This window comes from Euprymna scolopes, chromosome 46 (assembly GCF_053919585.1).
Source record: "Euprymna scolopes isolate OS-2025 chromosome 46, ASM5391958v1, whole genome shotgun sequence".
Taxonomy (NCBI): Eukaryota; Metazoa; Mollusca; class Cephalopoda; order Sepiida; family Sepiolidae; genus Euprymna; species Euprymna scolopes.
The window spans coordinates 69,944,839-70,089,017 of record NC_136527.1 but is presented as its reverse complement, the minus strand read 5'-3'; the positions used below and the strand labels follow the sequence as shown (position 1 = coordinate 70,089,017).

The 144,179-nt window shown below is 29.1% G+C and overlaps 3 long non-coding RNA genes across 3 annotated transcripts in view; all 3 read right to left on the bottom strand.

The window, feature by feature from the left end:
- Window positions 1–45,697: 45,697 nt before the first annotated feature.
- On the bottom strand, window positions 45,698–101,009 carry LOC145270842 (uncharacterized). Its single transcript, XR_013865593.1, has 3 exons — window positions 100,737–101,009; window positions 79,112–79,136; window positions 45,698–50,705 (listed from the first exon to the last, which is right to left on the bottom strand). It is a non-coding gene; the product is annotated as an uncharacterized LOC145270842 (long non-coding RNA).
- A 19,301-nt stretch (window positions 101,010–120,310) lies between these two features.
- LOC145271298 (uncharacterized) lies at window positions 120,311–125,140 on the bottom strand. The gene is made up of 2 exons (XR_013865810.1): window positions 121,549–125,140; window positions 120,311–120,987 (listed from the first exon to the last, which is right to left on the bottom strand). It is a non-coding gene; the product is annotated as an uncharacterized LOC145271298 (long non-coding RNA).
- A 10,919-nt stretch (window positions 125,141–136,059) lies between these two features.
- Window positions 136,060–144,179, bottom strand: part of LOC145271334 (uncharacterized) — an 18,251-nt gene continuing 10,131 nt past the window's right edge. The window contains exon 2 of the long non-coding RNA XR_013865824.1: window positions 136,060–140,128. This is a non-coding gene — a long non-coding RNA (uncharacterized LOC145271334). The remainder of the gene's footprint in view (window positions 140,129–144,179) is intronic.

The following is a 144,179-nucleotide window of genomic DNA, read 5'->3' as shown; positions in this document are numbered from 1 at the left end:
ACATTTATTTTTTGCAAATAAGTCACTAATTATTAAGGCCCAGAAGCCACTGGAGGATAAAAGTTAGAGTGTACAATAGTCTATGGGACAACATCATAGTAACCGTTAGTAGTGTATATTTGGTAAATTGGATTAAGGGGATGGCTCATCAACAACTTGTTTACATTGGAGTTGAAGACGACCATATTGGAGTCAATTGAAAAGCAAACAAACGGAAGAGAGTTCCATAGGTGTGCAATTCTAAGAAATAAAGAATCTTCATTTAGGTTTAGGCACAGAGTGGGGGAAATTATTGATAGTGTTTTCGGCAACACGTGTTTCTCATGAATGTTTGGCGGGAGATGACAATAGATTGGAGCTCAGACGAGCACTTGCCATGAAAATAACGATAAAGCAAAGAAAGCTCACAGCGTCTCTTCTGTGAGAAAAAAGGTTGCAGGGAAGAGAAAAGAGCATCCTCTACTAAACTGCGGAGTCTATTTTGACCTCTGTCAAGGCAGGATAAGATTTTCCTACTAGCTCCTGCCCAGATGTAACAAAAATACTCCATCCTGGCTCTTATATACATGTTCCATTTCAGATCAGGAGTAAAGGTCAAGCACAGAAGCTTGTCAAAACATGGAGCCTCTCCAAGACGAGAGTCATTCATTTTAATTGATGCCAGACGGGGATCAAAGCGATAATGATGTAAAGAAAGAAGCTTGGTTTTAGGTGCATTAAAAGTAACCAGCCACTTTTTCCCCATTGTACCACATGGTCAAGATCAGAGGAGAGAGAATCAACTGTAAGAATTGCATAGTTATAATGAATGGTGTACGAGTTATATTCAAATGTTCTTTCATATATATGTCCCCAGGACTTGCTGCTACACTAGATATTCATTTTTTACAGATGGTTCACTTGAGTAATTTCAATACTACATTGTGTCCCAATGTATTTCCCAGCAAATCATTTAACATAAATTTAGCATGACAATGTTTTCTGCTTTTTAAATTCAGTTAGATATAAGGCATGAAAGCGGCACTTCCCTGCAGGTTACACTTGATTTTTCCATGAGTATAATTCAAATCTGAAAGGGTGTTTTTTGTATTTGGCTACAGCGTCATCATCCAGTAATGTTGTCTAAGATTATTTTTCATTAGGACATTTGCTTCTATCAAAACCAATGTTGTTTTTTTTCATCAACAATGATTTTCAAAGTCATTCTAGAGATCCTGATATTTTGTTCTTTTTCCATCTGGCTTTATTGAAGCCATAGTCATTCAAGACGTTTATATAAATAACGACAGCATTAAATGCATTAAAACCAGCCATTCTTCCCTATTTTACCACATGGTTAAGATCAGAGGAGAGAATCAGCTGTAAGAATTGCATAGTTATAATGAATGGTGTGCGAGTTATATTCGAATGTTCTTTCATATATATGTCCACATTTAGCATGAGAATGTTTTCTGTGTTTTAATATTTAACTCCAGTTAGATATAAGGCATGAAAGCGGCACTCCCTTGAAGTTTACACCTGATTTTTACATGAGTATAATTTAAATCTTAACGGTTGTTTGTATTTTGCTCTATTGAAGCCATAGTCATTCAGTACGTTCACATAAATAATGACAGCAGTTCTTGCAGGTGTGCCCGATATGACAAAGTCTGATGTAAAGGTCTTGTATTTTTATGTATATGTTTTTTACAACAAAGGCAGTTAAAATTTTGTAGTTACTTTTCACCAGATTTCTATTAACCTTAGTTGATATCGGCTCAAATATGTTGTGAGAGAAAAACATGAGGATAGCAAGATGGAATGGTGAAGAGTTTATACAGAAAATTCTTCAGTTCCACAAATACGAAGATTTCAGTCATGCAAAACATTGTCTTAAACATTCTGCATCAGATATTTTTCTTTCTTTTTTTTACATGGAGGTCAACACTGATCAAGGTCTGGAAGCCACTCGAGGATAAGAATTATTGTGTGTACAGTAATCAATGGGATAGTATCATAGTAATCGTTAGTATTGGAGATTTGATAAAGTGTCTTACTTAAGAGGTCGATTAATCAGAAATTTGTTTATGTTGGACTTGAAGACATCCAAGTTGAAGTCAGGTGGAAAACATGCAAATGACAGCATGATCACATCAACAAACCGATTCTTGTTAGTTCAGTGGCATTGAGATGGGTGATCAATTAACTTTCATGATTGAATATACATTTTCTAGTGGCAAGACCTGCAGGTTTTTGTTGCTGAAAGTTACAGCTTTTTGTCAGGATGCTTACGTTTTTGACAAAGTTCAGCGACATTTAAATGTATGATCAATTAAAAATACAAAATTAATGCATGAATAATATCAACATTCAGTAATAAATTCGTTCAATAGAGACTTTAAAACACACAATTTTGGAGAACAGTACAGTTGTATGTCAGGATGCTTACATTTTCTAGTTCTATGTAGCAGAACTTGTATTATTTGTTATTGATGAGACCAGTCATCTTCATAAAAGCTTTGGTCCATAGTATGTTAACACATGGGATTACAAATCTGACCGTACTAAACATGCTGGATGTCAGGCGGATCACTAATATGGGATCGCATATGTTTCTTTAAACTTGATGAAGCTGTAAATGATAAAGGACACACTTCACAAGAATATGGTTTCTCTCCGGTGTGTGTTGGCATGTGTGATTTCACACCGGATGTTCCTGAAAATGATTTTCCACAAATTTCACAAGAATAAGGTTTCTCTCCTGTATGAACCCGGTTGTGTTTTCTTACATCAGATACAAATGCAAACGATTTGCCACAAACTTCACAGGAATAAGGTTTCACCCCAGTGTGTGTTATAATATGGTTTTTAAAACTAGATTTGTACGTAAATGCTTTATTACATATTTCACAATGATAAGGTTCCTCACTAGCATGGACCGGCATGTGCATTTTTAACCCAGATTTTGTTGCAAATGATTTACTACATATTTCACAAGAATATGGTTTCTCTCCTGTGTGACTACGTACATGTAATCTTACCTCATATTTTCTAGCAAAGGATTTACCGCAAATTTCACAATAGGGTTTCTCTCTTGTGTGAATTCGAGCGTGTAATCTTATTTTATATTTACTTGCAAATGATTTACCACAAACTTCACAAGAATATTGTTCCTTTTCAGCGTGTATTTTCATGTGTCGATTTATATGACATTTTCTTGCAAATGATTTACCACAAACATCACACGAATAAGGTTTTTCTCCAGTGTGTGTTCGTATGTGTCTTTTTAACAAATATGGTCTTATAAACGATTTATTACAAACGTCACAAGAATAAGGTTTCTTGTCTGTGTGAGTTCGCATGTGTAGTGTTGCTTCATATTGTTGTGTAAATGATCTAGCACAAATTTCACAAGAAAAGTTTTTATGAACATCATGGATCTGTCTGTGCATTTGTAAATTTGATCTGCTCGTGAATGAAGAGTTGCATACTGCACAATTATATGATTTTTCCTCAGTATTTGATTTCGTGTGCATTTTCAGATGTCTATTCATATTAGATAAGGTTGTAAATGATGAAGCGCACATTTCACAAGAATATGGTTTCTCTCCAGTATGTGACCGGATGTGGACGTTTAAATCGTTCTTTTGTGTAAATGATTTACCACAAACTTCACAGGAATGAGGTTTCTCTTTTGTGTGGCTCGGCAGGTGATGTTTTAATTTAGCTTTTGTTTTAAACATTTTACCACAAATGTCACAATAAAAAGGTTTCTCAGAGTGGATCGCCATGTGTACTTTAATCGCACCAAGTCTTTTAAATGATTTACCACAATTTTCACAAGAATAAGGTTTCTCTTCCGAATGGGTTGTCCTATGTTGTATTAAATGCCATCTTGTTTGAAATAATTTACCACATATTCCACAAGAATAAGGTTCCTCCATTTTGGATTTTATTTAAGTTAATTTGCAAAGATAAAGGGGATTTTTCTCTAAAAATAACATATATTTCTATATAATATATAGTTATGGTAGTTTTAATGAAATAATTTATGTTATGGTAGTTTTAATGAAATAATTTATGTTATGGTAGTTTTAATGAAATAATTTGACAAAAATTGTAAAGAATTGAAATATTTTTCGATGAGTTAATCAATAAGCACGTGTTCTGAATTGTACAAAGACTAAGTGGTAGAATTTTTGGTAACTAAAGAATATACATTTTCATGCAAGGAATGAAATGATTTTATCGTTTCATGGTGAACTTGCATTTTTTCAATTCACGTTTTTTTTTTCATCGTAATCTTTTAATTTTGATGCTTTTCAATTTTTATAAATTTTATTTTTCAATGAATTGAACCCATAAAGGTTTGCTATGAAAAATCAAGGTGATTCTTCCCGAAGTTTATACTTGAGTTCAATTCCTTAGTTTTTCAACTAAAGTTCAAATGTATAAACCAGAAGAATTTTTATATACCTTTTCACACAAGGAATGAAATAATAGTTTTCATCGTTTCATGATGAACTTATATTGTATTTTTTTGCGTCATTTTTTTCAATTTCACATTTTAAATGATGAGATGCAAATTTCACAAACATAAATAAGTTCTCCGTCCAGTTTGTCACTCTTCAAATTTTTGTGAATCGACACATTTTAGAAGAATAAAACTTCCGTTTAATAAATGTCTATTTTCTCCAATAGCTGTTTCCTGTAAATAAATAAAAAATGTCATTTATTTATTAATTAATTAACATAGACAACAGACAATAATTATATTAAAACATGGTTCACAGAAATTTTTGTTTTGGCAATAGTTCTTGTCATTAGGTAATTATGACATATGAGCAGGAGATGTAAGTTTAAATTCTGAACATGATTAAACCAATTGCTTGATAATTTCTCTATATTTTAGTTCACTTAATTCTCTTCTTCACATTAAATTCAAATTGAATGTATCAGATTTCTATGCGATTTTTGTTTATCTTTCAAACGTTGTGTAACTAAATCAGCAAAGAATAATAATTCTCATCTCTTACAGTTTATTTTCGTTGGATTGTCAAAATTTTAAACATGAACATTTCGTTGTATAGTCAAAATTTATAAAATATGAACATTTCGTTGTATAGTAAAAAATGTTAAACATGAAAATTTCGTGGTATTGTCAAAAATTTGAAACATGAACATTTCGTTGTATAGTAAAAAAACTTTTAAACATGAACATTTCGTTGTATAGTCAAAATTTTTAAAATATGAACATTTCGCTGTATAGTAAATATTTTAAACGTGAACATTTCGTTGGATTGTCAAAATTTTTAAACATGAACATTTCGCTGTATAGTCAAAATTTTTAAAATATGAACATTTCGTTGTATTGTCAAAAATTTGAAACATGAACATTTCGTTGTATAGTCAAAATTTTTAAAATATGAACATTTCATTGTATAGTCAAAATTTTTAAAATATGAAGATTTCGTTGTATAGTAAAAATTTTAAACATGAACATTTTGTTGGATTGTCAGAATTTTTAAACATGAACATTTCGTTGTATAGTCAAAATTTTTAAAATATGAACATTTCGTTGTATAGTAAAAAATGTTAAACATGACAATACCACGAAATTTTCATGTTTAACATTTTTTACTATACAACGAAATGTTCATATTTTATAAATTTTGACTATACAACGAAATGTTCATGTTTAAAATTTTGACAATCCAACGAAAATAAACTGTAAGAGATGAGAATTATTATTCTTTGCTGATTTAGTTACACAACGTTTGAAAGATAAACAAAAATCTGATACATTCAATTTGAATTTCATGTGAAGAAGAGAATTAAGTGAACTAAAATATTGTCAAAAATTTTAAATATGAACATTTCGTTGTATAGTAAAAAATTTTTAAACATGAACATTTCGTTGTATAGTCAAAATTTTTAAAATATGAACATTTCGTTGTATAGTCAAAATTTTTTAAATATGAACATTTCGTTGTATTGTCAAAATTTTTTAAACATGAACATTTCGTTGTATAGTCAAAATTTTTTAAATATGAACATTTCGTTGTATAGTCAAAATTTTTTAAATATGAACATTTCGTTGTATAGTCAAAATTTTTAAAATATGAACATTTCGTTGTATAGTCAAAATGTTTAAAATATGAAAACTTCGTTGTATAGTAAAAATTTTAAACATGAACATTTCGTTGGATTGTCAAAATTTTTAAACATGAACATTTCGTTGCATAGTCAAAAAATTTTTAAACAGTTTTTCTTAATTTCTGAATTCATCAAATGTTACATTTAATTGGTAGAGTATCTAAAATTGTGTACGTCATTCAATCATATAGTAGATAGCCATGTTCTTCTGCTATAATATAGCAATTTTCTTAGTTTACATGATTTTTTGCTATAATGTAATAATTTGTTTTTGTGTAAAATATGATTTTGTTTAGTAGTTTTTTCATTAGAAAACACCAGTAAAAGTTTGACAAATAGTTATCCAATGAGGATCTAATTTTTTATCATCAAACAAACTAGTTAATAATTGGTATTGTTAAATTTATCAACAAATTAGTCAGAATTTTCAATAGTTTTCATTATATTATATAAAGTTTATTAAATTCATTTTTAATAAATACTGCACAAGTGACACGATTATTTGTTGAATGTTTTTATCTAACATAATTGGATTTCGAAAATATTTCACCAAAAGCAAAAACAAGAGCAAATAATCAATATTTATTTATTCAATTATTTTGACCAATAATTCTGCTTAAACTAATCATTTCAACTGAAAAACATTGAGTTTTCCAATAAAGAATTATATTTTGATCTAATCTTGAAGTGTTATATTAATATTTGAATAAAATAGATTTCTCAAAAAAAAAATAAAATAGGAGAAACACATTTTAAAATTGATGTTTCCAAATATTCACAACATGACTCTTTTTGTGAATGTTTTTGCAATAATTTTCAATTTTATTCAGTAGAGTTTCTTGCATGGTTAAATGTTAGTATCTTATTCATTAGCATTGGTTTATTTTATACATATTTCATTATATTACATAACCTGTTTTAAATTTGTTTTATATTTTAATCTGAAATAATCATCTCAAATGAAGAAAATCATTTAGGAAGCATATGGTCACCTGGCCATTTTAAATTGTAAATAAGACCTATATTTGAGTTCCTGCATTCATGCAAACATTATGACGTTAACAGCTTTCTTATTTAAAAAAACACATTATAACAATACAAGATACAAAACTAAACAGAATAAGATTCAGTAAACATAAAACTTAACTTGCACCAACCATTTTCTTATATAAAAATATAAGATAACGTATTTTCCAAAACTAAAAGCACACGAGATGTTATATTTAAAAAAAAAATATTTTTGTAATTCTTTGAGATGAGGATTAATAATTTGTGTATTCTTTTTGTGGACTGTAATCCTCATCATTGTTGTTGTTTTACTATGTTTCAGTCAAAGCATCCCCAGGCCTTCTCCAGCTTATAAACCATGACGGCATAGAATTATTCAGTTTTTTAACTGTACCCCAGTAATTACTGCCTTCTGTCTTACCACATTTTGACCACCTAATTTTTTGCCTTAGTTTTTTTTCCTTAGTTTTTACCAACTATAACTATTTCCTTAGTTTAAACCAATTAATCCTATTCCTTACTTTAGCCAACCAATATTTTTACTTAGTTTTAACCAACTAATATTTTTCCTTAGTTTAAACTAACTAATATTTTTCCTTAGTTTAAACTAACTAATATTTTTCCCTAGTTTTAACCAACTAATATTTTTCCTTAGTTTTAACCAACTAATATTTTTCCTTAGTTTAAACTAACTAATATTTTTCCTTAGTTTTAACCAACTAATCTTTTTCCTTAGTTTTAACCAACTAATATTTTTCCTTAGTTTTAACCAACTAATATTTTTCCTTAGTTTTAACCAACTAATCTTTTTCCTTAGTTTTAACCAACTAATCTTTTTCCTTAGTTTTAACAAACTAATATTTTTGCTTAGTTTGAACCAACTAATTTTTTCCTTAGTTTAAACCAACTAAAATTTTTACTTAGTTTTAACAAACTAATCTTTTTCCTTAGTTTTAACCAACTAATATTTTTCCTTAGTTTTAGCCAACTAATCTTTTTCCTTAGTTTTAACCAATTAATCTTTTTCCTTAGTTTTAGCCAACAAATATTTTCCTTAGTTTTAGCCCACGAATTTTTTATCTTAGTTTTAGTCAACTAATCTATTTCCTTAGTTTTAACAAACTAATATTTTCCTTAGTTTAAACCAACTAATATGTTTCCTTAGTTTTAACAAACTAATTTTTTGCCTTAGTTTAAGCCTACTCATCTTCTTTTCTAAGTTTTAGCAAACTAATATTTTCCTTAGTTTTAACCAACTAATATTAATCCTTAGTTTAAACCAACTAATGTTTTTCCTTAGTTTTAGCCAACTAAGCTTTTTCCTTAGTTTTAACCAACTAATCTTTTTTGCTTAGTTTTAGCCAACTAATCTTTTTCCTTAGCTTACACCAACTAATCTTTTTTTTTAGTTTTAACAAACTAATATTTTCCTTAGTTTTAACCAACTAATCTTTTTTTAGTTTTAACAAACTTATATTTTCCTTAGTTTTAACAAACTAATATTTTTCCTTAGTTTAAACAAACTATTTTTTTGCCTTAGTTTAAGCCAATTAATCTTTTTCCTTAGTTTTAACAAACTAACCTTTTTCCTCAGTTTTAACCAATTAATCATTTTCCTTAGTTTTAACAAACTAATATTTTTCCTTAGTTTTAGCCAACTTATCCTTTTCCTTACTTAACAACTAATCGTCTTCCTTAGTTTAAGCCAACTAATATTTTTCCTTAGGTTTATCGAACTAATATTTTTGCTTAGTTTTTACCAACTAATTTTTTTTCTTAGTTTTAGCCAACTAATTTCTTGCCTTAGTTTTCGCCAACTAATGTTCTTCCTTAGTTTTAACCAACTATTCTTTTTTTCTTAGTTTTAGCCAACTAATATTTTTGCTTAGTTTTAACCAATTAATCTTTTTCCTTAGTTTTAAACAATTAATATTTTTCCTTAGTTTTAACAATCTAATCTTTTTCCTTCGTTTTCACCAACTAATCTTTTTCTTTATTTTAACCAGCTAATATTTTTTCATAGTTTTAACAACTTATCGTCTTCCTTAGTTTTAGCCAACTAATCTTTTTCCTTAGTTTTAGCCAACTAATCTTTTTGCTAAGTTTAAACCAACTAATCTTTTTCCTTAGATTACACCAACTAATCTTTTTCCTTAGTTGCAACCAATTAATCTTTTCACTTTGTTTTTGCCAACTAATATTTTTCCTTAGTTTTAACAAACTAATATTTTTACTTCGTTTTAACAAACAAATTTTTTCCCTTAATTTTAACCAACTAATATTTTCCTTAGTTTAAGTGAAGTAATATTTTCCTTAGTTTTAACAAACTAATATTTTTCCTTTGTTTTAACAAACTAATTTGTTGCCTTAGTTTTAACCAACTAATATTTTTCCTTAGTTTTAACCAACTAATCTTTTTTCTTAGTTTTAACCAATAAATATTTTTCCATAGTTTTAACCAACTAATCTTTTTCCTTAGTTTTCACGAACTAATCTTTTTCTTTATTTTTACCAGCTAATATTTTTCTTAGTTTTAACAACTAATCGTTTTCCAAGTTTAAGCCAACTACTATTTTTCCTTAGTTTTAACCAACTACTATTTTTCCTTAGTTTTAGCCAACTAATCTTTTTGCTAAGTTTTAACCAACTAATCTTTTTCCTTAGTTGTAACCAACTAATCTTTTTACTTAGTTTTAGCCAACTAATAGTTTTCCTGTGTTTTGACTAACTTATCTTTTTACAAAGTTTTAGCCAACTAATCTTTTTCCTTAGTTTTACCCAACTAATCTTTTTGCTAATTTTAACCAACTCATCTTTTTCCTTAGTTTTAACCAACTAATTTTGTTCCTTAGTTTTAACCAACAAATCTTTTTCCTTAGTTTTAACCAACTTATCTTTTTCCTTAGTTTTAACAACCTAATGTTTTTCCTTAGTTTAAACCAATAAATATTTTTCCTAACTTTTAACCAACTAATCTTTTTCCTACGTTTTAACCAATTAATCTTTTTCCTTAGTTTTAAACAATTAATATTTTTCCTTAGTTTTAACCAACTAATTTTTTTCCTTAGTTTTCACCAACTAATCTTTTTGCTTAGTTTTAACCAACTAGTCTTTTTCTTTATTTTAACCAGCTAATATTTTTCTTAGTTTTTACAACTAATCGTCTTCCTTAGTTTAAGCCAACAAATATTTTTCCTTAGTTTAAACTAACTAACCTTTTTCCTTAGTTTTAACCAACTAATCTTTTTCTTTAGTTTTAACCAACTAATCTTTTTCCTTAGTTGTAACCAACTAATCTTTTTACTTACTTTTAGCCAACTAATAGTGTTCCTGTGCTTTAAACAACTTATCTTTTTACTTAGTTGTATCTCAACTGATCTTTTTCCTTAGTTTTAGCTAACTAATCTTTTTACTTAGTTTTAACCAACTAATCTTTTTCCTTAGTTTTCACCAACTCATCTTTTTCCTTAGTTTTCACGAACTCATCTTTTTCCTTAGTTTTAACCAACTCATCTTTTTCCTTAGTTTTAACCAACTTGTATTTTTCCTTAGTTTAAACCAACTTACATTTTTCCTTAGTTTTAACAAACAAATCTTTTTCCTTAGTTTTAACCAAGTAATATTTTTACTTAATTTTCACCACTACTTTTTTCAAACTAATCTTTTTGCTAAGTTTTTACCAACTAACATTTTTCATTAGTTTTAACCAACTAATCTTTTTCCTTAGTTTTAACCAGCTAATATTTTTTCTTAGTTTTAACCAACTAATATTTTTCCTTTGTTTTTACCAACTAATCTTTTTCTTTATTTTTACAAACTCAATTTTTCCTAAGTTTAAACCAACTAATCTTTTTCCTTAGTCTTAACCAGCTAATATTTTTCCTTAGTTTTAACAAACTAATCTTTTTCTTTAGTTTTTACCAACTAATCTTTTTCTTTATTTTTACCAGCTAATATTTTTTCTTAGTTTTAACAACTAATCGTCTTCCTAAGTTTAAGCCAACTACTATTTTTCCTTAGTTTTAACCAACTAATCTTTTTCCTTAGTTTTAGCCAACTAATCTTTTTCCTCAGTTTTAACCAACTAATCTTTTTCCTTAGTTTTCACAAACTCATCTTTTTCCCTAGTTTAAACCAACTAATCTTGTTCCTTAGTTTTAACCAACAAATCTTTTTTCTTAGTTAAAACCAAATAATCTTTTTCCTTAGTTTAAACACACTTATCTTTTTCCTTAGTTTTAACAACCTAATCTATTTCCTTAGTTTTAACCAATTAATATTTTTCCTTAGTTTTAACCAACTAATCTTTTTCCTCAGTTTTAAACAATTAATCTTTTTCCTTAGTTTTAAACAATTAATATTTTCCTTAGTTTTTACCAACTAATTTTTTCCTTAGTTTTCACCAACTAATTTTTTCCTCAGTTTTCACCAACTAGTCTTTTTCTTTATTTTAACCAGCTAATATTGTTTCTTAGTTTTAACAACTAATCGTCTTCCTTAGTTTAAGCCAACAAATATTTTTCCTTAGTTTTTACCAACTAATTTATTTCCTTAGTTTTTTCCGACTTATCTTTTTGCTAAGTTTTCTCCAATTAATCTTTTTCCTTAGATTTAACCAACTAATCTTGTTCCTTAGTTGTAACCAACTAATCTTTTTACTTAATTTTAACCAACTAATTCTTCCTTAGTTTTAAGAAACTAATATTTTTACTTAGTTTTAACAAACTAATCTTTTTCCTTAGTTTTAACCAACTAATATTTTTCCTTAGTGTAAGCCAACTAACATTTTCCTTTGTTTTAACCAACTATAACTGTTTCCTTAGTTTTAACAAACTTATTTTTTGCATAGTTTAAGCCAACTTATCTTTTACCTTAATTTTAACAAACTAATCTTTTTTTCTTAGTTTTAGCCCACTAATATTTTGGCTTAGTTTTTACTAATCAATATTTTCCTGACTTTTAACTAACTAATCTTGTTCCTTAGTTTTAACCAACTAATCGTTTTCCTTTGTTTTAACAAACTTATCTTTTTCCTTAGTTTTAGCCAACTTATCTTTTTCCTTAGTTTTAGCCAACTTATATTTTTCCTTAGTTTTAACCAACTAATCGTTTTCCTTAGTTTTAACCAAATAATCCTTTTCCTTAGTTTTAACCAATTAATATTTTTCCTTAGTTTTTACCAACTGATCTTTTTCCTTAGTTTTAACCAACTAATCTTTTTCCTTAGTTGTAACCAACTAATCTTTTTCCTTAGTTTTATCCAACTAATATTTTGCTTAGTGTTTTCCAACTAATTTTTTTCCTTAGTTTTAACCAACTAATATTTTTCCTTAGTTATAACCAACTAATATTTTTCCTTAGTTATAACCAACTAATATTTTTCCTTAGTTGTAACCAACTTATCTTTTTACTTAGTTGTAACCAACTTATCTTTTTACTTAGTTGTAACCAACTTATCTTTTTACTTAGTTGTAACCAACTTATCTTTTTACTTAGTTGTAACCAACTTATCTTTTTACTTAGTTGTAACCAACTTATCTTTTTACTTAGTTGTAACCAACTTATCTTTTTACTTAGTTGTAACCAACTTATCTTTTTACTTAGTTGTAACCAACTTATCTTTTTACTTAGTTGTAACCAACTTATCTTTTTACTTAGTTGTAACCAACTTATCTTTTTACTTAGTTTTATCCAACTAATATTTTTACTTAGTTTAAACCAATTAATATTTTTCCATCGTTTTAACCAACTAATCTTTTTCCTTCGTTTTAACCAACTAATCTTTTTCCTTCGTTTTAACCAACTAATCTTTTTCCTTCGTTTTAACCAACTAATCTTTTTCCTTCGTTTTAACCAACTAATCTTTTTCCTTAGTTTTAACAAACTAATCTTTTTCCTTAGTTTTAACAAACTAATCTTTTTCCTTAGTTTTAACAAACTAATCTTTTTCCTTAGTTTTAACAAACTAATCTTTTTCCTTAGTTTTAACAAACTAATCTTTTTCCTTAGTTTTAACAAACTAATCTTTTTCCTTAGTTTTAACAAACTAATCTTTTTCCTTAGTTTTAACAAACTAATCTTTTTCCTTAGTTTTCACCAACTAATCTTTTTCCTTAGTTTTAACCAATTCATCTTTTTCCTTAGTTTTAACCAACTAATCTTTTTCCTTAGTTTTAACCAACTTATATTTTCCTTAGTTTTATCCAACCAATCTTTTTCCTTAGTTTTAACCAACTAATATTTTCCTTAGTTTTAACCAACTAATCTTTTCCTTAGTTTTAACCAACTAATCTTTTTCTGTATTTTAACGAGCTAATATTTTTTCTTAGTTTTAACAACTAATCGTCTTCCTTAGTTTAAGCCAACTAATATTTTTCCTTAATTTTAACTAACTAATCTTTTTCCTTAGTTTTAACCAATAAATCTTTTTCCTTAGTTTTAGCCAATTAATATTTTTCCTTAGTTTTAACCAATACATATTTTACCTTAGTTTTAACCATCAAATCTTTTTCCTTAGTGTAAACCATCTAATCTTTTTACTTAGTTTTGCCAACTAATCTTTTTCCTTAGGTTTAACAAACTAATCTTTATCTTTAGTTTTAACAAACAAATCTTTTTCCTTAGTTTTAACAAACTAATCTTTTTCCTTAGTTTTAACAAACTAATCTTTTTCCTTAGTTTTAACAAACTAATCTTTTTCCTTAGTTTTAACAAACTAATCTTTTTCCTTAGTTTTAACAAACTAATCTTTTTCCTTAGTTTTAAGAAACTAATCTTTTTCCTTAGTTTTAACAAACTAATCTTTTTCTTTAGTTTTAAACCAACTAATCTTTTTCCTTAGTTTTAACCAAGTAATATTTTTACTTAATTTTCACCACTACTTTTTTCCAACTAATCTTTTTGCTCAGTTTTTATCAACTCATATTTTTCCTTTGTTTTATCCAACTAATCTTTTTCCTTAGTTTTAACCAACTAATCTTTTTCCTTAGTTTTAACCAGCTAATATTTTTCCTTAGTTTTAACCAACTAATATTTTTCCTTAGTTTTAACAAACTCAATTTTTCCTTAGTTTAAACCAACTAATCTTTTTCCTTAGTCTTAACCAACTAATATTTTTCCTTAGTTCTAACCAACTAATTTTTTTCCTTAGTTTTTACCAACTAATCTTTTTCTTTATTTTTACCAGCTAATATTTTTTCTTAGTTTTTACAACTAATCGTCTTCCTAAGTTTAAGCCATCTACTATTTTTCCTTAGTTTTAACCAACTAATCTTTTTCCTTAGTTTTAGCCAACTAATCTTTTTGCTAAGTTTTAACCAACTAGTCTTTTTCGTCAGATTTAACAAACTAATCTTTTTCCTTAGTTGTTACCAACTAATCTTTTTACTTAATTTTAGCCAACTAATAGTTTTCCTTTGTTTTAACCAACTTATCTTTTTACATAGTTTTCCTTAGTTTTAGCCAACTAATCTTTTTCCTTAGTTTTAGCCAACTAATCTTTTTCCTCAGTTTTAACCAACTAATCTTTTTTCTTAGTTTTCACAAACTCATATTTTTCCTTATTTTTAACCAACTAATCTTGTTCCTTAGTTTTAACCAATAAATCTTTTTCCTTAGTCTTAACCAACTAATCTTTTTCCTTAGTGTTAGCCAACTAATCTTTTTCCTCAGTTTTAACCAACTAATCTTTTTCCTTAGGTTTAACCAACTAATCTTTTTCCTTAGGTTTAACCAACTAATCTTTTTCCTTAGGTTTAACCAACTAATCTTTTTCCTTAGTTTTCACAAACTCATCTTTTTCCTTAGTTTGAACCAATTAATATTTTTTCTTAGTTTTAACCAACTAATTTTCTTCTTTTTTTCACCAACTTATCTTTTTACTTAGTTTTAGCCAACTAATCTTTTTCCTTAGTTTTCACCAACTCATCTTTTTCCTTAGTTTTCACCAACTCATCTTTTTCCTTAGTTTTCACCAACTACAACTTTTTCCTTAGTTTTAATTAACTAATCTTGTCCTTAGTTTTAACCAACTAATCTTGTTCCTTGGTTTTAACATAACAAATCTTTATCCTTAGTTATTACAACCTAATCTTGTTCCTTAGTTTTAACCAATTAATATTTTTCCTTAGTTTTAACCAATTAATATTTTTTCTTAGTTTTAACCAACAAATCTTTTTTCCTCAGTTTAAACCAATAAATCTTTTTCCTTACTTTTAAACATTAATATTTTTCCTTAGTTTTTACCAACTTATTTTTGTCCTTAGTTTTCACCAACTAATCTTTTTCCGTAGTTTTAACCAACTAGTCTTTTTCTTTATTTTAACCAGCTAATATTGTTTCTTAGTTTTAACAACTAATCGTCTTCCTTAGTTTAAGCCAACAAATATTTTTCCTTAGTTTTTACCAACTAATTTTTTTCCTTAGTTTTTGCCGACTTATCTTGTTGCTAAGTTTTCACCAATTAATCTTTTTCCTTAGATTTAACCAACTAATCTTGTTCCTTAGTTGTAAGCAACTAATCTTTTTACTTAATTTTAACCAACTAATTCTTCCTTAGTTTTAACAAACTAATATTTTTCCTTAGTTTTAACCAACTAATATTTTTTCTTAGTGTAAGCCAACTAACATTTTCCTTTGTTTTAACCAACTAATATTTTTCCTTAGTTTTAACAAACTCATTTTTTGCATAGTTTAAGCAAACTAATCTTTTACCTTATTTTTAACCAACTAATCTTTTTTTCTTAGTTTTAGCCCACTAATATTTTTGCTTAGTTTTAACTAATCAATATTTTTCCTTACTTTTAACTAACTAATATTTTTCCTTAGTTTTAACCAACTAATCTTTTTCCTTAGTTTTAACCAACAAATCTTTTTCCTTAGTTTTAACCAACTAATATTTTGCTAAGAGTTTACAAACTAATTTTTTTCCTTAGTTTTAGCCAACTAATCTTTTTGCTAAGTTTTAACCAACTAATATTTTTCCTTAGTTGTAACCAAGGTATATTTTTACTTAGTTTTATCCAACTAATATTTTTACTTAGTTTAAACCAATTAATATTTTTCCTTCGTTTTAACCAACTAATCGTTTTCCTTAGTTTTAACCAACTAATCTTTTTCCTTAGTTTTAACTAATTAATATTTTTCCTTAGTTTTAACCAACTAATCTTTTTCCTTAGTTTTAACCAACTTATATTTTCCTTAGTTTTATCCAACCAATCTTTTTCCTTAGTTTTAACCAACTAATATTTTCCTTAGTTTTAACCAACTAATCTTTTCCTTAGTTTTAACCAACTAATCTTTTTCTGTATTTTAACGAGCTAATATTTTTTCTTAGTTTTAACAACTAATCGTCTTCCTTAGTTTAAGCCAACTAATATTTTTCCTTAATTTTAACTAACTAATCTTTTTCCTTAGTTTTAACCAATAAATCTTTTTCCTTAGTTTTAGCCAATTAATATTTTTCCTTAGTTTTAACCAATACATATTTTACCTTAGTTTTAACCATCAAATCTTTTTCCTTAGTGTAAACCATCTAATCTTTTTACTTAGTTTTGCCAACTAATCTTTTTCCTTAGGTTTAACAAACTAATCTTTATCCTTAGTTTTAACAAACAAATCTTTTTCCTTAGTTTTAACAAACAAATTATTTTCCTTAGTTTTAACAAACTAATCTTTTTCCTTAGTTTTAACAAACTAATCTTTTTCCTTAGTTTTAAGAAACTAATCTTTTTCCTTAGTTTTAAGAAACTAATCTTTTTCCTTAGTTTTAACAAACTAATCTTTTTCCTTAGTTTTAAACCAACTAATCTTTTTCCTTAGTTTTAACCAAGTAATATTTTTACTTAATTTTCACCACTACTTTTTTCCAACTAATCTTTTTGCTCAGTTTTTATCAACTCATATTTTTCCTTTGTTTTATCCAACTAATCTTTTTCCTTAGTTTTAACCAACTAATCTTTTTCCTTAGTTTTAACCAGCTAATATTTTTCCTTAGTTTTAACCAACTAATATTTTTCCTTAGTTTTAACAAACTCAATTTTTCCTTAGTTTAAACCAACTAATCTTTTTCCTTAGTCTTAACCAACTAATATTTTTCCTTAGTTCTAACCAACTAATTTTTTTCCTTAGTTTTTACCAACTAATCTTTTTCTTTATTTTTACCAGCTAATATTTTTTCTTAGGAAGACGATTAGTTGTAAAAACTAAGTTTAAGCCAACTACTATTTTTCCTTAGTTTTAACCAACTAATCTTTTTCCTTAGTTTTAGCCAACTAATCTTTTTGCTAAGTTTTAACCAACTAGTCTTTTTCGTCAGATTAAACAAACTAATCTTTTTCCTTAGTTGTTACCAACTAATCTTTTTACTTAATTTTAGCCAACTAATAGTTTTCCTTTGTTTTAACCAACTTATCTTTTTACATAGTTTTCCTTAGTTTTAGCCAACTAATCTTTTTCTTCAGTTTTAACCAACTAATCTTTTTTTTAGTTTTCACAAACTCATATTTTTCCTTATTTTTAACCAACTAATCTTGTTCCTTAGTTTTAACCAACAAATCTTTTTCCTTAGTTAAAACCAACAAATCTTTTTCCTTAGTTAAAACCAACTAATCTTTTTCCTTAGTGTTAGCCAACTAATCTTTTTCCTCAGTTTTAACCAACTAATCTTTTTCCTTAGGTTTAACCAACTAATCTTTTTCCTTAGGTTTAACCAACTAATCTTTTTCCTTAGTTTTCACAAACTCATCTTTTTCCTTAGTTTGAACCAATTAATCTTTTTCCTTAGTTTGAACCAATTAATCTTTTTCCTTAGTTAAAACCAACTAATCTTTTTCCTTAGTGTTAGCCAACTAATCTTTTTCCTCAGTTTTAACCAACTAATCTTTTTCCTTAGGTTTAACCAACTAATCTTTTTCCTTAGGTTTAACCAACTAATCTTTTTCCTTAGTTTTCACAAACTCATCTTTTTCCTTAGTTTGAACCAATTAATCTTTTTCCTTAGTTTGAACCAAGTAATCTTTTTCCTTAGTTTTTACCAATTAATATTTTTCCTTAGTTTTAACCAACTAATTTTCTTCTTTTTTTCACCAACTTATCTTTTTACTTAGTTTTAGCCAACTAATCTTTTTCCTTAGTTTTCACCAACTCATCTTTTTCCTTAGTTTTCACCAACTACAACTTTTTCCTTAGTTTTAACCAACTAATCTTGTTCCTTGGTTTTAACATAACAAATCTTTATCCTTAGTTATTACCACCTAATCTTGTTCCTTAGTTTTAACCAATTAATATTTTTCCTTAGTTTTAACCAATTAATATTTTTTCTTAGTTTTAACCAACAAATCTTTTTTCCTCAGTTTAAACCAATAAATCTTTTTCCTTACTTTTAAACATTAATATTTTTCCTTAGTTTTAACCAACTTATTTTTGTCCTTAGTTTTCACCAACTAATCTTTTTCCGTAGTTTTAACCAACTAGTCTTTTTCTTTATTTTAACCAGCTAATATTGTTTCTTAGTTTTAACAACTAATCGTCTTCCTTAGTTTAAGCCAACAAATATTTTTCCTTAGTTTTTACCAACTAATTTTTTTCCTTAGTTTTTGCCGACTTATCTTGTTGCTAAGTTTTCACCAATTAATCTTTTTCCTTAGATTTAACCAACTAATCTTGTTCCTTAGTTGTAAGCAACTAATCTTTTTACTTAATTTTAACCAACTAATTCTTCCTTAGTTTTAACAAACTAATATTTTTCCTTAGTTTTAACCAACTAATATTTTTCCTTAGTGTAAGCCAACTAACATTTTCCTTTGTTTTAACCAACTAATATTTTTCCTTAGTTTTAACAAACTCATTTTTTGCATAGTTTAAGCCAACTAATCTTTTACCTTAATTTTAACCAACTAATCTTTTTTTCTTAGTTTAAGCCCACTAATATTTTTGCTTAGTTTTAACTAATCAATATTTTTCCTTACTTTTAACTAACTAATATTTTTCCTTAGTTTTAACCAACTAATCTTTTTCCTTAGTTTTAACCAACAAATCTTTTTCCTTAGTTTTAACCAACTAATATTTTGCTAAGAGTTTACAAACTAATTTTTTTCCTTAGTTTTAGCCAACTAATCTTTTTGCTAAGTTTTAACCAACTAATATTTTTCCTTAGTTGTAACCAAGGTATATTTTTACTTAGTTTTATCCAACTAATATTTTTACTTAGTTTTAACCAATTAATATTTTTCCTTCGTTTTAACCAACTAATCGTTTTCCTTAGTTTTAACCAACTAATCTTTTTCCTTAGTTTTAACTAATTAATATTTTTCCTTAGTTTTAACCAACTAATCTTTTTCCTTAGTTTTAACAAACTAATCTTTTTCCTTAGTTTTCACAAACTAATCTTTTTCCTTAGTTTTAACAAACTAATCTTTTTCCTTAGTTTTAACCAATTAATCTTTTTCCTTAGTTTTAGCCAATTAATATTTTTCCTTAGCTTTAACCAACTAATATTTTTCCTTAGTTTTAACCAATTAATCTTTTTCCTTAGTTTTAACTAATTAATATTTTTCCTTAGTTTTTACCATCTAATCTTTTCCAAACTCATCCTTTTCCTTAACCAACTAATATTTTCCTTAGTAGATATCTCACTGCTGTTTACAAATAATCTTTATGGGGTAGTCATGTGCTGAGCAGGGGAATGAAATTACAGTAGTAAAAAGTTTTTAAAGTGAATGAGTATTCCTTACGGGAAAAGACATGTTCTTGGCAAGGTTATCAAATTATAACAACAGGAACAGGTTGAAAAGATTTTCAAATAAGGGAATAATTATAAGAAAGGAAACTGTGTACTTGGGAAGGGAATAATTTAACAATAACAGAAACATGGTAAGAGTGGAATCCTTTACAAGCTGTCAGTAATTGGCAGGATTCGAATCATATGTTTTATAACAGTCAAGTGAAGAACACTCAAAACGTTTAGTATTAATGATTTTATACAATATACAAGGATGGAATACTGTTGCCACATCTGGGCAGGAGCTGCTAGAAAGGACTTGTCCTGCCTTGATAGAGTTCAAAATAGACTTCGTAGCCTCGTAGGAGATGTCCTTTTCTCTTCCTTGCAACCTCTATCTCACAGAAGAGATGTTGCGAGTTTGTCTCTGATGTATCGTTATTTTCATGGAAAGTGTTCAACTGAGCTTCAATCTATGGTCACCCCTCGCCAAACTTTCACAAGAAACACTCGTCTAGCTGTAAACACTATCAATAATTCCCCCACTCTTTATCTGTGCCTAAACCTTAACGTAGATTCCATGAACAAAGCTTCTTTCTTAGAACTGCACGCCTGTGGAATTGTCTTCCGTTTTCTTGCTTTCCGGCTGACTACAATATGGTTGTGTTCAAGTCTAAAGTAAATAAGTTCTTGATGAGCCGTTCCATTTATAAAATTTACCAAATTTTCATTACTAATGATTACTATATTGACCAATTTCTACTGTACACTCTTTAACCCTTATCCTTGAGTGGCCTCTGGGCCTTGATAATGGGGTGATGCCTTTGTAAAAAAAAAAAAAAAAAAAAAAAAACTAATCTTGTTCCTTAGTTTTAACCAACAAATCTTTTTCCTTAGTTTTAACCAATTAATATTTTTCCTTAGTTTAAACCAACAAATCTTTTTCCTCAGTTTTAACCAATTAATCTTTTTCCTTAGTTTTAAACAATTAATATTTTTCCTTAGCTTTAACCAACAAATTTTTTCCTTAGTTTTCACCAACTAGTCTTTTTCTTTATTTTAACCAGCTAATATTTTTTCTTAGATTTAACAACTAATCGTCTTCTTTAGTTTAAGCCAACAATCTTTTTCCTTAGTTTAAGCCAACTAATCTTTTTGCTAAGTTTTCACCAACTAATCTTTTTCCTTAAATTTAACCCACTAATCTTTTTCCTTAGTTTAAACCAACTAATCTTTTTACTTAGTTTTAACCAACTAATCTTTTTGCTTAGTTTTAACCAACTAATCTTTTTGCTTAGTTTTAACCAACTAATCTTTTTCCTTAGTTTTCACCAACTAATCTTGTTCCTTAGTTTTAACCAACAAATCTTTTTTCTTAGTTAAAACCAAATAATCTTTTTCCTTAGTTAAAACCAAATAATCTTTTTCCTTAGTTAAAACCAAATAATCTTTTTCCTTAGTTTAAACCAACTTATCTTTTTCCTTAGTTTTAACAACCTAATCTATTTCCTTAGTTTTTACCAATTAATATTTTTCCTTAGTTTTAACCAACTAATCTTTTTCCTCAGTTTTAAACAATTAATGTTTTTCCTTAGTTTTAAACAATGTATATTTTCCTTAGTTTTTATCAACTAATTTTTTTCCTTAGTTTTCACCAACTAATTTTTTCCTTAGTTTTAACCAACTAGTCTTTTTCTTTATTTTAACCAGCTAATATTGTTTCTTAGTTTTAACAACTAATCGTCTTCCTTAGCTTAAGCCAACAAATATTTTTCCTCAGTTTTAACCAACTAATCTTTTTCCCTAGGTTTAACCAACTAATCTTTTTCCTTAGTTGTAACTTATATTTTCCTTTGTTTTAACCAGCTTATATTTGTCCTTAGTTTTAACAAACTAATCTTTTTTCTTAGTTTTAGCCAACTAATCTTTTTTATAAGTTTTCACCAACTAATCTTTTTTCTTTAGTTTTATCCAACTAATATTTTTGCTGGGTTTTTACCAACAAATCTTTTTCCTTAGTTTTAGCCAACTTATATTTTTCTTAGTTTTAACCAACTAATATTAATCCTTAGTTTTAACTTACTAATTTTTTGCCTTAGTTTAAGCCAACTAATCTTTTTCCTTAGTTTTAACCAACTAATCTTTTTCCTTAATTGTAAACAACTAATCTTTTTACTTAGTGTTAGCCAACTAATATTTTTCCTTAGTTTAAACCTACTAATATTTTTCCTTAGTTTTAACAAATTAATCTTTTTCCTTAGTTTTCACCAACTCATCTTTTTCCTTAGTTTTAACCAACTAATCTTGTTCCTTAGTTTTAACCAACTAATCTTGTTCCTTAGTTTTAGCCAACTAATCTTTTTCCTTAGTTTTAACCAACTAATCTATTTCCTTAGTTTTAACCAACTAATCTTTTTCCTTAGTTTTAACCAACTAATATTTTTCCTTAGTTTTAACCAACTAATATTTTTCCTTAGTGTAAGCCAACTTATATTTTCCTTTGTTTTAACCAGCTTATATTTGTCCTTAGTTTTAACAAACTAATCTTTTTTCTTAGTTTTAGCCAACTAATCTTTTTGATAAGTTTTCACCAACTAATCTTTTTTCTTTAGTTTTATCCAACTAATATTTTTGCTGGGTTTTTACCAACAAATCTTTTTCCTTAGTTTTAGCCAACTTATATTTTTCTTAGTTTTAACCAACTAATATTAATCCTTAGTTTAAACTTACTAATTTTTTTGCCTTAGTTTTAGCAAACTAATCTTTTTCCTTAGTTTTAACCAACTAATCTTTTTCCTTAGTTTTAACCAACTAATCTTTTTCCTTAGTTTTAGCCCACTTATATTGTTCCTTAGTTTTAACCAACTAATCTTTTTCCTTAGTTTTAACCAACTTATCTTTTTCCTTAGTTTTAGCCCACTTATATTGTTCCTTAGTTTTAACCAACTAATCGTTTTCCTTAGTTTTAACCAAATAATCTTTTTCCTTAGTTTTAACCAATTAATATTTTTCCTTAGTTTTAACCAATTAATATTTTTCCTTAGTTTTAACCAACTAATCTTTTTTCTTAGTTTTTACAAACTAATTTTTTCCTTAGTTTTACCAACTAATCGTCTTCCTTATTTTAAGCCAACTAATATTTTCCTTAGTTTTAACCAACTAATCTTTTTCCTTAGTTTTGACCAACTGATCATTTTTATGCTAAGTTTTTACCAATTAATTTTTTTCCTTAGTTTTAGCCAACTAATCGTCTTCCTTATTTTAAGCCAACTAATATTTTCCTTAGTTTTAACCAACTAATCTTTTTCCTTAGTTTTGACCAACTGATCATTTTTGTGCTAAGTTTTTACCAATTAATTTTTTTCCTTAGTTTTAGCCAACTGATCTTTTTGTTATGTTTTTACGAACTAATCTTTTTCCTTAGTTTTAACCAACTAATCTTTTTCCTTAGTTTTAACCAACTAATCGTTTTCCTTAGTTTTATCCAACTAATATTTTTCCTTTGTTATAACCAAGTCATATTTTTCTTTATTTTTACCAGCTTATATTTTTTCTCAGTTTTAACAACTAATCGTCTTCCTTAGTTTAAGCCAACTAATATTTGTCCTTAGTTTTAACTAACTAATCTTTTTCCTTAGTTTTAACAACCTAATCTATTTCCTTAGTTTTTACCAATTAATATTTTTCCTTAGTTTTAACCAACTAATCTTTTTCCTCAGTTTTAAACAATTAATGTTTTTCCTTAGTTTTAAACAATGTATATTTTCCTTAGTTTTTATCAACTAATTTTTTTCCTTAGTTTTCACCAACTAATTTTTTCCTTAGTTTTAACCAACTAGTCTTTTTCTTTATTTTAACCAGCTAATATTGTTTCTTAGTTTTAACAACTAATCGTCTTCCTTAGCTTAAGCCAACAAATATTTTTCCTCAGTTTTAACCAACTAATCTTTTTCCCTAGGTTTAACCAACTAATCTTTTTCCTTAGTTGTAACTTATATTTTCCTTTGTTTTAACCAGCTTATATTTGTCCTTAGTTTTAACAAACTAATCTTTTTTCTTAGTTTTAGCCAACTAATCTTTTTGATAAGTTTTCACCAACTAATCTTTTTTCTTTAGTTTTATCCAACTAATATTTTTGCTGGGTTTTTACCAACAAATCTTTTTCCTTAGTTTTAGCCAACTTATATTTTTCTTAGTTTTAACCAACTAATATTAATCCTTAGTTTTAACTTACTAATTTTTTGCCTTAGTTTAAGCCAACTAATCTTTTTCCTTAGTTTTAACCAACTAATCTTTTTCCTTAATTGTAAACAACTAATCTTTTTACTTAGTGTTAGCCAACTAATATTTTTCCTTAGTTTAAACCTACTAATATTTTTCCTTAGTTTTAACAAATTAATCTTTTTCCTTAGTTTTCACCAACTCATCTTTTTCCTTAGTTTTAACCAACTAATCTTGTTCCTTAGTTTTAACCAACTAATCTTGTTCCTTAGTTTTAGCCAACTAATCTTTTTCCTTAGTTTTAACCAACTAATCTATTTCCTTAGTTTTAACCAACTAATCTTTTTCCTTAGTTTTAACCAACTAATATTTTTCCTTAGTTTTAACCAACTAATATTTTTCCTTAGTGTAAGCCAACTTATATTTTCCTTTGTTTTAACCAGCTTATATTTGTCCTTAGTTTTAACAAACTAATCTTTTTTCTTAGTTTTAGCCAACTAATCTTTTTGATAAGTTTTCACCAACTAATCTTTTTTCTTTAGTTTTATCCAACTAATATTTTTGCTGGGTTTTTACCAACAAATCTTTTTCCTTAGTTTTAGCCAACTTATATTTTTCTTAGTTTTAACCAACTAATATTAATCCTTAGTTTAAACTTACTAATTTTTTTGCCTTAGTTTTAGCAAACTAATCTTTTTCCTTAGTTTTAACCAACTAATCTTTTTCCTTAGTTTTAACCAACTAATCTTTTTCCTTAGTTTTAGCCCACTTATATTGTTCCTTAGTTTTAACCAACTAATCTTTTTCCTTAGTTTTAACCAACTTATCTTTTTCCTTAGTTTTAGCCCACTTATATTGTTCCTTAGTTTTAACCAACTAATCGTTTTCCTTAGTTTTAACCAAATAATCTTTTTCCTTAGTTTTAACCAATTAATATTTTTCCTTAGTTTTAACCAATTAATATTTTTCCTTAGTTTTAACCAACTAATCTTTTTTCTTAGTTTTTACAAACTAATTTTTTCCTTAGTTTTACCAACTAATCGTCTTCCTTATTTTAAGCCAACTAATATTTTCCTTAGTTTTAACCAACTAATCTTTTTCCTTAGTTTTGACCAACTGATCATTTTTATGCTAAGTTTTTACCAATTAATTTTTTTCCTTAGTTTTAGCCAACTAATCGTCTTCCTTATTTTAAGCCAACTAATATTTTCCTTAGTTTTAACCAACTAATCTTTTTCCTTAGTTTTGACCAACTGATCATTTTTGTGCTAAGTTTTTACCAATTAATTTTTTTCCTTAGTTTTAGCCAACTGATCTTTTTGTTATGTTTTTACGAACTAATCTTTTTCCTTAGTTTTAACCAACTAATCTTTTTCCTTAGTTTTAACCAACTAATCGTTTTCCTTAGTTTTATCCAACTAATATTTTTCCTTTGTTATAACCAAGTCATATTTTTCTTTATTTTTACCAGCTTATATTTTTTCTCAGTTTTAACAACTAATCGTCTTCCTTAGTTTAAGCCAACTAATATTTGTCCTTAGTTTTAACTAACTAATCTTTTTCCTTAGTTTTAACAACCTAATCTATTTCCTTAGTTTTTACCAATTAATATTTTTCCTTAGTTTTAACCAACTAATCTTTTTCCTCAGTTTTAAACAATTAATGTTTTTCCTTAGTTTTAAACAATGTATATTTTCCTTAGTTTTTATCAACTAATTTTTTTCCTTAGTTTTCACCAACTAATTTTTTCCTTAGTTTTAACCAACTAGTCTTTTTCTTTATTTTAACCAGCTAATATTGTTTCTTAGTTTTAACAACTAATCGTCTTCCTTAGCTTAAGCCAACAAATATTTTTCCTCAGTTTTAACCAACTAATCTTTTTCCCTAGGTTTAACCAACTAATCTTTTTCCTTAGTTGTAACTTATATTTTCCTTTGTTTTAACCAGCTTATATTTGTTCTTAGTTTTAACAAACTAATCTTTTTTCTTAGTTTTAGCCAACTAATCTTTTTGATAAGTTTTCACCAACTAATCTTTTTTCTTTAGTTTTATCCAACTAATATTTTTGCTGGGTTTTTACCAACAAATCTTTTTCCTTAGTTTTAGCCAACTTATATTTTTCTTAGTTTTAACCAACTAATATTAATCCTTAGTTTTAACTTACTAATTTTTTGCCTTAGTTTAAGCCAACTAATCTTTTTCCTTAGTTTTAACCAACTAATCTTTTTCCTTAATTGTAAACAACTAATCTTTTTACTTAGTGTTAGCCAACTAATATTTTTCCTTAGTTTAAACCTACTAATATTTTTCCTTAGTTTTAACAAATTAATCTTTTTCCTTAGTTTTCACCAACTCATCTTTTTCCTTAGTTTTAACCAACTAATCTTGTTCCTTAGTTTTAACCAACTAATCTTGTTCCTTAGTTTTAGCCAACTAATCTTTTTCCTTAGTTTTAACCAACTAATCTATTTCCTTAGTTTTAACCAACTAATCTTTTTCCTTAGTTTTAACCAACTAATATTTTTCCTTAGTTTTAACCAACTAATATTTTTCCTTAGTGTAAGCCAACTTATATTTTCCTTTGTTTTAACCAGCTTATATTTGTCCTTAGTTTTAACAAACTAATCTTTTTTCTTAGTTTTAGCCAACTAATCTTTTTGATAAGTTTTCACCAACTAATCTTTTTTCTTTAGTTTTATCCAACTAATATTTTTGCTGGGTTTTTACCAACAAATCTTTTTCCTTAGTTTTAGCCAACTTATATTTTTCTTAGTTTTAACCAACTAATATTAATCCTTAGTTTAAACTTACTAATTTTTTTGCCTTAGTTTTAGCAAACTAATCTTTTTCCTTAGTTTTAACCAACTAATCTTTTTCCTTAGTTTTAACCAACTAATCTTTTTCCTTAGTTTTAGCCCACTTATATTGTTCCTTAGTTTTAACCAACTAATCTTTTTCCTTAGTTTTAACCAACTTATCTTTTTCCTTAGTTTTAGCCCACTTATATTGTTCCTTAGTTTTAACCAACTAATCGTTTTCCTTAGTTTTAACCAAATAATCTTTTTCCTTAGTTTTAACCAATTAATATTTTTCCTTAGTTTTAACCAATTAATATTTTTCCTTAGTTTTAACCAACTAATCTTTTTTCTTAGTTTTTACAAACTAATTTTTTCCTTAGTTTTACCAACTAATCGTCTTCCTTATTTTAAGCCAACTAATATTTTCCTTAGTTTTAACCAACTAATCTTTTTCCTTAGTTTTGACCAACTGATCATTTTTATGCTAAGTTTTTACCAATTAATTTTTTTCCTTAGTTTTAGCCAACTAATCGTCTTCCTTATTTTAAGCCAACTAATATTTTCCTTAGTTTTAACCAACTAATCTTTTTCCTTAGTTTTGACCAACTGATCATTTTTGTGCTAAGTTTTTACCAATTAATTTTTTTCCTTAGTTTTAGCCAACTGATCTTTTTGTTATGTTTTTACGAACTAATCTTTTTCCTTAGTTTTAACCAACTAATCTTTTTCCTTAGTTTTAACCAACTAATCGTTTTCCTTAGTTTTATCCAACTAATATTTTTCCTTTGTTATAACCAAGTCATATTTTTCTTTATTTTTACCAGCTTATATTTTTTCTCAGTTTTAACAACTAATCGTCTTCCTTAGTTTAAGCCAACTAATATTTGTCCTTAGTTTTAACTAACTAATCTTTTTCCTTAGTCTTAACCAATTAATCTTTTTCCTTAGTTTTAGCCAATTAATATTTTTCCTTAGTTTTAACCAATTAATATTTTTCCTTAGGTTTAACCAATTAATATTTTACCTTAGTTTTAACCATCTAATATTTTTCCTTAGTTTTCACCAACTAATCCTTGTCCTTAGTTTTAACCAACTAATATTTTTACTTAGTTTTAACAAACTAATCTTTTTCCTGAGTTGTAACCAACTAATATTTCTCCTTTTTGTAAGCCAACTAATATTTTCCTTTGTTTTAACCAACTAATTTTTTGCATAGTGTAAGCCAACTAATCTTTTATCTTAGTTTTAACCAACTAATCTTTTTTCCTTAGTTTTAGCCAACTAATCTTTTTGCTTAGTTTTAACCAATCAATATTTTTCCTTAGTTTTAACCAACTAATCTTTTTCCTCGGTTTTCACCAACTAATCTGTTTCTTTATTTTAACCTGCTAATCTTTTTCCTTAGTTTTAACAACTAATCGTCTTCTTTAGTTTAAGCCAACTAATATTTTTCCTTAGTTTTAACAAACTAATCTTTTTCCTTAGTTTTATCCAACTAATCTTTTTCCTTAGTTTTATCCAACTAATCTTTTTCCTTAGTTTTATCCAACTAATCTTTTTCCTTAGTTTTATCCAACTAATCTTTTTCCTTAGTTTTAACCAACTAATTTTTTTCCTTAGTTTTAGCCAACTAATATTTTTCCTTAGTTTTAACCAACTAATCTTTTTACTTAGTTTTAACCAACTAATTTTTTGCCTTAGTTTAAGCCAACTAATCTTTTTCCTTAGTTTAAGCCAACTAATATTTTCTTTAGTTTTTACCAATATTTTTCCTTAGTTTTAACCAACTAATTTGGTGCATTAGTTTTAGCCAGCTTATCTTTTTCCCTAGTTTTCACCAACTAATTTGTTTTTCTTCGTTTTAGCCAACTAATATTTTTCCTTAGTTTTAACAAACTAATATTTTTCCTTAGTTTTAACAAACTAATATTTTTCCTTAGTTTTAACAAACTAATATTTTTCCTTAGTTTTAACAAACTAATATTTTTCCTTAGTTTTAACAAACTAATATTTTTCCTTAGTTTTAACAAACTAATATTTTCCTGAGTTTTATCCAACTAATATTTTTACTTAGTTTTAACCAATTAATATTTTTCCTTAGTTTTAACCAACTAATCTTTTTCATTAGTTTTAATAAACTTATCTTTTTCCTTAGTTTAAGCCAACTAATTTTTTCCTTAGTTTTAGCCAATTAATCTTTTTCCTTAGTTTTAACCAACTAATCTTTTTCCTTAGATTAAACTTACTAATCTTTTTCCTTAGTTTTAACCAACTAATCTTTTTCCTTAGTTATAACCAACTAATTTTTTTCCTTAGTTTAAGCAAACTAATCTTTTTCCTTAGTTTTCGCCAACTAATATTTTTCCTTAGTTTTAACCAACTAATATTTGTCATTAGTTTTAGGCAACTAATATTTATCATTAGTTTAAACCAACTAATCTTTTTCCTTCGGTTTAACTAACTAATATTTTTCCTTAGTGTTAGCCAACTAATATTTTACCTTAGTTTTAACCAACTAATCTTTTTCCTTAGTTTTAACCAACTAATCTTTTTCCTTAGTTTTAACCAACTAATCTTTTTCCTTAGTTTTAACCAACTAATCTTTTTCCTTAGTTTTAACCAACTAATTGTTTGCCTTAGTTTTAACCAGCTAATTTTTTGCCTTAGCTTTAACCAACTAATCTTTTATCTTAGTTTTAACCAATTAATTTTCTTTACTTCTTGTAGGCTTATTTTGATAGATTGCATTAAGTTTCTATATTTCCATGTTAGCATTTTCTTAAGATAGCGGTTTCAATCCTATCCAAGTAAGCCAGAGCATTAGTTGACCAAAACTAAGGCTGAAGCAATAACTATAAAGAGCAGTTATTAATGGGGATACAGGTACTCAGCATTCATATTGCATTGTGGTTAATCACCTGAAGACACACACCCATTATGAAAGTGAAAGAAAAACGGAATCCAATTATCGTCTTGGAGTGAAAATCTTTCATCCACCAGGTTCCAGCTCCCATCCAAGAAGATGAATAGACCAGTGAATACAAGATATTTCGGACATGACACTCACACATATGCATATAAATTTAGATGATCATGGAACATAAAACGTGTATATATACATCACAAAACATAACACGAAACATATACATCCATTTTGATAGCTGCCGTGCATATTGATATAACCTAACAGAAGGCCAGAGGGGGATTAAAATAACAGTCCAGAATAAAAATGAATGCATCTGACACGTAATTTAGGATAAATATTTATATGTATACAACATAACACAAAACGTATACAACCGTTTACATGCGGGTTAACATAATGTAACAGAAGGCCAGAGGGAGATTTGGCCAAAACGTTGTGAAACAACAAATATAATGATAAAGATAACAGTCAAGAATAAAAATGAATGCAGCTGACACGTTATTTAGGATAAATATTTATATGTGATATTATTAATGGGATTTACATAACTATTCGTCAAAAGCAGAAGCACATTTTTTGACAGAATTGAAATGATTTATGTTGTATCTGATAAAACAATTCTGATGTTCAATTGTAATGCATCATGAAAATTATTTATCTGATTAGAACATATGATTTAAGATTAATATTACACATATGAGAACATATAGCAGTGTCAGAAATCGTCACTAAAAATTTGCGGTAAACAATGGGATATTTCGACTTACTGTCTTTCGAAGCTTATAACTTCTTGAAAAATATAATTCAAACCCTATTTTTTTTTAATCAAGGGAGCAAAGACGAAAATTTAATAAAATAACAAATTATGCAATATTTGTTTTCGTAAATCGGTGGTCTTTAAAAAAGATTTTAAAAAACAACGAAATTTTACTTCTTATAAATTCTAAATTTTACTTCTTATAAACTTCGAAATTTTACTTATATAAATTCAAAAAAAAATGCTTACTTATAAAAACTAGTATTCGATGAGTAGTTCAATCGTTCATTGTTAAGAATGTATCGATTTTTATACTTATATTCCATGTCCTTTTTAAATAAAATAGTTTTTAAACAAAGATTAAAAACAAACGCGAACTCATTTTTTTAAAAACTGTTCAAATAAAGGGCGACAAGTCTTATTTTATTCGTCTTTATAATGCGGCGCATAGAAGGTACATAAATTATATGTCTTTTTAATGTGTACTGTAAACCAAATTTAGTATTTCGGTCCTCCGTACTTAAAAAACGGAAATTATTAACTTAAACAGTTGACCAATTTTTTTATTCTCTTATAAAAATACATGAGTTTTTGATTGATATATTTTAATACTTCTTTATCGACTGAATTTTTTTTATATCTAAAAAAAGAAAACATTATATGAAATAGAAAAAAATTGTTGTAAGCATCCCATATTTACTTGACATTCTAAGTATAACATAAGCTTCCACTGAAAAAAAAATCAACATGGGTTTTAAAAAAAATGGTTTTACACTTTGGACTTTACAGGTAAATTTGAAAAAAACTATTCTTTTTTTGTTTTAAATTACAATATATTATTTATTTATTTTTACTCTTCAATTTGTGATATATAAAATTTGGTACATAAATTAATTATTTAAATTAAAATAGACATTTAAAAATTGGGGGGGGGGTAAATTAAAAAAGCGTTTGTCCAAAAATTATTTGGTTTATTGGAAAGAGCATAAAATTTGACATTGACCCTGAAAATATAGTAAAAATTGACCGAATAGAAAAATTTGGATAGATTTTTAAAGTTTAAAAATTGAAAAATATTTAACTCGTAAAATTCAATTGATTTCATTACTATGTGTATCAGAATTTTAGGGGAATTTTTGACACGAAACTGCAAATAAAATATAAAAAAACTCGTAATTTCTCTTTTTAAAGTGGGTTGTTTATTTTCTTTATGGATTACACTTCCAAAATAAACTATTAAAGTTGTTTTAAAAGTAATAGAATTTTTTTTTTATTAAAAAAAAGCAGTACTGAAATCAATTGAATTTTATGAGTTAAGCATTTTTCAATTACTTAACTTTATAAATCTATAAAAAAATTTCGATCGATTTAATTTTTACAATATTTTCAGGGTCAATGTGACATTTTATGCTCTTTCCAATAAACTGAATATGATATTTTAGACAAACGTTTTTTTTTTATTCACGGCCCCTCATTTTGAAATGTCTATTAAAAAGTAAATAATTAATTTACGCACCAAAGTTTTATATATCACAAATTGAAGTTAAGAGATCAATAAATAATATATTCAAATTTAAAACAACAAAAAAATCAGTGTTTTTTTTAATTTACCTGTAAATTCCGGAGTTTAAAACCGTTTTTTTTAACTACGTTTTTTTTAATGAAACCTTCGTCCTTGCTCCTTTAATTGAAAAATATAGGTTTGAGTTATATTTTTCGAGTAGTTATAAGCTTGGAAAGACAGGGGGTCGAATTAATTCACGTCCTCCATTTTGAAATGTCTATTAAAAAGTAAATAAGTAATTTACGCACCAAAGAGTTATATATCACAAATTTAAGATAAAAGATCAATAAATAATATATTCAAATTTAAAACAAAAAAGGTGTTTTTTAGAAATTTACCTTTATAGTCCAAAGTTTAAAATCTTTTTTTTTAAAACCACATTGTTGTTATTTTATTTTATTTTTTTAATTTTTAATGAAACCTTGGTCCTTGCTCCTTTAATTGAAAAAACAATTAGGGTTTGAATTACATTTCTCGAGTAGTTATAAGCTTGGAAAAACAGGGGGTCGAATTATTCAATATATTTCACCCATTTGTAAGGTCAGTTTCTGACATGCTTATTTCATTTGTAAAAAAATGTCTACATGAAGATGTGCCAGCACTTTGTAAACACCGTTTCTTTTTAAATAAAAAATAATATTTCTATTATTTTTTAAACAACTTTAATAGTTTATTTTAGAAGTATATTCAATAAAAAAAAAATAAACAACTCACTTTAAAAAGAGAAATTACGAGTTTTTTATATTTTATTTGCAGTTTTGTGTGAGGGGTGTCAAAAATCCCCCCCCCCAAATTCTGATACACCTAGAGAACATATGCATCTAAGCTAATCAATCAAAGTTTTTGTGCAAAAAAATATGCAGACGACAACGTATACGACATTGGACACCTCAGACCTAGAAATTTTTATAGCTTTTACAAAAATATATTGAATTTATCTAATGTCAAGAAATAATCTTTTTATAAGTTTTGGAATTCATGCTAACTTCGACATGATGACATGTATGTACATAATAATGTTTTCACCTGAAGTGCGAAGTGCGTTGTTTGAAAGCATCACTAATCTCCACAAGCATCAAATTCTTTTTCGATTGCATGAAAAGTAAACATTTTACAACGAACAGGTTTTTTTTTTATTCGAATATAACATTTAATCGTAAAATAAGAATAATTAACAAAGTTAAAATAAAGTTTTATTTCATTTTTTTGTTTTTACATTTGTTAACTATACTGTTCCAAGACCTAACAGTTTTTGTTTGTTTTCCTAACTCGAACTTCAATTTTTAACCAGTTGAACTTAAGTGAGGAAATTCGAAAACAATAAAAACAAATTAAATTGCATTATGTTAAATTCTTTTTGATTCATAAAATTTAAACATAAGGAACGCGATGAAGGTGCAGAATAGTTAACACATTAAAAAAAAAAGTCTTATTACAAAAATCATTCATTACATTTTTAATTACTTTGTTGCCATACATGATAGATGTTTTGGTGCAAGTCTACTAATGGGCCGAAAATGAAATCGGTTACATGGAACATCTGCAAAAAAACAGTATAACGTACGTACTTTTCATTGCATGTACATGTCATATTCCAAAAATTACGTAAATCGATCAAGTAGTTTTTTTATTTATTTAAGAAAATCAAATATTAAAGCACAGTTAATCGAGAATAAGTCGAGCGCCATGTTGGATCGACACTATGTCAGCTAACGCCACCTACCAGCCGAATGCGATCCACGGATCAAAGAAGGGGGACATAATTGACATATTATGTATTTTTTTTTTTTCCCCTGAAATGCCGAAAACAAACTTTTTCCTATTACAAATACAAATTAATAAAGTAACAATAACGACTTCTTTTCCTTTTTAGGAATGTCCGATTCAGTTATTTATTTGGAATAAAATGTCCGAATCAGTTATTTATTTGGAATGAAAAAAAATATAAACTGATAAATTAAGACAAACCCTCTGTTCTAAAAAAAAAAAAAAAAAAGTTCTTCTTTTTTTTTTTTACTAGAAGTCAAGTTTATTTATTTATTTATTAAGTTAATTCATAATTAAAAAAGCGATTATGTCCCCCTTCTTTGATCCGTGGATCGCATTCGGCTGGTAGGTGGCGTTAGCTGACATAGTGTCGATCCAACATGGCGCTCGACTTATTCTCGATTAACTGTGCTTTAATATTTGATTTTCTTAAATAAAAAAAAAAACTACTTGATCGATTTACGTGATTTTTGGAATATGACATGTACATGCAATGACAAGTACGTACGTTATACTGTTTTTTTTGCAGATTTTCCATGTAACCGACTTCATTTTCGGCCCAATAATAGACTTGCACCGATGTTTTATACTCGAACTTAAAATTCAATCAGTGAAAACAATTTCGTTAATGATTGGACTTACCTTTATGGATTTCGGTTATCTTATTTGTTTCCTTTGCAAAAGGGAACTAAATTTCTTTCAGACAAATTCGTTCATTCGAGAAAAATAGGGAATTAGCAAGGGAGATAATTCAATATAAAATCAGCAATTCAATACAAAATATTACAAAAAAAAAAAATCATAGTCTTCGATATACTTTGAATACCTAAGAAGCACTATTAATAAATGTGGCGTTACGGAAGAAACGTCCCGGTGTAAATTAAAAGCCGGTGTAAATTGAAAATCTCACATCGACCTAAAAATTTTCCGCCATTGAACCACGACAAGACCGGGTTCGGGTTGCATATTGTTTTAGTTAAAAATGAATAACATTAGAAATGATTTGATCAAATTTTTATTTAGAAAAAAAAATGTTTTATAAAAATAAGTAATAATAAAAGAATGTAATAGTTTAAGCGTTTTTTTTTGTTTTTTTTTCACGGGCAAAAATCAGGAAATAAACCAATTTTAATGAAATTTTCAATGTTTATCAAACAATGATCGCGGAATATAATGAACTAATTATTTTTATTAAATCTTAGTAGAAATGTATTATTTTGTTTAAACAAAAATACCTTTACTAATATTATGGTTTTCAGTAGTAAATATAAACTCAAGAATTTATTTGCGCTTTTTTTTTATGTAAATAAAGCATCGTTATTTGTAACAATAAAATAAAATTACAGGCACATTACGAAAAAAGGCCCAAAGTCATATTAATGAATTCGATATAACTCGAAGAAAAATTAATTTCTCGAACTACCGATATTATCATTGAATTAAGCATTGTTTATTTAATATTTTCACACACACACACACACACACACACACACAAAACCATAATTACAAAAATAGTTCTACTTTTTTAAAAAAATTACAGATTTCGCATAATTTTTATATGCAAGATTTTAATAATTTCCTTGCTCGCAAGAGTGTGAAACTTTTGGAGTGACATATTTTTAATATAATCTCGAAAACTAATTTTCAGAAATTAATTTTAAAAACAGGAACATAAAAAATAATTAATTACAAAATTATAAAAAGTTATACAAACGTTAAGAATAGGTATGTACGGAGGCACGTCTGGGGAAAAAAAAGAAATCTGACACCCCTACCTCTTTTTACTATCATGACTTCATTTTGAAACAGCGTTTCGCTTGGCTATAATTTGGGGCGTTCGTATAATTGTGTTTACAATCCTTTATTTTGTGGGAGTTGAAAACTCTCGCCCTTTAACTCAGAAGAGCGACCTAGCTATTTCACTTCCTGTTTCTCATATTTCACCCTCTTTTCCCCTGAACGCTCAACTAGTCAAGATGTGACAAACACCGCTCCGGTGGAGCCATCAGCCACCACCGCGTTCCTGACTAGCCAGTCAACCGCAAGTAACGTTACTCATCTTTCATGAACTTTTATTCTTCCTATCACTCTTTCGTGTGTGTGTGTGTGTATATATATATATATATATATATATATATATATATGCAAATAAATTGCATTTGTTTCGTTGATATATAACGGTATATTTTCGTCTTCATTATGCAACCTTTTGTCTTTTCAATTCCTCTACCATTAAATACATTCACCATTACCCACATGGGGACGGGGTCGTCTACACACAGCAGACCATCCTGTCTCCAACAGATTGGTAGACTGCCGACGTGATCTTTTTCAAAATGGTGACTTAACGAACATTCTCATAAAAGTTTAACAATCATCGTTCCAAAAACATTTTTAAAACGTTCTCACTGTCGCAAATGTAACATGCCGTTATATCGTTGAATAATCAGCGAAATATACTAAAAAAAAACAAACAAAAAAACACAATATCCCCCCCCCCAAAAAAAAAGGAGAAAAAACTTTTTCGCTGCATTTTCAACTTTACATCTAAACACACGTGCGTCAATTATCTATCGTCCGCCATCTTTTTTTCTTACTACTCGTGGACAGATAAATGTAAACAAATCACCTCGAAAAAAAAAATCTTTTTTCCGTCGTAGCCTAAATAATAATAATAATAATAAAAAGAGAAAAATAAGTTTTATCTATATTCACGCACTTAAAAAAAATGTAGACATTATTATCTTCTTCACATTTTTTATAACGAAGCGTATTTTTGAACAACAATGTCTGTTAAAATTTCCACAATGCCAACGGACTACTATTTTCACGATAATTTGGATTTTTCTCGCAAACGATGCACATTTCCGTTATAATCCAATCGAGAAAATAATTTTAATGACGTCCTGAATATACCGTGCTCCCTGAAATATTCTTAGACATTCTTTTCGCGTCATTTAACTCAAACTTTTTTTATTCTGTTCTCCGTCATAATCAAAGCAAAATATGACCTCGAGAACCTGAAAGGTCAAATTTTCCTGGTGCCTTCATTCTTAATAATCAGTTTGTTCAACAAAACTATTTTCTGAGAACCAGTTCTTGTTTACCTCAGCCGAGAAACACTTTGCACGAATCGACATGATTATGCACATGTAACGAGCACCTGCAACGAACGAACGTCACACTATAGCACAGACGTAACTCCAGCGACATGCATCTACTGCTACAATGAACGAAAATTACTTCCTTATTTGAACGAGGTTCCTAACAACTTCAATAGCAATTTCAACGTGTTTTCCATGTATTTTCAACGCCAGAAATTATGTATGAATTTTGCTGTGGACGACGAAGTCTCAAAACATTCTGTCACACACGCGTTTTACCTACGTATCAAAACTTTTAACTTTCTTCACTTTATCAAAATATTTTTTTGTCATATGCTAATATAAAAAAATATATATTTCAGCTTTCAATTTCATCATGGAGAACGTGTGGCAACAAGCCCACTGCAAAACTCAAATAGCAACTCTCACGCTATTTCAACTCCAGTTTTCCACAATTATGGAAAGGAAAAAGCGACCACAAGCCTCTCCAGTGTCATGTTATGGGCATCAAGCCTCTCCACGACATATCAACCCTTTCCAGCAACACCTCACAGGATATCAACCATTTTTAGCAACAAACGCGACAACGACCACAAAGATGTTCACCAAACACTGAACACTTTTGGATTTCACGATTCACCTCACCTCACCTCACCAAAGTTCTCCAGCTAACATGAGTAAACTGCATCATGCACACTGATACACTCATCCTGGACGTTCAGACTGTAGTGACTCACTGAGTACACCCGAGCACCTGAACAATGTTGATACCGCTCTCTACGGATGGACAAATTTCCTCGCAGACCCACTTGTGACCATAAGCGTGCAGTCGACACATTCGCGACCAACGCGAACCACTTCAACCCATCATGCTGACCCTTGCGCATGCTTCATAAACTCCATGGCAATACAGTCTATAACCACAACACTTGCATTCAAACTCTTAACGTCATTCCTGTGACCATCCCACAGTTGTACAAGTTTGAACACTTTTTTCCTGATATCCTTTAACATCGAAACTCTATCTTTACACCCTTCGACTTAATAAATAAAAATTCTCTAGTTCTCTATACAGTGGACACACACGCAAACATATATATGCATGCTTTTTCTCCAATTGTCTTTTCTCTAGCTTCCAGCTAACTAGGAAGGAAGTATTGTAGGAGTTGAAAACTCTCGCCCTTTAACTCAGAAGAGCGACCTAGCTACGTCACTTCCTGTTTCTCATATTTCACCCTCTTTTCCCCTGAAGGCTCGACTAGTCAAGACACACCGCTCCGGTGGAGCCATAAGCCACCACCGCGTTCCTGACTAGCCAGTCAACCGCAAGTAACGTTACTCATCTTTCATGAACTTTTATTCTTCCTATCACTCTTTCGTGTGTGTGTGTGTGTATATATATATATATATATATATATATGCAAATAAATTGCATTTGTTTCGTTGATATATAACGGTATATTTTCGTCTTCATTATGCGACCTTTTGTCTTTTCAATTCCTCTAACATTAAATACATTCACCATTACCCACATGGGGACGGGGTCGTCCACACAGCAGACCATCCTGTCCCCAACAATTTGTTGCGGTTTTGGTAAACAAACCATAGAATTACTTGCTTTTTCAGGACTAGTTAATTTATTTTTGCATAAACAAGTTTTTTGTTTTTAAAATTTTTTTCAATATCTTAGGAATTTACTAATTATCGTTGAAATAGACCCAGAACACTAATATTTATTTTTTTTAATGATTTTTACAATAATTTTTTTTAACTTGAAAATTTAGTTGAATTAGTTAGCTCGCCGTGAAAAGATTTTTCAAAACTTTTTTTTCCTCGTGTACAAAAATATTTTTTTTTCCTTTAGAAAATTAACTTTAGTCTTGAATCTTTCACAAACAATCAAAAGTCGGAAAACTACAAAAAATTTTATAAATCGTTTTTCGAAACGAGGTCCCTCTATCTGTATCCGCCCATTTTTGGCCATAATTTACAAAAAAAAAAAAAATAGATAGTACTTGATTTGTATGTTGACTAAAATAATACTATAATGTTTTGTCGTAGCCCCGACGCACGCGTGTCGAATCTACTCCAAAACAAAATAATGGTGCGCTGCCTCAATAGTAAACCCCAGCTGCGCGCGTGGATGTATAATCATCGTTTCAGCTGCGCGTATATTTTCTTTACCCACCCACGCAAATTCAGTGTTCATTAAACGAAATTTCAGTTATTCGTGCAGACGTCAGTTAAGGCATCTTACGTCATAAGAAAGTTATTCTTTTCATCCAATCAGATTACAGGGAAAAACAAATTTAAAAAAAAAATGTTTTTGCTGAATGCCTCCCTGGAGCCGGTCGGACAAATATAAAAAGGCCATTTTTCGCCCACATCGAGGTCGACTTTTCGAACACCATGGCATAAACATCAACATCAACATCGACCCATCATCCGCGTTTGGACATTAAACTCGCGTGTGCCACGACATTTAATTCCTCCATGTGGACACAGACTTGAAACCCTAATGGACTTTGCATCTTCCCCCTTTCCGCTAAGTAAGTGGCGGACTTTTAATTCTTCATAAAAAGACTGGTTATTTCTAACCAAGAACTCTTACTTGTCTCTTTCGGAACATTCAATTAATTCAGTCGAAGACGTTCCTTGATTATTTCAATACATAAAAAAACATTCAATTACTTCAGTCGAAGACTTTCCTTGATTATTTCAATACATAAAAAAACATTCAATTAGTTCAGTCGAAGACTTTCCTTGATTATTTCAATACATGTTTTTTTTATTTCAATACATAAAAAAACATTCAATTAATTCAGTCGAAGACTTTCCTTGATTATTTCAATACATAAAAAAACATTCAATTAATTCAGTCGAAGACTTTCCTTGATTATTTCAATACATAAAAAAACATTCAATTACTTCAGTCGAAGACTTTCCTTGATTATTTCAATACATAAAAAACATTCAATTAATTCAGTCGAACAGTTTCCTTGATTATTTCAATACATAAAAAAAACAGTCAATTAATTCAGTCGAAGACTTTCCTTGATTATTTCAATACATAAAAAAAAACATTCAATTAATTCAGTCGAAGACTTTCCTTGATTATTTCAATACATAAAAAACATTCAATTACTTCAGTCGAAGACTTTCCTTGATTATTTCAATACATAAAAAACATTCAATTACTTCAGTCGCAGGGCGTTTCTACTTCATCACATGTTGATCTTTTTAAGAGACTTTCGACCGAGAAGAAACTTTTCCTTTTTCCTTCATTTACGAATTTTTATAAAAAATAAATTTTGTAAATAATGTATCCATTCGTGTCATTCTGTTGATGAGCATGTTTTAACACCAATTTTTACACTTGATTCTTCTGATTCTTCACCCGATTCTTATTATTCAACTCAACTCCCTCAGTCCTGGGTTATTATACCTTTTGAATTTGCGGGATTAACATCGACACACCCGTTAGTCCCGCAACAAGTGCGGGGGCCGCAACAGTTTACAGGGTTTTTTTTTTCACTGTTTGCAAATTTGTTTTAAGTTTATAAAATTATTTTTAAAAATCATATTTCATTTTATTTTAAATATGCAAAAAATTATCAAGTATTATTTATTTTTGTAAAATATATTTTCTTAAAATGAAAATTTGATCAAAACCTTTTTATTATTTTTAACTAAAACATGCAACCCAGTCTCGTTGTGATCTAAAGGCAGAACATTTTAAATCCGGTTTTTACTCGCACCGAAACGCTTCTTCTTCCGTTACGCCATAAATGTTGACTATGGGGGTTTGATATAAGTTAAAGGTAAAATCCATTGAAAGCGGTCGGTGGTTCTATGAGAAAATAAAGCTGTGTACGCTGTACGCATTATAAATGTTTCTTTTCTGTGTCTTATGTTATACATTAGTACATTAGGGGTCATTTCGAGTTAAAAGTTTATTTACTGCACCCATCTGGACTAGAGAAAATCATGATTTAAATGTGTATGTCTCGTCTAAATAACTAACGATAATTCTCTGATATGGCCGACAAGACGAGTGAAAGTCAGATCGAGCATACCGGAAAACGAAATGAGATCAAATGAGGTCTCATTTCGTTAGTTTCATTTCGTTTTTTTCGGTACGCGGTACGGACGCTCGATCTGATTTTTTGATCACCCGTCTTGTCGGCCATATTAGATATTCATCGTTAGTTATTTAGACGAGACATACACATTTAAATCATGATTTTCTTTAGTCCAGATGAGTGCAGTCAGTAAATAAACTTTTAACTCGAAATGATCCCTAATGTACTAATGTATGACATAAGACACAGAAAAGAAACATTTATAATGCGTACACAGCTTTATTTTCTCATAGAACCACCTACCGCTTTCAATGGATTTTACCTTTAACTTACCAAGTTAAATATAGTGTTTTATTTAGAAAGAGGTGAAACATAGTTAAAATCAGAAATAGATATTTTGTGGTATTTGTAGATAGCATGGAATAAACAAACGCCGCTAATAAAACAACAAAGAATGAAACCAAACTTTTTTAGATAGTAAATTACGCATGAACAGTTTAAAAGATTTATAAAAAAAAATGTTTAGAATTATAGGTGGGTGTTCAGTTTCGTATATAAATTTAAAGGGCAACGAGCGGAATAATAGGGGACGTTTTATTTATTTCTTTATGCAAATATTAATCAAGTTTTGCTTATTTTTGTAAAATATATTTTTTTAAAAAAATGCGTACACAACTTTTACATATTTTATTTTTATGACAATTTGATAAATTTTAACTAAAGCTGGAAATCTAGTTTATTAAGCTGAACATTTTTATATCAATGTGAAGTTTATATCTTACACCGCTTCTGGTGGACTTCGAGTCGTCTATTCTTCTGGATAAAATTTTTTGTTTGAAGGAGTGATCCCACCGTCCAATTCCATGAATTTGTAAATACATTGCAGAGGATCAGAATAAAATCAGTACCATCGGTTTCAAATCCAAAAAGTTGGCCTCCTTTAACGGATTCTCCTCAGTCTATTTATGCCAGACTCAATGGCAAACGATGACTCGCACGTTGTGTGAGTTTACTTCAGCGGTATTCCGGCATAAAGCTCGAGACAATAGTCTCTTACCCCCTTTCACAACAAAAGGAACTAACTTCCCTATACACCGCTTTTGGTTACTATGGGAACAGTTAATTTTTTTGCTGATTCGATTTTTAATAATAAACACATTTTATTATTTTAAAAAATATACAGGACATTTTAAAAGTAAAACAATATTTGTTTAATAGTAATTATTAAAGAAAAAGTTAAAATTTGACTTTTTTGGCCTTTTTTATCTAAAAAATGTGGTTTTGTCTTTGAATTTGGCCTTTTTTGCTGAAAGATTTGGCTTCAAACATTTATTATAGCCTACAATATACAGGATTTTTTTTAAAAGTATAAACAATATAATCACATATTAATTTTTGTGATTCGAGGAATAACCCAAATTTTTTTTATTATTGTTGATTTTTTTATTATTATTGTTGATTTGTTTTTTTAATTATTATTCGATCTGAAATTTGTGTTATGTGCCTCTAAAAAAAATCAACAATAATAATAATAAAAAATCAACAATAATAAAAACAAAATAGATTTTATTGGTTTATTCCTCGAATCACAAAATTAATAAATATGTGATTATATTGTTTATACTTTAAAAAAAAAAAAAAATCCTGTATATTGTAGGCTATAATAAATGTTTGAAGCCACATCTTTCAGCAAAAAAGGCCAAATTCAAAGACAAAACCACATTTTTTAGATAAAAAAGGCCAAAAAAGTCAAATTTTGACTTTTTCTTTAATAATTACTATTAAATAAATATTGTTTTACTTTTAAAATGTCCTGTATATTTTTTAAAATAATAAAATGTGTTTATTATTAAAAATCGAATCATAACAAAAATTAGCTGTTCCCATAGTAACCAATTTTAGTTAAAATCTATCAAATTGTCATAAAAATAAAATATGTAAAAGTTGTGTACGCATTTATTAAAAAATATATTTTACAAAAATAAGCAAAACTTGATTAATATTTGCATAAAGAAATCTAACAACTGGGAAGTACTCGTCATAAACAATTCCGTCTTCTAAAAAAAAATAATTGAGTTATAAGTAATATTTGGTTTCCGTTAACGTTATACTTTCGCTTAAACACCCGCTTACGTACAGCTTTTTTTTGCTTCAGTACTCAGATTCATACACATGTTGATCCACCAACATAGCTATGTACTAGGTGTATCAGAATTTTTGTAGGAATTTTTGACACCCCTAACACGAAACTGCAAATAAAATATAAAAAAAAAACTCATAATTTCTCTTTTTAAAGTGGGTTGTTTATTTTCTTTATGGATTATACTTCCAAAATAAACTAGTAAAGCTATTTTAAAAGTAATAGAATTTTATTTTTAAACAGTAATGAAATCAATTGAATTTTACGAGCTCAGAATTTTTCAATTTTTAAGCTTTAAAAATCTATAAAAAAAATTCTATTGATTCTATTTTTACAATATTTTCAGGGTCAATGTGAAATTTTATGCTCTTTCCAATAGACCGAATATAATATTTTAGACAAACGTTTTTTTTAATTCACGCCCCCCCCCCCTCATTTTCAAGTGTCTATTAAAAAGTAAATAATTAATTTGCTCACCAAAGTTTTATATATCACAAATTGAAGATAAAATATAATATAAATAATATATTCAAATTAAAAACAAAAAAGTAGTGTTTTTCTAGAAATTTACCTGTAAAGTCCGAAGTTTAAAACCTTTTTTTAAAAACCAATGTGTTTGTTTTTTTCTTTTGTTATTTTTTTTTAAATGAAACCTTGGAGCAAGGGCTCCTTTAATTGAAAAAAATTAGGGCTTGAATTACATTTTTCGAGTAGTTATAAGCTTGGAAAGACAGGGGTCGAATGATTTCACGCCTCCCATTTTGAAATGTCTATTAAAAAGTAAATAATTAATTTACTCAGCAAAATGTTATATATCACAAATTGAAGATAAGAGATCAATAAATAATATATTCAAATTTAAAACAAAAAAGTAGTGTTTTTTAGAAATTTACCTGTAAAGTCCGAAGTTTAATCTAAAAAAAACAAAAAAAAACACGTTTTTTTTTTTAATGACACCTTGGTCCTTGCTCCTTTAATTGAAAAAAAAAAGGCTTGAATTACATTTTTCGAGTAGTTATAAGCTTGGAAAGACGGGGTGGAATTATTCAATATTGTTCACGAAATTTCTGACACACCTAGCTATGTACAATTCATGGAAATTGTGTGGCTCGCCTAGCAACACATTTTAGAAACGAAAAAGAATGTTGTTTTTAATCTAAAAATGCCTCACAAAAGTTGATACCCTTGTTTACATCATAGTCAAGACTGGTTACTAATTGGTCTTTTACTTTTTTCTGTAAATTATTTGCTCCATGGTGGATAAAATTTGTTCTTTTTATTTAAACCTGAGTTTGTAATTGCTTCATATGCTGCTTCGTTTACTTCAGTGCAGTTTAAAAAGTTTATACAACCAATTATTTAACCTGGTGTTATTATTTTCGTATTGTCATCCACAAGTTGACAATCTGAGTCAGCAAATATGCAGATCTTTCCAGATTTCGTAACTCAAGACACACTTAATAAATTATAGAATAATTTGAAATATTGAGTTTCATACAACCTTCAAGTGTGATATTTGTCACATTTATTAAATGTGACAAATTATTCAGTACATCAAGTCATTTGTCCTCCATCCTCACACAAACAGCGATGCACATTTCACTCTAAACATGGCTCACAAAAGTTGATATCCTTATTTACATCATAGTCAAGGTCAGTCATTAATCTGTCTTTTACAAGTTTTTGTAAATTATTTGGTCCATAGCGGCATAAATCTTTTATTTTTACTGCATTTTTAAAGTTTATACTCCCAATTCTTGAACCTGTAGACACTAATTTCTGCTTGTCATTTAGGAGTTGACATCTTGACTCAGTAAATATGCAGAACTTTCTAGAACTAGTAGATGCTATAGAAATACATAATAAATTATAAACTTATTTGAAACTTTGAGTCTCATACAACCTGCAACTTTGATATTTCCTCTTTTGTAAACTCACTTGCAATTGTATTGTTTCTTATCCTAATGCTTTTTTATTGATGATTCAATTTCTTCTAAATGATCATCAGGTTGTTCTCATCGGCCAATAACCTTTGTTTGATAATTATTATAGTCAAGCATCAAATAAAAACCTTCATTTGAAAATAGATAAAAGATGGTAGACTTTATACTAGAAGACAGATGACCTTGTTTGAAAATTAAAATTTATAAACTTCATAATGTTGAATTATTATTAGTCAAGACTTATTCAAATAAATTATACTTTGGTAAAAATAAATTTCAGACTGTAGAATTCATAATGAAATAAAGAGTACTTTAAAATAAAACACTTAAGAAGACTTTTCGTTCAACACAGAAAGACGTCTGCACTTTCTTTACATTATGGGACTGTACATGCATGTAATATAATTGCTTATGACAACGAAAAATAAGAAAGTGTCATTAAAATAAGAAAAAGTAGAAAACTACAGTTAAAGGGGAATAACTCTTAAAAGTAGTTTATAAATTCTTAAAGAAAGACAAATCTAACAACATTGATAATTTCAACATTTAGGAATTTTATTTCCACACACTATTATTTCGGCTCTTCACCAATATAGTGCATCTCTGTAAAAACTAAAAAGAATGCAGTTTACAGGAACATAATTTTTATAATGTGTTCACTGGTAATATATTGAAAAAGACGACACAAATACTTAAAAAGAATGTAGTTTACAGGAACATAATTTTGATAATGTGTTCACTGGTAATATATTGAAAAAAGACGACACAAATACTTAAAAAGAATGTAGTTTACAGGAACATAATTTTGATAATGTATTCACTGGTAATACATTGAAAAAGACGAGAATAATACTTAAAAAGAATATAGTTTCTCTCAAACATTGACATATGTTGCAATAATTTTTAGTTGTAAAAGAAGAGCCACATATTTGACTCTTTTTTAATTTCTCATCACTTATGGAGGTTGAGATTCCAGATATTCACCTGCTGTTTCATGAATTCAAACTGAAATAATTTTTCTTTGTAAAAGAAAAGCCACATATTTAACAAGAACATGGTTTCTCTTTTTTTAAAAAAAATTGGCATCACTTGATTATTGAGGTTGAAGACGAGACATTCAACCTGATTCCAGATACTCACCTGCTGTTTCATATATTCAAACAAAAAGGTCTTTATAAGATCCTTACTGTCCATTCAATAGCAAATATTTTAACCTCTTTTGAACTTGGTTATCATATTATCAAACCGAGTTCAATTTCTTCTAGAATTACTGGAATGATAAAAATCTTTCTAAATATCCAGTCACTTTGCATGTCATACATAATAACTTGGTATTTCGTTATATAATCATCTTCAGTTCTGTTTCACTCAGCATCGAGTTTTCCTTTTCCTGCCCAATATCATTCTATCATGATAAGTTTCCAGAACTTGCTGTTGCATTCGATATTGAACTTTGTTCAGATTGTCCAATGGAGTCATTTACACACACGATTGTGTCATATTATATAGTAACGGTGTTTCATCAAAAACTTACAGGTGAATGTCATCTGATTCACATTAATTCTGCATGTTGTCATTATTCAGATTACTCATCTTCTTAAAAGCATGACTCATTTTTATTTTTATTGTCCTATTATGGTAAATAGCAACGGTTGCAAGATAAATAACTCAAGTAATTGCGTAGAAATAATGGATGCTGTTGACATTTCCAACTGTTCTTTCTTCCAGCAAAAACTTACAGCTAGATGTCAGCTGATTCGCATTCTTTAATTCTTGTGGACGAACATTTACAGATTACTCATCTTTTTTAAAAAAACATTGGTCATCAAGCCTTGATCGTGATCATCTATTTATGTATCCGTACATGAGGTTTCATTGTAAATAAATAGCAACATACTTCATAAGAATATGATTTCTCTCACGTATGTATTCACATATGTTGTAACTTTGTTTTTGTGTGAAAGAAGAGGCAAACACTTCACATGAAAAGCAGGTGGTTGACTATTTTGTGTGTGTTTTGTTGGCGGCTTTGGCTCAGATTGTAGGTACTCCCTTTTTTGTCGAGTAACTTGCGTAATGGATCTAGGCATTCCCATTGAAAGATTTATCTTCAGATTTCTTTGTTAGGGATTTTTACAGTTCCATTAGTGTAGCTTAATGTCATGGTAATTTACCACCTTTTAATACAGTTATTGTCTTTTTGATTGCTGTGTAGAGTTTATACAAATCTAGACATTGCAGTAGCTACATGTGAGGAACTCTCTAGTATATTTTCGCATATGTTTTCGCATATGTTGTGTTCACTTGTAAAAGAGCCAAACACGTCACAAGAATATGGTTTCTCTCTATTTTTTCATTTTTCTTATCATTTTGTTTAAGCCAGGGATGGGGCATCCTACCAAATGCCAAACATACACCTGCTATTTTAGACACTCCAACCGAGAGATTTTTTTAAGATTCTAACCGTCCCTTTAAGTGCAATTGTTTGAATCTCCTTTGCACTTGGTTTACCTGGTATATTTGTAAGATAGTTTGTAAAATTTCTCTCCAGTGTGCATTCACATATGTTGTAACATATTTCATTTGTGTAAAAGATTAGCATACATACTTCACAAAAATATGGCTTCTCTCACTCATTTTTTTAAATTTTTCTTATCATATTGTTTAAGCCAGGGATGTTTAGGTTTAATGTATTTATGGCGATTCTTTCCGTAGCAGGTTTACTTTCTGTTTTTCTCTCATTTGTAAGACAGTCTTTCTCAAAATGTTTTGCCAGTTTTGTGATGGAGAGCGTTCTACTGGCTCTTGCTTCATGATGTCGATATACCATCTTGAGAGTTGGATGTTGGAGAGCTCATCAGATATTGTGCATAGCTCACAATAGTGGCATAGTGATGATGATGATGGTCGTCAACCTCTTGTACATCTTAGCAGATACATTCATAGTGATGATGATCGTCAACCTCTTGTACATCTTAGCAGATACATTCATAGTGATGATGGTCGTCAACCTCTTGTACATCTTAGCAGATACATTCATAGTGATGATGGTCGTCAACCTCTTGTACATCTTAGCAGATACATTCATAGTGATGATGGTCGTCAACCTCTTGTACATCTTAGCAGATACATTCATAGTGATGATGGTCGTCAACCTCTTGTACATCTTAGCAGATACATTCATAGTGATGATGGTCGTCAACCTCTTGTACATCTTAGCAGATACATTCATAGTGATGATGGTCGTCAACCTCTTGTACATCTTAGCAGATACATTCATAGTGATGATGGTCGTCAACCTCTTGTACATCTTAGCAGATACATTCTAAAAAGACACTGTTTTTGTATATTTCTTCTCTTCAGGATATATTCGCTTACATTCCAACATGTTTCTTTGTAAAAGAGCCACATATTTTACAAGAATATGATTTTTCTCTTTCGTTTTCTTTTATTTCTTATCGTTTTGTTCGAGTCAGGGATAAGGGTTAGGGATAGGGTTTCTTATCATTTTGCTCAAGTCAGGGATTGATTGCCAAACATTCATTGATTTTATACATTCCAAACAAAAGATCGTTTTAATATTCTAACCGTCAGTTTGAGTGCAACTGTTTCAGGTATATGTTCCAAGACTTGTTGCGGCATTCAATATTCAACTTTTTACAGATCGTCTAGTGGAGATACTTTATTGTGTCACATTGTATAGTAGCTGTCCTCTAGAAGAACATTGCAGCTGGATGTAAGCTGGCTCATACTCCCTACTTCTGTGTGGCAGAACCTTCATTTGTTGTATTTGCTGAGACCACTCATCATTTTAAAATATTGGTCATCAAATCATGATTTTTGGTAGCTATTATAATCCTCTGATCATAGTGGAGACATCCTTATTTTAGCCAGCTTATAGAGCCTTCCTTATCAAATAAATCTTAATTTAATTCTTGCAGAAAATACCTGACATGTTGGTCATTGGATCATTCTTTGAATTTTTCGGGCAACTCTTTTGGGCTATTTTCGTAGCAATTTACTTTCTGTTTCTGCCTTATGTGTTCGCATATGTTGCACCATATATTCTTTCCGTGCAAAAGAAGAGCCACATACTTTACAAGAATATGGTTTCTCTCCAGTATGAATTCGCATATGTCGAAACATATGTTGTTTATGTGCAAAAGATGAGCCACATACTTCACAAGAATATGGTTTCTCTCCAGTATGTATTCGCATATGTTGTAACATATTTTGTTTTTGTGAAAAAGAGGATTCACATATTTCACAAGAATATGGTTTCTCTCCAGTATGTGTTCGCATATGTTCTAACATACTTTGTTTTAATGAAAAAGAAGTAGCACATACTCCACAAGAATATGGCTTCTCTCCAGTATGTGTTCGCATATGTTTCAACATATTGTATTTGCTTGCAAAAGAAAAGCCACATATTTCACAAGAATATGGTTTTTCTCCAGTATGTATTCGAATGTGTCGCACCATACTTTGTTTCTCTGTAAAAGAAGAGCCACATACTTCACAAGAATATGGTTTTTCTCCAGTGTGTATTCGCATGTGTTTTACCATGTTTGATTTATTTGCAAAAGAATAGCTACAGACTTCACAAGTATATGATTTTTCTCCAGTATGTGTTCGAATGTGTTCCAAAATACTTTGTTTACTTGCAAATGAAGATCCACATTCTTTACAAGAATGTGGTTTCTTTTTGGTATCAGATTCATCGTTTATTTTCAAAGTTGACATTTTAAATATTTTTCTGATCGTCCTTTTTGTGTAAGAAATGAAGAAACTTTCGCATTTATTTCCAATTTTCTATTGATTTAAAACTAGATTAAACTTCAATAACAAATAATGAGTCATATTTTTCCCATATTAGATCGAAAACATTATTTTTTACTGTAAGTTAAATAATATATTAATAAAGTGGCTTCCTCTGAATGGTAGCTAATTTTAATATATCTGAATTCAAAAGTACGATTGATCAGTGAAAACTGAAAACAAATATTTTCAATTGATTTTTATACATCTTATATTGATTATATTCAAAACATCCCATAAATAACAATATACTGACATTGTCAAAATACAGTTTAACTTACGATATATTTTAAGCGATGATTCTATAATTTTTTATACGTCTTATATTGATTACATTCAAAACATCCGATAAATAACGATATACTGACATTGTCAAAATTCAGTTTAACTTACGATATATTTTAAGCGATGATTCTATAATTTTTCAACCATAAGCAAGGTATATATTCAGTTTTCACAGTCCCTGATAATTTTTTTACATTTTTAGTATATTGGATGTCTGAAATTCTGCAGTTATTAATCAGACCACCAGTGCCTTAGCCATATGCAGTCATTAGGATATTAGTCATAGATAGTTGCAACAATTATTCATTCACAATATAGGATCAAAAATGCGAATTGAAACAAAAACATTGTATAGTTGACAAGAGTATGTTTTCTCCTGTTTCTGGCTTTTAACTTTAATCAACTTGCATTTGTTTTCTTGTATTGATTGCTGGATGTTCTGCAATATGAAAAGAATGATATATTTCAAGAAAAGATGGTAATTCTATATGTGTTCTTTACAAACAATATAATTGCATGATAGTTAAATATTGCACTTGCAAACAAAATAATAGTAAACATTTGTTTTTGTATGAGCAAATATTTGATGAGTTGATTTGTACATGTTGTATTATAACAGAACAACAAATGAAGAATGTAATCCCAACATGTTACAGCATACATGAAAATACCACACCTAAACCCCATATATCTGAAGAATTGAAAGACTCGAGTTGAGGGTTTGAGAATACAATTATGCCCTATTTTGGAAAAGAGCTTCCAGACTTCCTAAACGTTATCACAAGAATGAAAATATTTGCTTTGTACAAAATCTCAGGGTAAATCACAGGCTAGAAATAAAATTGGATCAAATCTACAGTAAGTGATGTTTATCAAGGAGATATTATGCCTATTTTACATGCAGACTTATAAAAAGATAATCAAATCAATAATGCAATCCCAACATGTCTACAGCATACATGAAAGTACCATACCTACACGCCATATTTCAGAACAGTTGTAAGACTCCTGAAATGAGGGTTTGAGAATGCTAGTGTTTTATTTTGGAAACGAGCTTCCAGACTTCATTAACATTATTACGAGGAGGAAAGTTTTTGCTCTGTAAAAATCTCAGAGTAAATCACAAGGCCAGCAATAAAAGTGTGTCAAACGTCACCAGAGAGAGGCTTGGGTAAGAAAAGACCTAGTAAACAAGTAAATAAACTCACGAGAAGACAAGATATTAAGCAAACTTTCATAGAAAAATTTAGTTCAGAGAAATATGATGTAATAATTATAAGTATATCCTGGTATTTCCTCCTGCAATATTGTGATTGGCTGGTTAAGCAAAAAATACCAGCTGTAGAAACATTTTGAGAGACGTTAAAAGGTACACAACACTTACAATACTAATTCCACTTCAACTACAATACTTGTCCATACTGCGACCTTCCAGATTTATTATTTTAAATGAAGCAAAACCACTCAGCTACTTCAAATGATATCACTTCCTCGGGGTCATATAAAAGATCATTTATAAGCCAACCTATGCAATTGAATATGGAAGCAATTAAGAGGAATACTAAACCTTTTTAGTAGATATGTGTCCCTTTCCTGACAATACAATAAAAATAAATATGGTGAATCTATTGGAACATCAGCTACTCTGAAATGAAATAGATATTTCAAGAAGATCGCCTATTCTATGAAAAATGGCTTTGAAATCTGGAATTAATATTATATGTCCATTTATCTGATGCAGAATCGATGGAAAACAAAAAAGTAGAATCCTTGATTTTCTGCTAAAATTTGCTTATGATGCCACACACTATAGACTGTTTACTGCTTGCAACGAATCGATTATGTGCCCAGACAGTTTGAAGTCCCGTGACTCTAACAATTAAAAGGTTTTGTTACCTTTAAAATGTCTCAATTCTATTTTCCTGAAGAGTCATCAATAATTTTGACTGACAATAGAACCAGCATGCAAAACAGAAGCTTCATATATATTACTGAGATCTGGAGTGGCTGAGTGAATTTCCAGTGTTCATATAAATTGTCAAGGCATTTTTAAGTGATTCACTAATCAATTAATAACTAATTATCATTAAACAGTGATGCATTGTACAAGTTGTTGTTTATTGGCACATAGTCATAAAGATGCAGTATGATCGCATGAGCAAATGCATTTCAAGTGATTGCAGTTTTTATTTACTTGCATAACTTTTTCACATTCAAAGATTGCTTTTTACAAAATAATTTAATAATGAAATATTCAGTAATTAAAAAAATTTCAAACCTTAAAAGCACATTCACAATTTTGTTATAAAGCAAATATGAAAATAGACAATAATATAAAATTCTGTTTTCCTTTCGTAAAGTAAACACTTCAGATGTCTTCATTATATATAATGGGAAAACAGTGAAAAATTACTAATATTATAGAATAAACAGATTTAATGCATTTATATTAAGGAATAAAATATGGTGATTTACTCATGGAATAAACACTGACAAAAAGATGAGACTTGCATTTTAAAATTAGAAATTTAAAATAGTTAAATTGGTTGAAAAAAATAACAATTTTAATTTCTTCGTGTAAAAGATTTTTGCAGAATACTAACATAATTATCATCTTGCCATATTTAATTACTCTAGTGAAAGTTCACTAACTTGTTAATGCTTAACTTCTTTCTGAACAAGAGTATGGATTATCCTAGTATTATTCCTCATTCAGATGTCATGAGAAATAGATCTAAGGCAGTAGCACTTAATATAATCAAAGCGTTTGACAATAAATTCTCATTAAAACTTATTCCAGCAATATTACTAATTGACATATTATTATAATCTGAAAATTATTGGGAAAACGAAATATCCACTGATTATATACCTAAACAACATGACATTAATGCAAGTGAGCCGTAGGTGTCAGTAATTGAGTCTTTGTTATTCTTGATTTTCCTGAAGGAAATCCTTGAAGTATTTAGGTCCTCGAGAGGTATATGTACGGGAAGAGTGAGCCGAGTGCAGCCATTTACCTCATATGCAAATTATTATCTTTGATCACCACAGTCCTGTACCCAGATCGGCATTTACCTCATTCATACATGGCAAGACATATGTAGCCCTTCCTACAGGACAAGACACAGCTACATAACTTCATGCATGTACAATGTGTTCTCTCAGCTACCAAAGACTCGACTCACTGTTCCTTCCAATTCGTCGTTATAACAAATAAAATTTTACTTATTAAATGTCAAATATATTCTTGAATCTGAAAAACATGTCACTTACAATGTATATGTCCATTTCCTTACAAACACACAAGATAATTGTTTCTATAGGAGTTTGTTTTACATTTTACTTCTAAGAGAAAAATAAGCTTATATGTTTCATTTACAAGTGAAATATTATTTTGTTATAAATTGCTTTTGTTGTTTTTGAGAATTCTCATTGTTTCCCCTTTTCAAGCTTTTATCTGTAATATTCTTTAAATCTATAAATATTTTTATTTTCTTTTAACAAATTGGCCCTTCTGGCTGTTTTAAAACTATTTTGTTGTTTTGGAGAATTCTCATTGTTTCGCTATTTTTGTTTAATATTTTTCATTGTTTAGCCTTTTCAATTATATGCTTGTCTTTCAAGCTTTTATCTGTAATATTCTTTAAATCTATAAATATTTTTATTTTCTTTTAACAAATTCTGGTTGTTTTAAAACTATTTTGTTGCTTTTTGAGATTTTTCATTGTTTCGCCTTTTCAATTATATGCTTGTCTTTCAAGCTTTTATCTGTAATATTCTTTAAATCTATAAATATTTTTATTTTCTTTTAACAAATTCTGGTTGTTTTAAAACTATTTTGTTGTTTTTGAGATTTTTCATTGTTTCGCCTTTTCAATTATATGCTTGTCTTTCAAGCTTTTATCTGTAATATTCTTTAAATCTATAAATATTTTTATTCTCTTTTAACAAATTCTGGTTGTTTTAAAACTATTTTGTTGATTTGAAGATTTTTCATTGTTTCCCCTTTTCAATTATATGCTTGTCTTTCAAGCTTTTATCTGTAATATTCTTTAAATCTATAAATATTTTTATTTTCTTTTAACAAATTCTGGTTGTTTTAAAACTATTTTGTTGTTTTTGAGATTTTTCATTGTTTCCCCTTTTCAATTATATGCTTGTCTTTCAAACTTTTATCTGTCATATTCTTAAAATCTATAAATATTTTATTTTCTTTTAACAAATTCTGGTTGTTTTAAAACTATTTTGTTGTTTTTGAGATTTTTCATTGTTTCCCCTTTTCAATTATATGCTTGTCTTTCAAGCTTTTATCTGTAATAATCTTTAAATCCATAAATATTTTTATTTTCTTTTAACAAATTCTGGTTGTTTTAAAACTATTTTGTTGTTTTTGAGATTTTTCATTGTTTCCCCTTTTCAATTATATGCTTGTCTTTCAAGCTTTTATCTGTAATATTCTTTAAATCTATAAATATTTTTATTTTCTTTTAACAAATTCTGGTTGTTTTAAAACTATTTTGTTGTTTTTGAGATTTTTCATTGTCTCCCCTTTTCAATTATATGCTTGTCTTTCAAGCTTTTATCTGTAATATTCTTTAAATCTATAAATATTTTTATTTTCTTTTAACAAATTCTGGTTGTTTTAAAACTATTTTGTTGTTTTTGAGATTTTTCATTGTCTCCCCTTTTCAATTATATGCTTGTCTTTCAAGCTTTTATCCGTAATATTCTTTAAATCTATAAATATTTTTATTTTCTTTTAACAAATTCTGGTTGTTTTAAAACTATTTTGTTGTTTTTGAGATTTTTCATTGTTTCCCCTTTTCAATTATATGCTTGTCTTTCAAGCTTTTATCTGTAATATTCATTAAATCTATAAATATTTTTATTTTCTTTTAACAAATTCTGGTTGTTTTAAAACTATTTTGTTGTTTTTGAGATTTTTCATTGTCTCCCCTTTTCAATTATATGCTTGTCTTTCAAGCTTTTATCTGTAATATTCTTTAAATCTATAAATATTTTTATTTTCTTTTAACAAATTCTGGTTGTTTTAAAACTATTTTGTTGTTTTTGAGATTTTTCATTGTCTCCCCTTTTCAATTATATGCTTGTCTTTCAAGCTTTTATCTGTAATATTCTTTAAATCTATAAATATTTTTATTTTCTTTTAACAAATTCTGGTTGTTTTAAAACTATTTTGTTGTTTTTGAGATTTTTCATTGTCTCCCCTTTTCAATTATATGCTTGTCTTTCAAGCTTTTATCTGTAATATTCTTTAAATCTATAAATATTTTTATTTTCTTTTAACAAATTCTGGTTGTTTTAAAACTATTTTGTTGCTTTTTGAGATTTTTCATTGTTTCGCCTTTTCAATTATATGCTTGTCTTTCAAGCTTTTATCTGTAATATTCTTTAAATCTATAAATATTTTTATTTTCTTTTAACAAATTCTGGTTGTTTTAAAACTATTTTGTTGTTTTTGAGATTTTTCATTGTTTCGCCTTTTCAATTATATGCTTGTCTTTCAAGCTTTTATCTGTAATATTCTTTAAATCTATAAATATTTTTATTCTCTTTTAACAAATTCTGGTTGTTTTAAAACTATTTTGTTGATTTGAAGATTTTTCATTGTTTCCCCTTTTCAATTATATGCTTGTCTTTCAAGCTTTTATCTGTAATATTCTTTAAATCTATAAATATTTTATTTTCTTTTAACAAATTCTGGTTGTTTTAAAACTATTTTGTTGTTTTTGAGATTTTTCATTGTTTCCCCTTTTCAATTATATGCTTGTCTTTCAAGCTTTTATCTGTAATAATCTTTAAATCCATAAATATTTTTATTTTCTTTTAACAAATTCTGGTTGTTTTAAAACTATTTTGTTGTTTTTGAGATTTTTCATTGTTTCCCCTTTTCAATTATATGCTTGTCTTTCAAGCTTTTATCTGTAATATTCTTTAAATCTATAAATATTTTTATTTTCTTTTAACAAATTCTGGTTGTTTTAAAACTATTTTGTTGTTTTTGAGATTTTTCATTGTCTCCCCTTTTCAATTATATGCTTGTCTTTCAAGCTTTTATCTGTAATATTCTTTAAATCTATAAATATTTTTATTTTCTTTTAACAAATTCTGGTTGTTTTAAAACTATTTTGTTGATTTGAAGATTTTTCATTGTTTCCCCTTTTCAATTATATGCTTGTCTTTCAAGCTTTTATCCGTAATATTCTTTAAATCTATAAATAGTTTTATTTTCTTTTAACAAATTCTGGTTGTTTTAAAACTATTTTGTTGCTTTTTGAGATTTTTCATTGTTTCTCCTTTTCAATTATATGCTTGTCTTTCAAGCTTTGTTCTGTAATACTCATTAAATCTATAAATATTTTTATTTTCTTTTAACAAATTCTGGTTGTTTTAAAACTATTTTGTTGTTTTTGAGATTTTTCATTGTTTCGCCTTTTCAATTATATGCTTGTCTTTCAAGCTTTTATCTGTAATATTCTTAAATTCTATAAATATTTTTATTCTCTTTTAACAAATTCTGGTTGTTTTAAAACTATTTTGTTGTTTTTGAGATTTTTCATTGTTTCCCCTTTTCAATTATATGCTTGTCTTTCAAGCTTTTATCTGTAATATTCATTAAATCTATAAATATTTTTATTTTCTTTTAACAAATTCTGGTTGTTTTAAAACTATTTTGTTGTTTTTGAGATTTTTCATTGTTTCCCCTTTTCAATTATATGCTTGTCTTTCAAGCTTTTATCTGTAATATTCTTTAAATCTATAAATATTTTATTTTCTTTTAACAAATTCTGGTTGTTTTAAAACTATTTTGTTGTTTTTGAGATTTTTCATTGTTTCCCCTTTTCAATTATATGCTTGTCTTTCAAGCTTTTATCTGTAATAATCTTTAAATCCATAAATATTTTTATTTTATTTTAACAAATTCTGGTTGTTTTAAAACTATTTTGTTGTTTTTGAGATTTTTCATTGTTTCCCCTTTTCAATTATATGCTTGTCTTTCAAGCTTTTATCTGTAATATTCTTTAAATCTATAAATATTTTTTATTTTCTTTTAACAAATTCTGGTTGTTTTAAAACTATTTTGTTGTTTTTAAGATTTTTCATTGTCTCCCCTTTTCAATTATATGCTTGTCTTTAAAGCTTTTATCTGTAATATTCTTTAAATCTATAAATATTTTTATTTTCTTTTAACAAATTCTGGTTGTTTTAAAACTATTTTGTTGTTTTTGAGATTTTTCATTGTCTCCCCTTTTCAATTATATGCTTGTCTTTCAAGCTTTTATCCGTAATATTCTTTAAATCTATAAATATTTTTATTTTCTTTTAACAAATTCTGGTTGTTTTAAAACTATTTTGTTGTTTTTGAGATTTTTCATTGTTTCCCCTTTTCAATTATATGCTTGTCTTTCAAGCTTTTATCTGTAATATTCATTAAATCTATAAATATTTTTATTTTCTTTTAACAAATTCTGGTTGTTTTAAAACTATTTTGTTGTTTTTGAGATTTTTCATTGTCTCCCCTTTTCAATTATATGCTTGTCTTTCAAGCTTTTATCTGTAATATTCTTTAAATCTATAAATATTTTTATTTTCTTTTAACAAATTCTGGTTGTTTTAAAACTATTTTGTTGCTTTTTGAGATTTTTCATTGTTTCGCCTTTTCAATTATATGCTTGTCTTTCAAGCTTTTATCTGTAATATTCTTTAAATCTATAAATATTTTTATTTTCTTTTAACAAATTCTGTTTTTTTAAAACTATTTTGTTGTTTTTGAGATTTTTCATTGTTTCTCCTTTTCAATTATATGCTTGTCTTTCAAGCTTTTATCTGTAATATTCTTTAAATCTATAAATAGTTTTATTTTCTTTTAACAAATTCTGTTTTTTTAAAACTATTTTGTTGTTTTTGAGATTTTTCGTTGTTTCTCCTTTTCAATTATATGCTTGTCTTTCAAGCTTTTATCTGTAATATTCTTTAAATCTATAAATATTTTTATTTTCTTTTAACAAATTCTGGTTGTTTTAAAACTATTTTGTTGTTTTTGAGATTTTTCGTTGTTTCTCCTTTTCAATTATATGCTTGTCTTTCAAGCTTTTATCTGTAATACTCATTAAATCTATAAATATTTTTCTTTTCTTTTAACAAATTCTGGTTGTTTTAAAACTATTTTGTTGTTTTTGAGATTTTTCATTGTCTCCCCTTTTCAATTATATGCTTGTCTTTCAAGCTTTTATCTGTAATATTCTTTAAATCTATAAATATTTTTATTTTCTTTTAACAAATTCTGGTTGTTTTAAAACTATTTTGTTGCTTTTTGAGATTTTTCATTGTTTCGCCTTTTCAATTATATGCTTGTCTTTCAAGCTTTTATCTGTAATATTCTTTAAATCTATAAATATTTTTATTTTCTTTTAACAAATTCTGGTTGTTTTAAAACTATTTTGTTGTTTTTGAGATTTTTCATTGTTTCGCCTTTTCAATTATATGCTTGTCTTTCAAGCTTTTATCTGTAATATTCTTAAATTCTATAAATATTTTTATTCTCTTTTAACAAATTCTGGTTGTTTTAAAACTATTTTGTTGTTTTTGAGATTTTTCATTGTTTCCCCTTTTCAATTATATGCTTGTCTTTCAAGCTTTTATCTGTAATATTCATTAAATCTATAAATATTTTTATTTTCTTTTAACAAATTCTGGTTGTTTTAAAACTATTTTGTTGTTTTTGAGATTTTTCATTGTTTCCCCTTTTCAATTATATGCTTGTCTTTCAAGCTTTTATCTGTAATATTCTTTAAATCTATAAATATTTTTATTTTCTTTTAAAAAATTCTGGTTGTTTTAAAACTATTTTGTTGATTTGAAGATTTTTCATTGTTTCCCCTTTTCAATTATATGCTTGTCTTTCAAGCTTTTATCTGTAATATTCTTTAAATCTATAAATATTTTTATTTTCTTTTAAAAAATTCTGGTTGTTTTAAAACTATTTTGTTGTTTTTGAGATTTTTCATTGTTTCCCCTTTTCAATTATATGCTTGTCTTTCAAGCTTTTATCTGTAATAATCTTTAAATCTATAAATATTTTTATTTTCTTTTAACAAATTCTGGTTGTTTTAAAACTATTTTGTTGTTTTTGAGATTTTTCATTGTTTCCCCTTTTCAATTATATGCTTGTCTTTCAAGCTTTTATCTGTAATATTCTTTAAATCTATAAATATTTTTATTTTCTTTTAAAAAATTCTGGTTGTTTTAAAACTATTTTGTTGTTTTTGAGATTTTTCATTGTTTCCCATTTTCAATTATATGCTTGTCTTTCAAGCTTTTATCTGTAATATTCTTTAAATCTATAACTATTTTTGTTTTCTTTTAACCAATTTTGGTTGTTTTAAAACTATTTTGTTGTTTTTGAGATTGTTCCTTGTTTCCCCTTTTGAATTATATGCTTGTCTTTCAAGCTTTTATCTGTAATATTCTATAAATCTATAAATATTTTTATTTTCTTTTAACAAATTCTGGTTGTTTTAAAACTATTTTGTTGTTTTTGAGATTTTTCATTGTTTCCCCTTTTCAATTATATGCTTGTCTTTCAAGCTTTTATCTGTAATATTCTTTAAATCTATAAATATTTTTATTCTCTTTTAACAAAGTCTGGTTGTTTTAAAACTATTTTGTTGGTTTTGAGATTTTTCATTGTCTCCCCTTTTCAATTATATGCTTGTCTTTCAAGCTTTTATCTGTAATATTCTTTAAATCTATATGTTTATTTTCTTTTAACAAATTCTGGTTGTGTTTTAACTATTTTGTTGCTTTGGAGATTGTTCATTGTTTCACCTTTTCAATTATATGCTTGTCTTTCCAGCTTTTATCTGTAATATTCTTTTAATCTATAAATATTTTTATTTTCTTTTAACAAATTCTGGTTGTTTTAAAACTATTTTGTTGCTTTTTGAGATTTTTCATTGTTTCGCCTTTTCAATTATATGCTTGTCTTTCAAGCTTTTATCTGTAATATTCTTTAAATCTATAAATATTTTATTTTCTTTTAACAAATTCTGGTTGTTTTAAAACTATTTTGTTGTTTTTGAGATTTTTCATTGTTTCGCCTTTTCAATTATATGCTTGTCTTTCAAGCTTTTATCTGTAATATTCTTTAAATCTATAAATATTTTTATTCTCTTTTAACAAATTCTGGTTGTTTTAAAACTATTTTGTTGTTTTTGAGATTTTTCATTGTTTCCCCTTTTCAATTATATGCTTGTCTTTCAAGCTTTTATCTGTAATATTCTTTAAATCTATAAATATTTTATTTTCTTTTAACAAATTCTGGTTGTTTTAAAACTATTTTGTTGTTTTTGAGATTTTTCATTGTTTCCCCTTTTCAATTATATGCTTGTCTTTCAAGCTTTTATCTGTAATAATCTTTAAATCCATAAATATTTTTATTTTATTTTAACAAATTCTGGTTGTTTTAAAACTATTTTGTTGTTTTTGAGATTTTTCATTGTTTCCCCTTTTCAATTATATGCTTGTCTTTCAAGCTTTTATCTGTAATATTCTTTAAATCTATAAATATTTTTATTTTCTTTTAACAAATTCTGGTTGTTTTAAAACTATTTTGTTGTTTTTGAGATTTTTCATTGTCTCCCCTTTTCAATTATATGCTTGTCTTTAAAGCTTTTATCTGTAATATTCTTTAAATCTATAAATATTTTTATTTTCTTTTAACAAATTCTGGTTGTTTTAAAACTATTTTGTTGTTTTTGAGATTTTTCATTGTCTCCCCTTTTCAATTATATGCTTGTCTTTCAAGCTTTTATCCGTAATATTCTTTAAATCTATAAATATTTTTATTTTCTTTTAACAAATTCTGGTTGTTTTAAAACTATTTTGTTGTTTTTGAGATTTTTCATTGTTTCCCCTTTTCAATTATATGCTTGTCTTTCAAGCTTTTATCTGTAATATTCATTAAATCTATAAATATTTTTATTTTCTTTTAACAAATTCTGGTTGTTTTAAAACTATTTTGTTGTTTTTGAGATTTTTCATTGTCTCCCCTTTTCAATTATATGCTTGTCTTTCAAGCTTTTATCTGTAATATTCTTTAAATCTATAAATATTTTTATTTTCTTTTAACAAATTCTGGTTGTTTTAAAACTATTTTGTTGCTTTTTGAGATTTTTCATTGTTTCGCCTTTTCAATTATATGCTTGTCTTTCAAGCTTTTATCTGTAATATTCTTTAAATCTATAAATATTTTTATTTTCTTTTAACAAATTCTGTTTTTTTAAAACTATTTTGTTGTTTTTGAGATTTTTCATTGTTTCTCCTTTTCAATTATATGCTTGTCTTTCAAGCTTTTATCTGTAATATTCTTTAAATCTATAAATAGTTTTATTTTCTTTTAACAAATTCTGGTTGTTTTAAAACTATTTTGTTGTTTTTGAGATTTTTCGTTGTTTCTCCTTTTCAATTATATGCTTGTCTTTCAAGCTTTTATCTGTAATACTCATTAAATCTATAAATATTTTTCTTATCTTTTAACAAATTCTGGTTGTTTTAAAACTATTTTGTTGTTTTTGAGATTTTTCATTGTCTCCCCTTTTCAATTATATGCTTGTCTTTCAAGCTTTTATCTGTAATATTCTTTAAATCTATAAATATTTTTATTTTCTTTTAACAAATTCTGGTTGTTTTAAAACTATTTTGTTGCTTTTTGAGATTTTTCATTGTTTCGCCTTTTCAATTATATGCTTGTCTTTCAAGCTTTTATCTGTAATATTCTTTAAATCTATAAATATTTTTATTTTCTTTTAACAAATTCTGGTTGTTTTAAAACTATTTTGTTGTTTTTGAGATTTTTCATGTTTCGCCTTTTCAATTATATGCTTGTCTTTCAAGCTTTTATCTGTAATATTCTTAAATTCTATAAATATTTTTATTCTCTTTTAACAAATTCTGGTTGTTTTAAAACTATTTTGTTGTTTTTGAGATTTTTCATTGTTTCCCCTTTTCAATTATATGCTTGTCTTTCAAGCTTTTATCTGTAATATTCATTAAATCTATAAATATTTTTATTTTCTTTTAACAAATTCTGGTTCTTTTAAAACTATTTTGTTGTTTTTGAGATTTTTCATTGTTTCCCCTTTTCAATTATATGCTTGTCTTTCAAGCTTTTATCTGTAATATTCTTTAAATCTATAAATATTTTTATTTTCTTTTAAAAAATTCTGGTTGTTTTAAAACTATTTTGTTGATTTGAAGATTTTTCATTGTTTCCCCTTTTCAATTATATGCTTGTCTTTCAAGCTTTTATCTGTAATATTCTTTAAATCTATAAATATTTTTATTTTCTTTTAAAAAATTCTGGTTGTTTTAAAACTATTTTGTTGTTTTTGAGATTTTTCATTGTTTCCCCTTTTCAATTATATGCTTGTCTTTCAAGCTTTTATCTGTAATAATCTTTAAATCTATAAATATTTTTATTTTCTTTTAACAAATTCTGGTTGTTTTAAAACTATTTTGTTGTTTTTGAGATTTTTCATTGTTTCCCCTTTTCAATTATATGCTTGTCTTTCAAGCTTTTATCTGTAATATTCTTTAAATCTATAAATATTTTTATTTTCTTTTAAAAAATTCTGGTTGTTTTAAAACTATTTTGTTGTTTTTGAGATTTTTCATTGTTTCCCATTTTCAATTATATGCTTGTCTTTCAAGCTTTTATCTGTAATATTCTTTAAATCTATAACTATTTTTGTTTTCTTTTAACCAATTCTGGTTGTTTTAAAACTATTTTGTTGTTTTTGAGATTGTTCCTTGTTTCCCCTTTTGAATTATATGCTTGTCTTTCAAGCTTTTATCTGTAATATTCTATAAATCTATAAATATTTTTATTTTCTTTTAACAAATTCTGGTTGTTTTAAAACTATTTTGTTGTTTTTGAGATTTTTCATTGTTTCCCCTTTTCAATTATATGCTTGTCTTTCAAGCTTTTATCTGTAATATTCTTTAAATCTATAAATATTTTTATTCTCTTTTAACAAAGTCTGGTTGTTTTAAAACTATTTTGTTGGTTTTGAGATTTTTCATTGTCTCCCCTTTTCAATTATATGCTTGTCTTTCAAGCTTTTATCTGTAATATTCTTTAAATCTATATGTTTATTTTCTTTTAACAAATTCTGGTTGTGTTTTAACTATTTTGTTGCTTTGGAGATTGTTCATTGTTTCACCTTTTCAATTATATGCTTGTCTTTCCAGCTTTTATCTGTAATATTCTTTTAATCTATAAATATTTTTATTTTCTTTTAACAAATTCTGGTTGTTTTAAAACTATTTTGTTGCTTTTTGAGATTTTTCATTGTTTCGCCTTTTCAATTATATGCTTGTCTTTCAAGCTTTTATCTGTAATATTCTTTAAATCTATAAATATTTTATTTTCTTTTAACAAATTCTGGTTGTTTTAAAACTATTTTGTTGTTTTTGAGATTTTTCATTGTTTCCCCTTTTCAATTATATGCTTGTCTTTCAAGCTTTTATCTGTAATATTCTTTAAATCTATAAATATTTTATTTTCTTTTAACAAATTCTGGTTGTTTTAAAACTATTTTGTTGTTTTTGAGATTTTTCATTGTTTCCCCTTTTCAATTATATGCTTGTCTTTCAAGCTTTTATCTGTAATAATCTTTAAATCCATAAATATTTTTATTTTATTTTAACAAATTCTGGTTGTTTTAAAACTATTTTGTTGTTTTTGAGATTTTTCATTGTTTCCCCTTTTCAATTATATGCTTGTCTTTCAAGCTTTTATCTGTAATATTCTTTAAATCTATAAATATTTTTATTTTCTTTTAACAAATTCTGGTTGTTTTAAAACTATTTTGTTGTTTTTGAGATTTTTCATTGTTTCCCCTTTTCAATTATATGCTTGTCTTTCAAGCTTTTATCTGTAATATTCTTTAAATCTATAAATATTTTATTTTCTTTTAACAAATTCTGGTTGTTTTAAAACTATTTTGTTGTTTTTGAGATTTTTCATTGTTTCCCCTTTTCAATTATATGCTTGTCTTTCAAGCTTTTATCTGTAATAATCTTTAAATCCATAAATATTTTTATTTTATTTTAACAAATTCTGGTTGTTTTAAAACTATTTTGTTGTTTTTGAGATTTTTCATTGTTTCCCCTTTTCAATTATATGCTTGTCTTTCAAGCTTTTATCTGTAATATTCTTTAAATCTATAAATATTTTTATTTTCTTTTAACAAATTCTGGTTGTTTTAAAACTATTTTGTTGTTTTTGAGATTTTTCATTGTCTCCCCTTTTCAATTATATGCTTGTCTTTAAAGCTTTTATCTGTAATATTCTTTAAATCTATAAATATTTTTATTTTCTTTTAACAAATTCTGGTTGTTTTAAAACTATTTTGTTGTTTTTGAGATTTTTCATTGTCTCCCCTTTTCAATTATATGCTTGTCTTTCAAGCTTTTATCCGTAATATTCTTTAAATCTATAAATATTTTTATTTTCTTTTAACAAATTCTGGTTGTTTTAAAACTATTTTGTTGTTTTTGAGATTTTTCATTGTTTCCCCTTTTCAATTATATGCTTGTCTTTCAAGCTTTTATCTGTAATATTCATTAAATCTATAAATATTTTTATTTTCTTTTAACAAATTCTGGTTGTTTTAAAACTATTTTGTTGTTTTTGAGATTTTTCATTGTCTCCCCTTTTCAATTATATGCTTGTCTTTCAAGCTTTTATCTGTAATATTCTTTAAATCTATAAATATTTTTATTTTCTTTTAACAAATTCTGGTTGTTTTAAAACTATTTTGTTGCTTTTTGAGATTTTTCATTGTTTCGCCTTTTCAATTATATGCTTGTCTTTCAAGCTTTTATCTGTAATATTCTTTAAATCTATAAATATTTTTATTTTCTTTTAACAAATTCTGTTTTTTTAAAACTATTTTGTTGTTTTTGAGATTTTTCATTGTTTCTCCTTTTCAATTATATGCTTGTCTTTCAAGCTTTTATCTGTAATATTCTTTAAATCTATAAATAGTTTTATTTTCTTTTAACAAATTCTGGTTGTTTTAAAACTATTTTGTTGTTTTTGAGATTTTTCGTTGTTTCTCCTTTTCAATTATATGCTTGTCTTTCAAGCTTTTATCTGTAATACTCATTAAATCTATAAATATTTTTCTTATCTTTTAACAAATTCTGGTTGTTTTAAAACTATTTTGTTGTTTTTGAGATTTTTCATTGTCTCCCCTTTTCAATTATATGCTTGTCTTTCAAGCTTTTATCTGTAATATTCTTTAAATCTATAAATATTTTTATTTTCTTTTAACAAATTCTGGTTGTTTTAAAACTATTTTGTTGCTTTTTGAGATTTTTCATTGTTTCGCCTTTTCAATTATATGCTTGTCTTTCAAGCTTTTATCTGTAATATTCTTTAAATCTATAAATATTTTTATTTTCTTTTAACAAATTCTGGTTGTTTTAAAACTATTTTGTTGTTTTTGAGATTTTTCATGTTTCGCCTTTTCAATTATATGCTTGTCTTTCAAGCTTTTATCTGTAATATTCTTAAATTCTATAAATATTTTTATTCTCTTTTAACAAATTCTGGTTGTTTTAAAACTATTTTGTTGTTTTTGAGATTTTTCATTGTTTCCCCTTTTCAATTATATGCTTGTCTTTCAAGCTTTTATCTGTAATATTCATTAAATCTATAAATATTTTTATTTTCTTTTAACAAATTCTGGTTCTTTTAAAACTATTTTGTTGTTTTTGAGATTTTTCATTGTTTCCCCTTTTCAATTATATGCTTGTCTTTCAAGCTTTTATCTGTAATATTCTTTAAATCTATAAATATTTTTATTTTCTTTTAAAAAATTCTGGTTGTTTTAAAACTATTTTGTTGATTTGAAGATTTTTCATTGTTTCCCCTTTTCAATTATATGCTTGTCTTTCAAGCTTTTATCTGTAATATTCTTTAAATCTATAAATATTTTTATTTTCTTTTAAAAAATTCTGGTTGTTTTAAAACTATTTTGTTGTTTTTGAGATTTTTCATTGTTTCCCCTTTTCAATTATATGCTTGTCTTTCAAGCTTTTATCTGTAATAATCTTTAAATCTATAAATATTTTTATTTTCTTTTAACAAATTCTGGTTGTTTTAAAACTATTTTGTTGTTTTTGAGATTTTTCATTGTTTCCCCTTTTCAATTATATGCTTGTCTTTCAAGCTTTTATCTGTAATATTCTTTAAATCTATAAATATTTTTATTTTCTTTTAAAAAATTCTGGTTGTTTTAAAACTATTTTGTTGTTTTTGAGATTTTTCATTGTTTCCCATTTTCAATTATATGCTTGTCTTTCAAGCTTTTATCTGTAATATTCTTTAAATCTATAACTATTTTTGTTTTCTTTTAACCAATTCTGGTTGTTTTAAAACTATTTTGTTGTTTTTGAGATTGTTCCTTGTTTCCCCTTTTGAATTATATGCTTGTCTTTCAAGCTTTTATCTGTAATATTCTATAAATCTATAAATATTTTTATTTTCTTTTAACAAATTCTGGTTGTTTTAAAACTATTTTGTTGTTTTTGAGATTTTTCATTGTTTCCCCTTTTCAATTATATGCTTGTCTTTCAAGCTTTTATCTGTAATATTCTTTAAATCTATAAATATTTTTATTCTCTTTTAACAAAGTCTGGTTGTTTTAAAACTATTTTGTTGGTTTTGAGATTTTTCATTGTCTCCCCTTTTCAATTATATGCTTGTCTTTCAAGCTTTTATCTGTAATATTCTTTAAATCTATATGTTTATTTTCTTTTAACAAATTCTGGTTGTGTTTTAACTATTTTGTTGCTTTGGAGATTGTTCATTGTTTCACCTTTTCAATTATATGCTTGTCTTTCCAGCTTTTATCTGTAATATTCTTTTAATCTATAAATATTTTTATTTTCTTTTAACAAATTCTGGTTGTTTTAAAACTATTTTGTTGCTTTTTGAGATTTTTCATTGTTTCGCCTTTTCAATTATATGCTTGTCTTTCAAGCTTTTATCTGTAATATTCTTTAAATCTATAAATATTTTATTTTCTTTTAACAAATTCTGGTTGTTTTAAAACTATTTTGTTGTTTTTGAGATTTTTCATTGTTTCCCCTTTTCAATTATATGCTTGTCTTTCAAGCTTTTATCTGTAATATTCTTTAAATCTATAAATATTTTATTTTCTTTTAACAAATTCTGGTTGTTTTAAAACTATTTTGTTGTTTTTGAGATTTTTCATTGTTTCCCCTTTTCAATTATATGCTTGTCTTTCAAGCTTTTATCTGTAATAATCTTTAAATCCATAAATATTTTTATTTTATTTTAACAAATTCTGGTTGTTTTAAAACTATTTTGTTGTTTTTGAGATTTTTCATTGTTTCCCCTTTTCAATTATATGCTTGTCTTTCAAGCTTTTATCTGTAATATTCTTTAAATCTATAAATATTTTTATTTTCTTTTAACAAATTCTGGTTGTTTTAAAACTATTTTGTTGTTTTTGAGATTTTTCATTGTCTCCCCTTTTCAATTATATGCTTGTCTTTAAAGCTTTTATCTGTAATATTCTTTAAATCTATAAATATTTTTATTTTCTTTTAACAAATTCTGGTTGTTTTAAAACTATTTTGTTGTTTTTGAGATTTTTCATTGTCTCCCCTTTTCAATTATATGCTTGTCTTTCAAGCTTTTATCTGTAATATTCTTTAAATCTATAAATATTTTTATTTTCTTTTAACAAATTCTGGTTGTTTTAAAACTATTTTGTTGCTTTTTGAGATTTTTCATTGTTTCGCCTTTTCAATTATATGCTTGTCTTTCAAGCTTTTATCTGTAATATTCTTTAAATCTATAAATATTTTTATTTTCTTTTAACAAATTCTGGTTGTTTTAAAACTATTTTGTTGTTTTTGAGATTTTTAATTGTTTCGCCTTTTCAATTATATGCTTGTCTTTCAAGCTTTTATCTGTAATATTCTTTAAATCTATAAATATTTTTATTCTCTTTTAACAAATTCTGGTTGTTTTAAAACTATTTTGTTGATTTGAAGATTTTTCATTGTTTCCCCTTTTCAATTATATGCTTGTCTTTCAAGCTTTTATCTGTAATATTCTTTAAATCTATAAATATTTTTATTTTCTTTTAACAAATTCTGGTTGTTTTAAAACTATTTTGTTGATTTGAAGATTTTTCATTGTTTCCCTTTTTCAATTATATGCTTGTCTTTCAAGCTTTTATCTGTAATATTCTTTAAATCTATAAATATTTTATTTTCTTTTAACAAATTCTGGTTGTTTTAAAACTATTTTGTTGTTTTTGAGATTTTTCATTGTCTCCCCTTTTCAATTATATGCTTGTCTTTCAAGCTTTTATCTGTAATATTCTTTAAATCTATAAATATTTTTATTTTCTTTTAACAAATTCTGGTTGTTTTAAAACTATTTTGTTGCTTTTTGAGATTTTTCATTGTTTCGCCTTTTCAATTATATGCTTGTCTTTCAAGCTTTTATCTGTAATATTCTTTAAATCTATAAATATTTTTATTTTCTTTTAACAAATTCTGGTTGTTTTAAAACTATTTTGTTGTTTTTGAGATTTTTCATTGTTTCGCCTTTTCAATTATATGCTTGTCTTTCAAGCTTTTATCTGTAATATTCTTTAAATCTATAAATATTTTTATTCTCTTTTAACAAATTCTGGTTGTTTTAAAACTATTTTGTTGATTTGAAGATTTTTCATTGTTTCCCCTTTTCAATTATATGCTTGTCTTTCAAGCTTTTATCTGTAATATTCTTTAAATCTATAAATATTTTTATTTTCTTTTAACAAATTCTGGTTGTTTTAAAACTATTTTGTTGTTTTTGAGATTTTTCATTGTCTCCCCTTTTTAATTATATGCTTGTCTTTCAAGCTTTTATCTGTAATATTCTTTAAATCTATAAATATTTTTATTTTCTTTTAACAAATTCTGGTTGTTTTAAAACTATTTTGTTGTTTTTGAGATTTTTCATTGTTTCCCCTTTTCAATTATATGCTTGTCTTTCAAGCTTTTATCCGTAATATTCTTTAAATCTATAAATATTTTTATTTTCTTTTAACAAATTCTGGTTGTTTTAAAACTATTTTGTTGTTTTTGAGATTTTTCATTGTTTCCCCTTTTCAATTATATGCTTGTCTTTCAAGCTTTTATCTGTAATATTCATTAAATCTATAAATATTTTTATTTTCTTTTAACAAATTCTGGTTGTTTTAAAACTATTTTGTTGTTTTTGAGATTTTTCATTGTCTCCCCTTTTCAATTATATGCTTGTCTTTCAAGCTTTTATCTGTAATATTCTTTAAATCTATAAATATTTTTATTTTCTTTTAACAAATTCTGGTTGTTTTAAAACTATTTTGTTGCTTTTTGAGATTTTTCATTGTTTCGCCTTTTCAATTATATGCTTGTCTTTCAAGCTTTTATCTGTAATATTCTTTAAATCTATAAATATTTTTATTTTCTTTTAACAAATTCTGGTTGTTTTAAAACTATTTTGTTGTTTTTGAGATTTTTCATTGTTTCGCCTTTTCAATTATATGCTTGTCTTTCAAGCTTTTATCTGTAATATTCTTAAATTCTATAAATATTTTTATTCTCTTTTAACAAATTCTGGTTGTTTTAAAACTATTTTGTTGTTTTTGAGATTTTTCATTGTTTCCCCTTTTCAATTATATGCTTGTCTTTCAAGCTTTTATCTGTAATATTCATTAAATCTATAAATATTTTTATTTTCTTTTAACAAATTCTGGTTGTTTTAAAACTATTTTGTTGTTTTTGAGATTTTTCATTGTTTCCCCTTTTCAATTATATGCTTGTCTTTCAAGCTTTTATCTGTAATATTCTTTAAATCTATAAATATTTTTATTTTCTTTTAACAAATTCTGGTTGTTTTAAAACTATTTTGTTGATTTGAAGATTTTTAATTGTTTCCCCTTTTCAATTATATGCTTGTCTTTCAAGCTTTTATCTGTAATATTCTTTAAATCTATATGTTTATTTTCTTTTAACAAATTCTGGTTGTGTTAAAACTATTTTGTTGCTTTGGAGATTGTTCATTGTTTTACCTTTTCAATTATATGCTTGTCTTTCCAGCTTTTATCTGTAATATTCTTTTAATCTATAAATATTTTTATTTTCTTTTAACAAATTCTGGTTGTTTTAAAACTATTTTGTTGTTTTTGAGATTTTTCCTTGTTTCGCCTTTTCAATTATATGCTTGTCTTTCAAGTTTTATCTGTAATATTCTTTAAATCTATAAATATTTTTATTTTCTTTTAACAAATTCTGGTTGTTTTAAAACTATTTTGTTGTTTTTGAGATTTTTCATTGTTTCCCCTTTTCAATTATATGCTTGTCTTTCAAGCTTTTATCTGTAATAATCTTTAAATCTATAAATATTTTTATTTTCTTTTAACAAATTCTGGTTGTTTTAAAACTATTTTGTTTTTTTTGAGATTTTTCATTGTTTCCCCTTTTCAATTATATGCTTGTCTTTCAAGCTTTTATCTGTAATATTCTTTAAATCTATAAATATTTTTATTTTCTTTTAAAAAATTCTGGTTGTTTTAAAACTATTTTGTTGTTTTTGAGATTTTTCATTGTTTCCCATTTTCAATTATATGCTTGTCTTTCAAGCTTTTATCTGTAATATTCTTTAAATCTATAAATATTTTTATTTTCTTTTAACCAATTCTGGTTGTTTTAAAACTATTTTGTTGTTTTTGAGATTGTTCCTTGTTTCCCCTTTTGAATTATATGCTTGTCTTTCAAGCTTTTATCTGTAATATTCTATAAATCTATAAATATTTTTATTTTCTTTTAACAAATTCTGGTTGTTTTAAAACTATTTTGTTGTTTTTGAGATTTTTCATTGTTTCCCCTTTTCAATTATATGCTTGTCTTTCAAGCTTTTATCTGTAATATTCTTTAAATCTATATGTTTATTTTCTTTTAACAAATTCTGGTTGTGTTAAAACTATTTTGTTGCTTTGGAGATTGTTCATTGTTTCACCTTTTCAATTATATGCTTGTCTTTCCAGCTTTTATCTGTAATATTCTTTTAATCTATAAATATTTTTATTTTCTTTTAACAAATTCTGGTTGTGTTAAAACTATTTTGTTGCTTTGGAGATTGTTCATTGTTTCACCTTTTCAATTATATGCTTGTCTTTCCAGCTTTTATCTGTAATATTCTATAAATCTATAAATATTTTTATTTTCTTTTAACAAATTCTGGTTGTTTTAAAACTATTTTGTTGTTTTTGAGATTTTTCATTGTTTCCCCTTTTCAATTATATGCTTGTCTTTCAAGCTTTTATCTGTAATATTCTTTAAATCTATAAATATTTTTATTTTCTTTTAACAAATTCTGGTTGTTTAAAAACTATTTTGTTGTTTTTGAGATTCTTCATTGTTTCGCCTTTTCAATTATATGCTTGTCTTTCAAGTTTTATCTGTAATATTCTTTAAATCTATAAATATTTTTATTTTCTTTTAACAAATTCTGGTTGTTTTAAAACTATTTTGTTGTTTTTGAGATTTTTCCTTGTTTCCCCTTTTCAATTATATGCTTGTCTTTCAAGGTTTTATCTGTAATATTCTTTAAATCTATAAATATTTTTATTTTATTTTAACAAATTCTGGTTGTTTTAAAACTATTTTGTTTTTTTTGAGATTTTTAATTGTTTCGCCTTTTATATTATAGGCTTGTCTTTCAAGCCTTTATCTGTAATATTCTTTCAATCTATAAATATTTTTATTTTCTTTTAACAAATTCTGGTTGTTTTAAAACTATTTTGTTGTTTTTGAGATTTTTCGTTGTTTCTCCTTTTCAATTATATGCTTGTCTTTCAAGCTTTTATCTGTAATACTCATTAAATCTATAAATATTTTTATTTTCTTTTAACAAATTCTGGTTGTTTTAAAACTATTTTGTTGTTTTTGAGATTTTTCATTGTCTCCCCTTTTCAATTATATGCTTGTCTTTCAAGCTTTTATCTGTAATATTCTTTAAATCTATAAATATTTTTATTTTCTTTTAACAAATTCTGGTTGTTTTAAAACTATTTTGTTGCTTTTTGAGATTTTTCATTGTTTCGCCTTTTCAATTATATGCTTGTCTTTCAAGCTTTTATCTGTAATATTCTTTAAATCTATAAATATTTTTATTTTCTTTTAACAAATTCTGGTTGTTTTAAAACTATTTTGTTGTTTTTGAGATTTTTCATTGTTTCGCCTTTTCAATTATATGCTTGTCTTTCAAGCTTTTATCTGTAATATTCTTAAATTCTATAAATATTTTTATTCTCTTTTAACAAATTCTGGTTGTTTTAAAACTATTTTGTTGTTTTTGAGATTTTTCATTGTTTCCCCTTTTCAATTATATGCTTGTCTTTCAAGCTTTTATCTGTAATATTCATTAAATCTATAAATATTTTTATTTTCTTTTAACAAATTCTGGTTGTTTTAAAACTATTTTGTTGTTTTTGAGATTTTTCATTGTTTCCCCTTTTCAATTATATGCTTGTCTTTCAAGCTTTTATCTGTAATATTCTTTAAATCTATAAATATTTTTATTTTCTTTTAAAAAATTCTGGTTGTTTTAAAACTATTTTGTTGATTTGAAGATTTTTCATTGTTTCCCCTTTTCAATTATATGCTTGTCTTTCAAGCTTTTATCTGTAATATTCTTTAAATCTATAAATATTTTTATTTTCTTTTAAAAAATTCTGGTTGTTTTAAAACTATTTTGTTGTTTTTGAGATTTTTCATTGTTTCCCCTTTTCAATTATATGCTTGTCTTTCAAGCTTTTATCTGTAATAATCTTTAAATCTATAAATATTTTTATTTTCTTTTAACAAATTCTGGTTGTTTTAAAACTATTTTGTTGTTTTTGAGATTTTTCATTGTTTCCCCTTTTCAATTATATGCTTGTCTTTCAAGCTTTTATCTGTAATATTCTTTAAATCTATAAATATTTTTATTTTCTTTTAAAAAATTCTGGTTGTTTTAAAACTATTTTGTTGTTTTTGAGATTTTTCATTGTTTCCCATTTTCAATTATATGCTTGTCTTTCAAGCTTTTATCTGTAATATTCTTTAAATCTATAACTATTTTTGTTTTCTTTTAACCAATTCTGGTTGTTTTAAAACTATTTTCTTGTTTTTGAGATTGTTCCTTGTTTCCCCTTTTGAATTATATGCTTGTCTTTCAAGCTTTTATCTGTAATATTCTATAAATCTATAAATATTTTTATTTTCTTTTAACAAATTCTGGTTGTTTTAAAACTATTTTGTTGTTTTTGAGATTTTTCATTGTTTCCCCTTTTCAATTATATGCTTGTCTTTCAAGCTTTTATCTGTAATATTCTTTAAATCTATAAATATTTTTATTCTCTTTTAACAAAGTCTGGTTGTTTTAAAACTATTTTGTTGGTTTTGAGATTTTTCATTGTTTCGCCTTTTCAATTATATGCTTGTCTTTCAAGCTTTTATCTGTAATATTCTTTAAATCTATATGTTTATTTTCTTTTAACAAATTCTGGTTGTGTTTTAACTATTTTGTTGCTTTGGAGATTGTTCATTGTTTCACCTTTTCAATTATATGCTTGTCTTTCCAGCTTTTATCTGTAATATTCTTTTAATCTATAAATATTTTTATTTTCTTTTAACAAATTCTGGTTGTTTTAAAACTATTTTGTTGCTTTTTGAGATTTTTCATTGTTTCCCCTTTTCAATTATATGCTTGTCTTTCAAGCTTTTATCTGTAATAATCTTTAAATCCATAAATATTTTTATTTTATTTTAACAAATTCTGGTTGTTTTAAAACTATTTTGTTGTTTTTGAGATTTTTCATTGTTTCCCCTTTTCAATTATATGCTTGTCTTTCAAGCTTTTATCTGTAATATTCTTTAAATCTATAAATATTTTTATTTTCTTTTAACAAATTCTGGTTGTTTTAAAACTATTTTGTTGTTTTTGAGATTTTTCATTGTCTCCCCTTTTCAATTATATGCTTGTCTTTAAAGCTTTTATCTGTAATATTCTTTAAATCTATAAATATTTTTATTTTCTTTTAACAAATTCTGGTTGTTTTAAAACTATTTTGTTGTTTTTGAGATTTTTCATTGTCTCCCCTTTTCAATTATATGCTTGTCTTTCAAGCTTTTATCCGTAATATTCTTTAAATCTATAAATATTTTTATTTTCTTTTAACAAATTCTGGTTGTTTTAAAACTATTTTGTTGTTTTTGAGATTTTTCATTGTTTCCCCTTTTCAATTATATGCTTGTCTTTCAAGCTTTTATCTGTAATATTCATTAAATCTATAAATATTTTTATTTTCTTTTAACAAATTCTGGTTGTTTTAAAACTATTTTGTTGTTTTTGAGATTTTTCATTGTCTCCCCTTTTCAATTATATGCTTGTCTTTCAAGCTTTTATCTGTAATATTCTTTAAATCTATAAATATTTTTATTTTCTTTTAACAAATTCTGGTTGTTTTAAAACTATTTTGTTGCTTTTTGAGATTTTTCATTGTTTCGCCTTTTCAATTATATGCTTGTCTTTCAAGCTTTTATCTGTAATATTCTTTAAATCTATAAATATTTTTATTTTCTTTTAACAAATTCTGGTTGTTTTAAAACTATTTTGTTGTTTTTGAGATTTTTAATTGTTTCGCCTTTTCAATTATATGCTTGTCTTTCAAGCTTTTATCTGTAATATTCTTTAAATCTATAAATATTTTTATTCTCTTTTAACAAATTCTGGTTGTTTTAAAACTATTTTGTTGATTTGAAGATTTTTCATTGTTTCCCCTTTTCAATTATATGCTTGTCTTTCAAGCTTTTATCTGTAATATTCTTTAAATCTATAAATATTTTTATTTTCTTTTAACAAATTCTGGTTGTTTTAAAACTATTTTGTTGATTTGAAGATTTTTCATTGTTTCCCCTTTTCAATTATATGCTTGTCTTTCAAGCTTTTATCTGTAATATTCTTTAAATCTATAAATATTTTATTTTCTTTTAACAAATTCTGGTTGTTTTAAAACTATTTTGTTGTTTTTGAGATTTTTCATTGTCTCCCCTTTTCAATTATATGCTTGTCTTTCAAGCTTTTATCTGTAATATTCTTTAAATCTATAAATATTTTTATTTTCTTTTAACAAATTCTGGTTGTTTTAAAACTATTTTGTTGTTTTTGAGATTTGTCATTGTTTCGCCTTTTCAATTATATGCTTGTCTTTCAAGCTTTTATCTGTAATATTCTTTAAATCTATAAATATTTTTATTCTCTTTTAACAAATTCTGGTTGTTTTAAAACTATTTTGTTGATTTGAAGATTTTTCATTGTTTCCCCTTTTCAATTATATGCTTGTCTTTCAAGCTTTTATCTGTAATATTCTTTAAATCTATAAATATTTTTATTTTCTTTTAACAAATTCTGGTTGTTTTAAAACTATTTTGTTGTTTTTGAGATTTTTCATTGTCTCCCCTTTTTAATTATATGCTTGTCTTTCAAGCTTTTATCTGTAATATTCTTTAAATCTATAAATATTTTTATTTTCTTTTAACAAATTCTGGTTGTTTTAAAACTATTTTGTTGTTTTTGAGATTTTTCATTGTTTCCCCTTTTCAATTATATGCTTGTCTTTCAAGCTTTTATCCGTAATATTCTTTAAATCTATAAATATTTTTATTTTCTTTTAACAAATTCTGGTTGTTTTAAAACTATTTTGTTGTTTTTGAGATTTTTCATTGTCTCCCCTTTTCAATTATATGCTTGTCTTTCAAGCTTTTATCTGTAATATTCTTTAAATCTATAAATATTTTTATTTTCTTTTAACAAATTCTGGTTGTTTTAAAACTATTTTGTTGCTTTTTGAGATTTTTCATTGTTTCGCCTTTTCAATTATATGCTTGTCTTTCAAGCTTTTATCTGTAATATTCTTTAAATCTATAAATATTTTTATTTTCTTTTAACAAATTCTGGTTGTTTTAAAACTATTTTGTTGTTTTTGAGATTTTTCATTGTTTCGCCTTTTCAATTATATGCTTGTCTTTCAAGCTTTTATCTGTAATATTCTTAAATTCTATAAATATTTTTATTCTCTTTTAACAAATTCTGGTTGTTTTAAAACTATTTTGTTGTTTTTGAGATTTTTCATTGTTTCCCCTTTTCAATTATATGCTTGTCTTTCAAGCTTTTATCTGTAATATTCATTAAATCTATAAATATTTTTATTTTCTTTTAACAAATTCTGGTTGTTTTAAAACTATTTTGTTGTTTTTGAGATTTTTCATTGTTTCCCCTTTTCAATTATATGCTTGTCTTTCAAGCTTTTATCTGTAATATTCTTTAAATCTATAAATATTTTTATTTTCTTTTAACAAATTCTGGTTGTTTTAAAACTATTTTGTTGTTTTTGAGATTTTTCATTGTTTCCCCTTTTCAATTATATGCTTGTCTTTCAAGCTTTTATCTGTAATAATCTTTAAATCTATAAATATTTTTATTTTCTTTTAACAAATTCTGGTTGTTTTAAAACTATTTTGTTTTTTTTGAGATTTTTCATTGTTTCCCCTTTTCAATTATATGCTTGTCTTTCAAGCTTTTATCTGTAATATTCTTTAAATCTATAAATATTTTTATTTTCTTTTAAAAAATTCTGGTTGTTTTAAAACTATTTTGTTGTTTTTGAGATTTTTCATTGTTTCCCATTTTCAATTATATGCTTGTCTTTCAAGCTTTTATCTGTAATATTCTTTAAATCTATAAATATTTTTATTTTCTTTTAACCAATTCTGGTTGTTTTAAAACTATTTTGTTGTTTTTGAGATTGTTCCTTGTTTCCCCTTTTGAATTATATGCTTGTCTTTCAAGCTTTTATCTGTAATATTCTATAAATCTATAAATATTTTTATTTTCTTTTAACAAATTCTGGTTGTTTTAAAACTATTTTGTTGTTTTTGAGATTTTTCATTGTCTCCCCTTTTCAATTATATGCTTGTCTTTCAAGCTTTTATCTGTAATATTCTTTAAATCTATAAATATTTTTATTTTCTTTTAACAAATTCTTGTTGTTTTAAAACTATTTTGTTGGTTTTGAGATTTTTCATTGTTTCGCCTTTTCAATTATATGCTTGTCTTTCAAGCTTTTATCTGTAATATTCTTTAAATCTATATGTTTATTTTCTTTTAACAAATTCTGGTTGTGTTAAAACTATTTTGTTGCTTTGGAGATTGTTCATTGTTTCACCTTTTCAATTATATGCTTGTCTTTCCAGCTTTTATCTGTAATATTCTTTTAATCTATAAATATTTTTATTTTCTTTTAACAAATTCTGGTTGTGTTAAAACTATTTTGTTGCTTTGGAGATTGTTCATTGTTTCACCTTTTCAATTATATGCTTGTCTTTCCAGCTTTTATCTGTAATATTCTATAAATCTATAAATATTTTTATTTTCTTTTAACAAATTCTGGTTGTTTTAAAACTATTTTGTTGTTTTGAGATTTTTCATTGTTTCCCCTTTTCAATTATATGCTTGTCTTTCAAGCTTTTATCTGTAATATTCTTTAAATCTATAAATATTTTTATTTTCTTTTAACAAATTCTGGTTGTTTTAAAACTATTTTGTTGTTTTTGAGATTTTTCCTTGTTTCCCCTTTTCAATTATATGCTTGTCTTTCAAGGTTTTATCTGTAATATTCTTTAAATCTATAAATATTTTTATTTTATTTTAACAAATTCTGGTTGTTTTAAAACTATTTTGTTTTTTTTGAGATTTTTAATTGTTTCGCCTTTTATATTATAGGCTTGTCTTTCAAGCCTTTATCTGTAATATTCTTTCAATCTATAAATATTTTTATTTTCTTTTAACAAATTCTGGTTGTTTTAAAACTATTTTGTTGCTTTGGAGATTGTTCATTGTTTCGCCTTTTCAATTATATGCTTGTCTTTCAAGCTTTTATCTGTAATATTCTTTAAATCTATAAATATTTTTATTTTCTTTTAACAAATTCTGGTTGTTTTAAAACTATTTTGTTGTTTTTGAGATTTTTCATTGTTTCGCCTTTTCAATTATATGCTTGTCTTTCAAGCTTTTATCTGTAATATTCTTTAAATCTATAAAAATTTTTATTTTCTTTTAACAAATTCTGGTTGTTTTAAAACTATTTTGTTGTTTTTGAGATTTTTCATTGTTTCCCCTATGAATATTTTTATTTTCTTTTAACAAATTGGCCCTTCTGCTTGTTTTAAAAAGGCGCATTTAAAATTCAAGAGAAAACTATTTTGTTGTTTGTTAAACCATAATGATCATTTTCCTTTTTTTCCTTTTTTTATTCCCACATTTTATCTTGTTATTTATATGCTTGTGTTTTTTATTTTTTACATTTTCTAAAGCCTGTAAACATTTTAAATGTTTTTATTAACAAATTGGACCTTCTGAGTTTTTACTTTGTTGTTCAATCGATTGTTTTAAAAGTGCGTGTTTTAATTCAAGATAAATCTATTGAATTTCCTTAAAACAAAAACTGATAGAAAAAAAGAAAATAATAAGCAGGAAATCTAAAGTATTAGTTGGAAGGTAAAATAATTAAATAATTTGAAAGTCAAGATTAAACTATTTCTAAACTGAAGTAAAAAGTACTGAATTACATCCAAACAAAAACTGGTTTTCAAAAGTACAAAAATGAATAATTGAAATTATTAGTCAGAGATTATACTTACATTTTTATGTATTGTGATGATTTACCTGTGAAAAAAAAGAAAAGTCGATATTTAATAACCAAAAAATAAATACTGCAAAATGTTTAAAGGTTAAAAACTGGTATCGTTTTACAATCAGAAAAGAAAGACCTTTAAGAAATAATCCATACAAATGTAATAAAATACTGTTATTAATATTTTAGACAAACATTTTTGGAATTATCATTATATTATAATCAATCACATACTTTTGTAAGTAAATGTAATGTTTTGTTTACATTTTTAAATGAACGAATAAATTGGAACCAAATTACATTTTTTGAATTAAAAAAACTTATTTGGACATTTAAATGTCATTTCAATATTTTGAAATGTTGATCCATGAAAAGCAATAAAATTATTTCATAACACATAACAATACACATGTAAACATGATTGTATATATTATACCAATACTAAATCCATTGTTGAGGTTACAATCCATAAATTCTTGGTCATTTCTGCAGTTACTGTTGATGTGTTTTATTCTCTGTCTTGGGGTTTGATCTTTCAGATTAAAGGCTCTCTTATGATCATCACATAGAGTGTTTTCTATTGGTTTATCATTTGGTTTTGGATTTTAACATTGAGGACCTGTTCAGATATTCAAAGATTCCAGAACAACAAGCTGTACACGGTTGGTAGTAATAGTATTGACCTTAGTGAGTGCTCCATTGATTCTTAGGCTTGTATTATTTATTTTTTGGTCAGCATCTGGAATTCATAAATGATCATTCATTTTAGTACTGACAAGGCTCTACGTTGTTTAACTTAGCTGATCTAATTGGAATCAGTGTATCAACGTGATTATGCCGTAGTTCTCTGTCAGAACATTGAGTGTTTGAAAGTGATTGTTCAATTGTTTTGAAGTCTTATTCTTGTGTTGCCAGATAAAGATTATTTGCATAGAAGAATCTGTGTATTGAAGTTAATAATTGTATGTCGAAAATGGTAGGCATAAACACTGATCCTTGGGCTGGGTGTCCATTTGTCATTACTATTTTACTATTGCTCTATTTTCTGTCTGTTTCAAAGAAAAACTAACTCTTAATCAGATGTGATTGAATAATCCTGGCGATTTCCACGTTATAGTCATTTGGACTTGCGGTTCACCATATCAAATGCAGTTGTTAGGTCATCAGTTTTTCGTCATATTCATCTGCAATATCATGTTTTAATGAGAATTTAATCACAGCAGGATATTCCTTGGTGAAAACCAACCTAATAAGACAATAATTGCTTTTCTGTAAACACATCAAAAACATGCCTTCATTTTAGTATAATATAAACCATAAAATCACTTGTTAGTCATAAATGTTGAATCTGTGTTCATATTTTAATTCATAATTTACAGATAGAAATAAAAAAAAATCGTGCAAACCTTTTACCACTGGCAACGCCCGCTTCAGAGAGTGAAAGAAGAAGAAGAGAATGGCCACTGCGTCTATTTATAGACTAGATATCATGGGAAGAGTATGCAAATAACTTTGGACGGTTTTGTCCTATAAAAAGCCTGTATTTGGGAGAGAGGGTGTCTTTTTTGTTTGGCAGAAGCAATTGCTGTCAGAAGTGCATTGGACTGCAGGATTGAAGAGTGAAGATTGAGTTGTGGGGTCATTGTATTTAACCACAAGCTATTTCGGCTAAGAACAGATCATGGAATCTGGGATGTTGAGATTGGGAAAAGATGTGATACCACCTTTTAGTGGAGAAGGTGATGTAGTCGGATAGATAAAGAAAGTAAAACTGGTGGCTAAGCTTCAACATGTGCCAGACCTTGCCAGTTTTATTCCACTTTTTTTGCAGGGAGATGCACTCGCTCTCTATCTTGAGATGAATAATGCAGAACAAGAAGATGCAGAACTGATAGAGATGAGACTCGTGACCGCCTTCACTGAGGGGCCTTTTGAGGCATACGAAAAACTGCAACGATTCAAGTGGACAGGAGAATCGGTGGATGTTTATGCTAATAAAATCAAAAGATTGGCTGGACTGGCGGGATATCTGGGAAGAGGGCTGGAACATACAGCCAAACTGGCATTCATAACTGGATTCCCAGACGATGTATCTGTGGCATTACAGCAGCTACCGAACATAGAGAGAATGGATGTCAGCAAACTGATATCGACTGCACGGCTTTTAGTCAGCAAAAGGGTCGTAGAAACTCGGACATTGGCCGCAAGTGCACAAACTAATGAGACTAATAAGGGAAAGAAAGAATCAAGCCTTCAGTGCTTTAGATGTCAAGGACCGCACCTAAAAAAAGATTGCACAGAGATCCCTAGGGCCAGGGCAACATGCTACAATTATGGAAAATTTGGCCACATTGCGAGATATTGTCCTCAGATTCAGGGAAACGGGCAAGGGGGAGCTTCTGCGCCGCAAGTTACCCTAGCAATGAAATGAAGGCGCGATACTGGCCTCTTCCTATAATAGAAGTAGAGGTGAATGATTCTGTAATGACTGCACTTGTCGATACCGGGTGCACCACTACTTTAATCAATTCCAAACTTTTGAAGGGATATGGAAGGAGCGGTACAGTGAAAGCAGTTGATGGGAGGAATATAGAATGTAAGGGAGCCAGACAAGTGGAGATAAAAGTCTGTGGAATGCACGTAAAGGTGAGGGCAATCTTGATGAATCACATCATTGATGAGATCAACGTCATAATTGGAATGGACGTGATTAATGAGCTGGGAGGTGTAACTAGAAAGAAAGCCAAAGTGAAGTTTGGAGATATACAATGTGCCGTGGCTGCCCATCAGCTGAATGTTTGTAAAATCGAGGATAAAGACTTTGAAGCAAACTTCGATGGAGATAAATGGACAGTAAGATGGACATGGAAGGGAGAGCCTCCAGTATTGCAGAACAAAGTCCAATATTATAAAAACTCTCTGGAAGGCGATAAGAAATTAGAATTCGAGAAAGAGGTGGAAAGATGGATATCAGATGGTATTCTGTTACCATGGAAGGGAGAAAGAAAAGGCGTGTTGCCATTGATGGCAGTATTTCATGCCACAAAAGGGAAAGTTAGGCCAGTGTTTGATTTTCGTGAGTTGAACCGTTTTGTGGCGTGTCATACAGGGAGCGACATAATAGATGTATGTGATGAAAAGATAAGAAAGTGGAGACAGTTGGTAGGAGAGGCTGCAATAGTGGACCTTAAGTCTGCCTACCTGCAACTACATGTGGCAAAGGAACTATGGCAGTACCAGCTGGTCTGTTATAAAGGAAAAACCTATTGCCTAACACGATTAGGATTCGGACTTAATGTCGCACCAAAGATTATGGCAGCCATTTTAAAAACAGTATTAAAGAAAGGAAGTAGGACGAAAGAGGCCACTGATTCATACATTGATGATATAATGGTAGACGTAACGAAAATATCGACACAGGAAGTTGTGGAACATTTGAAGGGGTTTGGGTTAGCAGCAAAATCTCCGGAATCCCTGGACCGAGGAGCGGCACTGGGCCTTAAGCTTATGAAAAATAAGATGGGTGAACTAATGTTCAGGAGAGGCAACGAGATCCCAGAGATGGGAGGAGAAATTAGTAGGCGGGAGCTATTTTCGATCTGTGGTAAATTATTGGGGCACTATCCAATTGCTGGATGGATGCGATTAGCATGCAGTTATGTGAAAAGAAGAGCAAATGGAATGGATTGGGAAGAAAAAGTTGATTGCAAAACCATGAAAGTGATGCAGGAGGTTCTAGCTGAGGTGAAAAAAGAAGACCCTGTTAATGGCGCTTGGCACATACCTGAAGTGAGCAAAGGAGTTGTGTGGTGTGATGCAAGCAATGTTGCAACTGGCGTGGTTGTCGAGATTGGCGGTGTGGTGGCAGAAGATGCAACTTGGCTGAGGAAAAGTGATGACTTTAATCACATTAACATAGCTGAATTAGATGCTGTTCTAAAGGGTGTCAATTTAGCTATCAAATGGAGACTGACAAATATTGAAATAAGAACTGATTCAGCCACTGTACTCAGTTGGGTGAACTCTACTGTGGAGGAGAGTGGCAGAATACGAACAAAGGGTGCCGGAGAAGTGATAATAAAGCGGAGATTAGGGATGCTTAGAGAGTTGATGTCTGAATTAAAACTGCAAATAAAAGCAGTGTTTGTGCCTTCTTAAAGAAACAAGGCAGATGCGCTAACACGGATAAATAAACAGTGGTTAATTGAGAAAGAGGAGGCGCCGATATGCTGTCTTGGAATTGGAGAAATTAAAGAGTTGCATGACATGCATCACATGGGAGTGGAGAGAACATTATATTTGGTGAGGCAAGTGGATCCGAATGTAAAACGGGAAGAAATTCAGATGATAGTAAAGAACTGTGTTCGGTGTAAATCGATCGATCCTGCCCCAAATATACATAATCCTGGGGAAATTGGAGTTTTAACGAACTGGACGAGACTAGCTATTGACATAGCACACTACCGAGGGGGGGCGTACTTATCAATAATTGATTGTGGGCCAAGTAGACTGGCGATATGGAAGAAACTGCGAGTGGAAGCCGCATCTGCAGTTGCAACTGAATTAGAAAAGGTGATGCTTGAACGAGGTCTAGTAAGGGAGGTGATAATGGACAATGGCACTGTTTTTCGCTCAGAAATCTTTCAGACGATGCTAAAAAAATGGAAAATTAAAAGTTATTACAGGGCAGCCTACAGACCTGGAGGAAATGGCATTGTGGAGCGACATCATCGGACCGTGAAAGCAATAGCTGAGAGAGGAAGAATATCGCCTGAAGAGGCTACATTTTGGTACAACATGTCCCCTAAGGTCGGGCAAAGAGATGACACAGTACCACATAGAGCAATCTTTAATTACGAATGGAGGCATCCTAGAGACATGTCACCGGAAATTAATGATCAAGGACCAGCCAGAATCCAAATAGGAGAAGAAGTTTGGGTGAAACCGCCTAATGCCCGATGCACAACGCAGGGGGAAGAGGAGTGATAACAGAAGTGCAATCCCCAAACAACTTAAGTGTCAATGGAATGCCACGACATGTTTTAGATTAAAGGCGTGTGGTCCATTTAGGTGATGAGGATGGTGGTACTGAGCCAGGGAGTGATGAAGATGAACCGGTGCCGATGCAGAGACCGCAAAGAGAATGCAATGCGCCGATCTGGACACGGGATTATGAGATGTGAATGATCTTTAATGATCATGGGGGCGCGTAGTAAAAAAAAAAAAAAAAAAAAAAAATCGTGCAAACCTTTTACCACTGGCAACGCCCGTTTCAGAGAGTGAAAGAAGAAAGAAGAAGAGAATGGCCACTGCGTCTATTTATAGACTAGAGATCATGGGAAGAGTATGCAAATAACTTTGGATGGTTTTGTCCTATAAAAAGCCTGTATTTGGGAGAGAGGGTGTCTTTTTTGTTTGACAGATCAATTGCTGTCAGAAGCGCATTGGACTGCAGGATTGAAGAGTGAAGATTGAGTTGTGGGGTCATTGTATTTAACCACATAAAACATGTTTCTTAAATCAAATTATATCGCATTCATTCCTTGTACATTCAAGTTGAAATTTACCTTTAAAAAATGAAATGAGATATAAATGAAAAAACACAATTGGAGTTACTGTCCCTTCACACCAACAATAAGTTGCAGCAGGTTTAAAGCAAAATTGACTAAAAAAGGTTTACTAATGCATGTCGAAAAATGTTTCAACTGTGTGAAAGAGAAATTAACAAATAAGGGTAAAACTATATTTAATCGCTGGAAATGACTGTTTGTTATATAGTTTGTGATTGACAAAACTGGGAGTCAATTAATAGACTTTTTATAGTGAGATGAAATGGGATGGTAACAATGGTTTTTAAGTGAATAAATAATCTTTATGGGGTAGTCATGTGCTGGGCAGGGGAATGAAATTACAGTAGTAAAAAGTTTTTAAAGTGAATGAGTATTCCTTACGGGAAAAGACATGTTCTTGGCAAGGTTATCAAATTATAACAACAGGAACAGGTTGAAAAGATTTTCAAATGAAGGAATAATTATAAGAAAGGAAACTGTGTACTTGGGAAGGGAATAATTTAACAATAACAGAAACATGGTAAGAGTGGAATCCTTTACAAGCTGTCAGTAATTGGCAGAATTCGAATCATATGTTTTATAACAGTCAAGTGAAGAACACTCAAAACGTTTAGTGTCAATGATTTTATACAATATATTTATTAAAGTTGAAGAATGTCAAATTGAATCAGATTAAAATACTCTGTCGTTGACGACGTTTAAGTCAAAATGATTTTTACTTCTATTATTTGGTTGATGTTATTGATACCTTTGGAAGTAGAATGGAAAAGTAAATGTATGCTAGCTTATATCTCTTAGTTCAAACTTCACGGCATAAAATTCACACGCACCAGCATTTGGAACAAATACATTGCCAAGGTTGCTGCAAAAAGGTGGCCTCATCGATTGTGCTAGAAAACTATTCACAAATATCAGTATCCTGTATATCTACAGTGCCAACATTCATCCATGCATGAAGTATTGGGTTAATTTGCTATTAATCTCATCCCCCAAGACAGGGTCAAAATAAAGTATCTAATCTAATATGTCCAGCATTGTCAACCTCTGTCCTATCACAGCAAGTACTTTAATAAAATTTGATCTAACTGACTCAGAGTACGTGTGCCCCTCCCTCGGGACGAATGCCCTCAACTTGACTGGCAGCAAAGAGCTCTCTTGAGTAAATAAAAAGTTTTCAAATGAATAGTGGAATTCTTTACAAGCTGCTCCTCCCAAAGCAATGGCAGAATTCGAATCACATGTTTTATGATAACAGTCAAGTGAAGAACATTCAGATTCTATACAACATATTTATTCAAGTTGAAGAATGTCAAATTGAAGCAATTTAAAATATTCTGTTCTTGACGGCCTTCTATTATTCGCCTGGTATTGCTAGCTGATATCTATTAGTTCAAACTTCACAGCATAAAATTCACAGACACCAGGATTTGGAACAAATAAATTGCTAAGGTTGCTATAAAAATATCAGTATCCTGTATATCTACAACGTCAACATTCATCCATGCATGGGTTAGTTAATTTGCCATTAATCTCATCTTTCAAGACAGCTTCTAAATGAAGTTTCTAATCTATACATTAAAGTTGAAGAATGTCAAATTGAAGCAGATTAAACTAATCTAATATGTCCAGCATTATTTGCTATTAATCTCATCCCCCAAGACAGGTTCAAAATAAAGTATGCAATCTAATATGTCCAGCATTGTCAACCTCTGTCCTATCACAGCAATGTTGCATACCTTTGCCTGTTTTACAAGTACTTTAATAAAATTTGGTCTAACTGACTCAGTACGTGTGCCCCTCCTTCGGGCTGAATGCCCTCAACTTGACAGGCAGCAAAGAGCTCTCTTGATGCCAAAATCTTTCGACTCTAATCGTTTCTAATCTCGAACTGCTAAACTTTTGAATTTCCTTTCTTTTTTCTACTTTCCTGGCTCTATTAACATGCAGCAATCTAAACATGCAGCTTGCTGCTCAATTTCCTGTATAGTTCACATGTAGAAATAATCTTAAATAATGTATAGTTCACATGTAGAAATAATCTTAAATAATGTATAGTTCACATGTAGAAATAATCTTAAATAATGTATAGTTCACATGTAGAAATAATCTTAAATAATGTATAGTTCACATGTAGAAATAATCTTAAATAATGTATAGTTCACATGTAGAAATAATCTTAAATAATGTATAGTTCACATGTAGAAATAATCTTAAATAATGTATAGTTCACATGTAGAAATAATCTTAAATAATGTATAGTTCACATGTAGAAATAATCTTAAATAATGTATAGTTCACATGTAGAAATAATCTTATATAATGTATAGTTCACATGTAGAAATAATCTTAAATAATGTATAGTTCACATGTAGAAATAATCTTAAATAATGTATAGTTCACATGTAGAAATAATCTTAAATAATGTATAGTTCACATGTAGAAATAATCTTAAATAATGTATAGTTCACATGTAGAAATAATCTTAAATAATGTATAGTTCACATGTAGAAATAATCTTAAATAATGTATAGTTCACATGTAGAAATAATCTTATATAATGTATAGTTCACATGTAGAAATAATCTTAAATAATGTATAGTTCACATGTAGAAATAATCTTAAATAATGTATAGTTCACATGTAGAAATAATCTTAAATAATGTATAGTTCACATGTAGAAATAATATTAAATAATGTATAGTTCACATGTAGAAATAATCTTAAATTATGTATAGTTCACATGTAGAAATAATATTAAATAATGTATGGTTCACATGTAGAAATAATCTTAAATAATGTATAGTTCACATGTAGAAATAATCTTAAATAATGTATAGTTCACATGTAGAAATAATCTTAAATAATGTATAGTTCACATGTAGAAATAATCTTAAATAATGTATAGTTCACATGTAGAAATAATCTTAAATAATGTATAGTTCACATGTAGAAATAATCTTAAATAATGTATAGTTCACATGTAGAAATAATCTTAAATAATGTATAGTTCACATGTAGAAATAATCTTAAATAATGTATAGTTCACATGTAGAAATAATCTTAAATAATGTATAGTTCACATGTAGAAATAATCTTAAATAATGTATAGTTCACATGTAGAAATAATCTTAAATAATGTATAGTTCACATGTATAAATAATCTTAAATAATGTATAGTTCACATGTAGAAATAATATTAAATAATGTATAGTTCACATGTAGAAATAATATTAAATAATGTATAGTTCACATGTAGAAATAATATTAAATAATGTATGGTTCACATGTAGAAATAATCTTAAATAATGTATAGTTCACATGTAGAAATAATCTTAAATAATGTATAGTTCACATGTAGAAATAATCTTAAATAATGTATAGTTCACATGTAGAAATAATCTTAAATAATGTATAGTTCACATGTAGAAATAATCTCAAATAATGTATAGTTCACATGTAGAAATAATCTTAAATAATGTATAGTTCACATGTAGAAATAATCTTAAATAATGTATGGTTCACATGTAGAAATAATCTTAAATAATGTATAGTTCACATGTAGAAATAATATTAAATAATGTATGGTTCACATGTAGAAAAAATCTTAAATAATGTATAGTTCACATGTAGAAATAATCTTAAATAATGTATAGTTCACATGTAGAAATAATATTAAATAATGTATGGTTCACATGTAGAAATAATCTTAAATAATGTATAGTTCACATGTAGAAATAATATTAAATAATGTATGGTTCACATGTAGAAATAATCTTAAATAATGTATGGTTCACATGTAGAAATAATATTAAATAATGTATAGTTCACATGTAGAAATAATGTTAAATAATGTATAGTTCACATGTAGAAATAATCTTAAATAATGTATAGTTCACATGTAGAAATAATCTTAAATAATGTATAGTTCACATGTAGAAATAATCTTAAATAATGTATAGTTCACATGTAGAAATAATCTTAAATAATGTATAGTTCACATGTAGAAATAATCTTAAATAATGTATAGTTCACATGTAGAAATAATCTTAAATAATGTATAGTTCACATGGTGAAATAATCTTAAATAATGTATAGTTCACATGTAGAAATAATATTAAATAATGTATAGTTCACATGTAGAAATAATCTTAAATAATGTATAGTTCACATGTAGAAATAATCTTAAATAATGTATAGTTCACATGTAGAAATAATCTTAAATAATGTATAGTTCACATGTAGAAATAATCTTAAATAATGTATAGTTCACATGTAGAAATAATCTTAAATAATGTATAGTTCACATGTAGAAATAATCTTAAATAATGTATAGTTCACATGTAGAAATAATCTTAAATAATGTATAGTTCACATGTAGAAATAATCTTAAATAATGTATAGTTCACATGGTGAAATAATCTTAAATAATGTATAGTTCACATGTAGAAATAATATTAAATAATGTATAGTTCACATGTAGAAATAATCTTAAATAATGTATAGTTCACATGTAGAAATAATCTTAAATAATGTATAGTTCACATGTAGAAATAATCTTAAATAATGTATAGTTCACATGTAGAAATAATCTTAAATAATGTATAGTTCACATGTAGAAATAATCTTAAATAATGTATAGTTCACATGTAGAAATAATCTTAAATAATGTATAGTTCACATGTAGAAATAATCTTAAATAATGTATAGTTCACATGTAGAAATAATCTTAAATAATGTATAGTTCACATGTAGAAATAATATTAAATAATGTATAGTTCACATGTAGAAATAATCTTAAATAATGTATAGTTCACATGTAGAAATAATCTTAAATAATGTATAGTTCACATGTAGAAATAATCTTAAATAATGTATAGTTCACATGTAGAAATAATCTTAAATAATGTATAGTTCACATGTAGAAATAATCTTATATAATGTATAGTTCACATGTAGAAATAATCTTAAATAATGTATAGTTCACATGTAGAAATAATCTTAAATAATGTATAGTTCACATGTAGAAATAATCTTAAATAATGTATAGTTCACATGTAGAAATAATCTTATATAATGTATAGTTCACATGTAGAAATAATCTTAAATAATGTATAGTTCACATGTAGAAATAATCTTAAATAATGTATAGTTCACATGTAGAAATAATCTTAAATAATGTATAGTTCACATGTAGAAATAATCTTAAATAATGTATGGTTCACATGTAGAAATAATCTTAAATAATGTATAGTTCACATGTAGAAATAATCATAAATAATGTATAGTTCACATGTAGAAATAATCTTAAATAATGTATAGTTGACATGTAGAAATAATCTTAAATAATGTATAGTTCACATGTAGAAATAATCTTAAATAATGTATAGTTCACATGTAGAAATAATCTTATATAATGTATAGTTCACATGTAGAAATAATCTTAAATAATGTATAGTTCACATGTAGAAATAATCTTAAATAATGTATAGTTCACATGTAGAAATAATATTAAATAATGTATAGTTCACATGTAGAAATAATCTTATATAATGTATAGTTCACATGTAGAAATAATCTTAAATAATGTATAGTTCACATGTAGAAATAATCTTAAATAATGTATAGTTCACATGTAGAAATAATCTTAAATAATGTATAGTTGACATGTAGAAATAATCTTAAATAATGTATAGTTCACATGTAGAAATAATCTTAAATAATGTATGGTTCACATGTAGAAATAATATTAAATAATGTATAGTTCACATGTAGAAATAATCTTATATAATGTATAGTTCACATGTAGAAATAATCTTAAATAATGTATAGTTCACATGTAGAAATAATCTTAAATAATGTATAGTTCACATGTAGAAATAATCTTAAATAATGTATAGTTGACATGTAGAAATAATCTTAAATAATGTATAGTTCACATGTAGAAATAATATTAAATAATGTATGGTTCACATGTAGAAATAATATTAAATAATGTATAGTTCACATGTAGAAATAATCTTAAATAATGTATAGTTCACATGTAGAAATAATCTTAAATAATGTATAGTTCACATGTAGAAATAATCTTAAATAATGTATAGTTCACATGTAGAAATAATATTAAATAATGTATAGTTCACATGTAGAAATAATCTTAAATAATGTATAGTTCACATGTAGAAATAATCTTAAATAATGTATAGTTCACATGTTGAAATAATCTTAAATAATGTATAGTTCACATGTAGAAATAATCTTAAATAATGTATAGTTCACATGTAGAAATAATCTTAAATAATGTATAGTTCACATGTAGAAATAATCTTAAATAATGTATAGTTCACATGTAGAAATAATCTTAAATAATGTATGGTTCACATGTAGAAATAATCTTAAATAATGTATAGTTTACATGTAGAAATAATCATAAATAATGTATAGTTCACATGTAGAAATAATCTTAAATAATGTATAGTTGACATGTAGAAATAATCTTAAATAATGTATAGTTCACATGTAGAAATAATCTTAAATAATGTATAGTTCACATGTAGAAATAATCTTATATAATGTATAGTTCACATGTAGAAATAATCTTAAATAATGTATAGTTCACATGTAGAAATAATCTTAAATAATGTATAGTTCACATGTAGAAATAATATTAAATAATGTATAGTTCACATGTAGAAATAATCTTATATAATGTATAGTTCACATGTAGAAATAATCTTAAATAATGTATAGTTCACATGTAGAAATAATCTTAAATAATGTATAGTTCACATGTAGAAATAATCTTAAATAATGTATAGTTCACATGTAGAAATAATCTTAAATAATGTATGGTTCACATGTAGAAATAATCTTAAATAATGTATAGTTTACATGTAGAAATAATCATAAATAATGTATAGTTCACATGTAGAAATAATCTTAAATAATGTATAGTTGACATGTAGAAATAATCTTAAATAATGTATAGTTCACATGTAGAAATAATCTTAAATAATGTATGGTTCACATGTAGAAATAATCTTAAATAATGTATAGTTCACATGTAGAAATAATCTTAAATAATGTATAGTTCACATGTAGAAATAATATTAAATAATGTATAGTTCACATGTAGAAATAATCTTAAATAATGTATAGTTCACATGTAGAAATAATATTAAATAATGTATGGTTAACATGTAGAAATAATCTTAAATAATGTATAGTTCACATGTAGAAATAATCTTAAATAATGTATAGTTCACATGTAGAAATAATCTTAAATAATGTATAGTTCACATGTAGAAATAATCTTAAATAATGTATAGTTCACATGTAGAAATAATCTTATATAATGTATAGTTCACATGTAGAAATAATCTTAAATAATGTATAGTTCACATGTAGAAATAATCTTAAATAATGTATAGTTCACATGTAGAAATAATCTTAAATAATGTATAGTTCACATGTAGAAATAATCTTAAATAATGTATAGTTCACATGTAGAAATAATCTTAAATAATGTATAGTTCACATGTAGAAATAATATTAAATAATGTATGGTTCACATGTAGAAAAAATCTTAAATAATGTATGGTTCACATGTAGAAATAATCTTAAATAATGTATAGTTCACATGTAGAAATAATCTTAAATAATGTATAGTTCACATGTAGAAATAATCTTAAATAATGTATAGTTCACATGTAGAAATAATCTTATATAATGTATAGTTCACATGTAGAAATAATCTTAAATAATGTATAGTTCACATGTAGAAATAATCTTAAATAATGTATAGTTCACATGTAGAAATAATCTTAAATAATGTATAGTTCACATGTAGAAATAATATTAAATAATGTATAGTTCACATGTAGAAATAATCTTAAATAATGTATAGTTCACATGTAGAAATAATATTAAATAATGTATGGTTCACATGTAGAAATAATATTAAATAATGTATAGTTCACATGTAGAAATAATCTTAAATAATGTATAGTTCACATGTAGAAATAATCTTAAATAATGTATAGTTCACATGTAGAAATAATCTTAAATAATGTATAGTTCACATGTAGAAATAATATTAAATAATGTATAGTTCACATGTAGAAATAATCTTAAATAATGTATAGTTCACATGTAGAAATAATCTTAAATAATGTATAGTTCACATGTTGAAATAATCTTAAATAATGTATAGTTCACATGTAGAAATAATCTTAAATAATGTATAGTTCACATGTAGAAATAATCTTAAATAATGTATAGTTCACATGTAGAAATAATCTTAAATAATGTATAGTTCACATGTAGAAATAATCTTAAATAATGTATAGTTCACATGTAGAAATAATCTTAAATAATGTATAGTTCACATGTAGAAATAATCTTAAATAATGTATAGTTCACATGTAGAAATAATCTTAAATAATGTATAGTTCACATATAGAAATAATCTTAAATAATGTATAGTTCACATGTAGGAATAATCTTAAATAATGTATAGTTCACATGTAGAAATAATCTTAAATAATGTATAGTTCACATGTAGAAATAATCTTAAATAATGTATAGTTCACATGTAGAAATAATCTTAAATAATGTATGGTTCACATGTAGAAATAATCTTAAATAATGTATAGTTCACATGTAGAAATAATCTTAAATAATGTATAGTTCACATGTATAAATAATCTTAAATAATGTATAGTTCACATGTAGAAATAATATTAAATAATGTATGGTTCACATGTAGAAATAATCTTAAATAATGTATAGTTCCCATGTAGAAATAATCTTAAATAATGTATAGTTCCCATGTAGAAATAATCTTAAATAATGTATAGTTCACATGTAGAAATAATCTTAAATAATGTATGGTTCACATGTAGAAATAATCTTAAATAATGTATAGTTCACATGTAGAAATAATCTTAAATAATGTATAGTTCACATGTAGAAATAATCTTAAATAATGTATAGTTCACATGTTGAAATAATCTTAAATAATGTATAGTTCACATGTTGAAATAATCTTAAATAATGTATAATTCACATGTAGAAATAATCTTAAATAATGTATAGTTCACATGTAGAAATAATCTTAAATAATGTATAGTTCACATGTAGAAATAATCTTATATAATGTATAGTTCACATGTAGAAATAATCTTAAATAATGTATAGTTCACATGTAGAAATAATCTTAAATAATATATAGTTCACATGTAGAAATAATCTTAAATAATGTATAGTTCACATGTAGAAATAATCTTAAATAATGTATGGTTCACATGTAGAAATAATCTTAAATAATGTATAGTTCACATGTAGAAATAATCTTAAATAATATATAGTTCACATGTAGAAATAATCTTAAATAATGTATAGTTCACATGTAGAAATAATCTTAAATAATGTATAGTTCACATGTAGAAATAATCTTAAATAATGTATAGTTCACATGTAGAAATAATCTTAAATAATATATAGTTCACATGTAGAAATAATCTTAAATAATGTATAGTTCACATGTAGAAATAATCTTAAATAATGTATAGTTCACATGTAGAAATAATCTTAAATAATATATAGTTCACATGTAGAAATAATCTTAAATAATGTATAGTTCACATGTAGAAATAATCTTAAATAATGTATAGTTCACATGTAGAAATAATCTTAAATAATGTATAGTTCACATGTAGAAATAATCTTAAATAATGTATAGTTCACATGTAGAAATAATCTTAAATAATGTATAGTTCACATGTAGAAATAATCTTAAATAATGTATAGTTCACATGTAGAAATAATCTTAAATAATGTATAGTTCACATGTAGAAATAATCTTAAATAATGTATAGTTCACATGTAGAAATAATCTTATATAATGTATAGTTCACATGTAGAAATAATCTTAAATAATGTATAGTTCACATGTAGAAATAATCTTAAATAATATATAGTTCACATGTAGAAATAATCTTAAATAATGTATAGTTCACATGTAGAAATAATATTAAATAATGTATGGTTCACATGTAGAAATAATCTTAAATAATGTATAGTTCCCATGTAGAAATAATCTTAAATAATGTATAGTTCCCATGTAGAAATAATCTTAAATAATGTATAGTTCACATGTAGAAATAATCTTAAATAATGTATGGTTCACATGTAGAAATAATCTTAAATAATGTATAGTTCACATGTAGAAATAATCTTAAATAATGTATAGTTCACATGTAGAAATAATCTTAAATAATGTATAGTTCACATGTTGAAATAATCTTAAATAATGTATAGTTCACATGTTGAAATAATCTTAAATAATGTATAATTCACATGTAGAAATAATCTTAAATAATGTATAGTTCACATGTAGAAATAATCTTAAATAATGTATAGTTCACATGTAGAAATAATCTTAAATAATGTATAGTTCACATGTAGAAATAATCTTATATAATGTATAGTTCACATGTAGAAATAATCTTAAATAATGTTTAGTTCACATGTAGAAATAATCTTAAATAATGTATAGTTCACATGTAGAAATAATCTTAAATAATGTATGGTTCACATGTAGAAATAATCTTAAATAATGTATGGTTCACATGTAGAAATAATCTTAAATAATGTATAGTTCACATGTAGAAATAATCTTAAATAATGTATAGTTCACATGTAGAAATAATCTTAAATAATGTATAGTTCACATGTAGAAATAATCTTAAATAATGTATAGTTCACATGTAGAAATAATCTTAAATAATGTATAGTTCACATGTAGAAATAATCTTAAATAATGTATAGTTCACATGTAGAAATAATCTTTAATAATGTATAGTTCACATGTAGAAATAATCTTAAATAATATATAGTTCACATGTAGAAATAATCTTAAATAATGTATAGTTCACATGTAGAAATAATCTTAAATAATGTATAGTTCACATGTAGAAATAATCTTAAATAATGTATAGTTCACATGTAGAAATAATCTTAAATAATATATAGTTCACATGTAGAAATAATCTTAAATAATGTATAGTTCACATGTAGAAATAATCTTAAATAATGTATGGTTCACATGTAGAAATAATCTTAAATAATGTATAGTTCACATGTAGAAATAATCTTAAATAATATATAGTTCACATGTAGAAATAATCTTAAATAATGTATAGTTCACATGTAGAAATAATCTTAAATAATGTATAGTTCACATGTAGAAATAATCTTAAATAATGTATAGTTCACATGTAGAAATAATCTTAAATAATATATAGTTCACATGTAGAAATAATCTTAAATAATGTATAGTTCACATGTAGAAATAATCTTAAATAATGTATAGTTCACATGTAGAAATAATCTTAAATAATGTATAGTTCACATGTAGAAATAATCTTAAATAATGTATAGTTCACATGTAGAAATAATCTTAAATAATGTATAGTTCACATGTAGAAATAATCTTAAATAATGTATAGTTCACATGTAGAAATAATCTTAAATAATGTATAGTTCACATGTAGAAATAATCTTAAATAATGTATAGTTCACATGTAGAAATAATCTTAAATAATATATAGTTTACATGTAGAAATAATCTTAAATAATGTATAGTTCACATGTAGAAATAATCTTAAATTATGTATAGTTCACATGTAGAAATAATCTTAAATTATGTATAGTTCACATGTAGAAATAATCTTAAATAATGTATAGTTCACATGTAGAAATAATCTTAAATAATGTATAGTTCACATGTAGAAATAATCTTAAATAATATATAGTTCACATGTAGAAATAATCTTAAATAATGTATAGTTCACATGTAGAAATAATCTTAAATAATGTATAGTTCACATGTAGAAATAATATTAAATAATGTATAGTTCACATGTAGAAATAATCTTAAATAATGTATAGTTCACATGTAGAAATAATCTTAAATAATGTATAGTTCACATGTAGAAATAATCTTAAATAATGTATAGTTCACATGTAGAAATAATCTTAAATAATGTATAGTTCACATGTAGAAATAATCTTATATAATGTATAGTTCACATGTAGAAATAATCTTAAATAATGTATAGTTCACATGTAGAAATAATCTTAAATAATGTATAGTTCACATGTAGAAATAATCTTAAATAATGTATAGTTCACATGTAGAAATAATCTTTAATAATATATAGTTCACATGTAGAAATAATCTTAAATAATGTATAGTTCACATGTAGAAATAATCTTAAATAATGTATAGTTCACATGTAGAAATAATCTTAAATAATATATAGTTCACATGTAGAAATAATCTTAAATAATGTATAGTTCACATGTAGAAATAATCTTAAATAATATATAGTTCACATGTAGAAATAATCTTATATAATGTATAGTTCACATGTAGAAATAATCTTAAATATGTATAGTTCACATGTAGAAATAATCTTAAATAATGTATAGTTCACATGTAGAAATAATCTTAAATAATGTATAGTTCACATGTAGAAATAATCTTAAATAATAGCCTCCAACATCCAAGTGGACATATACCTTGCTTAGTATGGATAAAGATTTTTAAAAAGTGAATAAATAGCTCTTCAGGTCGGGGGGGGCGTATGCTTTGTTAGGAAGTAGTGTGGCATCTTAACTGAATCATATAGGCTCAAAACCGTTTTTTTTCTTTTCTATCATTTATTTTGGACTGTAAAGAGATGATGTTGGATTACATAATCAAACAGCGTATTTGCAACATTTTCAACATCCAAATCGCTTATAAAGCACACACCCACACACCCACGAATTTTCTGGTGTTCAAACTCGTAAAACAAAGAAAAAACGTAAGGAGGTGACGTTTTCTATAACTGGTTTCAATAACAACCACATCACGTCAGCGACTATTGTTGCTACCAATTCACCTTTCATGTAAAAAGAAAAGTAACAAGTGAAACAGAGAGCATAAATGAATGAAAGGGAGATAATTGGGGGCATTGAAAGCAGACGAGTGCCGTACATTGTTATTACATATGTGGATGTTATGTTTATGCGGGTAAAAAAAAAGACTGAATTAAACAAAGAACAAATGAATTTACTGGAAGCCTGGAAAAATGGATTAAAATAGAATTTAAAAAAAAATTCAATTTAACATTATATAATTCATTCTTAATACTACAATATTTTAAGTTTTTAAATTTAGGGTTTGTATTACTGTACACATAGATTCGAAAAAGTTGTCAAAAAACAAATATATAACAAATAAATGTTATCAAAGACAAGATAAGTTACTTTTCTACCAAACTGGATATATTTTTCGTGTTTTTATTCAATGTAACATGTTTATTCAGCTCGAAAAACATACAGTGTTTACCAATGTATTCGAAAATTCAAGATGGCGTCTGATTCTCTCTTTAACACGGTAAGTTTATGATAAGGTGTTATAAATAAAAACTATACAAAATACTATTAAAAACCCGCCGAATATATGTCAACCTATGTCACGGTAACATATATTGAGCGAGTTTTTAACAGTATTTTATCCGGTTTTTTATTTATAACACCTTTTCTAGGTATGTGAAAATGCCAAGGCTTTTGCGAGGGTTAAGTGGCATTGATAACTTGAGTAAGCCGTAATTCTGTGCACTGAGGTATGTGTCATAAATTGGCCCCTACCACCTATATCCGGGGGGTTAACTACACCGCAGGGATACTGATGAGGTAGCACACATGTTTCGCTACATGCTGGTATTTGAATTATTTTCATACGTTCAGTAGAAGTGTAAAAAATTTTCAAGTGAAGTTTTGTGTCATTTAAATCATCATTATTAGACCTGAAGGTAAGTTGTAATAGTTTTGAAACTATATATATTCGTTAATATAGATATTAAACATTATTTGTGCGAAATATGAAGCCTATATGACTTTACCTTCATTGGTTTTGAGTTTACCTAAAATGTGAAGCCGTTACGAAAATTTTCAAAATTTCACTAACGCCATATCGTTAACCTACGCACTTTGTTTACAAATATTTTCCAACAACGGCAATGACGCTAAACTACGGCTGGCTATAAAAATTCTTTTAAATTATTAAAATTTATTTCAGCATAATGAACTTTTAGGATTTAAATTATTTTACTTTCTTTAAACCAAAACATTTCTCCCCGGCAAAATATTTTATCATTTTATCGAGCTGCTTTTTTTTTTCTTCCATTTTGTTACTTTGCTTTTTTTTCTATAATAAACTAATAAACAAATTTACAATTAAAAAAAATACAAGAGTTATTTTTAAAATTTAAAAATAAAACTTTCATGAATATATTTTTTTATTATGCACATTTTGCAAACTTTAAATTCTAAAAGTTTTAATAATTTAAAAGAAATTTTGGGTTTGTATTGCTGTACACATTCGAAAAAGTTGTCAAAAACAAATATATAACAAATAAATATTATCAAAGGCAAGATAAGTTACTTTTCTACCAAACTGGATACATTTTTTTGTTTTTATTCAATGTAACATGTTTATTCAGCTCGAAAAACATGCAGTGCTTACCGTTGTATTGGAAAATTCAAAATGGCGGCCACTCTCTCTTAAACACGGTAAGTTTGGGAAAAGGTGTTATAAATAATAAACTAGACAAAATACTATTAAAAAAACACCGAATATATGCCAACTTATGTCACGGTAACATATAATGAGCGAATTTCTAACAGTATGTTGTCTAGTTTATTATTTATAACATCTTTTCTTGAACTTACCGTGTTAAAGAGAGTGTCGGGCGCCATTTTGAATTTTCCAATACATCGATAAACACTGTATTCGAGCTGAATAAAAACACGAAAAATATATCCAGTTAGGTAGAAAAGTAACTTATCTTGCCTTTGATAACATTTATTTGTTATATATTTGTTTTTTGACAACTTTTTCGAATCTATGTGTACAGTAGTAATACAAACCCGAAATTTTAATTTATATGCTAAAAGTTCATGAGAAATGTAAAAAAAAAAAAAATTATATTTATTGGTGTTTCTGCAGTTTATTTTGACATAAAAAATCAGCATTAGCAGCAGACTTCATATGCGGGGATAATATTGCCTTAAGTAATTGACTACCTCTTCCGCCCCAGCATCCCCCTTCACCTCTTAATCTTGTAAATAATTCATTAATAAACTTTCAAAATATATTTTTCTTGTTCTCCATTCAATAAGCTCTCCAGTGATATTTGTCTTTTTGAAATCGGACAAGAAATAAGAAAGTTATGACAAAATAACTGTGAAAAATCTTGATATCGGTCACAACTTTGTTAAGGAAATCCATTGATTCTATTGTCAAAAATTAGCCTCAAATTTCAGCTTTAGAATTGTTGTAACTTTCTTATTATTTGTCCTACAGAGGTGGTTCAAGTATCATTAGAATGGTCTCTGCATACTCTTTCTGCTGAGCTGTTCCATTTTAAGATATGTTAACTTTGAATTTTTCTTTCACGTACCTACCTTTTCCCAAACTTACCGTGTTAAAGAGACAATCAGACGCCATCTTGAATATTCCAATACTTCGGTAACCATTGTATGCTTTTCGAGCTGAATAAACATGTTAAATTGAATAAAAACACGAAAAATATATCCAGTTTGGTAGAAAAGTAACTTATCTTGCCTTTGATAACATTTATTTGTTATATATTTGTTTTTTGACAACTTTTTCGAATCTATGTGTACAGTAATACAAACCCTAAATTTATTTCATTTTTTACTAGTATATCTTGTCCTCTTTTCCATGTTCAAGCTTACTTTTCATGCTCGGATTTTTCTATTGTACAATTATAAAAGAATCATTAACATTTTTAAAACATTACTCGATTTGAGAGAATTCTATAAAATTATCATTCTTCGTTTAATATGTAAACTTAGAATGTTGACTCATTTCTGTTTCAAAACAAAGAGAAACATAATGGTGGCAACATAACAAAATACGCACACACACACACACACAAGGAATAAAAAGAACTCCAAAAAGAGCAATTAAATTCAAGTAATACTTACTTTTTTTCGTTTTGACAAATTGCTTTCAACAAAGAAACGATTATAAAAAGTGTTAATTAAAAGGAGACGAATTTGACGAGTGAGATTACAATTTAAGATGGCGTCCGGAACACCTAGCTCGCAGAAAATTAAAACCGGAGTTAATTTAAATTAACCATTTCTAAACAGGTTCGATCTGTTTGGTAAATATTACGTGTGAAATTATAATCATTTTATTTATCAAAATATTTTTATAGTTTAATGAAAACAAAAGATGATAGAATAACGTATTTGTCCGCGAACTTTACTTTACGAAAGTCATGATTCGACCTTAAAAATTAAAAAAAAAAAACTTATTAATAATTATATAAAAATGAAAATCTTAAATTATGATTTTTATAATGCTTTAAATATTAAATGTGACCTCCGCTTCCCTTGTGGTATAAATACATTCACGTTGAGCATTTCTTATAATATTTATTTAATTCACTTTTGGGGTTTGTATTATTGTACACATTCGAAAAAGTTGTCAAAAAACAAATATATAACAAATAAATGTTATCAAAGGCAAGGTAAGTTACTTTTCTACCAAACTGGATATATTTTTCGTGTTTTTATTCAATTAAACATGTTTATTCAGCTCGAAAAGCATACAGTGTTTACCGATGTATTGGAAAATTTAAGATGGCGGCTGACTCTCTCTTTAACACGGTAAATTCGGAAAAAGGTGTAATAAATAATAAACTAGACAAAATACTGTTAGAAATTTGCTCAATATATGTTTCCGTGATATAACTTGACATATATTTGGTGGTTTTTTAATAGTATTTTGTCTAGTTTATTATTTATAACACCTTTTTCCAAACTTACCGTGTTAAAGAGAGAGTCGGCCGCCATTTTAAATTTTCCAATACATCGGTAAACACTGTATGCTTTTTGAGCTGAATAAACATGTTTAATTGAATAAAAACACGAAAATTATATCCAGTTTGGTAGAAAGTAACTTATCTTGCCTTTGATAACATTTATTTGTTATATATTTGTTTTTTGACAACTTTTTCGAATCTATGTGTACAGTAATACAAACCCCAATTTTGCATAGAATTCCATCGTTCTTGTTTTGTTGTATATGAAGACAATGAGTTACCAATTTTTGGTAAATAGAACAAACTACCTCCAGTAAAACTACACTACAGACAGCACGGTACGTAATTTTTTATGTTGTACCGATGCTTAAAAATTCCCCCAAAATCAGGAAATTAAACAAATTTTAATGAAATTTTCAGTATTTATCAAACAATGGGTGCCCGGAAAACTCGTCTCAGGAAAACTCGTCTCGGGAAAACTCGTCTCCGGAAAACTGGTCCCCTTTCGCTAGATAGGAAAACTGGTCCCTTATTGAATAAATATCGATTGAAAACACATTATATGATCATTCTTGAAGGAGATATTATTTTTTAAAATAGACTATAGCCCTCCCTAATATTTTTTTAAAATATTTTTACTTGTTTAATGTTTTTTTTTTTTTTTTTTTTTTTTAAATAAAATCGATTTTCTAAGTGTCCGTTTTCTACCTAACTGGCTAAGTTCTTAGTGGTTTAATTTATTTTAAAGCGTTTATTATGTTTATACAAAGTTAATTACAAATTTTTTTTGTTCTTATTTTAACGATGTTTTTTGGAGTCATAAAAACAATAATTAAAAACAAAACCAAAAAATTTAAAAATAGCCAGCGATTCGATTTTTCGTTGCTTTTTGTTTTGGTTTTTTAATCGAAGTGACTATTCGCAGCCGGCTGCGGCTATTCTAAAATGCTATTCGCAGCCGGCCGGCGGCAAAACCGGAAGTTGTCGAGTCGACGGTATTGATCTCAAAATTATTAAAAAAAAACCTTACCAGAAATTTATATTCACTTTATTGAAAAGAGCATAAAATTTCACATTGAACCTGAAAATTACGTAAAAATTGAACGAATAGAAAAATTTAGATCGATTTTTAAATTTAAAAAAGTTAAAAAAAGTGAACTCGTAAAAATCAATGTATTTGTATACGTAAAAAAATGGCTACTTGTAACATCGGAGAAACGCGCTTAGACATTTTGTAAACATTGTTTTTAAAAAATAAAAAATAATACTTCTATTATGTTTTAAACGACTGTAATAGTTTATTTTGGAAGTATATTTCATAAGGAAAATAAACAACTCACTTTAAAAACAGAAATTACGAGTTTTATATATTTTATTCGCAGTTTTTTGTTGGGAGTGTCAAAAATTCCGCCTAAAATTCTGATACACCTAGCGGGCGGGCAACGAAGCCTGTAAAATGGCGACAGGTAGAGCCAGTCTCCAGGGGTTAATACCATATAAACGGTAAATTTGCTGTGGGGTTGATTATCAGATTCGTTGTCAGCGACCCGAAAACCTGTGTAAGAAGGCAGGACTAAAGTGATCGGTGTTATGAAAGAATGGTAATATCGCGGTTCAAAAATATCAGTAAATACGCTAATTTTATTAAAAATAAACTTTGCCAAAAAACACAAATTATTTACTAAAAACAAAAATATTTCGCAACTGAGCAAGTGATAAGCCACGCCCATGCCGTTCTCTGCATGAGTACCCCAAATTCTCCGCTGTGTTAGTAATGAAAAACTAAAACAAATAATTAAAATGAAAAGACATGTTAAATTCTCCGCTCAAAATAAAAAATGGGAGAGAGAAAAATTAAATTCGCCACTGTGTTGGTAATTAAAAATTAAAACAACTTATTTTTTACTTGTAAACTGGTTTATTAATTGTAGAAAACAAAAATAAACGGGAGAAAAAAGCAGCTCAAAATGAAAGAAATTGTTAAATTCTATTACAAAAGAAAACAAATTATTTTTACAATTCTAGCCAAGAATTTACTTAAGATTTGTCTGACGTCACTTCCGGTCAGCTGATGCGACCGGCTGCGAATAGCATTTTAGAATAGCCGCAGCCGGCTGCGAATATCAACGGCCTTTTTAATTATGATAGTTTTTTTGTTGTTATGTTTTTGTTTTCTCTCATACCAAATGCACTCATGCGTTATTTAAAATTGTAATTTTATCAATTATCAACATTTATTGTCGTCCTGTCAAATTTTGCAAAAATTAACTAATAAATTAAAAACGAAATTTTTTTTTGGCGCGAGGGATGCCATGTGCTAACAATCTCTCGTTAACTAATTTTTAATTTTTAAAAATTTTTACTTCAAAATTCTAAAATCAATCATTAAGAGAAAAAGTAATAACTAAATAAATTTATTAATCAATTTTCGGGTTTGTATTACTGTACACATAGATTCGAAAAAGTTGTCAAAAACAAATATATAACAAATAAATGTTATCAAAGGCAAGATAAATTACTTTGCTACCAAACTGGATATAATTTTCGTGTTTTCATTCAATTTAACATGTTTATTCAGCTCAAAAAGCATACAGTGTTTACGGATATATTGGAAAATTCAAAATGGCGGCCGACTCTCTCTTTAACACGGTAAGTTCGAGAAAAGGTGTTATAAATAATAAACTAGAGAAAATGCTATTAAAAAACCACCGAATATATGTCAAGTTATGTCACAGTAACATATATTGAGCACATTTCTAACAGTATTTTGTCTAATTTATTATTTATTACACCTTTTTCCGAACTTACCGTGTTAAAGAGAGAGTCGGCCGCCATTTTAAATTTTCCAATACATCGGTAAACACTGTATGCTTTTTGAGCTGAATAAACATGTTAAATTGAATAAAAACACGAAAATTATATCCTTTTTGGTAGAAAAGTAATCTATCTTGCCTTTGATAACATTTATTTGTTATATATTTGTTTTTTGACAACTTTTTCGAATCTATGTATACAATAATACAAACCCATAAATTCTTTTTATATTAATATAAAAAAAGCGGTCTCGTTTATGAACATACTAACCGCTTTAAAATAAGTGAAACCACTAAGAACTTAACCAGTTAGGTAGAAAACGAACACTTAGAAAATCGATTTTATTAAAAAAAAAAAAAAAAAATTAAACAAGTAAAAAAATTTTTTTTTAATATTATGGGGGTTATAGTCTATTTTAAAAAACAATATCTCCTTCAAGAACGATCATAAAATGTGTTTTTAATCGACATTTTTTCAATAAGGGACCAGTTTTCCTACCTAGCGAAAGGGGACCAGTTTTCCGGAGACGAGTTTTCCGGAGACGAGTTTTTCCGGAGACGAGTTTTCCCGGGACGAGTTTTCCTAAATTCCAAACAATGATCGCGAAATATAATGAACTTATTATTTTTATTTAAATCTTAGTGGAAATGTATTATTTTGTTTAAACAAAAAATACCTTTACTAAAGTTATGGTTTTCAGTAGTAAATAAAAAACGTAAGAATTTATTTTTGTTTTTCTTTATATAAATAAAGCATCGTAATTTGTAACAATAAAAATAAAATAAAATAATTTATATAGGAACATTATGAAAAAAGCCCCTAAATCCGTATTAATGAATTCTATATAACTCGAAGAAAACTCAATTTCTCGAACTACCGATATTACCATTGAATTAAGCATTGTTTATTTAATATTTTCACACAAAAAATTACAATAGCAAAAATATTTCTACTTTTTTTTAAATTACAGGTTTCACATAATTTTTATATGCAAGCTTTTAATAATTTCCTTGCTCGCAAGAATGTGAAAGTTTCGGCGTAACATATTTTTTTATATAATATTGAACAATAATTTAAAAAAAAATTAAAAAACTGGAACATGCACAAATAATTAAATTAAAAAATGGAAAAATCTATGTAAACGACGGATGCCTATTCTTGAAAACCTGTCTGTTTTGCCCTCTCCACCTCTACCCTCCAACTACCCGATGTCATTTTCAGATACGTTTCAAATTCTGTGAAGTCGACTTTAAATTTCACGTAAACATTCCGATTAATTAAAATGTAAGTTTGTATTTTTTTAAGTGTTAATTTTTTCAACAGTTACAAATTGTTTCCTTTCCACTTTAAATTCTGTATAGATATTAATAAATAATAGAGTTATCTTTTTTTTTTCAATGAATAAATTGTCAGTATGATTAATGAATTTAATTAACATTTATGCCGTTTAAAGTTTATGAAAGTTTAAATTCTATTAATAATTGTTTGGACTTTTATAATGAATAAATTGTCATTGTAACTGAGTGAATAAAATTCACTAAATTTAATTGAGTCAATTAAATTAAATTGACCTTCCTATGCTCGATAAGCCGTAACATTGTTATATAATAATGAAATTTTATCATTAATGTGCTTCCGTATTTATTTTGAATTTTGCCGCCATGACATTTATTTGACACGAAACAAATTTTGTTGCTACCATGGCCATATTTTTGGATAATTATTACCCTTTTTAGCAAAAGTTAAATACATTTATTGTATTAATTCATTATTTTAAGACTTTAACTTAATACTTCACTTGGAAATAATTCCAGAAAACTTATATTTCTCTTGCCAGAAAAATGTAAACATAATATTTGTCATCATGAATTTTTATGTGAAATATACGGTTTTTCAGATTTTAGATAAAATTATTCCATGAATTTTTTTTTTCACACGCTATTTTTTTTCTTTGAGAATATTATAATTAACCGGCGTTCAAAACCAGGTCCCATACCGAAGCAGGCATTAGAATTGTCCGTACCTAAATAATGTTCAGGGAATATAATGAACCTATTATTTTTATTTATATCTTCGTGGAAATGTGTTATTTTGTTAAAACAAAAAATACCTTTACTAAAGTTATGGTTTTCAGTAGTAAATAAAAAACACATTAATTTATTTTTGCTTTTTTTATGTAAATAAAGCATTGTAATTTGTTGCAATAAAAATAATTTTTACAGGAACATTACGAAAAAAAGCCCCTAAAATTCGTATTAACGAAATCAATATAACTTGAAGAAAAATTAATTTCTCGAACTTGTTTATTTAATATTTTCACAAAAAATTATAATTGCAAAAATTATTTCAACTTTTTTTTTTTTATTACGGTTACATTTTAACGTAATCTTTTATATGTAAGATTCTAATATTTCCATTGTATGTATAATCATCAACATCAGATAATGTTCATATAATATTGGAAAATAGAGTAAAAAAAAAAAATTAAATAATACGGGAACATAGAAAAATCATTTAATTAAAAAATGGTAAAAATTATAATAATGTTCCCTGTCGGTGGCGCTGCGCTGCAGCAGCAGTGTCTCAGACTAAATCCATTAAAATGCCGTATATGAACTTGAATAGAAAAAAACTCTCTTGGCCTTCGGGACAAGATCAAAGTGTAGTAAAAAAAAAAAATGCATACACAAACACACAGACAACTGTTTATTAATTGTAAATATGGTTTTGATTCTTAAACGCTGGGGATTTATTAGTTAGTTTAAGATCCATAGAGTGAATGAGGTATTTTGGTAAATGTTGCCAGTCAAGAGTAAGACTCCAAAGTCTACATTTATTACTTTTTAACCACTTTAGTCGCAAAGACCCTGAACCCTTCCCCTCCCCAATTTCTTGTAGGGCCTTGTGCCTAATTTTGTTGTTCAAAAATCTTTTGTTTTTTTACTTAATTGTATTTTCAAATTTAAAAAAAAAAGCAATAAAATATATAAACAAGATCCAAGTGTAGTATCTGTTCTCTCAGTTACGAAACTTTCCGCCACCGGGCTTTTGGGCTAGGTTAAGGTGTTTTCATACTAACCTTCGTTAGCAAGGATCGACCCCCTCCTTTGGGGAGTCAGGACCTAAAGGACCGACTCCACATTTGTGGGAGCTTGGACCCGGAAACCGATCCCCTCTTTTCGGAGACTGGAATCTCGGGACCAACACCACTAGCTGGTAGTTGAGTCCTTCTTTTTTCGTTTTTTGCATGCGTTCTTTCTTCGTTCCGGTCTCTTCCCTCTAGAGACAGAGGATGGTCTAATTTCTCCACACTTAATTGCCTGAGCAGCACTCTGACCTGCCAGGCCAAAACTTTGTCTATTTTCGCTGCTCTCCCAGTGGATCGAGCAGACAGGGTTCTCTTTCTCGCTTCCATTGGGGTAGTTAGTGGGTAGGGTGACGTGGGGTAGGGCGGGTGCTTCGTTTTTGCTCCCCTCTGTGGGCAGGGATGCCTATCCCCTCTCTCTCTTAATTGCGACACGGCACTCTGACCCGCTAGCACCCACTGCGTCTTTCTTCTCTGCTCTCCCCCCTCGCGGGGGGATCTGAGCTGCTAAACCGACATCCCCGTGAGGGGAAATCAAAAACTCTAATTTCTTCAAAGTCCGCCCCTCCCCCTCCTCCCCCTCCATTCCCCTGGGTTTTCTTTTCTCTCCACTACACTTTGGTCCGCGTCAGCGGCCAGTGCAACCGCCACGATGCCAGGCAAGAGGGGTACATCACCCCAAATGTGCAGCATTACCCCTGCAGACGACTCCCCATGTGAGGGAGCTGATGCATCTCCCTGCGAGACGGCGCCAGAAAGCAAGGTAGGGCCCCTGCGCGCGGCGACCTTGACTACTGATGAAGGGGTAGGGCAGCAGCCCGCGGCGACCCCCCGGAAACTACCTGCAACTGCTGCTCCCCACGAGGGCAGCCCGTCAAATAATGCAGCAGCCGGACAGCCGACAGGGGACAACGCAACAGAAGCTGCTCCTACAGCATCCCAAGTCCCCCAAAAAGTGGACCGGTCTGCAAGACCAGTGCCACCGGCTCCCCAAGAGGGCAACTCCCCCTCAGATGGAGATTCGGTAGAAAACAGCGCTGCGGACATGACAGAGGTGCTGGTCAACGAGACCTTAGCCTCTCTAAAAGCGCTGTTTGAGGAGGAGATAAAGAGCCCACCCCTCAGCACTCCCCAAGAGGGCAATGAGGGGAAGAGGAAAGCCAGGATGGAGGTAGACACGCCAACCAGTTCCAACAAACACAAACTGGGAGCAGTGTCACCCCCCCACCACTGCAACTGTAAAAACCGCTGCTGGAAACACATCCCCAGGAGGGGAGGCACCTGCAACACCGAATGAGAATGCCATCCAGCAGAACAAAAAACAAAAGGGGAACGACCCAGAAAGCAGAGAAAGCCAGTATGCGAGGACCAATGCGGACTGGCCAACTCTGACTGGTAAAGGTCAAACCCCTGGTACAGCGAGCCCTACAACGGCCTCACCGATAACTCCTGTCCCCGGACAAGCATACACCCAACCGGAGGGAGGATCAACATGGGGTCCCAAAGAACAATCCGAAAAAATTAAGCCGGAGGACTACAAGAGGCTCTTCGACTCCAAGTACAAAGATTACACGGAGGGGAACACAATCAAACCCCTGCCGGGTCAGGTCGAAGGCTTGAAGAAGAGAGCCCCTTCCTTCATCATGTCAGACACAAATACGAGGGGTCTGACGGGTGTCAACAAGGACACCATGCTGAAACTCCTGCTGGAACAGAACATCCTAGCCAGTTACGTCTGCAGACGGAGCTATGCACAGTGGGATGTGCTGCTCCCCACACCAGAAGCCGCCGACAAACTGTCTAGGACCGTACACCAGAGCAGGAACATCAAGCTGCAGCCGGTGTACCTGAACAGAAGAAGAGCAAACGTCTCCGCCTTGAACGTCCCCTGTTACATGGAAGCAAACCAACTGGGAACCATCCTCAGCCAGTACGGGGACGTCGAGGAGGTAACTCCAGTCCGCGGTCAAAAGAACATAATGATCGGGGCCTACAAGATCCAGATGGTCCTGAACAAGGCCGGCTTCTTTGGAATCCCGGCGACGCTGAGGTTCAGGGACTGGACCCTCTCCCTAATAGTGGAAAGGAGAAAGCCCCACTGCTAGCAATGCCAACAACAGGGGCACATGGATAAAGACTGCCCCAAGAAGACCAGAAACCCGTCCAAGACAACTGAAAAAGAAACAGCACCAGTCAAAGCCTTCGCTCCCACTCTGACCACAAGCCTCCCAGAAGCAGTAACGGGCTGGGTGACGGTCACCAAAAAAGGGAAGACCCCCCCAACAGTCATCCCCACAGACGGTGACCAGAGACCAACCCGAAAAACAAGAGGCCATTGAGACACAGGCACCCCCCTCCTCAAACAAGAGGAAATTACAAGAGTCTGAGGAGGAGGTAGTGACTGAGGAAGAGGAGGCAACGGCAGCTCCGGTAAAACTGAGCGCCACAGAAATCAGGAGGGCCAGAAGGAGGAAGAGCAGGAAGACACGCGCCGACCCCCATACCCCTACTGAGAAAGACACGGCAACAGTCCCGCAAGTTGAGCCCCCTGTCACCCCACTACCTCAGCAGTCCGAGCAACCATCCCCCTCCCCAGATCTCCCCAAAGCCCCCAGAAACCCTTCACCACCCCCATAAACCACCCCAGGAAGGAACTGTTACAACTACCCCCACTCCACCCCCCTCCCCAACCTAAAAGCCCCCCTTCCCGAACAATGGCGGTTCGCACGGAACGGACCAAAAAACGACCTTTTCTGCCAGGAGGTAGAATTTGCAAACTGGACCCGCATTAAACAATACCGGACCTCAAAGGACAGCAAAAGGTCCGGTATAACAAGTTGAGGGGTCTCGCCTACGTGGACGGTGACAGCGTCGCGGATCCTACCAAGTTCAAGGACGCGCCCATGTTGACCACTTTTGTTAGGATCAACAAGGACTCTAGGACACAAGCCCTCTGGGCCATGATCAAAGCAGCGAAGGATGCGATCCCGGGCCAGCAGCTGGTGGACAGGGACCATCCTTCACTGAACAATTTCTTTTTCAAGTGCGAGGGCAGAGTCCCTGTGTATATACACCCTTCATTCTACAGGGCACTTAAACTAACCTTCCACCTGGACGTGGGAGGTGTGGCCAGGGATGGAGTACCCTCAGCAGACTTACTTACCGGCAGCCTTGGCCAGGCCAGCCACGTCCTCACTGCCAAGGATTTCAGACCCGTCTGTGACACTGAATAAGGTAAGTGAACATGGCTTTGAACTTGGCTACATTGAATGTGAGAGGCATCAGGTGTCGAAGCAAGGCCTCGCGCGTTGTGAGAGACTTGGTGTCGCTCAAGGTAGATATTGCCGCTATCCAGGAGACCCACTTTATTTGTGACGAGGGATGTCAGGTGCTGGTGAACGATTACGATGTTTACTCAGCATATGGCAATACTTATAGTCATGGAATCTCCTTGCTAGTGAGTCGCACCCTGTCAGCGTCAGTGAATGTTGTTTACGCAGGCGAGGACGGGCGGCTAGTTGTTGTTGATGTTGCCGTTAATAGTAGTGTTTTTCGGATTGTCGCTGTTTATGCTCCCAATTCTGCTGTAGAGAGGGCATCCTTTTTCCAACGGTTGGAGGGCTTCTTAGTGGATCCGGAACGGTTAGTTCTAATGGGTGATTGGAATGCAATCCTTGATCCCAAAATAGATAAGGGCGGGGGGACTAGTGGGTCGTGCGGTGTGACAGCACTCTGTTCGACCTGATGGCTTTGTGCGATCTTGTCGACAGATTCCGTCTGGATCATCCGGGGCGGGAGATGTGGACGTGGCATCCTGTAACGCCGTCCCATCCGAGTACTTACTTGGATCGGATGTTAGTTAGAAGAGGCGACGTAGACTTTCTATCATGCCCCACGTTCCACTTGTTATGACACTCGGACCATAAACTCGTTATGGCCCGTTTGAACTTAAGTGCTAGGCCTAAACTAGCCGGATACTGGAAGTTCAACAGCACCTTGGTGGAGTTGGATGACTACCGGTTGAAGGTTACAGAATTAATTCAGCGGGCTTTAGTGGGGGCGGTTACAGGGAGTAAGTGGTGGGTTAGTCTTAAGGCCAAAATTAGGCGCTTCTCTGTCCAATACAGCCAACGCCTCGCGTTAGATAAGGCTAAGGCAAAGAAGCGCTTAGAGAATAAGCTGACCCAGGCGGTGGAGAGGGGGGATCCCCTAGAGGAAGCACTAGCTAAACAAGACCACAGCCGCTTGGCTAGCGAGTGGTATGAAGGTTAAGTAGTTAGGGCTAGATGAATGAAAGTTTCCAACGAGGCTGTGAATGTTGACGCTGTTGAGCGTAAGGCTGCTTTAAGGCGCGGTTCGGACGGGTACATTCGTAAAGTACATAACCTGGAAGGACACACCCTAGTTTCGACTCGGGAGATCTGTGAGGGGTTTCGGGAGCATCTATCGGAGCGCTTCACCCAACTACCCGGACTCAGGGTCGAGGAGTTTTGCAACTATTTGGCTGACTCGCCCCGCCTCATGGCGGCTCGGGCGGCTAGCTGTGATGGTCTTGTTACTGAACATGCGGTCATTACTGCGTTGAAGCAGGTCGGCTACAACAAATCCCCGGGGGTTGATGGTTTACCCTACGAGTTCAACTTGAAGCTCTCGCCCATGTTGGTCCCTATTCTGAAGGATATGTTCAACGATTGGTTTGCTCAGGGTTCCATCCCTGGACAGGTGACCAAGGGAGTGATCACATTGCTGAGGAAAGGTCAACAGCATGGTGGGGTGGAAAATTTCGACGGCTTTAGGCCCTTGACTCTGCTAAACACAGAGTTAAAGATTTTGGCAAAGATTCTTGCGAATCGTTTTCAGGTTGTCATCACTGATTTGATCGAACCGGACCAGACTTATGCTGTGAAGGGGAGATCGATTCAAGACAATTTGCATTTGATACGCTCGATCATAGAGGGGACACAAGACGACGCCGAAGCCGCGCTGATCAGTTTAGATCAGTCCAAGGCATTCGATAGGGTCGACCATCTGTTCCTGGGAGCTGTGCTAGAGGCCGCCGGATTTAATCCGGACTTCCGCAAGTGGATCTTTGTCCTGTATGATAGGCCGACGGTAGCAGTGCAGATCAATGGTAAGCTGTTGGAGTCATTCGCTGTTTCTCGGTCGGTGCGTCAGGGTTGTCCGCTGTCGCCTCTGTTGTACGTCCTGGCGTTGGAACCCCTCCTTCGCAAGTTAAGGGACGAGGCGGCTACATCAGTCCTGCGTGGAATAGCCCTCCCTGGAGGCACACGAGCCAGGGTTTCCGCGTTTGCTGATGACGTCACCGTGTTCGTGTCTTGCCACACGGACGTTCAAGCGGTGGTCGAGGCGCTCGCTCGATACGAAGAAGTCACAGGGGCCATCTTCAACCGCAGCAAGTCTGTCAGCCTGCGGTTGGGGGCCTGGACCGGGGTAAACTCGCTTCCAGGTATTTTCAGCTGGACCGATGGACCGGTCCGTATTCTCAGTGTCTGGTTTGGACCGGGACTTCAGCTGGAAAAGAATTGGTCGGGAGTATATGGCAAAGTCACATCGTTTGTGAAGACTTGGATTGGAAGGAAATTGTCCTTGAAGGGTCGGGCGGAGGCGTGTGCTACTTACATCTTTCCGCTCATCCTTTACCGATTGTCTGTACTTCCTCTCCCTGCAGAACAACTAACCCGCTTGCAAGGGCGCACTGATTCATTATTGTGGAACGATGGTAAGCATTATGTCTGCAGAGAGGTCTGTGTCCAGATGCCGAGCGAGGGAGGCCTGGGTCAGCCCAGTCTCTTGTGTCATAGAAATGCCAAGAGATTGGCTTTCCTGGCTCGTTCGCTTGAAGAAGACGCTCCTTGGGTCCCTGTGGTTTAGAACTCGTTTCCCAATCTCAAACCCAACCCTTCGGTAGAAGGTCGTCGTAGGCCGAGGGGGGAGTCTAAGTTCTTCTCCGAATGCCGGACCGCTCTTAGAGCTTTGCCAGGGACCAGTGTCCTCGATCATCCAAGAAAGAAACTATATCGGGAGCTAGTGGAGGGGACCACGAAGGATCCACTTTTAGGCGGATGGGATGGTCGATGGAGGTTGTCGGTTCTCATTGAAGTTGAGCGCCGGGATGGGGGATTCTGAACAACTCGGAATTTTCCCTTACCTGGCGACTGGTCCCTAACGCGCTGCCCCTTCTCGACGAACTCTGCCGGTATAAAGAAAATACAAGCGGCTTCTGTCCGCGCTGTGATGAACGCGAGCGTGAAACGATCGGGCACGCGTTTTTTAGTTGCAGCCGGATCCAGCCCTTATTGGAGTACGTCGAGGGGGTAACGGCTTGCATCAATGCCGAATGTCCGCTCGATCTCGACGAAGGTTTTTTTGTGTACAACATGGAGCCGCCGTTCCTCAGGGAGGAAAGAATGGTTACCCTGGCGATCCTGGCAGTAGCGCGCATGGTGATTTGGATCACGCGCCTCAAGTTGGTCCGCGAAGTGACATCTGTTCCGGATCGGGATCTGATCGTTTACTTTAAACATCTGCTTAAAGTAAAGATCAGATGCGATTGGGGGAGGTTGCCTAGAGTGGAATTTGAAAAGAGGTGGGTGCACAGCACTAGTTTGTGCATCCGTCGAGGAGCCAAGTTTCAATACGTGTTCTCTCCTTAAGCATGGCACGGGCGGTGCTGGGGCCTTCGGAACCCATCCCGCTTAGGTTCTAGCTAAGAAAAACTTAAGAAGACTCTTGACTGGTGGTATAAATGAGATCCTGTTCCTGATTTTATTTTTTGGTACTAGAGAACCTCTGAGTCTGCCTTTCCCCTTTGTGCCACATCCTTGCTTTTTCAACATCCCCGGTCACTCCCCTACTCAGAGGTCAACTTCCAACCCCCCCTCCACCCGTTACTTTGTTTTCTCCCACTGCTATTAAGATTTTTTCCCCAATCCCTAATTAGGGATCGCCCTGCTTGTTTTCGGTTCCCCGGAAAACTGTGGGGGCGGGGGTCTAGTCACCTAGATTAGTACAGGGGGGGTCTCACTAACAACCCAGTAGGATTTATTTTTTGTTTTGGATATGAACACTTTTAATTAGTTTTCCCCTCTCCATGAGCAATCCTTTTCTTAATTCAAAAACTTTTTTATTTACCAATGAAATTGAACTTTATTTTTTCACACATGCACACACACACACACACAAAATTAATATATTTAAAAAAAAAAAATGCATACACAAACACACAGACAACTGTTTATAAATTGTAAATATGGTTTTGATTCTTAAACGCTGGGGATTTATTAGTTAGATTAAGATTCATAGAGTGAATGAGGTATTTTGGTAAATGTTGCCAGTCAAGAGTAAGACTCCAAAGTCTACATTCATTATTATTATTTTTTTTTTTTTTTAGTCACAAAGACCCTGAACCCTTCCCCTCCCCAATTTCTTGTAGGGTCTCGTGCCTAATTTTGTTGTTTGAAAATCTTTTGTTTTTTACTTAATTGTATTTTCAAAATTTTTAAAAAAGCAATAAAATATATAAACAAGATCAAAGTGTAGTATTTGTTCTTCAGATGCTGCAGCTGCACTTCCATTTCTTGTTCTCTTTCGGTGGAGGAGAAATCCTTCACGACTGAGACAATTTTTATTTTTGTACCTTTTCTCCACGTAAAAAAACGACCCTGGTGTCTAACTCTGCCCCGTGGGGAGGCATAGTAAATAGGTACTATATTTCGAAGCTACTAACTACTTGAAAAATGTTATTCAAACCTTAATTTTTTTCGACTAAATGAGCAAAGACCAAACTTTCAAAAAAGAACAACTTTAATAGAAAATTATGCAATATTTGTTTTTTTTTTAAGTAAGTTTTCTTTTAAAAAAGGTTTAAAGAAAATGAACGAAATTTTACTTAGTTCGATTATAAAAAATAGGTGTTAGTGAAGAGATTGATCCGCGCTATTTTTTAAATCGTATTTCCAAGTTTAATTAAAGTTTTATGATATATTTTTTTTATTCAATTGTAAGATTGAAGCATAGAATACGTATAAAATACGCTCCCGTCCCCATGTTAAGAATGGCTTTTTAAATAATAACGTTATTATTCACGTCCGGGTCACTCTCTGCACTAGTACCAAAAAATATATACAAATTCTAAAAAATCACTTACCTATAAAATTTTTTTATTCAATGTGTACTTTCATTATTTATTGTTAGGAATTTATCCATATTTATACTTTATCGAGTGAATTTTTTAATACCTAAAAAAAGAAAACCATTGAATGAAATAGAAAAAAATTGCCGTCACCGCCCGGTATTTACTTAAGGATATAAGCATAAAATGAGCTTTCATTTAAAAAAAACAAAACAAAAAAAAAAACAACGTGATTAAAAAAAAAAAGGTTTTACACTTTGGAATTCACAGGTAAATTTTGAAAAAAACATTTCTTTTTTGTTTTAAATTAGAATATTTTATTTATTGATTCTTTATCTTCAATTTGTGATATATAAAACTTTGGTGAGTAAATTACTTATTTAAATTTTAATAGACATTTCAAAATGGAGGAGGGTGAATAAAAAAAAAAACGTTTGTCCAAAATATTATATTTGATTTATTGGAAAGAGCATAAAATTTCGTATTGACCCTGAAGATATCGTAAAAATTGAACCAATAAAAAAATTTTGATAGATTTTCAAAGTGAAAAAATTGAAAAATAGTTAACTCGTAAAATTCAATTGATTCCATTACCTAAAAAATGGTCGTATAAAGGCGCGCTGGCACTTTGTAAACACTGTTTTTTTTTTAAACTAAAAATATAATATTTCTATTATTTTTTAAACAACTTTAATAGTTTATTTTGGAAGTATATTCCATGAAGAAAATAAACAACCCACCCCAAAAGGAGAAATTACGAGTTTTTTAAAAATATTTTATTTGCAGTTTTGTGTTAGATGTGTCAAAAATTCCACCAAAGATACACTATCGATGCACAGACCTGAAAAAAAACCAGTCTGTTTTGTCCACCCTACCCCTGACTACCCGCCTATTTGTGTTTTAATCAACTTTGAATTTCACGTAGACATTCTGATAAATTTTAACGTAAGTTTGTATTTTTTGTGTATTTTTTTTGAATAATTATAAATTGGTTTCTTAACCAATTCTAATTCTGATTTAATATCAATAAATAATGGCCCTAACTTTTTTTTTTCAATGAATAAATTTTCACTAATATAATTAATGAATTTAATTAACTTATGCATTTTTAATGAAGGAAGGGGGTCTGCGACTCAAAAAAAGTCGTTCGGTATACCGAAATAATGTTACATGAAGAAATAAATTATGTCTTATTTGTTCTTCCATACATATTTGAATTTTGCCGCCATAGTTTTTGGGTACGATAAACAAGTCTTGTTCCTATCAGTGTCACATTTTTGGATAATTATTACTTTTTTTAAGCAAAAGTTAAGTACATTTATTGTATTAATTCATTATCTTAAGACTTTAACTTAATACTTAACTTGGAAATAATTCTAGAAAACTTATATTTTTCTTGCCAGAAAAATGTAAACACGATCTTTGTCGTAATGAATTTTTACGTGAAATGTAGGATTTTTAGATTTGAGATAAAATTATTCCATGTATTTTTTATTTCACACACTTTTTTCCTTGGAGGAATTAACTTTAAACTAAATCTTTCAAACACAATAAAAAAGTAATCGAAAATTTATAAAAATATTATGATTAACCGGCGTTCAAAACCATGCTCCCTACCAAAGAAGCTATTAAATTGCTCGTTATACTATTTATAGTAAACAATTTTGCTTTAAAAAATCGAAAATGCAAAGGAGTCGACAACAAATTTCTGATCAGGTATTAACGCCGCAGACTATGCATGACAGAAAATGGAATTTGCTTGTAAAAAAAAAAAAAAAAATGAAAAAGTTGTTTACTATTGTTAGTTTCAATATCGTTTTATTGCTATTTTTGATTATCTTTATTTGTTTGTAAAAAATGTGTTCATGCTTAAAGGTGCAGGCAGCAATCGGGATTGCAAAAAAGAAATCCTCTTTAAGCGACTCAACTCACCCAACTGGTCTGGTAACAGAGCTATCTAAATTCCGGAGTAGAAGACTAACGGCGTGGTCTCTATGATAACACTATATATATATATATATATATATATATATATATATATATATATATATATATATATATAAGTAAATTTTTGGTACAACAGAATGGAAGGATAAATTTTAGAGGAAACATCATTTAATCTAAATACCAAAAAACAAGAAATGGGCAGATGAAAATAAAATTTTTTTTTTTTTTTTTTTCCTTAAGGCCTTATCGTCTGACCCTCTAAGAGGAGACGTCAGAATGATAGATTAAAAACTAAGAAAAACGAATGAGGGAAGTGGGGAATTTTTGGTTGCAGTTGGAAGAACAGTGAGAGAAAAAAAAAAAAAAAAAAAAAAAAAAAAATTTTCTCTCACTGTTCTTCCAACTGCAACCAAAAATTCCCCACTTCCCTCATTCGTTTTTCTTAGTTTTTAATCTATCATTCTGACGTCTCCTCTTAGAGGGTCAGACGATAAGGCCTTAAGGAAAAAAAAAAAAATTTTATTTTCATCTGCCCATTTCTTGTTTTTTGGTATTTAGATTAAATGATGTTTCCTAGAGAGAGAGAGAGAGAGAGAGAGGCCAAGGAAGCTCCACATAGTATGTGCCATCTTTGAACTCTATGGCATTTTGAAAGCGCCGTATCTGCTCTTGATCATAGAGAAGGTTTTTTCATCATGATTCCATGTTGAACATCTGTTCCAACCCCTCTGTACTTCACTATCAGGGAAGAACTCGCCCAAAGGGTCTAGGTATGTGGGTTGGCTCTCAAGAACAAAACACAGGTGGGAGGAATGCACTTGTGGAGTCTGCATCATCACCGAGTTAAACGAGAGGTGTGCTACCTCATAGGCAGTTTGCTCCTCAGAGAAGAAGGATTCCACAGTTCCAAATGGAACAGCACCTGCTGGTGTGGAGAAGGCCAATCCCTTCAGACAAGGAATAAGTTAAAAGAGAGAGAGAGAGAGAGAGAGAGAGAGAGAGAGAGAGAGAGAGAGAGAGAGAGACCAACCAACCAACCAACCAACCAACCAACCCTGAATATATAGGTTGTAATCACCTCCCACCACTCCTATTCAAACCTGACCATAAATTTCAGAAGTAGATAGACATTCAAGTTGGTAACAATATCCCCCGTCACTGAGCCTGCCAGATGTAAATAACATTCATCCAACTCAGTTTTTCCACACACACTCTCAACAAGAAAAAGAAAAAGAATCGAAGGGGGGGGGGGTCATTAAACTGAAGCCCAGAAAGAGAAATATAATAACAATGTCCAATCCACTGTTTACAAGGAACATGGCATCCTCCTTGTCCCTTACAACATGTTATTGCTGATTACAATTTTAGGCAGGTAGCAAGCTTGGTATTCCTCTACGTCGTTTTTGTGGTGCAGTGGTGCACACTCAAGGCAGTACCATTTCCGTCTTTTTGGGTGTGCCTCATTGATTCCAACACATTGGAAATGATACCATTCATCACATGAATCGTACGTATCGCTTGCATCTTGCAGAAGATGCCAAGACCTTATTTACCGCTTGTCTATCTTGTGGAACCCAGTAGCCGCTCTGCCTCAATTCAGCCAAGGTTGCTCCATTTCACATGACAGTCTGCAACAATAAGTTTTGTAATTGGGTGATGTTTTCCAAGCAAAATGGGATTTTTTACCTCATACGCCAGATGTGAAGATCGGTCAAGTCTTCCCCTTGAGCGGATTAGTCCATCAGAATCTAGAAATAGATCCAAGACACGAACTCGCATGTGTCCCTGGTTCCTAATATGTTCCGTCTGATATTCAATTTCTGCAGGAAATTCCTGTCTCTGGAGTAATTTCAGCAAATAAACTGCGGCTTTGGAATCGTTGTCCCATTCACGCCCCAGTTTAATAGCTAAAACCTTGTAGACCAATGAGGTGACGCTCAGCAAACGAGAAAATGTTGAGAACCTATGTATAGAAGGGCATTCTTGGCCCATGACCAGTGAATAGTTTATCGAAGCATGAGCACTCTGTCGTCAATGTTAATTTAAGCATGGTAACTCCTGTGCTGGCCACTGAAGGAGTCCTCCGCCTAGCCAAGAGGGATCAGTACACCAAAATTCAAAATTGGACAGACCCTTCTCATCGTTAATCCTCTCGTTATCATATCAGCAGGATTGTGCGTCTTGGCCACATATTTAAAAATAGGCTTTAGTTCATATTGTGATTTCAACTCGCGATTCATCAGTAAAATATCGTTCAATCTGTTTTTTGTTCTTTGCTGGCCATAGATTGCGACAACAGCAACGACAACACTACCTGTGCATCGGGGAAACCTTTACCTCAGAGAATAGCAAGCAAGATCGGCGGTCTTGCACCATCTATGCTGAAAATCCATAGGCTTCCTTAGATGCATCACAAAAGATGTACAGGTCACCTATACCACAATCAGCCGGTCACTGGGGTGTGACCGACAGACGTGTTATAGTAAATGTCTTAAAGCGGTCTCATGAAGACATGAAGATGGGCCAGTCATTAGGGTCTGTGTAGTAAGAAGAAAATCATACCTGAGATGTTGGTTTTGGGTGTGGCTCCTTTCCTTTCTCAAGATGATCTCTTCACCCTGGTGGCATTCTGGTGGGAATCTTCCTCTCTTTGTCCTCAGGGCCGCCTTTCGACTTCAGACATTTATGAAGGCATTCATGGCAGACACAAGAAAAATGACACGCGACACAATTGTAATATACATAAGGTATAACTAACTATTTTATTTTACATTAGAGATACAATATATATTACAAAAAAAAACAATTTACAATTAATTTTTACAATTGAAACTGGATAATAGACTTTTCGAAGCTAACTAACCTACCCTAACTAGTGTTGAGGGAGGGGGTCTCCCCCTCCCATTTACGGAGAGACAAAATATGCGTCTTCACATCATGGTGGTCGTGCAGGAAAAGAGACAGAAAGATAGCAAGGGGATTATGGGAAGGGGTTTCTTTGTATCTCTACGCTCATGGACAATTTACCACCCGTCCATGCTGCAGAGTGTGTTAGAAACAGTGGCACAAGGAAATAGTGCCACATCCCTCCCTATGCTATCCGAAATTTATGAGCATTCATAAATTTCAGAAGTCCCTAATTTTCCGTGAATGGTGCGTCAACCGGCCGTCAGCAATCAATGTCTCCATGCTCTACGTTCCATCAGGAACTCAGTGAAGCAAGTTATTTTTTTCCACCAGGCTCCTGGTAGACTGGTATACTGCTTCAAATACCAGAGAGGGTAATCATCCTCGCCCTCCATCGAGGCAATGACCTCATGATTTCAGTTACTGGATTTACACTTTCTTAAGCAACCATTATAATATTTTTTAACAAAGCCGGATTTTACGTGAGTTCATCACGCCGACCTATACGTATTTGACTAAGCCGGATTGTACGTGAGTTTATCACGCCGACCTATACGTATTTGACTAAGCCGGATTCTACGTGAGTTTATCACGCCGACCTATACGTATTTCACTAAGCCGGATTCTACGTGAGTCTATCACGCCGACCTATACGTATTTCACTAAGCCGGATTGTACGTGAGTTTATCACGCCGACCTATACGTATTTCACTAAGCCGGATTCTACGTGAGTTTATCACGCCGACCTATACGTATTTGACTAAGCCGGATTCTACGTGAGTTTATCACGCCGACCTATACGTATTTCACTAAGCCGGATTCTACGTGAGTTTATCACGCCGACTTATACGTATTTCACTAAGCCGGATTCTACGTGAGTTTATCACGCCGACCTATACGTATTTCACTAAGCCGGATTCTACGTGAGTTTATCACGCCGACCTATACGTTTTTTAATTTAGTCTGCATAACATTATTTTCGTAACTGGATTTACGCTCCCTTCAGCAACCAGTATAATGTATTTTAACCAAGTCGGAGTTACGTGACCTCATCACGCCGACCTATATGTATTCCAAGTTATTACTTCAGTTACTGGACTTACGCTCTCTTCAGCAACCAGTATAATGTATTTTAGATAAGTCGGGGTTACGTGACCTCATCACGCCGACCTATATGGATTTAGTAAAACCTTGGTCTTCAGAGGTTCTAATCCAATTAATTCTGTTAGAGCAAGGAGTCTGCCGCCGAGCGACCAATAAAAACTATCCACCACGGAATATTTATTAATTATATAAAGAATTAACTAAGAAGGGCACTCAGCCTTCATGAGTTAGAATACTCAATTAGGGGGAAAAAAATTTCCAAAAATAAACAATTCAGAAACCTGGTATACATTAAATCAATGAAATAGGGTGTTAACAATTTTTTTTCTTAAAAAGAAAACATTTTTTAAAAAATCATTTCAGAGCACCTCGGTCACAATTAGAATTTGTTTACACAATGCAAACGCATTTCAGTCATTACATTCATAATTAACTTTTTCCCAAATTTCAGGGTACATTTAAAAAGTATATGTATTTTTTCAAAACTTGATTTACAAAAGATCATTAAAATTTAATTCCAAAATTTAAAAATTATTTCAAGTATTTTGGTTCATCGTTAAAATCAATTTATGTTAATTAACTTCTTTCCAAAGTAATTCATTTATTATTATAAAAACCAATCTTCTCAAAAGGTCATAAACTTCGAATAGACCCATTTTTCGTAATACAATTCAAAAATTATTCCAAACATTTGGTTCATTATTAAAATTAATCTTCCGAAAAGATCATAAAAAATTCATTTTGAATCAATTCACCCTTCACAATGAGATTCAGAAACATCCCAAATTTTTCATTTCGTAATTATTATTTTTAAAATTCAGTGTACATTTAAAGTTATTTAATTGATTCTTAAAAATCATTTCTTCTTATAGGTCATTATCAAGGTCATTTCGAATTCAGAAACATTTCACGTTAATTAACTTCATTTTCCAAAGTAATTATTTTATCATTTAAAAGCAATTCTTTTCCTAAACTCACTCACAAGGATTATTTCGAATTAATAAACTCCCGCCACACCTGGGAGTCACATTAGTTAACGACCAGTTCTGTATAGTTAACAGCTCGAAAAAATTAAAGTTTCAATTAAAGAGAGATCTTTCTAGACTGAGGAAATCTTTTTATTCTTAATAATTAATTCAATTTTACGTATATACTCCTCAGTCAATATTTCAGGGACCCCTATCATACGGTCCAATTTCAAATAAACCTTCAATTAAAGAATTTGCTCGAATAATTCTTCCTTAAAATCATCTAGAGTTCAGGAAAATCTCTTTCGTTAGTCAAACAATATTTCCTTAGAAATTATTAAAAATTCAGAGAATATTCGAAATGTAATAGCGTAATTTTTCTTTAAGAAAAACTATGAACATTTCAGAGAACTCTTAAAAAATTAACGTAATCATGTAACAGTTGGCTTTTCCAAACACTCGAAGACTTCAAAAAAGTACTTTAAGTGCTGTTTGAATAATCGTCTCAGTTTTTATTTTCAATAAAAACCAATTGAAGACATCATTTAATGTAATTTAACGAAGCATAAATAATTTTGTTCTTTAAACTTGGTAGAAAAATTTAAAAAACTCCAAGTTAATTCGTTATTATATGCTCTCCTGCAATCAGCCATGGGGGTTTAGCTATACAATCATTAAAACGCAAGAGTAGAGAAAGAGACTGAGGGGGAAAAGAAGGGGATAGAGACAGAGCGATGCCATTACACACCCTACCACCCTCATGATATCATTACGTAATAACAAAAAAAAATCTTCGACAATTTTCTCTCTCGTCCTCATAGACCCTAAAAGGTAAGGGAATGAGAGAGAGAAAGATAAGAAGAAGAAGAGAGAGAGAGGCAGCTAACGTTGTTCTCCCACCCATTCCCTAACACCCTCGCAAACACTATGACGAGGTCATCTTCGCTTATCTTTCCCATGTGCGGCCATTGTTTTAAAAAATGAGTGACAGGTAGACATTAAACATTTCTACGAGTTTAAAAAAAAATAAAATAGAAAAAATCTTGTTTTTATCAATTTTGTAAGGCGCTCACACAAAGAAAACTTCGTATTATGTAATCTAAATTTTTAGCGATAATATTTTTTCTTTCCCTTCTTTTCTTTTTTTAACAGACAAAAAAAATAAATAAAAAACATTATCAAATCAAAAAGTCCCCTTATATTTCAGCGTAAATTGGTACCTAACCTGAAAAATAAACACATCAACTGTTCATGGAATAAAATGTAATGTAAAAGTTCTATTTTTTTCAAATCTGAATCTAACACTTGCAAAGTCAAAAGAATTTTTTAAAAAGTCCTATATTTTTATAAACCTGAAATAAAGATCAGATAAAAAATGTTAGGTATCCTTTATTTTCTTTCCTTTTTTTTTCTTTTTTTAAATTTATTTTTCGAGCTTCGTGTTTGAAGGATTTTTTTCTTTTTTTTTCATGTAATAACAAGATGCATAGATATACATACATATCGATATATATCCGGAGAGAGACAGAAAGAGAGAAAGCGTGAGAGAGAAAGAGATATTGCATATTCTAGAGACACTTTTTTCTCATCTCTGTTTTTTTTTTGTGTGGGACACATTTCTTACTTTTTTTTCGAAGGGTTACTTTCAATACTCTTTTTTTTTTTTTTTTAAATCGATCCTTTGCAAAGTGTTTTTTTTTTTTTTTGTAGGTGCAAGACAATTTTTTGTTCAGGTTCTGAATTTTCTTTTTTTTGAGTGCGTTTTTTTTTTTTTTTTTTTTTTTTTTTTGTGCGCGTGTGTACTGGTCTGCCATTTTTTTTTTAAATTTTGCCAGAAATAATAATTTTTTTCCGTTTTTAAAGACCGTGGACCATTTTTTTTTATTCGATTCGTCTAGTGGTCGTTATTTTTGGTTGTGCCGTGGGTTTAAGGGTCGAAATTATTTCCATGCTGGGAAACAATATGTTCTGGTCATAGTGCATCATTTATACTGCGACACAGATGCGACGAGATCCGTCTGGTAATTAACCAGGGTCAATCCTGAGTCTTAAGGCAACATTTATACCACAATCAGCCGGTCACTGGGGTGTGACCGACAGACGTGTTATAGTAAATGTCTTAAAGCGGTCTCATGAAGACATGAAGATGGGCCAGTCATTAGGGTCTGTGTAGTAAGAAGAAAATCATACCTGAGATGTTGGTTTTGGGTGTGGCTCCTTTCCTTTCTCAAGATGATCTCTTCACCCTGGTGGCATTCTGGTGGGAATCTTCCTCTCTTTGTCCTCAGGGCCGCCTTTCGACTTCAGACATTTATGAAGGCATTCATGGCAGACACAAGAAAAATGACACGCGACACAATTGTAATATACATAAGGTATAACTAACTATTTTATTTTACATTAGAGATACAATATATATTACAAAAAAAAACAATTTACAATTAATTTTTACAATTGAAACTGGATAATAGACTTTTCGAAGCTAACTAACCTACCCTAACTAGTGTTGAGGGAGGGGGTCTCCCCCTCCCATTTACGGAGAGACAAAATATGCGTCTTCACATCATGGTGGTCGTGCAGGAAAAGAGGCAGAAAGATAGCAAGGGGATTATGGGAAGGGGTTTCTTTGTATCTCTACGCTCATGGACAATTTACCACCCGTCCATGCTGCAGAGTGTGTTAGAAACAGTGGCACAAGGAAATAGTGCCACAACCAGGTTGCCCCGCAGAAGGGCCTGTCTATTAAAATGAAGATCACTTAACCTTGATAGGTCCTTAGATCACTTAACCTTGACAGGAGGAAGAAGGTCATCCCAACCAAAATGATTCTTCCACATAGTCCTAATAAGCACACGACTTCGGACTGTAGCCGGGAGGCAGAGAGATAGTGGGTCGAATAGTTTAGAAGCTTCAGAAAGGATTCTTCTCTTCGTTGAGGCACCAGGATTTCACTAAATAGGTGCCACATGCATTTTTACTGAAAGGGAATTATATTGATACCCCAGTACCCTCTCCTATTCCTTGTCGTGTACACTTAGCGTACCATCACTTTTCATTCTATCTCGGAGGGTGTCAACATTTGTGTTACATGACTGGATAATAAATCCTCCCTCCCGCAGATGTTTCTTTGTAAGAAAATATAGTTTAACAAGTTTGTGCGGATCTGCTTCAGCTGTAACAAGGTTGTCCACATGAAATCGTGTTTCCATCATCTTCCGACAATCATCCAATGAAGAAGATCTCCTCAATTATACCATCCTGCTCCTGTTGCCGGAACATTTCAACGTAGTCCTGATACATATTATTTTTTATCAGGTCCTTAGTCATCCGGTCCAAGATACGGTCTAAGAAACAGCATGATTAGACGGGACTTTGGCTAACTTGTCAACATGCCAAGGAAGCTCCACATAGTATGTGCCATCTTTGTACTCTATGGCATTTTGAAAGCGCCGTATCTGCTCTTGATCATAGAGAAGGTATTTTCATCATGATTCCATGTTGAACATCTGTTCCAACCCCTCTGTACTTCACTATCAGGGAAGAACTCGCCCAAAGGGTCTAGGTATGTGGGTTGGCTCTCAAGAACAAAACACAGGTGGGAGGAATGCAGTTGTGGAGTCTGCATCATTACCGAGTTAAACGAGAGGTGTGCTACCTCATAGGCAGTTTGATCCTCAGAGAAGAAGGATTCAACAGTTCCAAATGGAACAGCACCTGCTGGTGTGGAGAAGGCCCATCCTTTCAGACAAGGAACAAGTTGAAAGGGCCCCAATTGATGTAGGAGGTCCAAACCGATAATACATTTGATTGGTATGAAGTCCGAGCCAGTTTCAAAATTCCCGGCTAGGGAACATTTAACATCCCGGAAGGCATCTAACAAAAGTTACAAATTTGTTAGTCGGACAAACAAATCGATCATCTCGGCTACCAAAACATGAGATGTCACTGGATTTCCACAACCCAAATTGATATCCAGAGCAACTTCTTTTTTGCAAATTGTTTTAAAAAAAAGGTTGAAGGGCGATGCTTAAATGTGCAGGCAACAATCGGGGTTGCAAAAAAGAAATCCTCTTTAAGCGCCCCCCCCCCTCCCCAACGGGTCTGGTATCAAAACTATCTAACTTTTTTTTTACAATAGACAAGAGAACGAGAAATTGGTAAATAAAGTACAAATATATAAGAAATAAATCTCACGGTAACATATACTGTGTGTCTTTCTTTCAAAAAAATTCAATGTTCTCTTTTGGATCGATTATCAAGACTTCACAGATATGGCATTCGACATTACTTGTTTTTCGAACTAGATAAACAATTTAAAAGATACAAAAACATTAAAAACTCTTTTACTAAGAAGAACAACTTATCTTGCCTTTAGTAAGAGGTATGTGTCTATAGAAGTCATGTAAAACTGTTTTAAAATATTTGGAAACAATAATTGCAGGTAAATGACGATTTCGAAGGATTAAACAGTTTCATATGATTATGACATTAAGAATGTTTTTGTTTTAAAATCAATTTATTTTTATGTAATAATTGGTTCCAATAATAATTTAACAAAATGATATTCTTCCTTCTGAGCAATTCTCTATAACAGGTACATGAAATCTTTTTTTCTTATATTTTTGGAGTGAGTGGTTTTATCTGTAAATTTATCGTGAAACTTAAATTTAACTCGAAAAAAAAACTATTTATAAATAGCGTGGTATGAAAATGCGTAAACACCAAATTTTACGATATTGTTCTCAGATGCATATGATGGCAGAGCACGATGCCATCTGTCATCGTATGCATCTGATAACAAAATCTACCGTGAAATTAAACAAAAAACTTGGTGTTATGCTTCTTTAGTTTTTTTCAGGTTAAATTCAATTTTTCAACATTCAATTTTCACCTCAAAACAAGGCACAACGCCACTTTGAAGTAGGGGGCTACTATCAGGGACATAAGTTTCAGGGATATTATGAAGGGAGATGGGCAGCAAGATGTCTGTTCACATTACATTTGAAATTTTGCATATCAGTACAGTTGGGAAAGCAGAATACCGCAAAGGAGTTTAAAAGTCTTGCAGTTATGGGGAAGAAACTATTGGAATAAAAGGCTTTCTTACACCTAGGGATATTTACTGTGTAGGTGTCGGATTTTGCTGTTGACGAGTTTATAAGGGGTATTTACTTCAAGGTGGTACAAGTGCGTGTAGTTCATCAGAGCATTCACCATAAAAATACTTGTAGAACAGGCAGAAAAAAATCTCGTCAATTGGACAGCAGCTAAAGCTTTGATGACAGTTAAGAATTTATCCGGTTGGCGAATCTCTTTTAAACCATGTATAGGAGTGAGAAACAAGCAGCACATACACCAGCCAAAATGTGAGAACAGTACTCCATACATGGGCGAATGGTGGCCTTATAGAGGCACAGGATGCTTTCCGGCATAAGTAGTTTTCTAGCACAGTAGAGAGAGCCCACCTTCTTTGCAGCAACCATGCCAATGCACTCAATGTATCTGTTCCAACTCATGTTCCCTGTAAACGTTTGGCCGAGGATTTTAAAGAGGTACTTTCAGGTAATGTTTTGGGCCATTACTATTGATAATAGAGAAGGGGGTTTGTAATTATTGAAGGAAACAAGCTTAGTCTTGGCAACATTGAATGTGACCATCCAAACTTTACGATATCTTTATTATTATTATTATTATTATTATTATTATTATTATTATTATTATTATTAAATTGTTAGGTGGAAGCACAGAATAGTTACAAAACACCCTCCCCATGTGGCTTTTAAAATATCATTATTTCAGCACGGAACAAACAATACATAAGTACCCAAAAGTTAAAATTTCATCTTGCATTTTTTTCTTTTTTTATTTGTAGAACAACGTGTATATTTTAAATTAAGATAAAATATAATCGCATGATTATATTTTCAATCAGAAAGTAATTTCACAAGAAACACTCGTCTAGCTGTAAACACTATCAATAATTTCCCCCACTCTTTATCTGTACCTAAACCTAAACGTAGATTCCATGAACAAAGCTTCTTTCTTAGAACTGCACGCCTGTGGAATTGTCTTCCGTTTTCCTGCTTTCCGGCTAACTACAATATGGTTGTGTTCAAGTCTAAAGTTAATAATTTCTTGATGAGCCGTTCCATATAAGTTATCAAATTTACCAAATTTTCATTACTAATTATTACTATATTGACCAATTTCTACTGTACACTCTTTAACCCTTATCCTTGAGTGGCCTCTGGGCCTTGATAATGTGGTGATGCCGATGTAAAAAAAAAAAAATTAAATTTTACCCATTTAAAGTTTAATAGGCAAATTAAATTAGACCTAAATTTAGTGCTTATGAATTCTTTATAACGTGCTATTTGTAAATAGTTTTTCAGATTAAATTCAAGTTTCATGATATTTGTTTTATTCAATTGTAAGGTTGAAGCATAGAATACTTAGAAAACACTCTCCTCTTCCCATGTTAAGAATGGCTTTAATAACATAATTTCAGCACGGTACCAAATATACAAAAGTAAAAAAAAATTACTTTGTATTGTTCAATGTTTTAATTATAAAATAAAACACATTTAATAATTTTAAAACTTCATCTTTTATTATTTCTTATTTTTTTTGAAACAACGTTAATAATTTAAATTAAATTTTAATCAAACCCTCACATGTGAAACAATAGTGTGAATTAAATTTTACCCATTTAAAGTTTTTGAAACATTTCTAATATAAACAAACATCTGTTTACTTCGAGGATATTTGTACAACTAAACGTCAAATCTGCCTATATAATTGTATTTGCGGGAAATTTATTCACTGAGTCCCGTGAAGGTTATCCCACGTGGTTCATGTTAATAAGCCTAGAAAAATCAGGGCATGAAAAAATAAAGACAAGGAAATACTTTTAAGAATAAAAAAATATTGACATTTTATTGAGGGAAAAAGAAAGCATAAGGGTTGGGGAAAGAAGGCAGCAAAGCTGCAAAGTTCAATTATTGAGAAAAAAGTTTATATGTTCAATTTACAAGAGAAAATACAGTTTATATGTTCACCAATTCGACTGCCAAAAAATGTCCTTATGGCAAGCACTAAAGGCTTAACACTAGAGAGAGAGTACAGAAATAAGAGAAAATTAGAATAAGAGAACTTACTGCGTAAAACAATGATTTCGTTTTTTTAACCTTTCTTTTTTTATCTTTATATATATGTGTGTGAGTCCTTTTTTTTACATATATATTTTCTTCACGCCACTCCAAATCGATCTGTCCTCACTTCAGTGACAGAATCCTTGAAAGTTCTTTTGAAAATAATCCTTGAATTTGAAAACTCAATGTTGTTTGGTAAAACCTTCGTTCGTCCTTCTTGTCAGATGAAACTCTCACTGGTTAAAACATTGAAAGACATTTCGGTTTCCACACGCCGACATTTAATCGCATCTCGTGCGTCAAGTTTATAGATCAATTCTTCTTAGAATTGATTCTTTCTTTTCTTTTCGAGTCAACCAACTTGATTCGACTCTTACTGAAACTCATTATTCATTCCTATGAACAATGAAATAACTTTTACTATTTTTAAGACTTGAATGTCTGAGTAGGACCAGAGCTCGTAACTTGCGTGTTACCCTTGTGGAATCTCTGTCCAAAACTGACTTTCGCTCCGCTCTCTAGTGCACGTGTTGAATTTTCGCGGGAAAAATATCTCTTAGTAGAACCAATTGTGGCGTGATTCTTTCAGCAGCAGCAGCTCGTTAAAAGGACGTAAAGTTAAAGAAGGAAAGAAGGGAGGAAAGATAAAAGACACCGACGAAAAGAAGGAAGAAATTAAATTTCTGACATATTTTAATTTCATTTGTTTTTGTTTCATGATGATTGTTTTTAAAATCCTGTTTCATGCGAAAATCAAGAACTCTAATAAATTCCATTTCCGGTTACTTCAATACTAGATTATAGTTTTAAATTATAAATTTCGAAATTGTTGTTGTTGCTACTACTACTACTACTACTACTAGAAATAATAGAGTAGAAATAATTGTTATTTCATAAAGATTAATGATGTAAAAAAAACGACGTTCGAATGTTTAAACAGAAATCAAATATAACGTCTAATACAAAAATTTTATTTTTATTTTTTACAATCATTAGAAATTAATTATTGTTTACATAAAATCTAATGTATATCTTTTAAAAGAATTTAAACATACGAGATGAACGTAAAAATCAGGAACAAATAATAGGAAGGGAGTGGGTTAGCCCAGAACCACCCACCTCCAGAAGAGAGAGACTCCTCAGCTCCAAGACAGGTTGCTCAAAACAATTTAGCTGCTGAACAGTTCGATTGAATAACTTTATAGTAGACATTCTAAAAAAGTCTCAGTTCTTGGTAAGAAGGAGAGTTTCCAGTGAAGACAACACAACATAAAAGTCCGGGCTTACTTAAAGAAAGATGAAGGAAATACCACTCTTTGATTTCCATTTACGGTTACTTCAATACTAGATTATGATTTTAAATGATAAATATCGAAATTGTTATAATTACTACTACTACTACTAGAAATAATTGTTATTTTATAAAGATTGATAATGTAAAAAAACGACATTCGAATGTTAAAACAGAAATAAAATATAACGTCTAATACAGTATTTTTATTTTTTACAATCACTAGAAATTAATTATTATTTACATAAAATCTAATGTATATCTTTTAAAAGAATTTAAACATACGGGATGAACGTAAAAGTCAGGAACAAATAATAGGAAGGGAGTGGGTTAGCCCAGAACCACCCACCTCCAGAAGAGAGAGACTCCTGCTCCAAGACAGGTTGCTCAAAACAATTTAGCTGCTGAACAGTTCGATTGAATAACTTTATAGTAGACATTCTAAAAACGTCTCAGTTCTTGGTAAGAAGGAGAGTTTCCAGTGAAGACAACACCACATAAAAGTCCGGGCTTACTTAAAGAAAGATGAAGGAAATACCACTCTTTGATTTCCATTTACGGTTACTTCAATACTAGATTATGATTTTAAATGATAAATATCGAAATTGTTATAATTACTACTTCTACTACTAGAAATAATTGTTATTTTATAAAGATTGATAATGTAAAAAAACGACATTCGAATGTTAAAACAGAAATAAAATATAACGTCTAATACAGTATTTTTATTTTTTACAATCACTAGAAATTAATTATTATTTACATAAAATCTAATGTATATCTTTTAAAAGAATTTAAACATACGGGATGAACGTAAAAGTCAGGAACAAATAATAGGAAGGGAGTGGGTTAGCCCAGAACCACCCACCTCCAGAAGAGAGAGACTCCTCAGCTCCAAGACAGGTTGCTCAAAACAATTTAGCTGCTGAATAGTTCGATTGAATAACTTTATAGTAGACATTCTAAAAAAGTCTCAGTTCTTGGTAAGAAGGACAGTTTCCAGTGAAGACAACACAACATAAAAGTCCGGGCTTACTTAAAGAAAGATGAAGGAAATACCACTCTTTGATTTCCATTTACGGTTACTTCAATACTAGATTATGATTTTAAATGATAAATATCGAAATTGTTATAATTACTACTACTACTACTACTAGAAATAATTGTTATTTTATAAAGATTGATAATGTAAAAAAACGACATTCGAATGTTAAAACAGAAATAAAATATAACGTCTAATACAGTATTTTTATTTTTTACAATCACTAGAAATTAATTATTATTTACATAAAATCTAATGTATATCTTTTAAAAGAATTTAACCATACGGGATGAACGTAAAAGTCAGGAACAAATAATAGGAAGAGAGCGGCTTAGCCCAGCACCACCCACCTCAAGAAGAGAGACTCCTCAGCTCCAAGACAGGTTGCTCAAAACAATTCAGTTGCTGAACAGTTCGATCGAATGACTTTATGGTAGACATTCTAAAAAAGTATCAGTTCTTGGTAAGAAGGACAGTTTCCAGTGAAGACAACACAACATAAAAGTCCGGGCTTACTTAAAGAAAGATGAAGGAAATATCACTCTTTGATGGGTCGTTACAAAAACAATCGCCTCAAAATTCCATACACCTTGCATGCAATAACACCACCACCTCATAGTTCGCTACATACGATCTGTCAAGTGGTCTCCTGTTGTCACTTTTATGCCGACAAATGCCAAGCAATGTGCATACAGTCACGTTCACCTCTCAACAATTCTCGCAGATAAGAGATCACATTTCCCGTAAAACTGATTCAGCATAATGGCGGTGTTTCTTCTTTCAGATCAATTACTGCACTGCACGCCAGACACAAACGAATCCTCTTACGTCGAGAGCTAGGGTTAATCTCACTTTAATGTTCACACATTTTGTATATTTTTTACGTTTTAAAAGTGTATTTTAATTTTTTAAATACATTTTTCCTTGTGTCGTTTTTCTTTGCTAAATTAATATTTAGCATATTTTGTAATTTTAAAAGTATTTTAATTTATCAAATAATTTATCAAATTGTTTTTGTTTCTTTTTTCTTTTCTAAGTAAATATTTAGCATATTTTTGTACATTTTAAAAAATGTATTATAATTTATCAAATAATTTGTTTTTTGTTTCTTTTTTCTTTGCTAAATCATTATGTAGCATGTTTTGAAATTTGAAAAAATATTTTAATTTATGAAATTGTTGTTTTCTTTGCTAAGTAAATATTTTGTAGATAAGAGATCACATTTCTCATAAAACTGACGGTGTCTCTGCTTTTCGATCCATTAAATCATTTTACAACTTCATCTTTCATTATTTCTTATTTGTTTGTAAAACAACCTAATTAATTTAATATTTTAATCACATCCTCACATGTGAAATAATAGTGGGATTAAATTTTACCCATTTAAAGTTTTTGAAACATTTCTAATATAAACTTCTGTTTACTACGAGGATATTTGTACAACTAAACGGCAAATCTGTCTATATAATTGTATTTTAATTTCATTTGTTTTGTGTTTGTTTCATAATGATTGTTTTGAAAATCATGTTTCATGCGAAAAGAAAGAATTCTAATAAATTCCATTTCCGGTTACTTCAATACTAGATTTTCATTTTAAATTATAAATTTCGAAATTGTTGTTTCTATTATTATTACTACTACTACTACTGCTACGACAAGTAGAAATAATTGTTATTTCATAAAGATTAATAATATAAAAAAACGACATTCGAAGGTTTAAACAGAAATCAAAGATTACGTCAAAGACAATAATTTTATTTTTACAATCAGTAGAAATTAATTATTGTTTACATAAAATCATATGTATATCTTTTTAAAGAATTTAAACATACGGGATGAACGTAAAAATCAGGAACAAATAATAGGAAGGGAGTTGGTTAGCCCAGCACCACCCACCTCCAGAAGACAGACTCCTCAGCTCCAAGACAGTTTGCTCAGAACAAATCAGTTGCTGAACAGTTCGATGGAATAACTTTATGGTAGATATTCTAAAAAAGTATCAATTCTTGGTAAGGACAGTTTCCAGTGAAGACAACACAACCTAAAAGTCCGGGCTTCCTTAAAGAAAGATGAAGGAAACCCCACTCTTTGTCGATTCGTTAAAAAACAATCGCCTCATAATGGGTTTCCATAAGACTGACTTACCACATCAGTGGTGTTTCTTCTTTCATATCAATTACTGCCCTGCACGCCAGACACAAACGAATCCTCTTACATCGAGAGCTAAGGTTAATCTCACTTTCATGTTCACACAGGATTATTTTGTATGTTTTGTACGTTTTAAAAGTGTATTTTAATTTTTCAAATAAATTTTTCTTTGCTAAATTAATATTTAGCATATTTTGTAATTTTTAAAAGTATTTTAATTTATCAAATTGTTTTTTTACTTTTTCTTTGCTAAATTACTATTTAGCATATTTTGCTAAGTAAATATTTTGCATATTTTTATACATTTTAAAAATGTTTTGTACTGTAAAAATGTATTTTAATTTATCAAACTGTTTTTGCTATAATTTATCGAATAATTTGTTTTTTGTTTCTTTTTTCTTTGCTAAATTAATATTTTGCATGTTCTTATGTTTTAAAAATGTATTATAATTTATCATATGAGATATTATTTGGTTTTTCTTTGCTAAATTAATATTTTTCATATTTCGTACTTTTAAAAAGTGTATTTCAATTTATCAAATAAATTGGTATTTGTTTCTTTTTTCTTTGGAAAGTTATTATCTATCAAATAAATTGCTATTTGTTTTTTTTTTTCCTAAGATATTATTTTACATATTTTGTACGTTATAAAATTGTTTCTTGTTTCTTTGTAAAATAATAAAGTGCATTTTAATTTATGAAATAAATTGTTTTTGTTTATTTTTTCTTTGCTAAATTAATATTTTATATATTTGGTACATTTTAAAAGTGTGTTATACTTTATAATATAATTTATCAAATAGTCCTTTGTTTTTTATTTGCTAAGTAAATATTTTTGTTAATTTTAAAAATGTATTTTAATTTATCTAATAAATTGTTATTTCTTTTTTCTTTGCTAAATTAATATTTTGCATATTATTGTACTTGTACAAGTATTTTATTTAGGAAATATTTTAATATTTTTGTTTCGTTTTTCTTTGTTAAGGTGCTATTTTGCATATTTTTGTACTTTTAAAGTGTATTTTAATTTATCAAATTATTTTTTCTTTGCTAAGTTAATATATTTCATATTTTTGTACGTTTGAAAAAGGAAGCAAAATAGAACATTCTTCATCAAACTTCTCTCCTTTTGCTGTCTTCTGCTACTATGTTGTTTTTAGTGAGCTGGTCTTCGACTGTATTCCAGTCGATCATATCACAAATCTGTAATAACGTTAATAAAATTTATATAATTTTAGAAGTTTTTTCTATCAGTAAATATTGATCTGATATATCAGAAAGGGTTTTAAACGTTATGTTAATTTCCTGTCATAAAAAAAGAGTTATAAAATATTTTTAATTTTTATTATTTTAAAATGATTAAAGTTTTTATTAATATCGTGAAATTTTCACTGGTCTTGTATGTCAATTCAAATCCTTTTCTCTTTAATGTGTTTTCTATCTGCATCAGCAATTTATTTGAGAATTTACAAATATTCAACCTTGAATTATTTTAGAATTACAATTGTTCCTTTAAGAAAAATTTTACTCTCTCCTGTATGAGTTCAGAATTTATAATTTTTTTTAATTATTTTTCATGATTACTTAAATTGCAATTCAGTATGCTTGGCTGCATCCAAATCAACATGTAGAAAGTAAGGGGTTTATTGCAATAGCAGCATACTTCAAGACATTTTACTTTCTATGTGGCATATTTCATATGAACTACAAGATATTACACCCAAGTGGAATTAAATCTAATTAGTATAAGATTTTTAGTTATTACACGCCACAAAATAAATTGATTTTCCTGTGATGCGAATTCATTTCTCTGTATGTGTTCACATGTTGCAACATTTTCTCTATATTGTAAATGAATCAAGTACTGTATGAGAATATAGTTGTTCATTAGCATAAAAATATTACATTTGAAAATGAAAAGCTACATAGTTCACATAGAGTTTTTATGTAGCTTGTTATACATAATGAAAAATAATTGAGATATACGTTACAATATTATTTTGTCATACATAATGAAAAATAATTAAGATATACGTTACAATATTATTTTGTTTACATTATGTGTTTGCATGCAATACAAGTTCAAAGAAATATGATTTCTCTCCAGTATGTGTTCATATATATCGCTACATATAGTATTTGGTTACTCTGTGGTATGTATTCGAATGCCTCACCATGTATGATTTTATTGCAAAAGAGCCTCATACTTCACAAAAATAGAGCTTCTCTCCAGTATGTGTTCATCTATTTTGCAACCTTTAAAACAAGAGTCACATACTTAACAATATGGTTTCTCTTGAGTATGTTTTCACATATGTTTAACCATGTGTAATTTCTTTTCAAAAGAAGATCCACATAGAAGAATATGGTTTCTTCTCAGTATGTTTTCACATATGTTTAACCATGTGTAATTTCTTTTCAAAAGAAGATCCACATAAAAGAATATGGTTTCTCCTCAGTATGTTTTCACATATGTTTAACCATGTGTAATTTCTTTTCAAAAGAAGATCCACATAAAAGAATATGGTTTCTCCTCAGTATGTTTTCACATATGTTTAACCATGTGTAATTTCTTTTCAAAAGTAGATCCACATAGAAGAATGTGTTTTCTCTTCAGTTTTTGCATATGTTTCACCACATTTTCCTTCTGAGTAAAGGAAAAGTCACATACTTGACAAGAATGTTGTTTCCTTTTTTATTTTTATTCTTTTGAAGATTGTAATGCTGCCAACATTGTCCTGTTTTTTATTGAAACCAACCGAGAACTTTTTTATATTGGTTCACATGTGTTGCAACATTTTCTCTATATTGTAAATGAATCAAGTACTGTATGAGAATATAGTTGTTCATTAGCATAAGAATATTAGATTTGAAAATGAAGAGATACATAGTTACAATAGAGTTTTTTTAGAACTTATTTCCCTGTATGTGTTCAATATATGTGTTCACATGTGTTGCAAGATTTTCTGTAAAATTGTAAATGAACCAAATACTGTATGAGAATATAGTTGTAATTTAACACAAGAATATTACATTTGAAAATGAAGAGGTACAAAGTTCGCATGGAGTTTTTATGTAGCTTGTTATACACAATGAAAAATAATTGAGATATACGTTACAATATTATTTTGTTTACATTATGTTGTTTGCATGCAATACAAATTCAAAGAAATATATATACTTGACAAGAATATGGTTTCCTTTTTTTATTTTTATTCTTTTGAAGATTATAATGCTGGGTATGGGGCAGTCAAACCAGCTGCCAACATTGTCCTGTTTTTTATTGAAACCAACCGAGAACTTTTTTAGTATCCTCGTCATTTCCTTAAGTACAATTGCCTAGATCTATTTTGTACTGTGTTCACCAGGTTCTTCATAAGCCCTGTGGAACCTATATAACTGGTATGATTGATATCTCCTAAAGATTCCAGTTTAATTTCATATCATACATGGGACCTTGGTATTTGGTCTGTTTCTCTCTTTCAGCTCTGTTCAGACCGTGGGGTTTGGTCTGTTTCTCTTGTAGTTTTGTTGGGTCCGCCATCATTACAGCCACTCACTTGAACCAAGGTTGCCACTCTTTCTGATTTATTGCATATAACTATGTCAGGTTTCACAGCAGCATTTTCAAGGAAGATGGCTGTAAGGACAACATGGCCTTAATATATTGTATATAAGTCATTGCCAACTGTTTTTTTTTTCAAGTTCATGTTCCCAGAACTTGCTGCTACACTAGATGTTTAATTTTTTACAGATGATCCAATGAAGGTACTTATATACTCCATATCTCGCTGTGTAAAAGCTGCCACCAAAAGAAACTTGCAATTTGATATCAGATGACTCACACTATCTAATTCTGTATGAGAGAAACTGCACATTCTTCACAAGAGTATGGCTTCTGTCCAGTAAGTGCTTGCATATATTGGATTTTCTTGTAAAAGAGCAACTATTCACAAGAATATGGTTTCTATCCAGTGTATGTTCACATGTTTACGCATGTCTGATTTATTTGCAAAAGAAGAGCCACATACTATACAAGCATATGGCTTCTCTCCAGTATGTATTGAATGTCTTACCATGTCTGATTTATTTGCAAAAGAAGAGCCACATACTATACAAGCATATAGCTTCTCTCCAGTATGTATTGAATGTCTTACCATGTCTGATTTATTTGCAAAAGAAGAGCCACATACTATACAAGCATATGGCTTCTCTCCAGTATATATTAGCATATTTTTATGCATGTCTTATTTTTTTGCAAACGAACAGCCACATAATTCACAAGAATGTGGCTTCTCTCTAGTATGTGTTTCATATGTTGCATCATAGTTCCTTTCCGTGTAAAACAAGAGTCATATACTTCACAAGAACATGTCTTCTCTCCAGTATGTGTTCGCATGTTGTGCCATGTCTGATTTATTTGCAATAGAAGAGCAAAATACTTCATAAGAATATGGTTTCTCTCCAGTATGTGTTTGCATATGTTGCAACATATTGTATTCTGTGTAAAAAAAAGAGCCTCATACATGAGAATATGGCTTCTCTCCAGTATGTGTTTGCATATGTTGCAACATATATGCCTTACGTGTAAAAGAAGAGCCACATATTTCACAAGAATATGGTTTCTCTCCAGTATGTGATCGTATATGAGTCACCATTTGTGCTTTTCTTGTAAAAGAAGAGCCACATACTCCACAAGAATATGGCTTCTCTCCAGTATGTGTTCGCATATGTCGCAACATATGTGCCTTACGTGTGAAAGAAGAGTCACATATTTCACACAAATATGGTTTCTCTCCAGTATGTGATAGCATATGTGTCACCATGTGTGATTTTCTTGCAAAAGAAGAGCCACATACTTCACAAGAATAGGGCTTCTCTCCAGTATGTGTTTGCATATGTCGCAACATATGTTCCTTCCGTGTGAAAGAAGAACCACAGACTTCACAAGAATATGGTTTCTCTCCAGTATGTGATCGCATATGTGTCACCATTTGTGATTTTCTTGCAAAAGAAGAGCCACATACTTCACAAGAATATGGCTTCTTCCCAGTATGTGTTCGCATATGTTGCAACATGTAGTCTCTCCGTCTAAAACAATATCCACATTCTTCACAAGAATATGGTTTCTCTCCAGTATGTATTCGCACATGTTTTACCAAGTCAGATTTCTTTGCAAAAGAAGAGCCACATACTTCACAAGAATATGGTTTTTCTCCAGCATGTGTTTGCTTATGTGTAAAGGAAGAGCCATATATTTCACAAGAATATGGTTTCTCTTCAGTTTGTGTTTGCATATGTCTTAACATGTTTCTGTATAAAAGAGGAACACACTTCACAAGAATATGCTTTTACTTTAGTGTGCATGTATTTGCATATGCTGCATCATTTGTGATTTCCTTGTAAAGATTAACTGCATATACTACAAGAGTAAGGTTTTACATCTGTACCAGATTCATAGTTTATTTTACACGTTGAAATATTGAAGAGATCATTTTACGCAACTGAATTTGTAACCTGTTATTGAGCTAATTTTTTTATTTTAACCATACATAGCATTTTTTCAAATAGTTTTGATGACTAATCATATAAACTTAAAAGTATGCAAGTCATATGCACATGTGTAAAGACTAATCATATGAACTTATTATTATGCAAGTCATATGAACACGTGTAAAGACTAATCATATGAACTTGTAATTATATACGTCATATGCAGCCATTACTACATTAAAGTTATGAAGTAAAAAAAATATTCAAACTAAATTGTGATTGTGATTGAATAAAAAAGTACGTTTTTAGGAAACACAAAGGTGTTTTTTTAATATATTATTAGAAAAGGCGATTTGCTAAAAAATGTTTAGTTACATTTCTCTCATTTCCGGCTTTTAACTTTAATCCATTTTCATTTGTTTTCTTGTGGTGTTTACTTGATATTCTGCAAAATTAAAAACAATTAAAACATAAATTTCAAGAAAATATATTAATGGTATACATGTTTTTTTAAACCAAATTATTTTTAGGACGTTAAGGTATAGACACAGTTATTCATAAATATACATTAGCAATAAGTTTCAGTATAGTGCGCTAAAAGCAAACATTAGAATTATCATATTCAATTTTATTAAAATATACTTGAAATCAATATCATTTATTTTAAAAATTAAATGAGGATATTTTTTACAATATTTGTCTATTAATTAAATAAATGAATACATTTTGTATTAATAGTCTATATAATCATAAAACTCAGATCAGAATATTTGCTTGGGCGTTTAAACTGTCCATCTGCTTTTGACTTCTGGTTTAAAAAAATCGTTTGCTTACCGATTTCAGGACCGACCTGTCTAAAGTCAAATATTAAAACCACTGCTGCTAATCAAAGCATACACAAGGTAAACAATATGCTTTGTTTAAACTTATTTTTACGTGTTTATTTTACATATAATATATTACTATAACAATATTATATTATTATTTTACATATAATATATTACTATAACCATATTATAACTGCATGTACTGCTTTTAATAGCGCCCCTGTAGATTGACAATTTATGTCTTACTTTAAAAATATTTTCTCTTAAGGAAGGGGTAAAACATTGGATATAGTAGTGCTTTTAGTAGAGACGCCTTAATTTTAACTGGTGCTTGCAGTAGTGCAAAAGAGGCTTCCTGAGTTTTATTTTTAACTTTCACAATGTTTTCTCAAGAAAATAAACAACATAATCTCCAAATCAGTTTTTATTTTGAACATTAAATGCAAAAACATTTTTTAAAAAGTTGTAAATAAATATAAAATAATGAAGTCATTACCTGTAAAAAAGGGCCAACAGGTAGACTAGTACTATTTAAAAAGTAGCACAGGTCATTAAATAAAAAAATCCTTAAAAATTTGTAAATAAATTAATATACAGAAAACGTAGGAATACTCCTCCAAGAATTAGAGTCTGAAGACATCAAGTAAGACAGGCTATCATCTTGTATAACCTTTGTAAATTAACTTTTATATTTAGACAAAGTTAATGTTCTGTATTATGATTATCTAAAGAAAATTTCAAATGTATTTTCTTCTAATAAAGAAAAAATAAATACGGATAAAAAAGACTGCAAAAAGAAATTTTTTACGAAATAATTTATTTATTTAGCACAAATATTTTGCACAAATAATTTTTGTTGTTTTATTCTATTTAATGTGGAGTAAATAACTGAACTCACAAATACCATGTAATTGGCCCCACAAAAAGACATATACAGATAAGATATCCAGAAAAGAATCATATTTTAAGCAGATCACCACTAAAACAATCAACTTCCGGTTTGAAATGAACCCATTAACTGAGAACAACTGTCAAATGTATAAAATAATTTTTTTAATTGTGTAAAACTTAAATAATTTAATATATTTTTCAAATTCTTTTTTTTTTTTAAATCTCGATAGAAATCCTATAAATGACCCAAAATTAAATATAAATTGTTTCATCATTTTAGAATAATTTAATATGTAAAAAATAAACTAAGATGCACATCCCTCCTTCAACCAAAATAACTGATAAAATGAGTTGGAGGGGGAGGGAGGGAATATGATAAATTTTTTCATATTATTTTTCTTCAGCTTTTATATAGTTCAACCTTTTTAAAATAAATCTGTTAAAAAACTAACGAAATTTATCAATTATTTTATTTTTTGAAAGAATTTAAAAAATCGCATTGTTTTCATTGTTTACGTTAAAATATGTAGAAATAAACATGCAATTCCAATATTTTCGTTTTCATTTTATTGGGGAATTTAAAAAAAAATCACCGGTTTTATGGAAAATAAAAAAAAAATTTAGAAGCTTCCTCCTTGAGAATACTGCAAAAATTACAATGAACCAATTTTATTCCATAAGTTTTTACTGTTTTCATTTATGGGGGTCGAAAAGTTCCCCTTTACTATGGCCATACCTACATTATTAAGTAAACAACGAATTTGCAATGTTTTCAACATCAAAATCGGTTTTTACAACTTACCCAGCGTAGTTCCCCCCCCAAGGAATTAAAATTTAATTTTTCTGTGGTTAATGCACTTCAACGACCTTTAAAATTAATATAAAATAATTTTTTTTAAAATAATTAAATTTTAACATTTTAGCATAAGGGTTAACATTCCTATATAAATTTAACATAAATTGAAACCCCCATTTCTTGGCGACATAGCAGACATGTAATCATTAGCATGTTTTAAAACTTGGGAGCAGTGGTGGGGGCAAGTATTTTTTTTATTAATCTAAGGGTAATGATGTTAAGTGATATCCAACATATTCTGCATCTTTTCAACTGATCGCCATGTCTGTTTTTAGGTACGGGCAAAATGAATGGCAATGTTCAAAATGTATATAACATTTTGTATCCTCCCTAAAAATCAGGAAATTAACCAATTTTAATGAAATTTTCAGTATTTATCAAATAATGATCGTGGAATATAATGAACTAATTATTTTTATTTAAATCTTAGTGGAAATGTATTATTTTGTTTTAACAAAAATACGTTTACTAAAGTTATGGTTTTCAGTAGTTAGGTATGGGCAAAAATGTGCGGGCAAAAATAGGGGGACCTAGTTTTGAAAGCCGATTTATTTTTGTAGGTTTCCGACTACTTTTTGATTGTATTTGAAAGAATAAAAACTAAAGTTAATTTCCTAAAGGAAAAAAATATTTGTACACGTGAAAAAAAAAGTTACGAAAAATGTTTTCACCGCGAGCTACCCAATCAGTAATAAACAAAAAATGCAAGAATTTATTTTTTCTTTTTTTATATAAATAAAGCATCTGTATTTGTAGCAATAAAAAATAAGTTTTACAGGAACATTATGAAAAAAGCCCCTATATTCCATATTAATGAATTTGATATAACTCGAAGAAAAATGAATTTCCCAAACTACCGACATTACCATTGAATAAAGCATTATTTATTTAATATTTTTACATAAAAAATAATAATTGCAAAAAATATTTAAACTTTTTTTTAATTACAGGTTTCGCATAATTTATATATGCAAGATTTTAATAATTTCTTTGCTCGCAAGAATGTGAAAGTTTCGGCATAACATATTTTTATATAATATTGAACAATAATTAAAAACAAAATTAATTAAAAAAAACAGGAACATAGAAAAATAATTAAATTAAAAAATGAAAAAGTTTATACAAACGTTCAGAATAGGAATGTATGAATGCACGTCTGGGGAAAAAAGAAAAATATCACACCCCTTCCTCCCTTTTAATTACATGACGTCATGTTTACAGTCTTTCGACTGCCCGAAATTTTGGGCCTCCATATATTCCGTGTTTAGAAAAACTTTAGTTTGTTGCGTTTTGAGAAGGGCAGAATCACTCAGTTTTTGGCTAATTAATTAATGTTTTGTCCAAAGTGTTTTCTTATTTAATTTTAATATCTTAGGACTTTACTTTACTAATTATCTTTGAAATAGACCGAGAAAATTAATATTTATCTTTTAAAGGATTTTAACAACAAATGTGTTCAACTTCTAAATTTAGCTGAATTGAGTAGCTCGCCGTGAAAACATTTTTCATGACTTATTTTTCCCCGTGTATAAATATATTTTTTTTCTTTTGGAAATAAACTTTAGTCTTTAATCTTTCAAATACAATCAAAAAGTAGTCGGAAACCTACAAAGAAATTATGATAAACTAGGTCCTCCTATTTTTGTCCGGCTATTTTTGCCCATACCAATCTGTTTTTATGTGTGCATTTATTTTTTTGCATGCGCATGCAAAATTGTCTATTGTTTTCACTGGTCGCCATGTTTGTTCTCGCATGCGTGAATTGATTTTGGCATGTTTATACATCAATTCTGTATACTCATTTGCATTTTTATATAGTTATTTTATATACTTATTATTCCATAGATATCTATAAAATATACTGACTAAACGAATCTCAGGTAGTCTAGTATTTAACTTAATTTTCCCAAAACCATGAATGA